This window comes from Lampetra planeri, chromosome 16 (assembly GCF_965212315.1).
Source record: "Lampetra planeri chromosome 16, kcLamPlan1.2.h2, whole genome shotgun sequence".
Classification (NCBI taxonomy): Eukaryota; Metazoa; Chordata; class Hyperoartia; order Petromyzontiformes; family Petromyzontidae; genus Lampetra; species Lampetra planeri.
Genome location: NC_136122.1, coordinates 13,314,852 through 13,454,304, shown reverse-complemented (window position 1 = coordinate 13,454,304; position 139,453 = coordinate 13,314,852). Strand labels below are relative to the sequence as shown.

General features: G+C 53.5%; 2 protein-coding genes across 11 annotated transcripts; one reads left to right on the top strand and one right to left on the bottom strand.

The window, feature by feature from the left end:
• Window positions 1-15,293: 15,293 nt before the first annotated feature.
• LOC144723086 (uncharacterized) lies at window positions 15,294-61,427 on the bottom strand. Of its 2 annotated transcripts, none has more exons than XM_078601672.1 (23): window positions 61,166-61,427; window positions 57,933-57,997; window positions 47,692-47,948; window positions 41,779-41,865; window positions 40,363-40,476; window positions 38,515-38,607; window positions 38,144-38,261; window positions 37,446-37,498; window positions 34,771-36,258; window positions 32,839-32,936; window positions 30,443-30,503; window positions 29,561-29,813; window positions 27,379-27,553; window positions 26,740-26,868; window positions 25,886-26,036; window positions 25,533-25,644; window positions 25,287-25,375; window positions 25,008-25,127; window positions 23,915-24,040; window positions 23,206-23,394; window positions 21,982-22,179; window positions 20,868-20,936; window positions 15,294-18,194 (listed from the first exon to the last, which is right to left on the bottom strand). In XM_078601672.1, exons 2-23 carry the CDS (start codon window positions 57,994-57,996, stop codon window positions 18,174-18,176), a joined length of 4,065 nt encoding a protein of 1,354 aa, XP_078457798.1. In that variant the 5' UTR covers window position 57,997; window positions 61,166-61,427; the 3' UTR covers window positions 15,294-18,173. The 2 variants fall into 2 exon arrangements, with proteins under 2 accessions (XP_078457798.1, XP_078457799.1); XM_078601673.1 differs by having other exon boundaries at window positions 20,868-20,932.
• A 6,502-nt stretch (window positions 61,428-67,929) lies between these two features.
• Window positions 67,930-135,358, top strand: LOC144723085 (liprin-beta-1-like). Of its 9 annotated transcripts, XM_078601667.1 has the most exons (26): window positions 67,930-68,485; window positions 68,822-68,937; window positions 71,961-72,050; window positions 74,427-74,692; window positions 102,738-102,824; window positions 103,786-103,899; window positions 106,342-106,470; window positions 107,058-107,156; window positions 111,535-111,627; window positions 113,408-113,522; window positions 116,315-116,376; window positions 116,608-116,792; window positions 117,046-117,106; window positions 117,337-117,378; window positions 118,024-118,183; window positions 122,328-122,484; window positions 123,136-123,270; window positions 123,693-123,843; window positions 124,084-124,195; window positions 124,353-124,441; window positions 124,675-124,794; window positions 125,947-126,072; window positions 126,985-127,173; window positions 128,617-128,826; window positions 131,376-131,441; window positions 133,044-135,358. In XM_078601667.1, the coding sequence occupies exons 3-26, from the start codon at window positions 71,987-71,989 to the stop codon at window positions 133,131-133,133; spliced, it is 2,922 nt and encodes a 973-aa protein (XP_078457793.1). In that variant the 5' UTR covers window positions 67,930-68,485; window positions 68,822-68,937; window positions 71,961-71,986; the 3' UTR covers window positions 133,134-135,358. The 9 variants fall into 9 exon arrangements, with proteins under 9 accessions (XP_078457793.1, XP_078457794.1, XP_078457790.1 ...); XM_078601668.1 differs by lacking the exon at window positions 67,930-68,485 and having other exon boundaries at window positions 68,799-68,937; XM_078601663.1 differs by lacking the exons at window positions 67,930-68,485; window positions 68,822-68,937; window positions 71,961-72,050 and having other exon boundaries at window positions 73,590-74,677.
• The last annotated feature ends 4,095 nt before the right edge of the window (window positions 135,359-139,453 follow it).

Here is a 139,453-nt window from a genome sequence, read left to right as displayed (position 1 = left end):
CGTGTGTGTGTGCATGTGTGTGTGTGTCTCTCTCCCTACGTGCATATTCACGTGCACGTGTGTGTCGATCTCATGCATTTTTCGGGATGCTTAATGGGCGGGTCACTATCCATTACTTGTGGTACCCCATGGCATTTACTTTCATTGTATTATTGGACTGCGTGTGCGTGTGTGCGCGCGTATATGTGCATGTGTATCTATGCATCTATGCACGTGTAAGCTCGCGTGTGCGTGTATGTGTGCGTGTTTATCTATTCGTGCGTGTGTGTGATTACGCGTGCGTGTAAATATGCCCCTGCGTATCTGCGTGTGCGCGTGTGTCACTGCATGCGCGTCTGTGTTCGTCCACGTGTGTGTGTGCGTGTGTGCGTGATGGTGCGTGTGGTGGCACTACTCTGCGCTCCTCTGCCACTCGCTGTGCCCCCTCCCCTCGTGGCACAGTGGGCAGGGCGTGCAGCCAGCTTTGAGAGCCAGGGCTCCTGCTCTTCTCCTTAAGCAACAACAACAACACCACCACAACAACAACAACATCAGAACAGCTACACGCATCCGCACGCACACTCACCTTTTACGCACGGACACATCTGGAGCCTCACGTGCGGTGCGCAGGGTGCCACGCGCACGCGTCTGCCAATATGCACACCCGCAAAGACAAATGTCTCCCGTGTAGCCTTCACAGACTATGTTGGGGCAAGTGCTCTTAGCGAGCACCTATGACACGTGCTGGAGGGTGGTGGGTGGTTAGCTCCAGGCCCGACCGTCTTTGTCTCCCTAATGGAGATGTTTACACACAGCACAATGTACTCATTCGAGGCTGAGAGAGGCCAGGGACCGGTTCAGATAACCCTCAACTGGTGTTGGCCGTGAGCCTGGAACCGAACTCGGGTCTCTGGGCTCGCAACGCAGCGCGCTAACCGCTACACTACCACTAGCCACACACCGCTAGCTACACACCGCTAGACACACACCGCCCAGACACACACAGCCCAGACACACACCGCCCAGACACACACAGCCCAGACACACACAGCCCAGACACACACAGCCCAGACACACACAGCCCAGACACACACAGCCCAGACACACACCGCCCAGACACACACAGCCCAGACACACACCGCCCAGACACACACTGCCCAGACACACACAGCCCAGACACACACAGCCCAGACACACACAGCACCAGACACACACAGCCCAGACACACACAGCCCAGACACACACCGCCCAGACCCACACAGCCCAGACACACACCGCCCAGACACACACCGCCCAGACACACACCGCCCAGACACACACCGCCCAGACACACACCGCCCAGACACACACCGCCCAGACACACACAGCCCAGACACACACAGCCCAGACACACACAGCCCAGACACACACAGCCCAGACACACACCGCCCAGACACACACCGCCCAGACACACACAGCCCAGACACACACAGCCCAGACACACACCGCCCAGACACACACCGCCCAGACACACACAGCCCAGACACACACAGCCCAGCCACACACAGCCCAGACACACACCGCACAGACACACACCGCCCAGACACACACAGCCCAGACACACACAGCCCAGACACACACAGCCCAGACACACACAGCCCAGACACACACAGCCCAGACACACACCGCCCAGACACACACAGCCCAGATACACACAGCCCAGACACACACAGCCCAGACACACACAGACAAACACGGACGGACATTGAAATCCTGCCAAAAATCCTCTTGCTGGGGAAGGCATTACCACCCGCTTGTCGTCGGGCTCGGGTGTTGATAATCACGGTGTTTAGGATGTCACTTACATACCAGATCAGAGCTCTCGCTCTCGCTCTCTCTCTCTCTGTATATATAATAGATATGTTCCGGGACTAAGTGAGATCTCAATCAAAGCCTTCGATTGACCCCAACTGGGGACACTGACCCCAATCCCATGAGAATGCCCTCCGCCTGTACTCCCTGCCAGCTCTGGCAATTAGCAACGCTCGTGTGCCAGTGGGGAGATGTTCACACGTTTTCAACATCAAAGCCGGCCGTGCACATGCATCACGAAGCCACGCCGAGTAACTCGCGCGAACAGATGACACACGCGTGCACACACGGACCGGCGCGGTGGGAACATACGAACGTAGACATGAACGCGCTCGCAAACACAACAACAGCAACCGCCATTCGCCACTAAGTGGCGGTGACGTCACCACGACGCTTGTGCCAGGCTATGTGCACCTTGATGCCACGTGAAGTGTCGAAAACCCGCTGGCAGGAGGTCACGGGGCAGACCCAGGTGCCATGGGTCGACGGACTGAGATGAGTGGCTGATGCACCACCTGTGCCCCCTACTGTGCCAACTTGCTGTGCTTTAGCCACCCGGCGCTCTGATCGTCGTTGTGAGCGTCGCTCCTCCGCCCTCCGTTGTTGCTGGAGGGCGACTGCCTCCAACTACCCAGTAGCGTCCTTCACGAGCCTCCTCCACTGAGGCCGATCTTGACATCGCTGGTACCAGTCATCGGAAAGTCCACTCAGCTCCACATCCTCTCGTACCACATCACTCCATCTCTTCTCCAGCCCATGCCGCGCCCGTTTAGCCCCCTCGATCCGGCCGAACAAAAGCTGTTTAGGCATGCGGTGACTTGGCATGCGGGCTACATGGCCCAGCCAACGCAGCCTTGCCTGCCGGAGGAGCTCACCGATGGGACATTGTCCAGATCTTTCAAGGATTTGTGAGCTCCTCACACAATCCAGCCTGGTTAAACCCAGGATGGATCGTAGGCAGGCCATGCACACACACACCACACATGAGTGCGCAAACACGAAGATATGCACAGATTGATCTACGCGTACACACACGCGCGAACACAGGAGTTCAGGTGAACACAGACACACGTACATGGGCACGCATGCATGGACACACGCAGTAAAAAACAATCAAGCACTCGAACAAATAGGGGCAATCAGGAACACACATGAACATACAGACATGGTCATGTGTCGATACAGACGATATGCACACATACACGCATACATTAACACGCAAACATTATCCTTAGTACACACACACATATATGCATAGACACACGTGAATACAACCGTGAAGACGCACACTGCAACGCACGTGAACACACATACACACACCCGAATAGATGAACATGCCAGCATGCTGGAACACCACACACGCGCACACAGTTGAAAACACCCCCCCCCCCCAAACACACGTGGACAGGAATATGCACACACGCGTGAATATATGCGCACGTGAACATACACATTAACACACATGCACCCACACGTAGCAAACCCCCTGCTATTTCTTACACATTGTGTAAATTATTAAATTTTCTTGCGGATTTACCCGACCCTTTTTGAAGCCAGTCTTACAACTCTCGACTCGATTTGCCAGCGACGCTTGTACCGTAGCTGTAGCTACCGCGACGATCATCACGAAGACGACGATCACGATGGTGACGATCACGATGACGACGATCACGAAGACGACGATCACGATGACGACGATCACGATGACGACGAACACGATGGTGACGATCACGATGGTGACGATCACGATGACGACGATCACGATGTTGAAGATCACGATGGTGGCGATCACGATGACGACGATGATGACGATCACGATGATGACGATCACGATGACGACGATCACGATGTCGACGATCACGATGTTGAAAATCACGATGTTGAAAATCACGATGTTGAAAATCACGATGTTGAAAATCACGATGTTGAAAATCACGATGTTGAAAATCACGATGTTGAAGATCACGATGACGACGATCACAATGACGAGCTCTTGTTTAATTCGCCCCCTTTGCTTCGTGGGAACTCACCGAGCTGTGTAAATAAGCGCTCCGCCAAAATGTGCCATGCGCGTTAGAACCGACATCGGGTTACAATGCTGTGCCAACGCTGAGCCAAAGCCACGGACTCTATATACCCGTGACGATAGGAATAACTTGCGGGGGGGGGGATGCCACTAGTTAGACAATGCAAAAAACACGCGACAAATCCCAGCCGCCCATCACTTCGAGTACTTGACGACGGCCGCCATTACGAATGGAGGCGGTTGTGTTGGTGTGCGGTTGTGTTGGTGTGCGGTTGTGCGCTCGTGGCCGGAATCACCACGCTCGGGCCCGCCGCCTTTGTCTCCCCCAGGAACGATGTTTACACGGCGCACCCACGCAGTCATTGAAGGGCTGAGTCGACTTAGGGGAGACCCAGGACCGGTTCAGATAATTGCTTACTGATGGCATTTACACACGGATACACATAACCGTCATTCGCCACTAAGTAACGGTGACGTGGCCACCGCGCCTGTGCCAGGCCAGGTGCACTTTGAGGCCGCGTGAAGAGTGGGAGCTTTCTGACAGACCCAGGTGCCATGGGTTGGCTGACTGAGATGAGCGGTAAATGCACCAGCTGTACCCCCTACTGTGCCAACTTCCTCCATTTTATCTACCCGGCGCTCCGCTTGTTGTTGTGAGCGTCGTCCCTCTGTTCTCTGTTGTAGCTGAAGGGCGATTGCCTCCAACTGCCCAGCAGCGTCCTTCACGAGCCTCATCTACAGAGGTCGATCTTGACACCGCTGGTACCAGTCGTAGGCAAGTCGACTCAGCTCCACTTCCTCCAGTACCGCATCACTCCATCTCTTCTCCAAACCATGTCGTGCCCGTTTGTTTAGCCCCCTCTATGCGGCAAAACAAAAGCTGCTTGGGCATGCGGTGGCTGGACATGCGGGCTACATGGCCCAGTCAACGCAGCCTTGCCTGCCGGAGGAGCTCACCGATGGGACTTTGTTTAGATCTTTCAAGGATTTGTGAGCTCCTCACAAAATCCAGCCTGCTGGTTAAACCCAGGATGGATCGTAGGCATGCCAGCCTGAATGTTTATAACCGGCGCAGATGTTCCATCAAAGGGGGTTCACGTTTCACAAGCATGCACACACGCACACACACATGCGCACAGACCCTCATGAAGACGGCAAAGCTATCTTCACGGTATTTCCCTGGGACAGTATGCTGGGGGTGGGGAATTTGTTCGACTTGCCCAGGCTGTCGTTGAAGGCACACACCGCAAACACACACACACACACACGGTATTTTCAGGAGCTCAGCTCCGGGCAGCTCCAAGCTGAAATGAAGTCCCTGGTTGTCCCTCCCACTCTCCCGTGGTGCGCGCGTGATGCAGATGTCGCATCTGTAGGTCACGCCTACAGCTTCTCTCTCCCCAGCTGTTACTGTCAGCTCACACATCCCCTTCGCCCCGCCCTCCACATTGGATGTCAACGACACGAGTGTTATCTTCAACAAATTACCTGCTGCTGCTGCGTTGGCACAAGAACAAACAACGACAAATTCAACACGTTCGTCAATACCGATGTGTGTGGCCTGGAAATGAAAAAAACAAACATACAATAGGCGACGTTTCGGGCAATAAACCTTAATCATAGCATTGACCGTACTCTGGTCAGCGTTGTTTGGTGAAGTGACACCTTGGGGATGTTTGGCCATGACTTCTCACCTATGATCGTGGCGGCTCCTCTGGAGGAGACAGGAGAAGGCAGAGACACGTAAACGCATTCGAGAAGATCACCACGCAAACTCCCTCAAGCCATGACAGACGACGAGGGAGCATGTCTCGCTCGATGTTTCGAGGAACGCTGCTCGGCTGGCTCGGGGTAGCTATTGTCGCCTTAAGGCACTGCCGTTAGAGCTACAAGGTACCAACCAATCTGCAATGATCCTCTACATCATTGCACCGTACGTTGCTGTGATCGTATGAACCGATCAAAGTGCGCAGTGATTCCCGACTCAAGTTACCATCGAGGCCCTGGGTGCTCGTCGTCTTGTTTACAGCCCTGCCGGGCCAGCGGTGGAAATTCCACATTCCCTGCGAGCGGTCTGAGATGGATTTTGGCGTGGCCAAAGTGATCGTCGCAACAGCATCAGATGGAACTCAGCAGTGCGCGTTAAACGTCCATGGACGTTCTTGAGGAGGTAAGGGGGGAGCGGGGGGGCGACCAAATTTAAATATTGCCCCCCACTCCCCTGGGTGCGCCTCTGGTTGTGGTGGTGGTGGTGGTGGTGGCAGCGCATCGCAGCGACGCTAATTGGTATCGTTCCGTGCGTGCAAATGTGACTCTGGGAACATTTATATTCGCGTCTCAGCCTCGCGAGGCCGCACTCACATTTCGGCTGCAGCTGCTGGCTCCGTCTGCTCCTCGCGATGTTCTCCCCCCCCCCTCCAGACCCCCCCACAGCCCCCACCCAACAGCCCCCCACCATCCACAGGTTCAACCCAGTGGGGTAACGTGATTGACATGGACTCTGGTGCAAGGAATTAAATGGGCCCTCCCTCTGGCCAATCGTCAAGCTCACGGTAGAAAACGATGGCGTGAGTGTCTTTAAATCTCACTCCGCCGCCATCCCCGTTCACCCAGTAGCAGCAGCAGCAATGGGTACAGCCGCCACGCTGGGTCCACGTGATCGGCAGGTCGCCTGTGGCGGGAGTAAGGTCTGGCATTTTTCGTTCCCATCATTTTTTCTTTGCACAGAACCAAGGGATGGTCGAGGCATACAATCAACGTACAGATGCAAAGCGCGCGTTTCTTCCCAAGCCGATTCGTTCTCATTGTCGTCGTCCGTACGATGATTGTGGGGACCGTTATTAGGAGTCTAAGAACCACGCTCGAGCCATCCGACAGCCGTCGGGTACGAACGCAGTGCGAGGAAGCGTTCATCCCCGTAGAGATGAAAACAGATGGCGATTAGTCCGCACTTTTCTGTGCCGCCTTCGTCTGGCGAGCCAGGGGGTATGACACCCCCTCGACGCCCCACGGGAAGGGAGTTTCTCAACCATCTGCGGGGTGATCCACCAACCCTGGCTGCTGTCTCCACACACACAGCACTTTATTACAGGCAGACAGAGTGTAATTCGTGATGGACGCGTTGAGTGGTTGTATTATTATTATTGCCAATAACGAAATAAGAGCCACGATATTCATTGTTTGGGGGCGGGGGTGGGATTGTGTATTCGAGTGCTCGGTGTCACTGAGCAGGAAATTACCAAGCCATGAGCTGTGACCGATTGCAACGGGGTGGCAGGGGGGGGGGGGCAGGGGGGGGCAGTTTATCGTGGGGCGCGCCTTGCGATCGGTGCGCCGACTCAGCGCTGTGCAGACGTCCGCAAGACCTTGACAATATTTTAGTTTGATGTGGGGTGGGGGGGGGGTCTGGTTGGCGTGACCAAATGTTTACTTAGATATGCGCTCGCAAACACGTATCCTCGTGTCTTTATACGAAAACAAATGTATACACGATATATATTAGGGAAAAAATATAAGAAACCTACACAAAACCTGTTTACACACACACACGCGTGGGCGTGTGTGACGGACGCGTTGATGTGTCGACTCATCTGGATTTTTCCACGCCCGTTCGTTTGTACATAAATGATTTCGTGTTCACCCTGCTCCCCCACTAAGTTCACAACAATTTTACGTAACAGAAACATATTATATATAAAGTATATATTATAAGATGGAAACGTTGGCCATGAGTTGTGACAGGATGCAGCACATAAGTTTGCCTCCTGCACGTATCCGTCTCTCTACACATCACATCAGCCACACGGCTTCCTCGGAGTGAATTTGCGCAGCAGCAGCGTTGGTGGTGGTGATGATGAAGTAGTCTGGACACGGTTTTTGACGTTCAATGTTTCATCAGCAAGGTCAGGCTTGCTGAACACGATTTCGGGCGAGTTGCCAGATGTTTGCCGGCAAGGGCCCCTCTCTTTGTTCGATATGGGTCCTATATAGTTCAACGCTAAATTATGTTCATTACGGAACACAGTATCGTGATTATCACCATTGTGGAGAAGAAAAGTAGCAAAATGTATTATCAGACGATGTCTCCTTGCCATTGTTCAGTTCGTGTGCCACCACTAACACAAAGGCAAAGACAAAGATCCCCTGAATAGCCTTGAACAGACGTGCGGTGAGAGAGAGAGAGAGTTGTTCGCGAGCACCTGTGAAGGCCGGCACCGCACACGAGGGGGTGGGTGGCCACCTCCACGCCCGGCCGCCTTTGTCTCTCCAGTGGTTATGATAACACATCACACCAGGTCCTCATTTTAGTCGACATAGGGGAGTCCCAGAACCGGTTCAGAAAATCGTCACAAGATGTAGGCCGTGAGCGGGAATCAAAATCGTGTCGCAGCGCTCTAATCACTACACTACAACTCTGATAACATACACTGGAACACACGTGATGTCGTGGTGTATACACATGAATAGTAGAGTTTTCCCTAGAATATTCTAGATTTGTGCGTGCGCGTGTATGAGCATGTGTGCGTCTCTATGAGCCTGCGTGTACATGTGTGTGTGTGTACACATGCGCGCACGCGTGTGTGAGTGTGCACACTGTGTGAGCTTACCTGTACACACGTGTATGTGTGTGAGTGTGCACACTGTGTGAGCTTACCTGTACACACGTGTGTGTGAGTGTGCACACTGTGTGAGCTTACCTGTACACACGTGTGTGTGAGTGTGCACACTGTGTGAGCTTACCTGTACACACGTGTGTGTGAGTGTGCACACTGTGTGAGCTTACCTGTACACACGTGTGTGTGAGTGTGCACACTGTGTGAGCTTACCTGTACACACGTGTGTGTGAGTGTAAATGCTGAGTTGTGCAATGTGAGACAATCTGGCTAATGTTGTACGCCAAGAGGGTTGTGGGGGTGCTTTTTGTAACTCTTGGTGCGGGTGAGGGGGGGCGACTGGGGGTTAGGGGGGGGGGGCGACGAGGGGTGTGGGGGTAATAGCTTGACACGCACACGACGGGATTGATGTGGACACATTGTGTGTGTTTCTCTCCAAATCAAAGTGTCGCAGGACACGTGATTTGTGTTCCTTGCCGTGGGTCAGTGGGGCACTGCTGGACATCGCTGGGACCCCGTCATTGTTCACGGGGTCAAGGGTCGCGGTGGCGCTTGTGGCTTCGCCCGCTTGCCATGCGCACATCGATCCCTCTCCGATGTGCGCGTGTGTGTGTACGCGTGTGTGTGTACGCATGCTTGTTGAACTTCTTTCGCATCGTACATAGCCAACCGTGCTCATCGGAGGTGTGTTAGTTGAACTCGCAGGCTTTCTCTGGGTTGTATCGCAACTGCCGTGTGCTGTGCGTCGCGAGTAGAAGCAAACACACAAAGACAAAGATCCCCCGTGTAGCCTTGACAGACTGGAGGGGCAAGTGCTATTAGCGAGCACCTATGTAGGCCGGTACGGCACACGAGGGGTTGGGTGGCCAGTACCGCGACCGACCGCCTTTGTTTCCCCAGTGGCGATGTTTACACATCGCACCAGGTACTCATTGGAGGCTGAATCGACCTAGGGCAGGCCCAAGACCCGTTCCGATAATCGGCACCGGTGTTGGCCGTGAGCGGGAATCGAACCTGGGTCGTAGCGCAGCGCGATAACCGCTGCACCACCGCTCCCCACACGCACACAACAACAACAACAACGACGCGTGGGAGATAGATCCGTCAAGAAGAGCAGCACGACGTTGTCGTGGGTTTCAGGACACGATGACTCGAACGAGCCGGTCAGGCTGTACCCCCCCCTCCCCCGGGGGCGAGAGGGGGGGGTACAGGGGTTGTCCGCGCGTGAGAAGCGGCGAGGATAGAGAGGCGCCCAGAGATGGGTGCCTGACGCGGCGGTGGGAAGACCGAGAAAGGGCGACAGCGGCTGAGCGAAGCGGTGACACCGGCCGGCTCGAGGGAGGGAGGAGAGAGGGAACCGCGGGGGAATGAATGTCGTGGTCCCGTCGGCGCGAACGAGCCGATGGAAGGTCGACAGCCGACGAAGCCGAATACGGTGGTGGTGATGATGATAATTAATTATGGGAAATAAAGCGCAGAAGAGAGGATATTGCTCGCCGGGCGTGTAAGGTGCAGATGAGTTTTAATTAACTCTCTCTCTCACACATGTGAATTATTAAAAAGCCAAAAAAAAAACCCGGACCACTTTTAATTCGATGTTAGGAGTCAAATGAGCGGATTCCACGGGTAGCCGCGTAGAGCGCGTCTCGGCGTGCCCACCACACCGCAGCGTGCCCACCACACCGCAGCGTGCCCACCACACCGCAGCGTGCCCACCGCACCACGAGTGGGCACGCTGCGTGAGAGGGGCGGGCTACTGTGATGGGCACCGTGTAAGCCGCACTCTCGCTACGCGCGCCGCTTCTTCACTTTCGTGCCGTGGTCAGCTCTCTCGGCAAGGTCGCGGCCGCTTTGACACTTCCTGAGATGTGCGCGCAAGCACGGCCACTCGGCGCCAAGCCGGAGGGGAGGCGAGGGGGAGGGAAAGAGGTCGTCGGTCTTCCGCGTGAGCTCAGCGGCGGCTCGGTTAGCCTGGAGCCACTTGGCGAGCGAGATCCACGGCTTCTCGTGGAAGCGCTCTTTGAGAGCCGTCAAACGCGGGTCGTGCTTAAGACCCCGAGGCCTCCTTCAAATTCCGGGTTTTTAAATATTTTTTTTATATGCCACGCCGAGGCACTTGGCTGAATTTTGTCGCTCAGCGTTCGTGACCCCGCGGTTTGACCTCTTGCGAGCTGCCGAATCTGTGTCGCTCACCACCCCCCACCGCCGCCTCCTCCACCGCGCGCGCCTCGCAGACTTCCACACTCGCTCACCAATTAGAGCGATCGCTTCGATTAGAACGCGTGAAGGTGTTCGAAATCATTTGGTGATGGCGCTGCTGCTGCTGTTAATGCTGCTACTACTTTGGCAGTAGCAGCATTAATACTACAGAACACACTCGACACGGCTTGGTCCTTAAAAGAACAAAAATCACACAAGAGGTGGCATTTTGGGCAATGGGTCCATCTTGTTATATGTGCTCTGAAAAAGGCCCATTGCCCGAAACGTCGTCGCTTGTATATATTCTCTTTTAAGGCTACACTGTGTTTATTGATACAATGTGCGGAGGTCTTTTTTGTTTAGGGGGTGTTAGAGAGCCGCCAGATGTTGTGGCGTTGCGAGCGGAGGCGACCAAATAGAATGTGAAACTACAGGCTGCCCATAGTATACAGGCTGTCTGTGTGTACAGGCTGTCTGTGTGTACAGGCTGTCTGTGTGTACCGGGTGTCCGAAAATTAAAGGACCAAAAAAACGTGTAATAGGTTTATTATTAATCGAGATACTGACATACATTTATTATGAATGCATGTAATAGAGTTATAAGTTGTATTTTTGTTGTATGATATTGATTAGATATTCTCGAATTTGTCATACACTTCTACGTGCCGTCCATCATTCCCTATTGTCAATCTAATTTAGCGTTCAAACACGGAGAATAAAAGTCCCAACACAGCTGTAGGGTTCATAATCAACGTTTTTGGGTGTAGATCGCGTTATTTATAAATGTGTCGTAACCCTCCACCACCCGACACGGCCAATCAGCAAAAAAGTGTCACGTTGACAAAAGACAAATAGTTCACTGCTTTAGCCCACCGGTTAATGATGACGTCACCCTGCTGCTGCTCTATTTAAGACCGGGAGCCAGAGCAGAGCCTCACCATTCTGGCGAATTGCCCGATGATGCTGGATGCAATTACCAGCGAAACGTCGTACTCAAAAATTGTAAATGTTGTGGTTTCACGCTTCAACACACCGGTGGGCTAAAGCAGTGAACTATTTGTCTTATGTCAACGTGACACTTTTTTGCTGATTGGCCGTGTCGGGTGGTGGAGGGTTACGACACATTTATAAATAACGCGATCTAAACCCAAAAACGTTGATTATGAATAATATTGGTCGCGAAAGCCTACGTGTTAAACTGACAGCTGTAGGGATGGATGATGACACAGCAGCAGCAGCAACAATGTGGTGTTTAAGTTCTTCAAGGTCCTTTGGTTTTCTAGTTGTAGACTTTATTTGAAAAAAATCCAGAAATAAAAATGTCATGGTGTCAAGTCGGAGTGAACGGGCGGACTTGTAATATCAGATAATGGGCATTCTCCTGAAACAGAAAGAAAGAACCAATCAATATTCACAACAAAAAGTCTAATACACGTATTCATATCAAATTCATGTCAGTATCTCGAACAACAATGAAACTATTCAACTTTCTTCTTGTTATATTCATTTTAACATGCAGGCTTTCGCGACCAATATAATCCGTAATAGAGGTTTTGAACTCGCAACAAATTGGCCCGTTTTGTTTACGCGACAAACCTTATTAATTGGCTGTGTCGGGTGATGGCGGGGTTTAACGACGCATTCATATTCACGCGACATAACCCAACATTTATTTTCGGACACCCCGTTCGTTCGTTTCGTGCGTGCGAGTGGTGATGGGAACGCGATGGAGGCAGCGTGACCACTGCCACCACCACGTGACGTCTCCTCGTCCGCGATGATTTCGCGGCGGGGAAACGGCAGCGGATCATGGTGCTGCATGACACACACGTGTTGGCATACGATTACTTCTGGTACGTGTTTGTATGTGTGTATATATATAATAGGCATGTAATGATGATTTCTCCGCATGTCAATATACCATCATCTATCCACTACTGGATGAAGGCCCCGAGAGAGAGAGAACAACACAAACGAGACGGCAAAAAAACAGTTAAGAAGATTTAAAAAAAATATAATTTTAGTTTTTAAATCGTGGCCTTGGAATCTTAATGCATTACTGTAACTTCACCTAATCGCTGCGAAGGAAGGACGTCGCTGCATGCCTACTGTGTAATACTCAATTAAATACGACTGTCACCTGCTAGGGTCAGCGGTAACACCACATTGGAACAGAAAATCACAGCATAGGGCAAGCTGGCCTTTGTGAGAGCTGGGTGTGTGTGTGTGCGTGCATATGTAGTAATGTACTGCGTATTGAGAATGCAGGTGTGTGTGTGTGTGCGCCATGAGATCGCGAAGGGAATTGTGTGTGTGTCTGCAGAAAGCGAGGCACTTGCTCGAAAAGTCTGTTAAGGGTATACGGGGGACCTTTGTGTTTATCTGTGCAGAAAGGCACAGAGGCCGTCATAGAAACTTCCCAAGCGGAGAGAGCAGGGCTGGGAGGGTGGAAGGAGATGAAGATGGGGGTGGGGGAGGTGAGAGCCAGAAATGTTAAGCTATTTAAATAGGGCCCCTACATTCACGAAACAACAAAAATCAATCGAAGAATATTCTCTGGAAATATCAATAACTTGGGGGGGGGAGGGAGGTGGGGGGGGTCTCATCAAGGCGGGTGGGGTTGGGGGGGGGGCTGACCACCGCCTCGTCTCCACTGTTGGCTGGACGCTGCATCAGTGGAGCTCGCTTGTAAGCAGGCATCATCATTCCACGGGCGTGTTTCTCACAATTTCTATTGAGGCTGGAGGAGGAATCCGATGAGCTATTGAGCTCTTTTTCCCCCCCACAGATGTCCAGCAGGGGCGGGTCGGCAAGTTACAACAACAAAAACAAGACTCTTAGTGGTTGGAAATTCCACGTTGCTATGACGGGGCTCTCGGTGTTGAGAACGACGGCCCCTGTGACATGTGCACATCTTCTATGTATCGGAGTCCTCGGCTCGCTGGGAAATTGGAGTACGTGAGCAGGTGACTTGCAGTAGTCACAGCCATATCTAGATGGTATACTGAATGTGGTGTGCCGTGTGAAAACATTTTCCGACTCGTCGGAAGGCTGGAGTAGGCGGCAGGTGATCAAAGCAGCCACATCCATAGCGATGTGGTATACTGGATGTGGTGTTCCGCATCCAGTATACCACATCCATAGCGATGTGGTATACTGGATGCGGTGTTCCGGGCGGGAAGACATTTTCCGGGTCGTTGGTAGACTTCAATAGGTGACACGTGACTGGCAGTAGCCATGTGGATATCGAGATGGGGTATACTGGATGTGCTGTGCCGGGTGTGGCTGAAATTAAATCCCCGGTACGATTCTCAAACATTGCTCGGCTCCCTTGTCTTCAATCCCGTCGTGTCACAGGGGGGCTAGGTGGCGTGTATTGTGGGGGGGGGGGGGGGGGGGGGTCGGGGGGCACTGGGGGGGGGGGGGGATGACGGGTATCTTTTTTAGGGGTTGGAACGGTGATCGTGCACATGTCGCGCCTTGTGTAGACAATAAAACAAACCAAGACTGTTCTCGTTTTCTATGTTCAAATAAAAGTGCTGGATGTTTGAAGCCAAGCCTTGCCCTGCTGCTGTTGCCATGATGATGATGACGATCGCCGCTTGTTGCAGAGTGCCTCGGTCCGCCTGCTTCACAGAGAACCTTAAAGAGCCCGTGACGTGAATCGAATAGGAAGAGTGGCAAGCGGGTGGGTGGATGAGTGGGTAAAGAGGTGGGTGCGTGAGTGGGTGAATAGGCGGGTGGGTGGGTGGATGGGTTGGGTGGATGAGTGGTTGGCTAAGTGGGTGGGTCACTGCGTGGGTGAGGGAGTGGATGGGTGGCCAAGTGGGTGTGTAGCCCGGTGAGTGGGTGAATGGGTGGGTGAGTAGATGAGTGGGTGAGTGAGTGAGTGAGCGGCTGGGTGGGTGGTGGGGTGGTTATTACTGCGGGTGAATATTAACCATCAAACACTGCGCGCCGTCTGCGTCATAGGCATAACGGGTCCTTGCCAAATATTACCCACAAATCACTTAATTGGATAAAACAATATTGGTGACATCTCCTCCACGCTGGCAGACTATATACCCCTGTGTGAAACACGGAGCCCTCCTTCGCGGGATAGCCTTGCAGAATACCAAATGTATCTTTGACTTTATGATCATTATTATTGTTGTTGTTGGAGCCCCACGCTTTGTGAGATGCACCTGTCGGCTCGTTGGGCGACCACTGCTCGGAGGTCGTCACTCCTCGTGACCACGTCGGCGACAATGAGCCAGCACCGCTCAGAATCCTGGGTCGCAGTAAGATTCCCACCGCAAGAGCCAGGTTGTATGCACACTATGTATGTTGGACTTCTTTTGCACCGCACGTATTCAACCGTGCTCATCGGAGGTGCTCGAGTGTAGCGAGTCGATCTCAGCCAGGTTCGCCAATGACTCACACAGAGACCCAAAAACGCACAGAGAATCAAAGACTCACACAAAGACCCAATAACCTACATAGATACCCAATGACTCACATAGAGATCCAATGACTCACATAGAGATCCAATGACTCACATAAAGACTCATAGACTCACACAGACCCAAAGACTCACATATACCATACACTCACACAGAGACCCAATGACTCACACAGAGACCATAGACTCACACAGACCGAGTTGTGATTAAACCGGGTTCTCCAGCGCAGTGTCTCAATAGTCTCCGTCTGATAATCTCCCCGTTTAAATGGTGTCACTTAAATCGCCTGTTTCCAGCTCTGATGACTGAAGCGATACGAGTTTGGCTTGCGGCAATTGCTCTATTGCAAGGGGGTATAAACGTCGTGCTCCTAATGTCACTTGACATTATCATCTTCCGCAGGGTGATGCACTGCTTTCTTTAACCCGACCCACCCTGCCTCTACCCACCCCCACTCTGGGTTAATGTCGTTATCTAATTGCAGCGTGAATATCTCGAGAGAGAAAAAAAACCTCACACCGATTAATTATAAGCAGGCCTTGATTATATTTAAATTATAAGCAGGCATTTATTATAATTTAATTATAAGCGGGCCTTGATTCTAATTTCACATTTTATGGGGCGCCCAACTCCCCAGATCATGCCCCCAAGCCCTGCCTGCTGACGAGGAGTGGAGGGGCAGGGAGAGACTTCCTGGAGCTTGGCACCGCACAGCTCCCTCGGTTGAAACCAAGCCCCGGTTATAGCCAACGGAACGAACACAACACGGAATTTGAACGTCATTTCTAACGCGACATTATGATTCGTAACTGATTTGTTTAGTTCGGAGTAAAAATAAACCGAGGGTATTGTGTCGTGCACCCTCTGCCACCCGACGCAGCCGAACAAATGGAGTTGCAACGCGATGAACAAAACGTGAACAATTTATGATGGTGCCGGACAGCGATCCGCGCACATTTAACAACTCGGTACGGACAATAATAATGAACATAATAATAATAATTATTATTATTGTTAAAACCCTCATCAAGGCACTCTGTCGGAATATAAGCGCAAGTCGGATCAGCAGAGCGGGAAGAAGTAAACTTCACGCTCGATGTAGTTTAATGCGAGGTTCGTGTTAACGGCCGCATGGAGCGAGCGAGCGCCGATCATCGAGCCCCCCAATCCCCTCCGGCGCCACGAGCCGCGCTCCCCACGATCCCCGCACGGTGAATTTCCCGCCGCGAGCCCTCCTTGTGCATTAATGAAACACGATGTTCCCTCCGCCGGATAGCGGCGTCGTGAGCGGCGCTAAATATAGTCATGGGCGATGTGTTTTTCGCCCTGCGCCTCCGAGATTGAATTTGCATAACCGCGGTTATTAAGCGCCACGCAGCGCCGTGAGCCCGGCTGGCCGGGTTCAGCGCCTGGTCGCGTGCACGATGCCTCTGGCAGGCTGGCGCAGTCGAGACAGAGGGCCCCGCGTCGCCTTGAACAGACCTTTTGGGGGCAAGCGCTGTTAGCGAGCACCAATCAAGGCCGGCGTGGAACGCGAAGTGGGGTGGGTGGCCAGCACCGCGCACGACTGGCCGTGTTTGTCTCCCCGGTGCTGATGATTACACTCCGCATCAGTGGCCAATGACATAAAATTTGTGATACAAAAATAATCCTCAAGTAAAACGTCGCCTTAGTTCACGATGATGCACGGTGCCAACTAGGAGACAATATCACTTCAGACGTTTCATGCAACTGACCAACGGCTTCGTAGCGCAAGTGCAATAACCAGTGCGCCGCCGCTCCATAAAGACAAAGATTCCCCGTGTAGCCTTAAAAGGCTGTTGGGGCAAGTGCTGTTAGCAAGCACCTACGAAGGCTGGCATAGCACACAGGTGGCCAGCACCACGTCCGGGTGCCTTTGTCTCGTCTACCCAGTGCCGATTCGTATTTCACATCGCACCAGGTACTCATTTCAGGCTGAGTCGATCTAGGGGTGGTCCAGGACCGGTTCAGATAATCGTCAATGGTGCAAGCCGTGAGCGGGAATCGAACTCGGGTCGCCAGATCCGTAGTGCAACGCGCTAACCGCTACACTACCACTTCACCTGGCACACGACACCTCGTCTGTCCCACCCTATAGTCGACTCGGCACAAAATCAAAGGGCGCGCTGACGCAATTAGGAACGACGCTTCTCGCAATCCGTCACCATTCCTGCTATGCCGGCCTAAATAGGCGCTCGCTAACAGCTCTTGACCCAGCAGTGTGTACAGGGTTGGAAGGAGGGTGGGCGAGGGGGTGGAGGGGGGGGCACGTGAGTGTGAGCGGAGATCACATTTGTATGCCACTGCTGTTGCTACGCGCCCATGAATCCATTAATAAAGTGGGGGGCGCCGGATGCTCGTGGGAGGTGCGCGTCTCTTCTCAACCCGGCGCGTGAGCAAGGTTCGTCGCGCCAGCCTGCGCCTCGCCAACGCGCTTAATGTTTCATGGTGTTTAAAAAAAGAAAAACAACCGCGACGTCGATAATATCCGTTCAAAGTTAATCGTACGAGAAGCAAAAAAAATGTGGCGATAATTCTAAGTGGCTCCTACCGGCGAGCCGCGGTTCAGAGGTCGCCGGGGGTCGATACGATCTCCCGGAGCGGCAACTGACCCCGACGGGGACCCGTTCCCTAAATCTCCCGAGCGCGTGCGGTGCAGTAAAGCGTGGGTAACTCTCACCGCTTCCGAGACATCTGGCCACCGCGGAAGAGTAGGCCAAAAATACTTTGTATGTACATACGTATGTTGAAGCCAACCGTGCTAGTCGATGTGGGGGGTTACTCTGCGGAGGTGTCTCAAGCGGGGGCCCGGCCTGCTCCGTTGGACATGACCGCCGTTGGGCGTCGTGCACAGCGGCGAGCGGCGAGCAGGTCATCTTGTTAGCGCACGCGGCACGGTCGGGCGTGACCTCTCGACCCCCGCCGCTCACTGACAGAGTGTGTTGGCTGCGGGAGACGTTGGCGAGCAGCGAACGATCTGTTTGTTCCGGCGGCAGGGGCTCGCAGCGTCTCCCCGCGATCGTGTTCCTCCCAGCGTGAGAATCAGTCTTCGTGCAACAGGCTCTGGGGCCGGGGGAGAGAGAGAGAGCGAGAGAGCGAGGAAGAGAGAGGGAGAGAGGCGGAGGAGGAGAGAGCAGCGCGACGGTTATACGGGGTGAATGCGGTGGGAGCGTTCGTACGCCCGAGAAATTCATTCGCTCTCATCGATTTACGCCGTCAATTGTGCTTTTTGTTGCTGGTCCCTTGGCGTTTTTCGATTGTGTTTTGTGTCTACGCACGGCAACCGTGCTTTAAAACAAAGGAAATGCACATGCATGCACGTACATAATTGAACGCGCGCATATGCTAACACACAGTGACGCGCTCGCATGTTTATATAAACATAACAAAGACAAAGATCCCCCATATAGTCTGCACAGACGGTTAGGGCAAATGCTGTTAGCGAGCACCTTCCAAGGCCGGCACGGCAGGGCACACGAGCAGGTGGGTGGCCAGCACCGCGCCCGGCCGCCTTTGTCTCCCCAATGCTGATGTTCACACACCGCACCAGCTACCCATTTAAGGCTGAGTCGACCTAGACCTCGGCTGAGTCGACCCACGTAAACACAAATACATGGTCACACACGCGCGCCCACACCACATGCACACACGTACGCACGTGCACACACGCAGGCGCACCCACGTACGTACACACGTAAGCACACGCACACACGCACGCACGTGCACACACGCAGCACACACACACACACATGCACGTGCACACACGCAGCACACACACACATGCACGCACACACACTCACACACACGCACGCACACACGCACACGCAAGCACACGCACGCACACACGCACACACATGCACGTGCACACACTCACACACACACACATGCACGTGCACACACACGCACGCACACACACGCATGCACGTGCACACACACACACATGCACACACACACACACGCACGCACACACACACACACGCACGCACACACACACACACACATGCACGTGCACACACACTCACACACACGCACGCACACACACACACACATGCACGTGCACACACACTCACGCACACGCACACACACACATACACACACACACGCTCACACACACACACGCACGCACACACACACTCACACACACGCACGCACACACACACACACACACGCACGTGCACACACACTCATGCACACGCACACGCACACATACACACACACGCTCACACACACACACACGCACGCACACACACACGCACACACACAAGAGAGAGAGAGAGACAAAGGTTAACGGGCGCCTATTAAGGCCAGGCCAGCGCATGATGGGGGGGTGCGATGGTCACCGTTGCCTCCGCTGCGCCGATGGTGTTAACACACCGCACCAGGTACTCATTTGAGGCCGAGTCAACCTAGGGGGAAACGCCACGGCCAGCTTAGATAATCGCCACTGCCGTTGGCCGTGGTCGGGAATCGAACTCGAGTCGCTGTTACCCCCGCACGGCCACGGAGGCAAAGGTCGCCGCCAGCGATGGTCGCTGCAGCGGCACCGACGGAGGCCGCCCCCCGGCGCACGGGGGCGGCCAGCGGCGCGCCCGGCCGCCTTTGTCTCCCCGCTGCTGACGCGCGGCACCAGCGCGGCACCAGCGCGGCACCAGTGCGGCAACAGCGCGGCACGCACGCTCACGCTCCGTCACGGCCACGGGGCGCCAGTCCCGAGCGGCTGATCCCGGTTACTCGTATCGTTCATCATCCTCGCTCGGCACGACATTGCTAAACCCAGAGGTGGGGGGGGGGGGTCGGGGAGAGTGTGGGGGGGGGCTGGTGTAGGAGCCCAAAGGCATGGGGGGGGGGGGGTGGTGGTGGTGGGGGCGAGTTACGACCCTGGCTCAAGGGGCGCGGAGCGACCTCGATCGCGGCGATGTCGACGCTCGATGGCGGAACATTGGCGGGCGGCCTTGGCAGCGGCGAGCGCAATGGGAGCCCGCGGTGTGTGACACGCGCGAGCGACACGCGACACGTGCACGCACGCGCGCGCGCGGTAATAGAGGTGAAAGCAGAATGGCGTAGGAACACTCAAACATTTCTGATGCTCGATGAATACCAATCGCGTTGGCCTAACACCTGTCCCTCCCCTTACACCCCCCCCCCGACTGCACCACAGCGCACCCCCATTCCCGAGCCGCCCTCTGGCTCTGAGCTCGCGGGCGAGCGGAGAAAGACGATAGCCTGGCCCCGTGCGGTGTTGTCCACCCACCCGCCCGCTCGTGCGCCGCGCGCCATGCCGGCTGTCTGTGAAGGCTGCATGGGGAATCTTTGTCTTTGTTTGTGCGAGCATTTGCATATGTGTGCCTAAACACGTGGACGGGCGTGTGTGCATGCATGCACGCGTGTGCGCGCATGTACGTTTTTTTATATGTGTGTCATGCGTGTATATATGTGTGTCATGCATGTATATGTGTGTGTCATGCATGTGTATACGTGTGTCATGCGTGTGTATCTTTGTGTCATGTGTATTTGTGTGTGTCATACATGTGTGTGTGTGTGTGTCATGCATGTATATGTGTGTGTTATGCATGTGTATATGTGTGTCATGCATGTGTATGTGTGTCATGTGTGTATCTATATGTGGCATGTATGTGTATGTGTGTGTCGTGCATGTGTATGTGTGTGTCATGCGTGTGTCATGTGTGTGTCATGCGTGTGTATGTGACCGGGCGAGTCGGTGTGATCGGTGCTCACCGTCGTCAGGTTCTCGATGTCGTGTGAGAACTCCCCCAACTTCCTCACCACCGACTCGGAGCTCCCTGTCTGGTGAGACGGGGCCAAGGCAGGGACGTGGAGACAGGCACGGGAGGGTGGTGGGTGAGGAGTGGGGACGGCGTACAGGGAGGACATCGTGAGATAGAGTGCTGATCGTCGCGTGAACGGCATCACCAAGGAAGTGGTATCATCATTGTTATTGTCATCATCGGCATCGATTAACTGACATCATTGAATGCTTGCCTCCCATCGTGCATCTCTTTCCCCAAGTTATTATAGAAACGTATCAACGCTTAGCCATTAACACTGTCATCGTGCTGTTTGCTGCTGGACCCTTGGTGCTGAGCGATCACGATTTAAACAAACAAAAACAATGAAATTAGTGGCATTGTCATCATCATCATCGTCGTCGTCGTCACCATCATCATCCCATGTGTGGCATCGTTGCACCATTGGCATTGGCCAAAGTATGGCATCATCTCTATTCACATCATCATCATCATCATCGTCACTATTAACTCGTGATGGTGATGTCACGTCGTGACAGCGCCATTGACCTGTGCATGGAATCGTCAACCGACTGGCATCACCGCACACGACTCATCCTTTTGTTTCCCCCGATTTATTTTGGACCATAATTGTGCTATCGGCGTCACGAGGCAAAGAATCCTTTCCCAACGTCCCACGGAAGCGGATATCAAAAACTAATTCTGAATGCCTTCAAGTAACCTCTAGTCTACATAATAGGGGGGAGGGAAGCGCTTTCCCACTCGTGCTGCCACTGGAAGTGATGCTTGTCACATGGCCGTCGAACCAAACCAATGTTTTTGATTCCGCAGTCGTTGATGGACTTTATCCAAATTCCGCGCAGAACGAGTTTTTACACGCAGTTATTTATTTATTGCGTACACGTTGTCGCGACCGGGCTGAGGCTAGCAAACTCGCAATCACCCGCAACTTCGTCAAGTTGCCGATTGAAGCCGCTTGCCCGGACACGAAACGTCGGACATCGTGCCCGACGGCAACGACGCCGAAGACGCGCGTCAGAGCGAGCCGTACGGTGGCGCGACCGCGGCGGCCACGTGGCTCTCACCTCGTCGATGCAGTCCAGCCCATCCTGACTGCGACCCCTGCGGAGGGGTGTCCCCGTGATTCCGTACGGAGGGGACCCAGGGGGAGATCCCTGCGAGGGGCCCCAGCCCAGCTCCATGGGGCACAGGTATTCGGTGAAATCCACCGCCGCCCCCGTCGGCTCCTGCCGCCCTCGGACAAATCCGCGGCGTCGCTGCGCCTGCCGATCAGCACACATCGGCACACCACGCGCGCACGTGGTCACGCGAGCACGTGACCACGAGCAGGCGGAGACGCAGGCTTTGAGTGTTGAGTTTATTTGATTTGTTACGCGGATCACCGTCGCGCTCGGCCTGTCGCCCAGACGTTGAGCACGGGAGATCCGTGGCGCTGCGTGAGCAGAGTGGCAGCAGCAGCAGCAGCAGTATTGGAAGCAGCAACTAAAAGCGAAAACATCGAATAGCGAAGGGAGCGAGTAGAGCGGGGGACGTTAAGGGATATTGCACGGCGACCAAACGAGGTGCCTAACGGTCACAAACGAAACGCAGGTGAATTAATGGTTTTAAAAAACCTGCACGTATAACATGAGAACAAGCGCCAGGAAAAGTCAAGCACAGGTGCAAGTAAGCTCGGTGGGGGGTGGGAGTGAGGGGGGGGAGTGCGCCCGACCCCGTCAGATCTCGGAAGATCTAAGCAGCGATTACAATTGTATTATTCAGTCAGTTTAATTCGGGCAAAACCCCTTGAGATAAAAGCTCTTCTTTCAACAATAATCATAATCCTTCTCATGAAAAGCGCCTTTCATATCAAAATGTCTCAAAGCGCTGGACGTAAAAATAAGAAATAAAAACTCTCCGTAACAGCACAGATGCAATGTTCACTCTCAGCCTGTCCTGGGCAACTTTTGGGTCAAATCAGCTTCATACGAGTAGCGGGTAGAGTGAAGACAAAGGCAGCCAAGAGTACTGCCAGCCACACCATAATAGGCGCTCGCTAACAGCGCCTGCTGCTGCAGTCTACGAGACTGCCAGCCCCACCGCCCCATCGTGGAGGGGCAAGGGGAGGGAAGAGGAAGGGAATGGCCAATGGAGATGAGTGACAAACCCAACATCGGTGACGAATACCTGGACCGGTCCTTAACCGAGTATCTGGTTGATACGGTGAGTCGTAAACATCAGCAACCGGGGGAGACAAAGGCGGACCGGAGCGTGGTACCGGCCACCCCCCTCCCACCCCGCGAGCTCACCTTCACCCTGGCGCTGACGGAGAGAGGAGCCCAGCCGTCGGCGTCTGCGGCTTCCTGCTTGGCCCGCTGCGCCTCGCGGCCCACCAGCAGGCCGAAGCTGGTGCTCAGGTGGCGGCGCAGCAGCGTCTTGCCGGACGGGATGCTCAGCAGGCTCGCCAGCGTCTCCACGCTGAAGCGCGGCTCCAAGATCTGCGGCGGGGGTGGCGGCGGTGGTGGCCGCGAGGGGGGGGGGGGGATGACGGGGCCGGAGAGGTCTCAAGTTGATTTTGTTTCACCAGCTCAGGAGACCAGGGTGAGCGGGTGAGTGACCGGGTGAGCGAGCGGGTGAGTGAATGAGCGGGCGGGTGGGTGAATGGTTTTGTGCGATGGTGGGTGGGGCGAGTGGGTAATTGATTGAGCGACGTGGTGAGTGAGCAAGTGAGTTTCGGGTTCAAGTGTCCGAGTTGATTTTACTTAACTGGATGAGATCTCAAGAGACCAGGATCGAGTCTCATTTGTAACGGTGGCCCGGGGGTCACGCACGACATGTGCGAGCAGGACGCATCTTCGCTCATTCCGCTTAGCGTTCAACATTCGTTTGACGTGCACCATTCACTCTGCTACGGACCCCTGCATCGTTGGATGCCCCCCCCCACCCCCTTTAACAAGTTCACGCGATGGAGTTGCTCCCCTCCCTCCCCCACCTCCTCTCCCCAGTAGCTGTGCTCACCATGAGACCGCCGTGAACGCCGCTCCCACGAAGGTTGGGCGCAAACTCCCCCAGGTCCACGGAGCGGAGCCAGCGCATCACTCGCTCGTTGGGCCACCGGCTCACGTCGCCCGGCTCTCCGGCACCCTGCCCAGGCGGAGACGGCGGCGGACTTAGCGGCGTCGTGCCGCCCACATCAACCACGCGCTCGCCGCGACAGATACGCTACCGGAGCCGTACGGCAACCTCAACGACAACCGCAACAACTTAAGGCAAACGTTAAGGGTGAGGCCAACCACCACGTGATCATCTGGGCCAAAATTTGTGTCGTCAAGACCCTCCACCACCCGACACGGCCAAGCAAGTTGAAATCGTGACACGGTGCTCGAGCGAATCACGTGCCAATTGGGATTGTTTCATGTCGCTCACCCAGCGAGCTGCAGAAGAATCCTCACAGCCACATGTAGCTGCAATCAAATATCTGCAACTGCGCCGAGCATCTTCAGGACAAGATCCAGGAAGTCAGAGACAAATCCACTAAGTCAGAATAGCCGGCATATTTGGCTTCCGCTGTCCTGTCCACCAAACTCCGATCGGCCTTAAGCGGCCTCCTCCTCCTTCATCCCTCCTCCTCGTCAAGGCCCGAGCCTCTCCAACGACGGTCCCAGAATTCGCTTCCCCCCTCCTCCTGTCTGCCAGTGCCGCACGTCGGCAATGCTTCCGTCGCCTCTGTCGGAGTCTCAAGACTCCGCTGTCGCTCTCTCTCTGTCGTCGCTTCTCCCTCTGAAGGTTATTTACAAGTTCAATGCTTGCGCATAAAAAATTTGAAAGCGAACGAGCGAATGGTGTAATATGGCGACCGGGTCACAGGGCAAGTGTCATGCTGTCGTTGTTGTAACTTGCTGACCCGCCACGACTGGACATCCGCAAACAAGAGCTTCACAGCCCATCAGATTCCTCCTCCCGTCTAAATACCGATGCCGATAGACTCTGATTCTGAAGTAGGTGATGGGGGAACGGGCGACCGTGGCAATGAGCGCATGGGGGTCAAAAGCGATGGTTGCCCGGTGGGGGGCGGAGGGTGGGGGGGGGGGCATGCCCCCCTGAGCCTCACCTCCGGGGCGGAGCGGATGAAGCAGTCCGGCTGGAAGTGGTTGAGTCGGAGCACCTGCACCGCACGCTTGATGCTCAGGTGGTGCAGCAGGTTCGTCACCTTGAGCAGCAGCAGGTCCTCCTGGTGGCGCACGGAGACACGCGGCGGTCAACGTGGAGGTGGGGGGGGGGCGGTGTCATGTGGTGGTGTTATATCGTGGGTGATGTATCGTGGTTGTGGTGGTGTCTCGTGCGGGGGTGTATGGTGGTGGTGGTGGTGGGGTAGAGTGTGGTTGCTCACCGTGGTGATGTAGTGCAGCATCCGCCCGTCCACGCGTGCCTCGTGGAACTGCTCCTTGTACTGGGGCAGCCCAACGTCGTCCAGCCAGCCTGGGGCACAGCAGCAGCAGCAGCAGCCGCCACACACGCGGGTGCAGGGGGAGCGGCGGCGCAGCGGTTAGCGTGCTGCACGAGGAACCGGGAGGCTTCGGTTCTACCTCCAGCCACGGCTAACATCGGTGGCACTCGGGTGTGGTGCAGGGCTTACGCGTCACCCAGGTGTGGTGCAGGTCATCGGTCCCCACTGCCTCTCCAGAGCCGAGCGCTTGCAGCGCCAGCGTGAGCTTCTTCCTGTGCAGGGGGTTCTTGAGCCCCAGCTCCTGCAGACGCGCACACACAGTGTGCTGGGCCAAGCGCAGTTTGCGAATGCTGCTACGGCACTACACAAGGGGGTGGTGGTGGTGGTGGTCAGCACCACGTCAGGCCACCCGTCTCCCCATGTCCGATGATTTGACGCTTAACAAATGATGGGTGGTACTTTGACGCCGATCACGATGACGCTGCCGGGTGTGTTTACATGCCATTCACACGCGTGTGCAAGCGCTCGTGCACGCGGCCTACCCGCTCCAGGTCCTCCGTCGTGGCCCGCAGCAGCGTGTCCCCTCGCACCACCCACTGCCGCGCCAGGCCCACGCAGGCGCCCAGGCCCAGCTCGCTGAGCCAGCCGCACACCTGCTCCACCCCCCAGCTGGCGAAGGGGGTCTCCAGCTCCCTGCACGGCGGCACGGCAAGGGAGACGGTGGGCCACGTGGCACCGTTAACGTGGGGACACGTGGTTGAGCTGGCAGGCCCCAGCCCTTCCCACTTTTACATAACCACACCCGCTGCGTAGCTAGCCACGCCCATTGCCTAAGAAGCCCCGCCCCTCTGTCCCAGTAGCTCCGTCCACAACTCGACTAGCCCCCGCCCACTACTACGGTAGCTCCGCCCACTACTAGGGTAGCTCCGCCCACTGCTCAATTAGCCCCGCCCATTGCCCTAATAATCAGCCGAGAGTTGAGGCCACCGGGATATTACGTCGAAAACAAAAGAAAATTCTGATTTTCGCAAAATTTTCTGGTGACTGTCCCCGGCCAAGACAAGGCGTTTGGCACGGGTGGTAGGGCTGTGGAGGGAAGAGGCGCCGGTGGTGATGCACCCCCGTGATCAGGTGGCTTGTTCAATGGATCAGAGACGTGGACGTCGAGAGAGCAGTTGGCCCCGAAATAGTGAAGCACTGGAGGTTGGCTCGTGTCAGTGACAGGGCTGGCACTCGTGCTTGTCTAGCTGGTTAGGGTCAGAGGTGGCATTAGTGGCTGGTTGGCTATCTCGTTCGGGTTTTAGCTGGCAGTCGCGGCTGGTTGGCTGACCTGCTGTAGGCAGGGGTAGGTATTTGACGGTGGCTGGTGAGGGATGAGGGGTGAGTCGCATCTCACCCATGGGAGGCGCGCGGGTCCAGGGCCCAGCTCCACCGGCAGTGAGGGGCCCGGAAGCTCCTGCGCCTGAGTTCGACACCCAGCGTCAGGCCTTCGCCGTTCTGCCCCAGCGACGGAGTCTTCCTCAGCCTGGTGGACGGACATCGGAGGCAGCGTCATCGTGCGTGTCTGCGTCGGCCTTCCTAGGCGCTCGCTTACAGCACCACTTGCCCCACTGCCAATGTGGCATCATACATCATCTCTATATCTTAGATAGCACCCTGGACTGCACAACCAGAGATCGCAGGTTTAATCTCCTGGCGCGGCAGTTTAAACAGTGAAGCAAGTCTCTTAAATCCGCGCGCCTCTGCGTCTGTTCACCCAGCAGTAGAAACGGGGACGCAACAGTTCGCCTACGATCGGAAGGTCGCGAGCGGCGGGGTAAAGCGTGGGCACTTCCGCGTCTTGCAAGACGTCTGGCCGGCGTCGAAGAGTGGGCCAAAACATCCGCCAGAGGAAGGTTCGGGCTTGCCTCGAGTGAAGGCAAGCGCCCGCCAGCGGTGGCGTGAGCACTTTCGGGGGCGGCCCCTTCGCCTTCTGCGATCGCTATTTTAGTGGGGTGCTTGTAAATTAGATCACGCTCGCTGCCGGGGTCCTCACTTGTCGAGGAGCCTCCGGAAGCCGCTGTCCCTCCTCTTCCTCTCCACGGACGGCGACGAAGGCGACGCCTCTGGCACGTCCGTCGATCCAACTCCGCGGAGATGGATCGTGGCGGGAGAAATCCGTTCCAGGAGTTCCTGGGCATCCGAGCTCGGCCCAGGCCCCTCGGCCACTCCTGCAACGGCGACAAGCTGGGCTCAGGGCAGTGGCGCCGGTTCGGGGATTTAAAGATAAAAAAAATAACGATTTTACTCTTTGGCTCTTTCGGTAAAGTCATGTAGAAATAAATTCGAATTTAGTTTAATAACGATTTTGTTAATTTCGGCGTTTTTTTTGTAAAATGTACACGTACAGCCCATTTTTCTCATTCCACTGCTGGTTGAGGGCCTCGCCGCGCCATGCGTTTATTGGGGGTTGTTTGACCATAATACACCATGCTGGTCAGTATGGCTTTGGTGAAGGCGTATAGCATAGAGGAACATGGGAGCTGAGCAGTACCGCAAATGGTAATGCTTGTAAGGCATTGAAAATGTAGGGTCTTTGGCTCAATATGCCAATGCAAGACCCTTCTGATAAATAGTCTTTAGATCCAGGGGAGTTTTCCCAGAGAAATGAATAACGTTATTAACCTGTGCACGAGGACACGTCCATTTCATTGAAGGTCTCTTTCCCCGATGCTCTGATTGTGCGATCGACGCCTCGTCGTGAGACAGAGTGTCCATTCGGATAGCACAGCGGTGCAACCCTCCGTGCTGAAGAACGGTCCACAGAAATTGATCTCATTGAGCTACCTCTGAGAAGCCTTCAATTGACCTCTGGACCACGGAGCTTTGCCACCAGCCCAGCCACTTAGAGCAATATGCGTGGCGTGGCAGGGATTCTGATGCCTTTCATTCTCAGAGCTGCAATTAAACCAAACTCAGCCAGAGTCAAATTTTATTTGAACTTTAACTTCAAATCTAGATTAAATTGACGTGTTTTTTTTGTGTGTGCAGACATTAGCGACTGGAATGAGACCATTGACTCAATACACAGGCCCGTCTATGGGAGTCTATGGGTCTCGATGTTAGTCGTTGGGTCTCTATGTAAGTCATTTGAGAATGCGGTTTAATCGCAGGCGGATTGGAATCCAGGCTCTCAGCAGTGCTAGCACTCTCTGACCTCTGATCCACCAGGTCATCTCATTGGGCAATTTTATTAAATCCTTAAATCTCTACCTCGCTACCCCCTCCGCACCACCTCTATCTCCACCGTACAAATGGGTTCATCACAGCCGATAGGCAGGTCGTGAGTGGTGAGGAAAAACGTGGGAAATTCCCACCTCCATCAAATATGTCTGGCAGAGCGTGGAAGAGTCGACCAAATATCCTCTAGCAGAGGTGTACAGAGCTCCCCACTCTCGGATCCTGGGCTGCATCCTGGGATTAAAGTGGTATTGACCAAACATCCCATCACAGGGCTCTTTTGAAGAAGAGAGTCGTCAGGCTCAGCGAGGCTTTTGCAGGTAAATAAATGACGTTATTAACCTTTACACACACATACAGACACAGTTTCTCCTTCACTTCCACACAAGGATCACACAGAAGAGACAAAGATCTCCCAGACAACCTTTGCCTCCCCGGTGCTGATGTTTACACGCTGCACCAGGTGCCCATTTAAGGCCCCGGACGAGTTTCGAAATCCATCACCGATGCTGGGCAGCGAGCGGCAATCAAACTGGGGTCGTCGGATACGTAGCAAAACCCGCGAACCACACCACTGTCACTCGCCATGAAGACCAACACAGACACGTCTACGCAAAGACAATGATCCCCCATATGCCCTTAACAGACTGTTAGAGCAAGTGCTGTTAGCGAGCACCTATGAAGGCTGGCACGGCACACGAGGCGGTGGATGGCCAGCACCACGCCCGGCCACCTTTGTCTCCCCAGTGGCGATGTTTACACACCGCACCAGGTACTCATTTGAGGCTGAGTTGACCTCGGAGAGGCCCAGGGCCGATTCAAATAATCGTCACCGGTGTTGGCCATGAGCGAGAATCGACCTCGGGTCGTTGGGTTCATAATGCAGCGCGCTAACCACTACACTACCGCTCCCCATGAAGATTAAGGCTTGTGTACGCACACACACGTGTACAGAGACACATGTACGCACACACGTGCACACACACACACGTGCGCACCTGCGTTTGACGCGAGTTCGCTGCCCCTTTGCTTCTGGCTCCTCCTCTTGAACAAGCTCAGCCGTCTGAAGGATGCCTTCCGTCTCAGACTCATCCTGAACTTCCCGTCCTTCGGGCTCGCGGCCGCTTGGTCCGCGCGGGCCTGGGCAGGGCCGCGCTCGTCGCCGTTCCGGGCCGCCGTGTGGCCACGCGGCTCCGCGGTGGACACGGCCCGTGCCGCGTGGCTCGTCCTCGCTCCCCCGTTGTTGTCGACCTGGATGAGATCAACGAAGGCGACGGTGCTTGGGGGGGGGGGGGGGGACCGCGATTTGCTCTCGAGTGTGCAGGCGGTGCAACTGCACAGGCAAGGGGTCAGTCGGCTGTTCCGTTACGTTCTCGTGGGGACTCGCTCGCTTGTCAACTTGATTTTATTTGAACCCCCGGAGCCCCGTCGTGTAAAGTTCCATCTCCAACTTTCTTTACTTTGAATAAGGATCGTTGCCCGAAACGTCAGACGACTATTTTCCCGTAACAGGGCAGTGATGTGAAGATGAGTGCGGTGTCTGCATTTTTTTAAAATCGTCATTAAGTGTGTGTGTGTAATGCACTTTTGAGAAAGCGACTAGTGTTCGATTTCCCGCTCATGGTCGTCAGCACCGGGGAAGATTATCCGAGCAGGTGCTGGGCCTCCCCTAGGTCGATCAACTCAGCCTCAAATGAGCACCTTGTGCGATGCGTACACATCGTCAGCGCGAAGTGCGTGGAGGGGAGTGGAGTGAGGTGAGCTGGCGACCCTCTGCGTTGTCCCGCAGAGGGTCGCCAGCTACTCCCCCCAACCCCCCCCCCTCCTTTCCCGATGTCATGGCCCGTGCCGGTGTCACCTGCCGAGCACTCGGAGGTCACCTGAGCGCTGGCATCGCTGGGGCTCCAGGCGTCTCCATCGTCATCGCTGCTGCTGCTGCATCTGAAATGATGAGCGCGTGCGTTAGTGGGGTACGGGTAAATGTGCAGCCCTGCGGTTTCCTGCTCGCGGATGAGAGTTCGCGAGAGGTCTTCTGCGACGGTATCGTAGGCCTGCTCTTCCACGCTGGCCAAGTCGTCTTGGAGGAAGGGTACCCACACTTTCCCCCACCGCACGCGACCTGCCGATCGAACAACGCGCACCGGTGTAGCGACACACGACGCCCCAGGCGCAACGTACAGGGGTCAGGTTACGGGGAAGAGGTCACGGTAGCTGTTGCCGCTGATGCTGCCACACATCGTCATCACCTCCTTCCGCTAGATCCACTCGTTGTTTTTAAGTAAGACCCACAACCTTCAAGGGCAACTCTCAAACTCGCATCATCATCCCCGCCGCCTGGCTCCAGGCCCTCGCTTCCCCGTGCTCGCCCACCTCTGGGTGCAACTCCGATGCCCATGCCGGTCACCGGCCCTCCTCGTCCTCCACCCTGCTCACCACGTGTCCCTCCCATCACAACCTCGTCCTTCTATCTCAGGGGTCGGCAAACTGCGGCACTTTAGAGACCGCTTCGTGACGTCATCTAGTAAGCACCACCGTCTCGTATTTCCATGCATTTCGGTTATTGAGTTTTTTTTCCTGAATTCGATGAAAATGATTCTCGTTATTTTGGTTTCTGACCCATGTCCTATCCCAACCTCCAAGTCGCTTCCGCTATCCTCATCCACTCTGCCCACGCGTCCCACCCATCACAACCTCCTCATCTTCCTCGTGACAACAATAGCACTGTTGTTCCATGTTCTATTCTCAACCTACAAGTTGCTTGCCCCGTCATCCCACGAATACATGCAGCGTCCTCTGCGCGGCTTGAGCCCTGTTCTCAAAGGCCATTGTCTCCCTCGTGTGTAAACACGTTCGCTGCTAGCTCGTGCAAGAGCCACCTCTTCACACGACACCTGGCAACTCGACTCTTCCATGGTGATTTAAAGCTTTCGTGACTGCAGGGATTCATCTTCTTGGTTCTTTCGGTAAAGTCACGCAGAAGGGAAGCAATAAAATAATAAAATTAAAATATAATAAAATAATTCTCACGACGTTTCGGCCACAACGCAAGCAGCCGTCACCTGAGGACGGCTGCTTGCGTTGTGGCCGAAACTTCGTGAGAATTATTTTATTATGTTTTATTTATTTTATTATTTTATTATTTCCCTTCTACGTGACTTTACCGAAAGAACCAAGAAGATCTTCCATGGTGTTTCGTGCAGTCCATGTCCATCGACAACGAAGCAGTGATGATGACGATGATGCTGGCCGTTATAATCTTGTTAACCTTGTTCAAGATAAGATGGCTTTAAGATTAATGATGAAACGACGTTGATGATGATGAGAGAATTGACAGTGCTGTAATATTGGTTCTGATGAAATTAATGAAGATGATGACAATGATTAACTTGACGGTGGTGATGATGGTGGTGATGATGATGACAATGTTCATTACGACGATGGCCTTGTTCTGAACGAGTGAATAAACATCGTATTCATATGCTAATGGCGTAATAACAAGAGCGACGATGATAATATTCACGATTAAAACCACAACGGCAATCATGTTAAGCAAGGTGACGGACGATGCCCTTGGCGCTGATGTCACGATGCCGATAACAACGACCGTGACGACCTTGGTGATAACAATGACGACGACGACGATGACGATGTGAAGAGAAGAGGAGAGGTAGTCCCTTCAGAGCGCAGTGGCCGTCAGGGCTCGGAGTGTGTGCGAGCAAAGGGGCTTGGTCAATGTGCACATTTTTTCCGCGAGAATCCACGGCGTTATTTCGGGCTCAGCGCTGACATTGACGACTAATTGAATTTCATCTAGGCTCCCTTAGTGGGATGAAATGCAATTTTGATGTTATTAATGGAACTCATATTTATTTATTTCGTTTTATTAGATACACAAAAGATGCACTGCGTGTTTTATGCATTAGGGTGATGTATATTTTTGTATGCGTGTGTGCGTGCGTGCGTTTAGCCATATTTAGTATACAATATTGATATACAAAAGAGAGTCATGATTGTATTTGCATTTTGATGAGTATGTGTATGTGTTTGATATGGGTCTCTATACAATTCTATGGAAGTGTATATGAGTATATGGCTCTGTATTTAATTGTATGGGTCTCTATGTAAGTCTCTGTAAGTGTATATTAGTCTATGGGTCTCTATGCAAGTCTGTGAGTGTCGTGGAGAATGAGATGATCATTATCACGACGACGATGATGATGATGATGATTGCTGTGAGTGAGTCGAGTGGAGGCTGTGACGCGGCGTGCCGAGTCACCCGTGGTGTGCAGCCTCGCCGTCTGGCATCGTTCCCTCCCCAGCAGGGCACGGCGCCACGTGCTGAGGTGGTGGCTCCATCTCCTCCTCAGTCGTTCCCTGTGCACAGTGAGCCCCCACGGTCACTTGTTCCCCTTCACGCACTCTCCTACCTCTTCCCACTCACCTCACTCTACTCCCCTTCACGCACTCCCCTACCTCTCCCCTCTCATCTCAATCCACTCTCCTCCATGCACTCTCCTACCTCTCCCCTCCCATCTCACTCTACTCCACTCCACGCAGACTCCCACCTCTCCCCACTCACCTCGCTCTGCTCCACTCCACGCACTCCCCTACCTCTCCCCTTTAATCTCACTCTGCTCCCTGCCACGCGATCTCCTATCACTTCCTCCCTTGCAAAGACATTGGCACACACACAAAAACAACAACCTCCCGTATAGCGTTAACAAATTATTAGGGCAAGAATTGTTAGCGAGCACCTATGAAGGTCGGCATGGCACGCGAGGGGGTGGGTAGCGATGTTTACACACCGCACCAGGTACTCGTATGAGGCTGAGTCGACCTAGGGGAGGCCCGGGACCGGTTCAAATATTCGCCACTGTTATTGATCACAACAACAACAACCGCCATTCGCCACTACGTGGCAGTGACGTCACCACGACGCTTGTGCCAGGCCATGTGCACCTTGAGGCCACGTGAAGTGTCCAACGCCCGGGAACACATGCACTGGCACTCGCACGCATTCAAGCAAGCCACCTGTCCTGTGACTGGGCTATCGGAGCCTCCGTTGCTACCGTCCCAGGCTCGCGTGAGGCAGCGATCGTGATTCTGTATTTGTCACTTTTAATTTCGACTCATCTGCGAGGAGCGCGCGTGCACCACACGCGTCACTGAAGCCGCCGGGTGGGGGGGAGTTGGAGGTCCTGCCTCCGGCAGTAGATTTACAAAGAGCTGTAAATAATATTTAAATATAAAATTTGTCATAGTCATAAGTACATCTATTTTTGTTATTACAGCCTCCGAGCCAATATTGTGTTAAAAGCACAAACACCGGGAAAAAAATAAAATTTTATTTTAACTAAAATAGTCTCACCTAGTCTCCGATTACCGAAATACATGTTTTTAATTCTTGCTTCCAACTGGCCTTGGAGGGTAGATGGGGTGTGGGGGGGGCGGGGTGGGGGACCAGATGGTGATGGAGAGGGAGGGGGCGAGCCCACTGAAGTTCATGGCTCACGCAGGGTGGCCCACACTGACCTGGCCCCAGGGTGCTGTCCGTGGTGCTATCCCTGGCCTGTTCCTGGACCAGTATCAGGTTAGTCCTGATTGATGACGGAAACGAGGCGTCTTGCACGCACACACAAGCCCTGTGTGTTTGTTTGTTTGGAAGGTGTTCTCCAATCCAAATATATTTTAGCCAAGAGATGGGAAGGTAAAAGTGTCGCCCTGCAATTTCTTGTTCACGTCACTGCTGGCAGAAGGTCTCGTGGGAGCTCTCGCAGGCCTCTCTCGACGGCGTTCAGGCGACTCTTCTACGCTGGCTTAGATGTCTTGGAAGAGTATGTGCGGTTACCCACGCTTTACCCCACCTCAGGTGACCCGCCGATCGACTTCGATGCCGCTATTGTTCCTGTTCAGTGCTGACCCACCACGGATCTCCCTTACAAACTATCTGGGTAACTGGCTACACACGGGCACTTCCCACGTAACAAATAAACATTGAAATTGCGTGTGGATAGGGGCAGAGGGATCGAACAAACCTGCACCACCGGCGCATCGAGATCTGCGGCCGGGAGTTGGAAGCGAACTGCCCACCTCTAGACTGCGTGCCGACCGTGATTCACCACGAGATGGTAACGGCCCCGGTTTGGCCCAAATGGTTTACGCCGTCTTTATCGCAAGCGCGCGGCCAACTCGCCGCGCCGTCACGCACCTCAGCGCCGGTGACCTCCGGGCTCCTCCAGTCCTCTTCACCTCGAGCCAAGGGGACGGACTCCAGCTGCCCGGTGGCCGTGAGCTCTTGGCCCGCATGGGCTTGGCCTGGCGGTTCCGTGGTCGTGTGATCTGCTGCCGGTTGGTTTGCGACCGTCTCGTCTGTCACCGACGGCTCAACTGAAGGGTTTACCGCGCTCGCCTGCTCTTTGCCATGGTTGCCTGCGTTCATCTGCGCTCCGGCCATCTCATGTCCGTTCATCTGCTCTGTGTCAATGTCAGATGCACCTATCTGGTCTGTGGCTACCTGGTCTTTTGCGATCTGGTCTTTGGCTATCTGTACTTTGGCTATATGTATTGTGGCTATATGTTTTGTGGCTATATTTGTTGTGGCTATCTCTGCTTCGGGTATCTGTCCTGTACTGATCTGGTCTGTAGCTATATGTTCTTGAGCTATGTTTTTTGTCATTATATATTCTGTGGCTATATGTGTTGTGGCTATCTCTGCGTCGGGTATGTGTCCTGTAGCTCTCTGATCTGTGGCTATATGTTCTGTGCCTATCTGTTCTTTGGCTATCGGTCCTTTGGCTATCTGTCCTTTGGCTATGTGTTTTGTGGGTATATGTTCTGTGGCCATCTCTACTTTGGGTATCTGTCCTGTAGCTACCTGGTCAGTGGCTATCTGTCCTTTGGCTATCTGTTCCGCGTTCATCTGATCAGTGTCAACGTTGCCTGCGTTTATCTCTGCTCTGCCCGTCTCATCTGTGTTCATCTGTTGCGTGGCTATCTCTGTTGCGTCCATCTGTCCTGTGGCTATCTGTTCCCTAATCATCTGTTCTGCGGCTCTGCGTTCCATATGTCTCCGTTCTGCCCCTGTCTTTTCTGCGTATATCTGCACTGTGGCTCTCTCTTCCCTGTGTATCTGTTCTGCGTTTACGCTCATGTGCGTTAAGTCTATCTGCCCTCCGTGTATCTGTGTTCCGTTCATCTGTGTTCCGTTAATCTGTGTTCCGTTCATCTGTGTCCCGTGTATCTGCCCCCCGCGCATCTGCTCTGCGCACATCTTGTGTACGCTATTCTGCTCTGTGTTCATGCCCATCACGTCTGCGGCTGTCTTATCTCTGCCTGTCTCTTCTGCACCGATCTCTTTTCTGCTCGTGTGTACTTGCTCTGCGCCTACCTGATCGAAAATTATCTCATACGTCCCTTCCGTTGCGATTTTAATCTGCGGTGCACCTATCCGATCTGCATCTGTCTTCTCTCTGCGTGCGTCTGTCTCTCGTCCTCTGCGTATCTCTTCGCTGCCCAGCTGTTCTTCACACACGTGGTTGTGCTCGTGGCTGTGGTTGTGGTTGAGCTGCTGTAATCGCTGCGGTTTGATTTTGCCATACTCCGGCCGGTCCGAGTCCGGGTTTTCCACGACCGTGCACTCGTCCTTCTTGAGTCCGACCGTCTGCACCATCTCCTGCAGCTCGGAGATCTTGCGTTCCTGCCACGAGATCGAGTTACAATGTTGACATTTCCTTGAGCCGGGAGAGAAGCGCAAGAGACCAGCAGGGGTCTCGTTTGCAAGAGTGGCCTGGGGTCACCAAAATGACAAGACCAGTGACGTAAAAAAAGTACAACAAGGAAGCAAAGAGTAAAGTCACGTAGGTAAAAATAAAAATAAAAATTCAAAAAAGTTAAATAAAATAAAAATCACGACGTTTCGGAGGCAACACAAGCTACCGTCTTCAGGTGGAACCGTCACAGCACGCTTGCTGTATCAAGTTCTTGATACAGCAAGCGTGCTGTACTTGATACAGCAAGCGTGCTGTACTTGATACAGAAAGCGTGCTGTGTTGGTTCCACCTCAAAGACGGAAGCTTGTGTTGCCTCCGAAACGTCGTGATTTTTATTTTATTTTTATTTTACTTTTATGAATTTTAATGTTAATTTTTTACTTACATGACTTTACCGAAAAAAACTAATAATATGAATCCTTGCAGTCACGAAAGCTTCAAATCTAGAAGCAAAGAGTAGCCAGGGCAAAAACAATGAAATGGAAATAAAGACAAAAAACAACTGCGTCACGGGAGAAATCTAAACCAGGACACAAACGTAAATCAAGATTAATATTACAACAACAATAATTAACATATTCTTTGGGCCTTTCGGTAAAGTCACGTAGATAGGTTCAAAGAAAATCACAAAAAACATCGACGTTTCGATCGCAACACAAGTAGTCGTCATCAGGAAAAGGGGGGTTAGCCTCTAAAGGCAAACTGTTTATAAAGGTTTGGAGATGGGCGTAGCCCAAGAGTCATCAGCATGGGCAGCTAATGTTCATGTGGGTGATGGTACTCGTAGAGGTCAACGGTGACAGACGCGTGTTGCTCTCTTGCACGAGTGGGTTTTTTCCCCAGGTGCTCTGATTGTTTCGCACACGTAAACACTCAAGAATTGGCCGATAAAATCTTCATATCTACAGGACCGCAGAGCCAGGGGGGAAGTTTGCGCTGGCTCACTGCCTGCCTGGCTGTGATTCCTTCTCGCGCCTCTTGAGCGTCTCTCTCTCTCTCTTCGGCAGCGAGCGAAAATACTGCATAGCGGCGGCGCAGGGTTAAACGTTGACATTATTATCAAAGCGTTGTGCAGGATTTTGTTTTTGCTGCGCACGAAAAAAAAGCTCCCAACCTGTTTCTCATTCGCTTCCAAAAGCGAGGCCACCAGCACTTTCATCTGCTTATCTGTTGGGGAAACAACAACAACAACATCAAAACAACATCAAAACAACACTACAATGACAACAACAGGGAGATAAAGTTGGAACGCTATCCTTGCTCGGAGTGTTTGGCGCAACGCCCCAGCTTCGTGGTCATTGCCCATCATGGGACTTGCGGCCTCGACGATTCCTCAATTGTGACCAGTGGTGTGGATGGCATGGGCTCCTGGCACAAACTGAAACTATTGACTCAACTACTACACTTTAGCGAAAGAACCAAAGAGTATGAATTACTGCAGTCACGAAAGCTTCAAATCAAGATTAAACTACTAAACTAAACTATGAGGAAAAACTTAAACGTTGTTTTTATTTTACCAAGTAAGGCCCACTGAGCTATATTGCTCTTTTTTTAGAAGCGAACTGACCACAAATGATAGCTCAACGAATTGGTTTATCATCACCTGGGAATTTATTGCAGCCGAATAAACGTGATGTTTATTCTAAATGTGGAGGGAAAAACTGGATTACCCGGGGGAAAATCCACGCGATCACGTGGAGAGAGACACGCAAATTCCAAATATATAAACATCGTCAGGCTCGAGATCGAACTTACGACCTCCTGTATATCTGACGAGGTAGTTAACATCTCGGCACCCGTGGCGTCCCTTACCTGCCCCACTGGGGTCCCCGTGCTGCCCTCCCTGAGTAGCGCCATTTCTCCTGACGGCACCGAGTTTCTCGCCGTCCTCATGGAGGCTCACTCTCTCCCGCAACTCGGCCAGTTCCGACTACGTGGGGTGTGGGGGGGGGCACAGGCGGTACGCGGATCATCGTCGCTATAATCATCGTTAACATTATTATTATCATCACGATAATTGTGATCATCACCGTCATCATTTTCATCATACTCATCTTGATCATGATCGCCGTCATCGTTATAATCATCGTCATTGTAATCTTGATCATCATCGTGATCATCATCATCGTCGTCGTCATCATCATTGTCATCATTGTCTTCATGCGACTGCCTTCGGGCCTTACCTTGGTCGACTGGAGGAGCGATTCGTACTCGGCCTTGGAGCCCCGCAGCTCCGAGATTCGCATTGAGAGGTCCTCGAGCTGCCGGGAGAAGCCCTGGGGGCGACAGGAGGAGGCAGTGGGGGTCAGGGCACAGTCCACACCCCCCTCGAGTCAAACTCCACGCTCTTCATGACCCAGCGCTTTCCTCCTCGCTATCAGCCTTGGCCCTAACATATTTATATTTTCTGGTGCAAGGTCCTTCCTGGAGTCTGTGACGCTGCGGCCCCGCACCTTAGCGATGAGTTGGCACAACCCAAGCCGCGCGCATTGTTTGTATGTGTGGACGACTACCAGTGTTGTCCTTCCCCCGCACCTCCAATTAACAACGTGCGGTGTGAACGAAGTTCAACGTACATACATTAATGCAGAGGTGTCTAACGCGTGAGCTGGTTCAGTTGCGTGCAGCCGTTGTTGTTGCACCTTAACAACAACGACACGTTTAGGTTGTACAGCATCCAAGGAGTGGAGCGTCGGGGCAGTGGCGCATTGCGTGCGCACGTGGATCGCTCGGCCGCGCGCCGCTGCGCTGAAGCAACGATACATGGGCACGTGTCTGCTCATCAGGCGAGGACTTTATTTTAGATTTAGTATTATACTGGAGGAATCCGATGATCAATGAAGCTCTTTTCACAGATGTCGGCTGGAGGAGGGTGCCCGACGCAACACCTCGTTATTGTACTCACGCGGAGATCTGACCCCCCCCCAAAATAATTGTGAGTCATCGAAGCGTCACGTTTCTGGAGCGAATCCGCTTGCTCTGTATTTGTGTCTGTCTGTGTGTGTCTGTCTGTCTGTGTGAGTGTCTGTGTATGTGTGTCGGTCTGTGTGTGTCTGTCTGTCTGTCTGTCTGTGTGAGTGTCTGTGTATGTGTGTCTGTCTGTGTGTGTCTGTCTGTGTGTGTCTGTGTGTGTGTCTGTGTATAGTGTCTGTCTGTCTGTGTGTGTCTGTGTATGTGTGTCTGTCTGTGTGTCTGTGCGTGTGAGACCAAAGCGCCCGTTCACTTTCCGCATTAGCAGAAGTCACCAATTACCGAGATCCGTGCTCGGCAGGGGCTCGTAGTGTGCAATCGCTGCCGCCGTAATTCGCCCGAAACGTGCGCATGAGATCGTCTGACGGGCTGAACGCGCATTGGCATGATTAGTGGCTCTGCTCGCGAGCAAACTTGGCAGTGCGTTCCCGCGATGAGCGACGACTCCACAAGTCGCGCTTCCGTCTCCGTGGCCAGGCAATCATTGGGGAGACCTCCCGGGCCGCGTCCACGAGATTCGCGATTCGCGACTCCCAACGCCCGGCACGCGTCTTCATTTTTAGCGGAAGAACCAAAACGGGCGTCGTCTCTCGCGAGTGCTTTTCGTCGCGCTGATTTGCCAATTACTCAAATAGCCGAGGCTCACATCTGCGCGATGAGCAATTACTCGGTGGAGCCCTCCGCGCGTAGACGCGGCCGGGCTTGGCCGGAGAAGTTCGACCCGCTCGTTGCAGAGGTTCGCGGGTTGGAGCACCGACTTGGCCGCCCTTGGTTGATGAAAGTCAAAGTTTGAACGTGAAATGTCCTGCTCGAGTGAGGACTCTGGCGATTGGCTCGTCCCCCTGTTGATACAGCCCTGGGCCAGTGGTGGGAATTCCACGTTCCATTGGCGGGGCGAGTCTGTCCGTGTGAACACACCACTGTGGCCCTGCCCGCAATGTGGATGACCCCGGACAGAGGGATCATGTGCTGAGTCAATGTACTCAACAATACATTGTATTGATTATTAATGAGAAGAAGAAGGAGGAGGAGGAGGGGGATGTCGTCATCGTGGTCGTCACCTCGTGCAGCAGAGTCTCAGTGGACGAGAGGCGCTGGCGCTGCTCCACCACGGTGGACTCGAGCTCGTGCAGCTTGTCGTTCTGCACCTCCACTTGCTCGGTGAGCACGCCCACCTGCGCCGAGACAGAGACAAAGATCCCCCGTGTAGCCTACCCACACTTTAGCGGGCAAGTGCAGGTGGCGAGGGCCGATTATAAAAGGCAACAGCGGGGACCATCGTCGATGCTGATGGCTCCTACCCCCACCTCACCGGGTACTCATTTAATGGCCAGGGCTGGTTGGGACGTCATTCGCCTCTGATGTCGTTCGCGTAGCGTATGCATGTTGAACTTCTTTCGCACCGTACGTAGCCAACCGGAGGTGCGGGAGAAGGACAACAAACTTTACACGACAACAAACAGTTCTAAAGTTATTAGTTTTCACTCTAGACTTAAACGTGCTTGGCTCCAGTGACTTGCTAATATCGGAGCGTTACGGTGACCACCGCCGTCTTTGTTCGATGCTTTGCAAAAGCCGCTGCCTCCGCTGCTGCTGCGAGGATCACCACCGGATTTGGCGTGATGGAGGTTCATGATCCAATTCGCCACCGCTCCACCCCCGTGCCGTGACGCGGCGCAGCGGCTACTTGATTTAAAAGCGGCGTCACTCCACGCCTCTTGGATTTAAAACGCAGATGAGAGCCGCTGTGCGTTTCTGTGTGCGCTCGTTAGAGTGGGGAAGAGAGCCACTCATCCTCTTGTGGGGATCGCCACTCAATTTCGATCCCACGTGGTCCTCTCAATCAGCGATCTCGTGGAATCGCTTGAACCCCCCTCCCCCCCCCCTCAATCGCACGTGCCGGGGAAAAAACATCCATCACTCACCATATCCTAGAATCTCACCCAGATCTGAAAACAACGCTGACCGAACACAGTGGAACAACGCGGACATTCCCGATCCTAACATCATCAATCCCCTTTGCCTTTGCCATTCCTTGAGGACGTTGGTGGTGGAACCATCGACCGCATCGGCACATCACGGGAGTGCGATTGTGGCCGTGCGGCAAAAACAAACTGCGGGTCACTGTGGGCGGCCAATGTCGTCCGTGCTCGTCCGGCGGGGGGAGGGGGTCACCACGCGACACCAACTCCCTCCTGGGGCCCTCTCGTGGCCAGCAGACCTCGCCGTTGGCATTTGGCTCGTGAATTATGGACGCCTGAAACGTGAATTCCTCGGTGATTTGCGGCGCGTGTATTGTCGTCGGTACTCAACGTCGCGGCGTACACAGCCACCGTGGCGCCGCTCGGCGTGGAGCAGACCGAGCAAAAGCTAAGGCAGCCCACCCACCCAAGTAGCTCAAGGGGGGTGGGGGGCGGGGCGGAAAAATGAGATCACGGGTGGGAGAAAGGCGGCTGGTCAAATGTTCGAGCCGGCACCTGCAGAGAGAGCGATTCCTGGTCGCTCTCGACGTGAGACAGACGGTCCTCGCGAGCCGGGTACGACCTCACCAGGCAGTTGGCGCCCTGCAGAGAGGCGTGCACCACACAAAGAGACAAAGATCCACCGGATTAGCCTTCAACGGACTGTTGGGGAAAGGGCTGTAAGCGAGCACCTATGTCGGCCGGCATCAGGGTGGACACTCCAGCTCCCAAGGGTGAAGTCGCCACTTTCGCTTCGTGTGGGGAGCGTACCTGTTCGTGTGTGCGCGTGGTCCAGGCTGCGTGGGTGTGTGTGTGTGTTTGTGTGGGTGTGCATGTATTTGTGGGTGTGTGTGTCTTTGTGGGGAGTGGTGGTGGAGAGGTTAGCGCACTACGCTACAAACTCGGCGACCCGAGTTCAATTCCCCCCATTCTGGGCCTCCCCTAGGTCGATTCAGCTTTAAAAATGTGTACCCGGAGCAGTGTGTAAATATCAACATTGGGAAGACAAAGGCGGCCGAGGGTGGTGCCGGCAACCCACCACCTTGGTGCGGACATGCCGCCCTTCATAGGTGCTGCGCGCGAACAGCACTTGCTCCAACTGGCATGTGTGGGCTCGACGGGGGAGCGTTGTGTTGCGTGTGCGTGTGCACACACGGGTCTGATTGTAGTCAGGCGGTAACAATAGAACCCCGTGGTGAATTCTCGCATTCTCACAAAATGAGTGAACAAAATTCTCGCCGTGTTCCGAGCGCCGCCGCCGCCGCCGCCGCAGCAGCCCTCAAGGGATTGTACCCCGTGCTGTCAACATAACTCGAGGGGTAACTTTTGGAACGAATCAAAGCGGATCACCGCAGTGTCTCGTGGCTCTGTTTATGGCTCTCAAACCAGACCCGTGCAGCTCAGATGCAGCCGCTGATACAAACGCATCGCCAGCGCTGAGCAACATCTCACAATAACAATGACTGCTGCTGACGACGTCAACCTGGGACATCGTGCTATCGCCTGTTCGTCGTTGTCAGCTCAGCGGGGCGGTCACCACAGACCTCGGGACCATTTGGACTTTCCTGTTCGAGAAAACGCGAACGAGTTTTTGTTGCCAAATCTACAAGCGCCCCTTTGCATTTCTCCGTGGTCGAAGTGGCGCCGATTGGGGAGCGATCCTTCCCGGTCGTGGTGGTTCCGTGAGTCGCACTCCGCCCGCAAAGACTACTCACTCAAACGTTGGTCCGGTGACAAGTTTTTTGGAGGACTTTTTATTTATGTGTGTTCATGTAGAAAGGTCTGTCGTGGAGGCGACATCTCTTAACTTTCCGAGGGTTCGTCGGCACGGCGTGGTTTTCCACGTTACGTAAAATAAAGACAAATCAAGTTATATAAATGTTCTGCACTCACTGATCTGTCATCCTAAAAAAACTCATTCATTCTCCAGTCTCTTTCAGCGCACAGCTTCCTCCAGACGGCTTTACGCCGAACACTAAATGACATTTAACATTACGATTCATTTCAGGCCCTGCTCTGGTTTAGTTGTGGATACAAATCAATTCTCCAATCCACAACATCACCCCACAGCCTACGCGTGCTGGCGTCACGGCGCTTGTGCAAGCTGCTTATGTAAGATGTGCATCTTTATTTTCGGATGGTGCGATATTCATTATCTGGAAATGTTGTTGGCTTTGAACGCCCGATAAGTATAAAGTGTTTTTTTCTAATTGCCTTTTGTTGACTCGCCACATGAAGAGACATGCCGCAAATCGCTTCTGCCTACACATACACTCAACGCCTTATTCTCCTCTGTGGGCAAGTCACTTAAGCAATTATGCTACTCGTGTACCTGCTGCAGCTGCCACTGTGGTTGACAGCTGTTTGGGTTTGACCCGGGCAGTCCGGTAATTGGCATCTGTGTTGGGATGGCAGGAATTCGATTCGCACCGGGATCTGGTACCGGCATTGCTGTTTGATCTAAGGTTGCGCTAGGGAGGCTCTACAGGAGGAAAGTTGGCAGACCTGCAGGCGAATGAGACAAAAATAACCTTGTAAAAGAATGTTGAGGATATGGCCACACGTTTACAGGCGACGCCACGTGGGGGCTGGAGGAATGCTGCCGAGCGGCATTTGCACCGCTCGCTCTCGCTGCGCGCCGAACTCAGAGACGGCGTCGCGTGTCACCGTCGTGCCGCGTGAGAGACGTGGGGCAATCCTCCACTCGGAGCGCGATCGCACGGAGCGGGGATGGGGGCGAGACCGCGCACGTGGGACCACAGCCTGCGGCCTCCCCTAAGCACGAACTGGGCAACGTCGCGTGGTCTTGTGAGGAAAAAAACAATTCTATGACAGGCAACGTTTCGGACAATGGCCCTTTTATAACAACGTGAAAGGGAGAGGTCACAGTCGCGGTTGTTTTGCGTTCGAGCGTGGAGTCGAGCATGGGGTCGAGCATGGGGTCGAGCGTGCAACGTGAATTGTATCGATACTTTTCGATTTAAAGCTGCTTTCGTGACTGCAGGGATTCATCTTCTTGGTTCTTTCGGTAAAGTCACGTAGAATGGAAATAATAAAATAATAAGTGAGAATTATTTTATTATGTTTATTATTTTATTATTTCCATTCTACGTGACTTTACCGAAAGAACCAAGAAGATGTATCGATACTCTTAGTTTTTTTCGGTAAAGTCACATAGGTAAAAATAAATAATGAAAATAATAAAAACCAATAATAATTGTGATTTGTTATTTTATTTCTATTATTATTTCTATTATATCTGTATTATTTATTATTATTCATTCTTACCTACGTGACTTTACCGAAAAAACCTAAGAGTATGAATCCTTGCAGTCACGAAAGCTTCAAATATAGAATTGTATCGATGCCTTATATGGGCAAGCGCACACCCAGAGTAACATTATTTGGACATGAGACACCTACTTAACGTTGTTATAATTCAGGGGGGGGGGGGGCGAGGAGGAGGGGGGGGGTCTATATTTTCTCGGCAGGGCCCCCAGCAAGGCGGCGCTCTCATCCGGACGCTTCCCGTCAAAGTCCAGGCGGTGATTTCCCCGTTGGTATTTAATCGCTGTGCTGCCTTAGTCACCTTCCCTGTTGCAAAACTACTACTACTAATAATGATGATGATGATTATAAGTATTGTTATGGGAAGCGGTGGCGAGCTGCATTTAGCAGCATCCAGCGCCGTAATTAAAAGCGACTTTTCTCTTATTCCCTTCGACGCCTTTCCTCGCTGCACACGGAGCTGATGAACGACGCTTGCAATTGGGCTGTCAACGACGTCACACTCAACGTTGCGTCACCCTCGCTGACGAACCGGTTTGTGTGTTGCATATACACACATCTGTGTGTATAAAAGTACGTTGCATATTTAACTAATGTCATGTAGGCATGTATAATGTATTTATACACACGCTAGACAACGAACAGCAATGACTCCCCCGCTGTTACAATAACGTTGTAATTAATGGATTTGTAAATGTACTTACAAAAGATAATCCTGCGATATGGGCTGTGGTGTCGAATGGAGAAGATCAATTGAGAGTGGGGAGAGTGAGACGTGGAGAGAGTGAGAGAGATGGGGTGAGTGCGAGAGATGGACAATTTATTTAAAAAATATTACATAGAAAACAGGGGGAACATAGACATAGAGTAGGGAGAGAGGGGGTAGAGAGAGAGGGGGGGGTAGAGAGAGGTGGTAGAGAGAGGGGGGGTAGAGAGAGGGGGTAGAGAGAGAGGGGGGGTAGAGAGAGGGGGTAGAGAGAGAGGGGGGGGTAGAGAGAGGGGGTAGAGAGAGAGGGGGGGTAGAGAGAGGGGGTAGAGAGAGAGAGAGGGAATGGGTAAGTAGGAGGAGAGCAGAGCGTGAAATCGTTCGTGAAATCTTTCGTTCAAAAAGGGGTGGGGGGCATATAAAGCAAAGCATTGAAAAAAAACAATAAAAAACCAAATGATGAACGAAGCAAAGTGCCGACTCCACCGAACATCTTCTTGTTTCCTCTGATCGTAAACAAAAGAGAGTGAGCGAGAGGGATGGAGAGAGGGAGAGGGAGTGTAGAGAGGAAGAATGGGAGAAGTGAAGAGATCGAGACATGGACAGAGGGAGAGGAGGAAGCGACTGGTTTTAGACTCAGGGGGAGAGACGTCAGGTTGTATGCACATTCTAACTTATTTAGCCAACCGTGATAATAGGAGGTCCGGGGGAAAGGAAAAGCAACTCGACTCAATAAGCGGTGAGAAAGAAGTGAGTTAGAACGATCCAGACCGGTCAACATGAGTGAATTGGACCCATTCTCACCGGTTTTGATACTGCCCACGTTTGCGTTGCTCAACCAGGGCGAGAACTCGAGCGAGCCGGAGCATTAGTCTGCCAACGTTGATAATATCTGGCTGTCGCCTGATGAAGCTGGTTGTAATTACTGGCGAAACGTCGTACTCAGTTTGTAAATGTTGTGGCTTGGCTCTCCAACACACATCCGGTGTGCTGTACTAGTGACGAATTGGCACGTTCTGCTTACGTGACAAACCTTACTCGTTGGCTGTGTCGGGTGGTGGCGGGTTTTAACGACACATTTATATATTTACGCGATCTAACCACAAAAAAACCTGCATTATGGATTATATTGGTCGCGAAAGCCTACGTGTTAAACCAACTTTGTTAAGTTTTGATATCCAGTCAGTGTGAGGGGGCATACATGATGTGGTGTGCCGGGGTGGTCGCTGACCCGGGCAGACCCGGCTGAAAATAAAAGTCCTGCAGTCAATCTTGCTTGGCTCCTGTGAATGTCTGTGGTCCGCGTGGTTGGTCGTGTGCTCGTGTAGCAATTAACGCACTGCGCTACGAACACGGCGAACCGAGTTCGATCCCCCCCCCACAGCCAACATCCGCGATGAGCAATGGAATCCGTCCTGGGCATCTCCCTAGATCGACTCGGCATAAAAATGAGTACCTGCTGCGGTGTGCAAACATCAGCATTGGGGCGATGGAGGAAGGTGAGCAGGCGTGGTCCTGACCACAGCACCCACTCGTGTGCCGTGTCAGCCTTCGCTCACAACTCCTGTCCCGACAGTGTGTGGCGACTACATGGGGAACCTTTGCCTTTGTGTGAGCCTGTGGCTCAGCGCAAAGCCACCCCGGTGATATAAGGAGTCGCGTTTGTTCTCTTCGTGTGGCTGAGCTCTAAAGTCTCTTTGAGGCCCTGTGATTCTGACACAATCACACCCTGGATTGCGAGGCGATATGGACACTATATATGAGAGTGTGTGCACGCTCGTGTGTCGGTGTGTGTCTCACCGTCTGCGTGTGTCTGTACGCACAGGGACTGCTCGCGTAGCGGTTAGCGCGCTGCGCTATGAACCCGGCGACCCGGGTTCGATTCCCGCTGACGGCCAACACCAAGTGACGATTATCTGAACCGGTTCTGGGCCTCCCCTAGGTCGACTCAGCCTTCCAAATAAGTACCTGGTACGGTGTGAAAACATCGGCGCAGGTGAAGAGAAAGGCGGTTGGGAATGATGCTGCCAACACAACCTCCTCATGCAGCACCGTACAGATCCTAATAGGTGATCGCTAACAGCACTTGCCCCCACAGTCTCCATGTACATATGTTGCACTTCTTCCGTATCGTACGTAGTCGACCGTGATAATCGAAGGTGCGGGGTTAAGGACAACAAACTACAACACCAAAAGCAGTTTTAAAGAAATGAGTTTTAAATTTGAAAACGAGCGATCTTTGTCTTTGTGTTCCCGTACGTGCGTGTACCCGTGCCGTGTGCACGTGGATGCGTGCCGTGTACCCGCGCCGTGTACCCGTGCCGTGTATCCGCGCCGTGTATCCGCGCCATGTATCCGCGCCGTGTACCCGTGCTGTGTACCCGCGCCATGTATTCGTGCCGTGTACCCGCGCCGTGTACCCGCGCTTGCCGCACCGTGCTCGCGTGCAGCCAGCCGAGCAGCGCCCTCACGGTGCCCGGGGGCAGCTGCCTGCGGAGGCCCTCGCGCTCCTCCTGGCTGCCCAGCCGCTCGAGTCGCTGGCAGAGCTCCTCCGTGAGGTGCACCACCTGCAGCCCGGCCCACGGCGCCACGGCCTGCGACTCGCCGCCGCCGCCGTTCCTGCTCGCCAGCGCCCAGCTGCCGGCGCCGCCGCCCGTGTCCTCCAACTCCTTCTCCGTGTGCTCCGACTGAGCTGTGTGTGAGAGCACGAGGTCATGGCGGGGAGCGGTGGCGCAGTAGTTAGCGCGCCGCGCTAGCAACCCCTGGCGACCCGAATTCGATTCCCGCTCGCGGCCTCAAACTGGGACCTGTTGCGGTGTGGGATCTCGCGGTCATCACACGCGCGCGCACGCAGTCACAGTGGTGAGTTTCCGCCACGGCTGAACCCCCAAAAATTGGCATATGTCCCTCCGGATTGCGCCACATCTTCCAGCCTAATATCCGACGTTTCGCTCCACGAAGCTTCTTCGGTTTCTGCCTCTCAGTCGTCAGGCTTGGTCGCCGTGAATGTCCCCTGCGAGGGCCGGTGGCCTGTCCCGAATCCAAGCACCGCGCGATTGTCTCTAATTCAAATTCGCCCTCCGCCTCACCGCCTGTTCCTCTTTGTCCCTCGGTGCAATTTCCAGCGTGCACCTCTTCCCGTGCCTTCTTTGCGCATCGTTCATCCGTGAACGATTGTCTTCACGTTCCGCGTCAGTGTTGGGTTGTCTCTGAAAATAGGTAACCCTTGCACGTTTAAAGTTGTACATCTAACTGTTGTTCAGCTGGGTCAGAACTCAGGTGGGGGGGGGGGGGCGAGGGTTCGCCTGGGGTCTCATTTGCCAGGGTGAGCTGGGTCACCGGCATTTTGCTTTTCGTTGTCAAGTACATTTCAATTTAAAAAGCACCTCGCCCTTCTTCACGATACACGAACTATCCACGTGGTGTGTGAGTAAGGGCCATCACACGAAACGTCGCCTATTAAATGCATTATCGTTTCAGGGCCACGGCGCTATTGACGAATGTAATAATAATTTGCATTGCTAATTTGGCTCATATCATCCGTACATCGCAATGCGCCGCTGTGTATGGAAAGCCAGGAAATACACAGAAGCTGCAGGGTACACGACCAGAACTAGCCGGGGAGTAGAGGCCGCGTGAACGAGGCGAGTGTCGAGTTTCTCGTGTTAGGAGAAGGCCGGCGTTCTCTCTGAGAGCAGTGGTTCACGTCCCGTGTCCGCGAGGCCGTGGGGAGTCGTCCGTGGATCTGATGCCAGGACGATTTTTGGCACGCAACACCAGACGGTGTGTTTTTGTTTGACCGCACGGTTCTCCACGTTGAGGGGTGAACAGTGGCCCGCGAGGCCAGAACGGCTGGGAATCCCTGCCCTAGAAGTGGCCTCTCTCGATCTCCCCTCGAGAGCGGAGGTCCCTTCACCGCCAAGCAGCAGCGCGAGCACTTGCAGGGGCTGCACCTTCACCGCTACGGACACCCGCGACGTAGGACAATATCTACCGGCACCTTAAGCCTCCCATGTGTCACGCAGGCACACACCAACACCAAGAACACACAATCTGTTCTTTGCAGCCAAAAATATATCTAAATCCCAGCGCACAGGCGTGTCCGTGCGTGCGTGTAATGACACTGCGGAGTGGATGCGGGAGCGCAGCGGCGAATCCGCGCTGCGCTAGGAACCCGGCCACCCGAGTTCGATTCTCGCTCACGGCCACCAACACAAGTGACGATCATCTGAACCGGTGTTGGGCCTATCCTAGATCGACTTAGCCTCAAATGAGTACCTGGTCCGGTTTGTAAACGTCGCCACTTGTTGAAACAAAGGTGATCTAAAAAATCTAAAGTCTTTTTTGTTTCCCCAGTTAAGGCCCACTGAGCTATGTCGCTCTTTTTCAGAAACGACCTGACCACAAATGATACCTCAACGAAGTGGCTTATCGTGTGGAAATCTACACAAGCCAACTATCGGACGTGGTGCTGGCCACCCACCCCCCTTCTATGCCGTGCCGGCCTTCATAGGTGCTACTCGCCAGCAGCACTTGGCCCATCAGTCTGTCACGGCTGTACTGCAGTGGGGGGGGGGGGGGTGTCGTCTTTGTCTAACGACTGCCAGTTCGCACGGGCGCGAGGGCCATTGTTTGTCCGTGAAACCACGACGGATGGACGAGCCGGTTCAGTTCCCCTCCAGCTGACACGCAGAGGGAGATAGAGAGAGATGGGGGAGTGGAGTGGAGCGGCGGCTCCACGTTCGCGCAGACGCGATCCGCGGCCAAGCGAGATAATTCCCTGCAGCAACTCTCGCCCAGTGGCACGGTGGGTTTGTTGTTGTTGCTGTTGTCTCGCTGCTGGGTTCCTCCTCCCGCCTGTCCCCTTCACCAAGGGTGGCGGTGCTCTGCCTGCCCCTATTCGAGGGCCCTTGGCAGAAACACAATTTTAGCTCCAATTGAAAGGGAGGGGTGTGTGGGGGTGGGGGTGGGGGGCGGCTGAGTGGGGGGTGGTGTGGGTTTTTCACTTCATGAAAAGAAAGCGAGCGAGATGACTCGAGAAGGTATGTCGACGAGAGGGACACGGTGTCAGGTTCCGAACGCTCCTCTTGGCGTGCCACATCCGTCTCGCTTGATATGTGTCCTAAATCTACTCATCACATGACAGGAATATCGGGTGCGACGACTTCGGGTTAGTATTATTATGGATAGGCGGTACCGCGTATTCTAGTGGTAGTGCCTTACGCCGATAATCCCTACTCATAGCCAGCCTCGTAGCAGCGTTTCTAGAGATATCGAGCGATTAATGAAGCCCTGGATCGAGATGCGGTAGTGAGATGAGAAAGATGCCGACAAAATAGTGTCATCGTGTGGGATGAGAGATAAGAGATTGATGCATTGGCCTGGTCATATTCTTGGTTTTTTCGGTAAGTGACTTTACCGACACAAGCAAGAATATGAATCCCTGCAGTCACGAAAGCTTTAAATCGAAATTTAATGGCCTGGTTATGTTTTAGTATCTCGTTGTGTTGAGCAGGATTTAAATTGCAGTCTGTGTTTAGGGGTAGCCCTATTGTTGCCATGAAGCCAGCACCCCCCCCCCCCCCCCGAGCTATTTGGTGCCACGAAGTTTTTTGCTTGCCCATCCCTCGCGTTGCCACTGGGTGGCATTTCTGAGACGTGAGCTGCGGGATTAATCTTCATCAAGAACATCATCATCCTTGATCTATCAATCACCGCTTGCAGGTGTAGTAGCACCTTTACAAAGGGGTGGTGGCTGACCGTGCCGTGTATCACCTGGATTTTAAGACGCTGTGGAAAGTAAGAGGCATCCAGAAACGTGTGCCCGGCATCGACAAAGTTGCGTGAATCTGGTTTCATGCACGCCGATTGGATGACACGCAAATGTTGTTTGCTTATTAATCGTGTTAATAATTGACTTCACACCGACGCTATGATTATTCTGTGTTGTGTATCGTATAATGTTACGTCTAACTAGGACCCGTATCTAACAGAAAGAGCGAGTCATTGTTTCTAAACATCTGGCAGTTCACCAGAATTGGTTCAAGCGAGCGTGACTCTGAGTTCTGCTTCGTCTGCAATTCATGCTAATTACATTATTCACTCCCAGAAGGCCATGCGACTGATGGGATGTGTAAAAACATAAACAGCAAAATCTGCACGGACAGATATTGGAATTAAGATCAATCGTCTGCGTGTCTAATATGCTGCCCGTATTCTCCACAACGACACTCCTAATTACTTGGGTGATATTGGATTATACCACGCGCCCCCGATCTTTGCTTTAAAATACAGGGAGAAAAAGAGTGTGTGAGAATGTGATATCGATATGACGCTCTGCCTCTTCACACCTGGGCAGCCGTGTGTGTATGCCAGTCATCTCAGTCAATCCATGGCACCTGCTGGGTCTGGTTCCGTGACCTCCTCGACTCTTCACGCGGCCTCAGTGCACCCAGCCTGGCACAAGCTCTATGGTGAATTCACCCTCCACTTAATGGGGGAACGGCGGTTGTTGTTGTGCGTACATGTGTGGTTAGTGGTGGCGCATTGGTTAGCACACCAATCCATGAACTCGGCCAACCTTGTGTTTGATTCCTGATCATGGGGAACGTCAGTGGGAAGTTTTGTCGAAACCTATTCTGGGCCTCCCCTAGGTCAGCTGGGTGTGGCGCTGGCTACACCGCCTTGGATCGCGACGTGCCTGGCTTCACAGGTGCTACTCGCTAACAGCACTTGCCCCAACAGTCTGTTAAGGCTATACCGGGGTACCTTTGTCTTTATCTTTATATGTGTCAACTTGTGAAAGTGTCCTATTATGAGATTAGGGGCGTTGTGTTTGCAGAGTGGGGGGAGATGTGTCGCAGTGGTGAACATCCTCCACGATCAACCCGGCCACCTGAGTTCAATTCCCGGCCACGGCAGACATCAGTCTGGAGCTCCCTTGCCCGAACAGCAGCCCGTGATGTCGGCTCCCTGCTCCACATACATCCTTGCAGGTTCACGCTCCTCCTCCTCCTCTGCTCGTGACTGACAGCATAGGCACTGCACAAACCCGATTTGCATATTGTAGTCCCGCAGTTGTCACGCCACCGTTCCCCACAGACGGTGTGTACACTGGCATCACTTACCCTGCCACGTCATCTGTAATAACAGGGGGACTTAGGGGATATTTATCTCTTCGCGACCATGTGTGGGAATGCGTGTGTACGCATTGGCTGGTTAGAAACATTCAGGCCTGGCCTGCCTACGATCTATCCTGGGCTTAACCAGACTGGATTGTGTGAGGGCCTCAGATCTTTGAAAGATCTGGACACAGTCCCATCGGTAAGCTCCTCTGGCAAGCGAGGCTGCGTCGATTTGGTCATGTAGCCCGCATGCCCAGCCATTGCATGCCCAGCCATCGCATGCCCAAGGAGATTATGTTTGGCCGGATGAAGAGTGCTTAAGGGGCGCGGCACGGGCTAGAGAAGAGATCGGCACACTTGGTACGGAAGGATGCGGAACTGATTAGACGTTCAGATGACTGGCACCAGCTGTTTCAAGATCGGCCTCTGTGGAGGAGGTTCGTGAAGGACGTTACTGGGGAGTTTGAGGCAGTCGTCCCCCAGTAACAACGGAGGGCAGAAGATCGACGCTAACAACAACGAGTAGAGCGCCGTGCGGATACAACGCGTAAAGTTGGCACAGTGGAGAGCTCAGTTGGTGAATCTGCCATTCATCTCAGTCAGTCAACCCATGGCACATAGGTCTGTTCCGTGACCTCCTGCTAGTGGGCCTTCGACACTTCGCGTGGCCTCAAAGTGCTCCTAGCCTGGCACAAGCGCCGTGGTGACGTCACGGCAACTTAGTGGTGAATGGCGAGTGTTGTGTGTGTGTGTGTCCCTCGAGTGGCACTTATCTGCAGTGAGTGACCATGTGGGCGAGTGACCGTGAGAGTGAGTGACGGCATTCGCGAGTCGTGTAACGAGTGTCACTTGATGGGCAGTGTGTGCACACTTATCTGCTGTGTGTGTGTGTGCGCGTGCGTGCGCGTGTGTAATGAGTGTGTAATGCTTCTGGCTTAACCCGTCTATCGAGACAGCTGCGCTGGCCTCCGCCCAGATCCCCGTGCCTGCACTTGTCCCTGCACATCACAGCGCGCCCCGTTGCACAATCGCTCATTGTAGGCTGTACGCAACAATACTAATAATAATAATTTCCGCGTTTATTTTCAGCATTTTATAAAAAAAAATGTTGAACCAACATTTTCTTTCCTGTTCCTTCAGACGGCGATGACTCGCTTTTCCAGTCGTATGAAAATGTGATCGTGATTTTGTGTTGCTGCCGCTGCTGGACTTGCTGATGGGTCGAGTAAGATGTGGATATGCGTCATTGGACCGTGGGCTTGGATTGTGTAAGTGGCGTGCGTTTAAGAGGACTACCGGTCGGTCTTGTTCCGCCTTCACAGGGCGCGATCAGAACGAGAGCCAAGTGGCTTCTGCCAAAACTATGATTATAGTTTTTTGCATTGTCTTTTCTTTTTACCTCGGCTTATTCCGAGAGTATTATCGGCGTCTTGTCATTTGTGCGACTCACAGCCTCCTCCCCCTCCCTCCTCCTCCTTCCTATGTTTGTTTTACCAGGTAAGGCCCGAGCTGCGTAGCTCTTTATTCAGAAGCGACCTGGCTATTACAAATGATAACTCAACGAAGTGGCTTATCATCATGTGGTAATGTATAGCAGCCAATTGATATAAACGCATGTTTCTAAATGTGGAGGGAAAAGCCAGAAAAATCCACGCGACCACGGGGAGAAAGACACGCAAACTCCAAATATACAGCAGCAGGCGTCAGGGTCGAGATGGAACCCACGGCCTCCTATAAACCAGGCGAGGTAGTTAACATCTCGCCACGGCACCAAGAACCGAGACCATGGCCATTGCCCGGCCTCGTATCATCCCACTGCTACTGCACATTCGCAGCAGCAGTTGCAGTGCTCAAGCTGCATACACTTTTAAGAGACACTTTAAGGCCCCACCCAGCTCTTTCCTAAAGGCCCCTCCCTCTTTCTCAGAGGCCCCTCCTCTTTATTAAAGACCCCCTCTTTCTTAAATGCCCCAGCTCTTTCTCAGAGGCTCCCAACTCTTTCTTAAAGGCGCCACCTGTTTTGTTTTGTCGCCTGGCTTGTGAGTCGCCACAGGAGTCACGGTCCCTGACATCCGTGAAATATTGTGCGTGCTGCGAATTGCATTTTAATCATTACGATTATTCTTGTTCAGATACAAAGTGTCCCCGTGTATACATAAGGGCCGAGAAAAGGGAGGATGACCGAGATGATTGCGGTGCTTCTGGGCAGCTGAACTCGACGATGAGAGCGCCGTGCCAATGCGTCCTTGAGAAATGAAACAAGTTCTAGATGTGCGCGTGCCACCTGCTGTGCCGTATGGATTGGAAGTGCGACCACGGGTGAAAGGGAGCGAAGAAAGTAAACGAGCTTAGACACGCGCAGAAGGCCACGAAGAGTTGCAAGCCTTTGGATTCGACAGAGAGACGGGACCGGGGGAACGCACGTGTGAAAGATCGAACGAACGCGCTCAGAGACGGCGCGTTGACTCTTCCAGAAAGTACGCGGGCCTGACCGGGACACGGTGGCTGATGGTGACGATGTTGATGATAATCACAACAGCGTGGTGGGTGAGTGTAGTCCTGGTGCTGCATCGACCTGGCACCAGTCAGTGAAGGTTGTCGCCTCCGAAGGGCTCTGATGACATGGAACGTTGGGCCTAAGTTGGAAGGCATTGATCCGACGTCTGTCCAACGTTGGCCCAATGTCGGTTGACGTTGACCCAACGTCGGTCCAACGCTGGGCCAACGTGGCATGTTTAATGGGTAGCGCGCTCAATCAAAACACATTACTAATGGGGCAATCGGGACTCTGTGAGCATCACATCCGTCCTCGTTCACTGGGCCCGTGAGCTGGCCTCGATGCTCAAATCCCGGCTGCTCGCTAATTGCGCCCCGCAATGACAGCGAGCGCACGGTCGCGCGCTATCGTTGCTGAGCGTTAATTACACGGGCGCGTGCGTGCGCGTGTGCGCGCGTGCACACGCGTGAATGTGCAGGACAGTGGTGCAGTGGCTAGCGCGCTGCGCTACGAACCAGGCGACCCGTGTCCGATTCCTGCCGCACGGCCACCAACGCGAGTGAAAATTATCTGAACAGGTGATGGGTCTCGTGTAGGTCGACTCAGCCTTAACTGCGTAACTGGTGCAGCGTGTTAACATCAGCACTGCCTGGACAAAGAGGGACGGATGTTGTGGTGTAGGCCACACCCCCCGCCCTCTCCCCTATGTGCCGTTCTGCCCTTTAAAGTCGCTCGCTAACAGCACTTGCCTCGACAGCCTGTTGAAGGCTAGACGGGGGATCTTTGTCCGTGTCGTCTTGTGTAGCCGTGTACAGCGCGGGCATCATTACGACCCCGCACTCAATGCTCGCTGCGCAGCCGCTCGCTAATCAGAGCCACATTTACGGGACGAGGTTGTTTAGTAATATTTATATATTTATTTGCGTCTCTCTTTTTTTTCTCTTCTCCGGGTAAAATTCGCACACTACGCCCAAGCGTGAGGCGCACGGGCAGACACGGCCTCGGAGAGGCGGAGAGGCAGGGTGGGAAGGGAGCTATCGAGGACGCCGTCGCAGCAATTAAATCTAAGCAAAGCCACAGTGGCCATTCGCAGCAGCACCTCCTCCTCCTCCCAGGGTAATTCCATCGCTAGACAAACGGCGAGCCCGGTGATGCACCCTGGGCTGAAATGTCATTCTCCTCGGCGGAATGCGCACTAATGGGCTTAACTGCGGCGACCGCGGGGGGGGGGGGCACTTCCAATGCCTGAACCCCCCGGCACTCACTTCTTCTTCTGCTTTCGTATGCAATTGTGAAAAGCAACAGTTTTTATTTTTTCTTAATGATCGTCCCCCCCCACCTCATGTCCTCAACGCCTCGTCTCTGGTAGTGCGCTCCGACCGCGCGTCGCTGGCCCTCGCGTCCGCGTCTCGCTGCCTCTAACGCCGCCTCGTTAGCGCTAACGAGGCGTCGCCACGTGCTCGCCAGGCACGGCCTGTGCTGTCCGTGGCCGTTGAGGAATGCATTTCATCCTTTGTTCTTTATTCGTGTGGGTCTCGTTGCTGTTGCTGCTGCTGCTGCTGTTTTTGTCGAAACGTATATGCGCAAATCGGACGCGTCGACATCAAGGCAAATTTTCGATTTAAAGCTTTCGTGACTGCAGAGATTCATCTTCTTGGTTCTTTCGGTAAAGTCACGTAGAAGGGAAATAATAAAATAATAAAAATAAAACATAATAAAATAATTATTTTATTATAATAAAAATAAAACCTAATAAAATAATTATTTTATTATGTTTTATTTTTATTATTTTATTATTTCCCTTCTACGTGACTTTACCGAAAGAACAAAGAAGATGAAGGCTAATTGTCACCGAAGAGCGAGACGTTGGTAGATGTCCAGTTGCTGTGTTCCGAGTGACGGCGGCACGCGGTGATTCGCGGCTCTCGGCGCCTCTGCGCTCCCCGTCTTCGCCCACTGAGTTTGTGCTGCTCACAGCAGCATTGGTGCATCGGTGCTCAGCCCCTGTTTGCGGCCCTGCAGAGTGTGTGGTGACACATCCGCATTCATATGACGGGGGGGGAGTATATCCGTAAAAACAACCGCGGTTGACTTCCCCACACAGTGGTGCCTATTTTATCGACCCCAAAGGGATGATGATGATGGGCTGAGTCAACCCTCCCTCACCAGGATTTGAACTCTCGTCTTTCCGACTGCGAGCCATTTTATCGACCCCAAAGGGGATGATGATGATGGGCTGAGTCAACCCTCTCTCACCAGGATGTGAACTCTCGTCTTTCCGACTGCGAGCCGCTCGCTCTGTCGCTGAGCCAGCTGGTGGGTTGAGGATGCTACTGGTCAAACGAGGAGTCATCGATTTTAACCGAAGCAACGTTGCACGGACGTGTTTGTGGGTAGCTTTTTTGTTCTTTCCGATGAGAAATGGAGAGGGGCAGGAGAAAATAGATCAGAGAGGGAAGGGCGTTGGACAGAGCGGAAACAATGCACAAAGAACCGCGGTTCAATGCTGAAAGTCATTCACAAATTTGGTAGCGTTTGAAAACGGTGAGTTTATGAATGGAGGGAGGATAAATCAGACAGAATCACCAATGGATGGATGGATTCGTGATTCGATGGCTTGATGGCGGGATGAGGTTAGCGGGTAAATGAATGAGGGAAGGGGAGGGATGAGACATGGATTGGTGAATGATGGATTGGGTGGAGTAATGCATGGATATATGGAGTATAATTCATGGATAGCTAGAAAAATGTATGGACGGATGTATTTATGGATGGATTTAAGGATATGGATAGATTGATATATATTGAGAAATATATGGACTGATGAATAAACACGTAGATTTATGAACTAATGGATTTATGAATTAATAGATGTATTTATGAATGGCTGAATTGAAGAAGAATGGATAGATATAAGCTAGAATGGATGGATATGAGGAATGGTTTGATGACTAGATTAAACGATAGATGGCTTTCTGGAGGGATGAGTGGATTATTAAAGTCACAAATGTATGATTCAATGATTGCGTGAACGTGTGGCGCTGCCCACGAGTACCTGCTATGATTCCATCCACCTGCTGGATCGCAGCCGCCAGCATCCGGCTCGCATCCGACTCCATCCTGTGGGAAACGAGAGCCGTGCCACGGCGCCGTGCGCGAATTACAGTGACTCAATAATTGTCATAATTAATCACCAATATGCTTATTTATCCAGGAGAGCAACACTGAGTCATAGTATCCATGTCCAGACGGCTCCTGCTGCTGCTGCTACATTGGGTGTTACTTTTAAAATGCCTTCAGCCAATTAATTTTGAGTTGCGTTTATTATCATTGCGGAGTAAACCGGAGCGCCCGGATAAAACCTACGCCTTGCGCGAGGGGACAACACTCTATCCCCGTACAGACGGAACAGCTGGTGATTAGTCCCCACTGCGCTGCAGCGCATTGTCCTGGTGAGCCAGGGTTACGTTCTCTCTCGACGCCCACGGGAAGGAAGGGAGTTCCCCAATAATCCGTGTGCGGTGATCCACCAACCCCGCGCTGTTGCCTCTACAGCGAGGGGTGAGTGGCAGCCACGTGCGGCATAGCTACCACCACCACGGCGCGGCTTCTAGATTTGAAGCTTTCGTGACTGCAAGGAATCATATTCTTAGGTTTTTTCGGTAAAGTTACGTAGGTAAAACATCAAAATTAATGAAAATAAAATAAAATAAAAACAAAAATCACGACGTTTCGGAGGCAACACAAGATGACGGAGACTTGTGTTGCCTCCGAAACGTCGTGATTTTTGTTTTTATTTTATTTTATTTTCATTAATTTTGATGTTTTACCTACGTAACTTTACCGAAAAAACCTAAGAACACGGCGCGGCTGTTGTCGCGATTATTAATATCGTTGTCATTTTACATTTGTTTCTTGTCCTGTTTGTTTTTTTGTGGGGTGGGGTGGGGTGGTGGGAGTTTGTCGGCTCGTTTGTTTATGCTTCTTCTCAGTGGGGGGTCGTGAGTGGGTTTGTGAACAGACAAATCGCTGAATAATTGAGAGAAAATTAGCGATGGGGGGCCCCGCGTGGCGCCGCAGGACGCCATTGGCGGAGTTTGGTGGTCGCCCGCGTGGGCTCCTCTCGCGTCCAGGGCTGTTGGCGAGCACCTATTAAGTAAGGCCAGAGCCGCACCCGAACGCCTTTGTCTCCCCGGTGATGATGTCTACGCACCAGGTGCTGCACTCGTGTCAGGATGAATCGCCTTCGAGGGAAGCCCAAAATAAGTTCAAGGATCGTTTTGGAAATGTCTTGTGCATGATGTCTAGTGAACTAATCACACTGTCGCTGCTGACTCGCCCCCGTTTGGGCCTCATCAGCAGATCCAGGCCTTAGCCGAGGGTGGAGGCTACGCTGCGCGTGGTAGCCTGTGACCCAGCACTTTGGACGCAGCAGTCAGGGTTGGTGGCTCACATACAGATGGGCTGTGAAACTCTCTTCGCGGGGAAATCGAAGAGCTGCCATGCACTGGCTCGCTAGGTACAAAAAAAGCGGTACGGAAATTGTGGACTAATGTCCATCTGTACCATCTGTATGGGATAGAGCGCTGCCCCTCGCACAAGTGGCTACTTCCCGATGCCTACCACATGTATACACACGTATTAGATTGCCGATAACAAATTTATATATATATAGTAATGCAGAGCTTAGTCAATTGTCGGTCGTGCTGGCTCATCACCGCCTGGGTGCCGCTGCCTTCCAGCTTTGTCTGTGGCTCCTCGGCGATTGTGAGACGCAAAATAAAATAACCATTAAACAAATTACTTTGGGTTATCAGATATTATTTCCAAATTATTCTCAACAGTGGTGCCCTGATAGACTAAAGTTCAGCAGAGGAAATGAGTGGCCTCCTTCATACGATGAGCACGGTTGGCTACGTACGGTACGAAAGAAGACCAACGTCCATACATAGCACCCATTTCTACAGAGGGCCCTTGCCTATACACATGTGGTAGTTCACCAGCTCTGGTACAAGGAAGACTCACTTTGCTGATGATACACTGAATGTTGAAACCAGTCCTTGCCTATCAACACGTGGTAGTTCACCAGCATTGATGGATATGGCGAGACAAATGTGGTCCTGAAGGTCGCAGTCAGTCTCGTGTGCGCACGTCTTTCTTTTTGTTCCACACGCGCACGGAGAGAGAGAGAGAGCTCGTCTTCACGTCACGGCAAAAGCCAAGGCAATGACTGTTATATAATTATCAGGCCGCTCTGGAGGAGATAAACTTTGTAAAGGGAACACACGGGACGCGAGAGAGAGAGCAGGGAGAGAGTTTGAATTAAGGGATTTATAGCCAAGAAAATTAAGCGTCTTGTAATTACCAGCGCGATAATCATCCGAGCGCTTTCTTCACGGAACGCATTGAGACGCGAACACGAGCCAGGCTCTAAGACTACACGCGCGTGCTGCTGCAGCAGCAGCATCAGAGACGGAGACAGCGCCCATCAAGTCTCTTAGACTGTTGGGTCCAGACACGGGCTGTTACTTAGCGAGCGATATATTCACGCCGCGAGTACTGCGGCACGGAGAGGGGTGACGTGGTCACCGGCATCCTCACTCGGTCGTCCTTGTCTCCCCCAGTGTTGATGCTTACAACCACACCAGATACTGAACTGATTTGAGGCTGAGTCGATCTAGAGGAGTCGAAGTGAGGGAGGGGGGGTTGGAAGGGTAGGGGCGGCGGCGGGGGGGGTGAAGGGGAGGGGGCGGGAGACGGAGGCGCCAAGACCGGTTGAGATGTCACTCGCCACTGATGTTGGCCGTGAGCGCAAATCGAACTCGGACCGCCCGATTCATAGAACAGCGCGCTGACCACTTCGCTCCACACTCAGCTTACGCACAGCACGTACACAGCAGACACAGCGTACACGCACAGCACAGACATAGCCAAAAGACAAAAGTCCCCCGTATAGCCTGAACAGACCTTTGGCGAAAGTGCTGCTAGCGAGCACCTATGAAGGACAGAACGGCGAACGACGGTGTGGGTGGCCAGCACCGCGCCCGGCCGCCTTCGTCTCCTTCATGGCGATGTTTACACACCGCACCGGGTACTCATTTGAGTCGACTTGCTCAGACATACAATAGACACACACACAAACACACAGACAGACACACACACAGACACACACACAGACACACACACAGACACACACACAGACACACACACAGACACACACACAGAGACGCGTGCAGAGGCACGACACCTTATAATAAAATGCGTGAATTTACAGAAAGGCTGGCTTACTCTGGTCGGAGCGGCGGCGCGGTGGTTAGCGCACTGCGCCTCTTTAAATCTGGCGACCCGAGTTGGATGTCCGCCCACGAACGACGTTGTCTCCTACTGTAAACGACTCGTTTGACAGGTAAACGAGTCACGGCAGAGTTTGCTGAACCGCCCACGATACTAATCCAGGTGAGGCTTACCTGCCCTCATTTCCATACAGCGCCAAAGTCGCCACCCATAATAGCAGTGACACAATCGCACCTGATGTGTGAGCCCGTCCCTTTCTCGCTCCTTCTCTAAAATCCCTCTTGTCTCTCCCCCTCCACCCAAAATATCACCCCCACGCCCCCTCCCCCGACCCGCCCCACCTCTAAGCAGCATGGAAGAGGAGGCCAAATAACCCTCTAGAGCTCCCTCGAGTGGAAGTTGTTTTTTTCCGGTAGCAGCGGAGCGAACTTGCGATTGCAGCGCTGCGCCTTTAGCTTCGCAAATCTGCGTCGCGATCGCACGTGCGGTTGTTTTAATTGAGCGCTGAGACCGGGTCTCAAACTCAATTTAGCCCGGAGCTAAGGCTCGCCTACTGTACCACGAGCTTTCACATTCAGCCTCACAGTGACCTCGTGTGGAAAATTCATCCGCTGCTGGATGAGGGCATTTCCTCCCCACACCGCGTGTGCCACGATGGGGTTCTTTGACCCCACGTCACCACTCGTGCCAGTGCAGGTTGGTGAAGTGGCGATGAAGGTGGTGGTGGTGGGGTGGTCAAGGCCGGTTCTGACATCACAAGCACTGCTGTTGGCGGCCGTGTTCAGGAATTCAACTCACACGGACAGGGTCTCATAGCCGCACTGGGCTGCTATAACAGGGTGCCGGCAACGAAAATAAACAGAAGAGAAGATTTATTGTTTGAATTCGGCACAAAAAAACCCCTCCTCATTTCAATAGCCGCAATGCAGTCAATGTGCGGTGAATACGAGACCGGCGGTGGTGCTTAAGAAAGAACGTCACGAAGCAGCCGTCCTTCAAGAGCCACCGCACGCGGCTACGGAGCCGCAGGTTGCCGGAGCCCTTGGGCTATAAACACTGGCTGGAGGCGGTGTGAAATGTTGATTAAAATTCTGCGTTTTCCAATGCATGCCTCCCAAAAAACATCAGTATAAAACATATACACATTCCGTGAAAGTAGTCTTGCGCGTATGCATTCGGGTGAATGCGGTTGAATGATCTGCAGAGCGGGTTACGGCTGTGTGCTCCCAGAGTGGTTGACGAATATTGAGGAACGCGTGGCCTCGCGTTGCGATCTGCGCTCGTGGTGCACCACGTGGGGTGGCTGCCCGCGTGATGCGGGCGACGTTGGTTCATTCATCCCGATGCGTCTCCTTCATCAGAAGCACAATCGCAACGGCATCTATTTAATCACACGGGAGGAATCCGGTGAGCTGTTAAGCTCTTTTTCACACGTGTCCAGTCGGATTTCGGGTCAGAATGTTACAACAACAAACAACAACTAACAATCACACAAACACGATATGAGGGCAAAGCATAGGACAGGTAAACACATCACTTAGAATATTTACGAAGTAAACTCATATTTTTTTCTTTTTAATCTTACCAGGTAAAACCCACTGAACTCTTAACTTATTTTTCAGAAGCTACAAATGATAGCTCAACAAAGCGGTTTATCACGTGGACACTTATGGCAGCAGAATTATCTAAATAATCTAAATGTGTGTTTCTAAATGTGGGCGGGGGGGGACCGGAGCACCCGGAAGGAAAAAAAACATCCACGCGATTACGGGAGGGAGACACGCAAACTCCAAATATACATGCATCATGGTCGGGATCGAACCCTCGACCTCCTGCCTACCAGGCGAGGAAGACATGTCTTCCTAAGTTAACAACAAAATACGTAGCATTTAATATTGTTTTTATTTACACATCCCAGCAGTCCCACGACCTTCTGGGAGCGTATAATTTCAGCCGCATTGATTCAAAAGCAAACAAAACTCTGGTTTTGTCATTCAGTGTCTCATCAGCAGAGCCAGGCCTCTGTGCATCATCATCGCTGGCGGATTGCCAGGAGTTGATTCAACGCTCTCTCTCGCGGCAGTGGAAGCGATGAACACGATTCTTTAAAACACCCCCACCCCTTCCCACCCCTTCCCACCCGTCTCTGTTCACCCAGCGGTAGAAGGGGTAACACCACATTCTTGGTTCTTTCGGTAAAGTCACAAAGATAAAAAATAAAAATTAAATAAACAGATTAAAATACAATTGAAAATTTTAATTATAAATTCAAAATAAGAAAAGCAAAAAACAAATGAGTCTACGATCGGCTGGTCGCGTGTGGTGGGGTAAAGTGTGGGTATACTGATACGTCTTTCCAACACGTGGAATATTAGAAGGCTAGGCCAAACTCCCTCCAGTGTATGAAACCATCACGTCAGGGGAGCATTCTGTGGGTTTCGAGGGGCCCTCTAAAGCTCTCCCCGCGAAGCCCTCTCGTCATTGAGCATTCAGCTCCTGATCCGTCCGCTGACCTACAAGGCGCTCATTGGGTGCGCTCCGCAATATCTACAGGAGCTGATCCGTGTTCACTCTCTAACGAGGTCCCTGAGACCTTCAGATCTCCTGCTTCTAAGCACGCCGAGGTCAAGGCTCATTTTCTGGGGCTGTTGCCAATGCAGCGCCTAAAGCTCTGGATATATATTTTAAGTCCTGTCTTGAACACTCACCTTCTTAAAGTGGCCTCAACCTCCCCGAGCTCTGGCAGTGGACCCTGCAGGCTCTGCGCATTCCCTGCTTGACACGCACGGCGGTGGCGTGCTGCAATCTACGGATGAAATGCGACACTTTATACAAATGTAAAGTGGCGCATTACCCCAAGCCTCCGTCGCCACGTCTTACCATCCCGCTATATAATAATTCTAATAACAATTATTATAATATATATTGGTTATATTAATTGTAATATTTAATTATTACTGATAATGACTATAATAATCCACCCAGCGCCTGCACTCCTTGATGAGTGACGTCAGGCCATCATCCCTCCCTCTCCATAATCAAGGGGGATTTTTTTGGGGAGGTTAGATCGCGTAAATATAAATATTTTGTCGTTAAACCCGCCACCACCCGACACAGCCAATTTGCAAGGTTTGTCACGTAAACAAAAACGTGCCAATTCGTTACTAGTTCAGCACACCGGTTGTGTGTTGGAGAGTAAACCCACAACATCTACAAGTCGACCGCGACGCAGGGCTGCGCGTTGTTAAACCATCCCTCCTGGTGTGCTGCGCCAGCCCAGGTTTCATTCAAAGACGTAAGCCGATACACATCCGGGAGCAGGAGCGATCCTGTCACTGCCAGTTAATTTCAAAATATTCAATCGGGTTGTTTGTTTCCATCTGCGCAGAGGGTCCGATGGGGGGTGTGTGTGCGCGCGCGTGCGGGTGTGTGTGCGCGCGTGAGGGTGTGTGTGTGTGTGTGAGGGTGTGTGTGTGTGTGTGCGTGTGTCGTTGCTAACCCGCGGGTTCGCGTATGAGTGATCGTCTTCTCTCCAGACACACGTCGAGAGAAGTTCTCTTCAAATCTAGAGCAGGAATCGCCGCCACATGTTGGCTCAGAGGTGAAGGCGCAGCCCTGCAATTGCTCGCTCGCGCACACCGCTGGTGGAACGGCCTCGAGGAGAGAGCTCCCTCTAACGTAGAGGACGCGATGGGTTAATCCACTCGAAGGGTAAATTGTGGCTCCTCTTCCACGCTTCGCAGACGTCTTTTCTTTAGAACTGCTCTTTGAAATTCCGTTTGTTTCGTTCCCCATACACCACGGTTGGCTACGTACGGTGCGAAATAAGTTGAACATGCATGCATAGGAAGAAGTTGGAGTAGACTGTCGAGAGAGGCGGGGGCGATATTTAAGAGATGTGCTCAGAGTTTCAGCTGCAACGCGGTGAGATTGAACCGACGACCTCTGCTCAGCGTGCTGAGCGTTAAACCGCGAAAGCATCAATGCATCGCCACGCGTGTGATGCACAGGGCATCGCCATTCTCCAGTTACCCAATCGTCATCATCGGCAGCCACGTTCTGTCCGCTGCTGGATGGAAGACTCACGACGCCATCCCACACATTTCACTTGACCGCGTGAACTGATCCCATTGCTTCAGCGCGCGTACACACAAACAAACACACGTACACAGGAACGTATCTCCAGTGTAGCCTGCACAGGCTGTTAGGTCAAGTGCTGTTCGCACACTCACATATATACACGCACATTCACATATATTCACACTGCCATATACATTAACTAAGTGGCTCTTGTGTCAGGCTAGGTGCAGTTTGAGACCACGTGAAATGTATATACACAAAGGCAAAGATCCCCCGTATAGTATTAACACACTGTTGGGGAAAGTGCGGATAGTGAGCACCTATGAAGGCGGGAACGGCACACGAGGGGGTGGGTGGCCAGCACCACGCCCGACCGCCTTTGTCTCCCTAGTGGCAATGTTTACACACCGCACCAGGTGCTCATTTGAGGCTGAGTCGACTTAGGGGAGGCCCGGGACCGGTTCAGATAATCGTCACTGGTGTTGACCGTGAGCGGAAATCGAACCCGTGTCGCCTGGTTCATAGCGCAGCGCGCTAACCGCTACACTACCGCTCCCCACATTACCACTATACACACACAAACACACATACATGTAGATGGACATGCGCTATGGCCATGTTGTTCACCTGGCCTGTCACAACCACGTGGTTCAACCTGAGAAAGCCCAACCACGTGGTTCCGCTGCAGAAGATTCGTTGGACCAGAACTAAGAGCGCGTGGAGTTGATTTTCTCGCAAGACGCGAGGTGGCAGTGGTGCAGCACGGGAAACCCAAAAATCGCTTTCATTCAAAAGTAACAAAAACAAGTTGGTTATACCGCGTTGGCATATGGTGCATACAAACACAAACAACGACAACAACAAACTCAACACACTCTTCAATGCCAACTGCTCTAATATATATCAGCCGACGTTTCGGGCAATGCACCTTCTTTATTCACAATTTACTCCTTTGCCCGAACATGTGCTGTTTTCCAACTGCACGTGCAAGCCCATTTACTCTTCATAACGAGGTGAACGATGCCATAGCAGACATGTTAAAGTTGTGGAGCTGGTGTTGTCGAGTCGACGCAGAGATGATGATGATTGAGTACAATGCGAACAGGGGGGGTGGGTGGGGAGGAATTTCTCCAGGCGCGACTTCAGCCTGATTGTAATCGAGTTTAGCAGTGGGGAGTTCGTGCCCGGTGGTGATTGCTATCCCAGTGGGCGTGCTCTTCCAATGCGAGAAGAGGAGTGGGAGCAGTGGAAGTCGTATTAGCGTTGGTGTGTGCGTGCATTTCCAATTGAAGCCAGGCAGGAAATATGCAATATTGCACCCCCTATTTAATGAAGGCCACTCCCAGATCTGTATCCGATGGCTAAACATCGAGGCAAGGTTCGGTCAAGAGGGAGCCCAGCAGAGCAAAAGAACCCAGGGGCACGCTGACGTGAGAAGCCAATTTGCTGGTGTAAGAACTCCTGCTCCACAAAGTACTATGTTAAGACGATGCAATGGGCAAACATTTATTTTGTAGGGGGCAGCACGGCGCATATCTTCGACCCGTGAAGGGGCTCTGTTAATTACAAAAAAAACACTGGTCAACACACTTTTTCTGGCGTAAGGTATTCCAACGGTTTTAAGATAATTTTGGGGTACTGATTCCAAATCTGGCATCAGTTTTTGTCTATCACATCAGGTTTTTGAGATGTCAAATTGCATTTTCAATAAACACTGCAGAAGAAAAATATTAGATAAATGTGGATATCTACATAAAATGATATTATAAACAAACTATCCTAAAAATATAGCACCATATTTTAACACTAAAGCAGTCACTGAATCGCAACAACTTGCAATCATAAGTGACACAGTTAATTTCAGGTAAAATCTATGAAAATGGGGTATGCCGATATCATAAAATGAGATCTGATAGAGCAAACCTGAGATCAGATTTGAAATCAGCACCCTGAAATTATTCTAAAACAGCTGCAAAAGTCCAGGCCAGAAAAAAATGTAGTTTTTTGTTGACCAGTGTAATCGTAAGTTGTGTGAGAACACCTGAGGCATGAATAGTTTAAAGAGGGTAACAGGTGGCGATTTGAATGGTGACTGACTGACTGCGTGTGAGGGTAATCGTGAAGGGAATGTTTAGTCGTTGTCGGGGGAATGAACACCGCACGGCCTTCTGGGACCAGGGGCGAGCGACACTGGACGTCCACCAGACCGAGGTGTGTGCGACCATTGGAGATTCAAGATCCGGGTGGACACGAGGCCCAGGCGCGAGCAATGGAAGGTGGCGCGGGGCGATCGAGCGGCATCCGCCTCCCGTGACGGCTCGAGGAGACGTTGGCCTGAGAAGTGGGGACCTCTCTGTCTGTCACGTGCCACCGGGAGACGAGTGGACGCGGGCCTGAGGCCAGGGGAGACGAGTTGGACACTCTCTGGAGGGGAGGCAAGCAAGAGCTCACCCGAGGGTTTGTGCCTGCTGATGTGGATTTGCAACGCGGGGCAGTTACGCGTTAGACACGTGCATTGACCAGAGTGGTGAAGTATGGTCAAAGGCATGGGGGGGGGGGAGGTCCTCGTCCGGCAGTGGCGACTACGGGCTGAGCCCCGTGCGTGTTCACAGAGGGCAGTGTTGAGAGGCAGATGTGGAGGTGTCGCGCAATGCGTCGTTAGCAATCGTGATTGTGTCAACTCGTAACGCGCCAGCACTGCCGCCGCACGCCATCCGCATCTCGCCGTCGTCGAGAGTACGACTTGGGGAGGCGCCACGAGGAGGAGCCACGGACTAGCGAGAAGGGCAGCAGCCGCGTAGTAAACGCCAACGCCCACAACAATTGCCCAAGCTCCGCGGTCCCCTATTCAGGCGTTTTTGGCCAATTTAGCGAGTTGTTAGCGTGGACAAAAAAAACGACACTCGGATAATTCACTCGTGAGAAGGGGAGCAACGCTCTATCCCATACAGATGGAGCAGGTGGAGTCCACATGTTTTTGATATCTGGCCTTCTGGCGAGCCAGCGTACGGCTCCTCCCGAATAGATGTCCACGGGAAGGGAGTTTGACCTCCTGCGCGTGGTGACCCACCAACCCTCGCTGCTGCCTCCACAGTTCCGGGTTCGAGGCAGCCGCGCGCAGTGTAGCTACCACCTCGCCCGGCCAATCACACGCGGCCGCCTGACTTTGAACCCAGGCTCTCGGCGGTTGCCGGAATCAACGCCGTGACCCCCTTGACCCTTTCCTCCACCACGGTAGGTCCGTTCTTTCCAATACATATTTTTGTATTTGTTTTACCAAATGCGTAACTCGGCATACAGCCATACACACACCCTCACCCTCCACGTGCAGCCCTCTTGCCCCACAAACCCATTCCGCTAACTGCGATGAATTAAAACGAAACTAAATGAGGTTAATGAAGTGTGCGAAACTAAAATAGCTGCCGCGGTGTTTTGGACATCCCAGGCTGAGAGGGCAAGAGAGAGAGAGGGCGACGGCGGGCGGTGCCGTCCCGAGGGGGTGAAGGGGCAGTCCGCGGTGTAAAGTCCAGCGGCGTGGTAGCGTCTCTCTCTCTCTCCACGCTGTCACAGACGCAGACACGCGCGCATTGCTATGCAAGGCCGACCACCCGTCCGCCAGGGATCGTGAAGACACGGGAGACCCCGCCGGAGGCCGTCGTCGTGTGAGAGTGACACTCGTCCGAGAGGTGAGACCACGGAAGGTCTGACCGGTCATCGGCGAATGAACTTGAAAACGCAGCCGAGAGGTTGCAGCTTGCCGTGTGTGGGCTGTAAGTTTGTGTGTGTGTGTGTGTTGGGCTGTGACAGTTCAGGAGAGCGGTGACGCAGCGGTTAGCGCTACGAATGCGTCGACCCGAGTTCGATTCCCGCTCACGGCCAACATCAGGTGACGACTATCCGAACCGATCCTGGGCCTCCCCTAGGTCGACTCTGCTACGAATGAGTAACCTGGTGTGCTGTGTAAGCCTCTGAAAGGCGGCCGGGTGTGGTGCTGGTCACCCACCCCCTCGTGTGCCGTTCCGGCCTTCAAAGGTGCTCGCTTTCCAGCGCTTGCCCCAACAGTCTGTCGAAGCTTATACGGGGGATCTTTGTCTTTGTGACGGTTCACTCCCCTTGCAACTGACCCTACACTCTACCCACAGAATGGAGGAATTCTTATGATTTAGGGTCACGGTTTTATGGGGTTTTTCCGTCTCGTTTTGACGGCCTCGTTTGTCCCCTTGCTGGTTGTTTTGGCACCAAGTTCGTGGATCGCCTTAACCAAAGACATCGTCCAAGCACTCACAAATCGTCAAATGTAGGACTGAAATAAATTATGTTCAGATGAATGAAGTTTGCTACGATTGTTTGTTTTTCCCCACCCTCAGGCCTCGTGGTATGAATTGCATTCTCCAACTTTTAACTTATCTTTCTGGCCTCTGTGCTATAAAACAGGATTATTGCCTGAAAAGTCGCATGTTAATTGACGAATGTGTCGAGAGTTGGTTTCTGTATTGATATGCGAGTACCACCGTTGTCCCGGTATCTATGAATTTATTTCGGACCGTACGTAGCCATCCGTGCTTATCGGAGGTGCGGGAGAAGGACCACAAACGAATCAAAGCCGTTGTAAAGAAATGAATGGCAAGGGATGATTAGTGGTATCAATGATGGTCATTATGGTTATAATTTGCTTCATTGGCCTGAAATGTAACCATCAGCAAAATGATGTGCGTGAAAATGAATTCAACGCACGAAACAAATCTGAAAATAACAATTGATTCTTGGCAACCAATCAGTCGCGATAATCTATTCCGGTCGACGTTTGCGTGGCCGCGTAGATTGAGGTTCTTGATCGTGGCTGCTGCTGTGGTCCAGGGGCGGTGAGGAGCCCCGGTTATAAGAACGCGTCTCAGAGGATGTTCACCGCCGCGGAGATGGAGCCACGAGATCAAGCGGTGGCCTAAGGGGAGGAGGGGGACCTTCATCCAGCAGTGGAGAGCTGACGGTGACCCGTTGGTACCGCGTCTAGCGACTGTATCGGCACATTGCTGAAAATGCAGAGGAAAGCCAGGAGCAGTAGACCCCGGCATATCTCTGAACTAATATTAGCACAGCGCACTTTGCTCTTGCCAAGTTGTAACAGTGAGTAGGGCGTCAATAATAATAATAGTTGTAGTCACTTTTACAGCCCTCCTTTGTTAATCCGCTCCTGGACGAAGGCATCTGCGCGTCGTGATCGGTCGTGGTGGTTGTTTGACCATACTTCACCACGCTGGTCAGTGCGGTTTGGTGAAGCGTATAGGGCGAGGTAGGACCGAGTCAAGATATTACTCGCCGCTGATGTCAGCCGTGGCCGGATATCCTGGGGTTCATGGCACCGCTCGCTAACCACTGCGCCACCACCCTGTGACGACGATTGCCACCCGCCCCGGTTTGACCCGGGCAAAAATGTTTGGTAATTATTATTGGCATCCTGTGTTCGAGTGGCTAGGAATTAATTTGTGCCGAGATCAGATGTCGGATATTGTGTTGCGTTTAAAATATATTCGCTAAGTGACCAGGTGTGTCCTCTCCCGTTCGACCTGTGATGGACAAGGGTGTCTAGAAACCCGAGTTACACCCCCCCCCCCCCCATCGCATAGCTTGCCATCTATAGTTCGCGTGCGTTTTATTGCGTGTTTTGTGTGTTATTTCCATGGCAGGCGTGGGGAAGCACTCTACTGGGTTTGTGTAACGCAGTCACGCGGCGAGATTCACATCCGAGTTACTGTGCGGTTAATGATGCAGAGGGCAGGGCGCGCTCGCTAGGGTCGTGCCTCCGTGGGTCCGCGTTTATGAGACCACAAACCCCCCCCCCCCCCCCGATTCTTCAGTCTCAGGTGACGATAATAATACTACAGAACGACGACGACGATTGTGCGATGAGTAAGTCGCCCGATCTGTCACTGACATCGCAGTGACCGTGACTCCGAGGTGGCACTTTGGATGCCAGGAGAGCGATGTGGTAGGGGAGGGGCCTTGGAGAGGCGGCGGCGTTCAGGAAGATGCGCGGGGGGTGGCGGGGGTGGTGGCTTTAGAGTGTCGTCTCTTTTAAAAGTCGGTGTCGATTGAACTCTGATGCTCGTGTACAGCAGCAGTAAGATGACGATGGCCGTGTTCTGGACGGCAGCGGGAGTCATCTATGGAGACATTTTAAGTGGAGATCGTTGTGGCTTCATCAGATTCGTACACACACACACCGATACACAATCACAAACCTACACACACAGATCCATAATCACAAACATACATACACACACATACAACAATCCCCTTGTGAAGCAGAATCGGGGCTGGAGGAGCAAGTGCTGTTAGCGAGCTCCTATGAAGGCCGGCACAGCACGCGAGGGGGGTGAGGCAGGCCAGCACCACGTGGCCCCGCAGTGGCGATGTTTTTACATCGCACCAGGTGCCCGTGTGGGCCGAGTGAACCTCGCAGAGCCGCAAGTCCGGCTCTAATAATCGATGCATGGAGCTATCGCGAGATCCCGTGCTCTGCGGAGATGGGGCGAAGCAACCGTCTCGCGCGCAGGCGCTACAGGGGCTGGGTTGCGTCGCGGGACGGCGCAAGGTATCTATCGACCGCGCGCTCGGTGAGTTTCTTCAACCAGCAGTGGATCAAACATGTCCGTCGACGATGCCGTGTCGCAAGCGTCGCGAGCCGGGGCGCTGCGTGTGTTCGCTGCAGGTGGCTGGGCCACGGCGGGTGAAGTGATGGATGGAGGGGTCACCCTCCGACGCGCCGCGGCTCTGGAACAGATGGACGGCATCGTAGCAGGTGCCGCCGCCGCCGCCACCACCACACCCTTTGTGGCGGGGGGTAGGGGAAAGGAGGGGTCCCGGGGCAGGGGTCCCGTGTGATCCAAGACGTTCGCAGTACCAGCGTCGCCGTCCACGCCACTCGTGGTGACATTTTTGCGGTTGAGTTTTTTGTTTTCGTGCGCGCGCGCGCAGAGATTCGCCCGTTGACGCGTGGCCATGCGGGTGCCCGCTATTGGTAGATCCAATTGTTACGTGAATTAGAAGCTCGCGAAACGTCGGACATCGTGGGGTGGGGCGGGTGGGGGGGCAAAAGCACGACCGCGAGAACCGACGGAGCAGCGGTAGAGAGAAACCAAATCGATGCACGGATAATGATAATAGGACTTGCTGTGCATCATCTGTAAGGGACTAGCGGATATTAGGGGAATGGACGAAAACACTTTTGAGTTGTCATACGCACAGACGTGTAGCAGCTCGGCTTCACGTTCCCCGTTCAAATCTGAGTCAAGGATTGACTCAGGCCATCATCCATCCAGGGTCGCTAAAATAAAAAAAACACTTATTGGGAAAATCAACAGTGGCTGTCCTTTCAATGGACTTGCCGCTGTCACAAGAAAGTTGAATTTCCAACACGGGGCTCTACGGCTACTCTTCGACGCTGGGCCAGACGTCTTGGAGGAGGTCTGAGTAACCCACACTTGACCCCACCACACATCGATCTGCCGACCTACTCCTAGAACTGCGGTGCGTTCGTTTATCCTTCCTGGGTGGCCCGGTGAGGTGGGGGGTTTGTTTATAAATGCCGCGCCGGGAGTTGGAATCGAACCGTCGTCCTCTGGGTTGCATGCCAGCGTGCCGACCATCAGAGCACCGCGTTCCCGACTGTTAATTGTCATCGGCGACGCGAGTAATGCGCGTGCCGTCTCCTGTAAACTTGCCCATGGAGGCGTTGGGGGCAGTTTGTAAGCGGGCTTCACGCGCCATCGCTGTCACGTGTGGGAAAGAAACCCCCGGTTCAACACTCGCCCGGGGAAACGATCTAACGCAGTGGCTGCGTGTCAGAGGCGGTTCGTCGGGAGCAGGTGGAGAGTGGTGGGGGCAACGCGTGGCTTGCTCACACCTCTCCCGAAACGTCTGTCCCACGTGGAGGAGTCGACCAGATACCCTCTAGGGCAGTGGTTCATCACCTTGACTGCAGCCTTGCACCCCTTTGGTTCTCAATCGTAAAAAAAAGTGTAGAATGCTAATAACTAGATAGGGGTTGATGAAACAAAGTAAGTTGTTACTTACGTGCCCGTAAATTAATTTTTTGTTTCGATGAATTACCCTCAAGTCAAATCTGGCCATGTCTCGCACCCCCAGAAAGGGCATCTCGCTCCCCAGGTGAAGAGGAATAAGAAAACCGCTGTTCTAGAAGGAGCTCATTGGAACAGTGGCGTGAGCGAGCAATTGCAAGGCTGCGCCTTTACCCCCTTCAGCTTCATCTACAACTCTGACACTGATCGAGGTGGGGTGGGTGGGGAGTTGTGAACGTCCCAGCGACAGACAGCGCAGCAGTGGCTCGGCTCCTCGACCGCGCGAGGACGCGGCACGGCCGCCACTCGCGGTTCGCTTCACGGAACCGCGGCGCTGTCGGAGAGCCACGCAGGGGCCGCTGCCACTGGGGGCGCCCTTCCAAATGCGTTGGAATGCGATGCGAGAGGCTTCGAAGCGCCGATCGCATCTCGCGCTCTTTCCGAGTCGCGATCGGTGTCAAAGAGAACGTCTCTAGTAATCAGACGTCATTATCATCATCATTATTATTTTATATATATAGCATGATTAATTACAAAGTGTTCTTCCTTAACGAGCTGTAGATAACGTTCTTCTGATAAAGCTGTCGGATTAAAATAAGAGCACGGGAGAAATTGGTCAGCGGAGTGTGTACATGCGAATCTATTAAATACAACCGCATTGAATCCATTGAAGATGTTTAGTTCTGAGATAGATTGGAATGGACAGCGGGAACGACGTGGCTAGCACGGCGAGAGGTCTCCTGCACGGCAGCGCTCGTCACCTCTCTGCCCTCGTGTGTGTGTGTTGCCCGTTCGTCTCGTCTACGCGGCGTTCTTTTGGTCTGGACTCGCTTCCTTACTGAAATATTATCTCAAAGAATCCCCTTCGTTCGCTGAGCCTCCAACTTCCTTGAACGGTAGGTGCGTTTCAGATGAGAAATTACGGTTGATGGCGCAGACGATTACGATGATGATAATGACGACGATGGTGATGACGACGTTGAAGATAACGAAGATGATGATGACGGTGATGATGGTAATAATGACGACGACGAGTACGTTCCTCCAATCCGCCGGATCACTGTCGAGTCCCCCCCACTCTTCCCGGCTGTCGCCAGACAACAAAGAGGAGGAGTTGGAGGACACGGGCGGCGGCGCCTGCAGCTGGGCGCTGGCGAGCAGGAACGGCGGCGGCGGCGGCGAGTCGCAGGCCGTGGCGCCGTGGGCCGGGCTGCAGGTGGTGCACCTCACGGAGGAGCTCTGCCAGCGACTCGAGCGGCTGGGCAGCCAGGAGGAGCGCGAGGGCCTCCGCAGGCAGCTGCCCCCGGGCACCGTGAGGGCGCTGCTCGGCTGGCTGCACGCGAGCACGGTGCGGCAAGCGCGGGTACACGGCACGGATACATGGCGCGGGTACACGGCACGGATACATGGCGCGGGTACACAGCACGGGTACACGGCACGGGTACACGTGCACACGGCACGGGTACACGGCACGGTTACACGGCACGGGTACACATGCACACGGCACGGGTACACGCACGTGCAGTTACACGCACACATTGGTACCCGCACGGGTACAAAGACAAAGATCCCCCGTACAATCGTAAACAGACTGTTGGGGCAAGTGTTGTTAGCGAGAAACCCCGGGTACAGACACATGGGCACGTGCACATACGTACTGGCACACACTGCTCAAAGTGGCATACAGTGTATGGGACATGCACGGCTACATGCCGACGCATTGGTAAGCGCACGGACAGATGCTTGGCTACACCACATTGGCGCAGCCCTGGGCGCAAGCACGGGTACACATGCACATGGGTATACATAGTGGGTACGCATGGACACCAGCGTTGGTGCACATGTATGTTGGCGCGCGCGTGCCCGTGTGCACGTGCGCGCGCGTGTGCGCGTGCGGCGGGCCCGTCGCGGGGATCGAGTAACGGCCGCGTCGCCGCTCTGCCAAACAAAACACAACAACGGCAACATCGCGTACACACACACACACGCGCCATCAGATGTAGCATCTGCAGCTAATAAGGGTCCGATTACCGACGCAATTGCGTTAGATCTCGCTCGGCCCGCTCGGCACAGAAACATGACCCCCGCGTCTCCGTTATTAGCGGCACCAGCGACCTCCTCCTCCTGCTTCGCTCTACCGCCGCGCAGCGATTGGCTGGGAATTTGAGGGTCTCGGAGGGAAAAAAAGGTCACGCAAAGCTTGTGGGGGTCCCTGATTGCTCGCATGCGTGGTTAGAATTAAACATTTTAACATTTGAATTCATTTTCAACGTGGATTTACCCCTGCGCGCGTCTCCTCGTTCACTCTACTCCCCTCCACTCACTCTCCTACCTCTCCCATCTCATCTCACTCGACTCCCCTCCACGCACTCTCCTACCTCTCCCCTCTCATCTCACTCAACTCCCCTCCACGCACTCTCCTACCTCTCCCCTCTCATCTCACTCCACTCCCCTCCACGCACTCTCCTACCTCTCATCTCACTCCACTCCCCTCCACACAGTCTCCTACCTCTCCCCTCTCATCTCACTCTACTCCCCTCCACGCACTCTCCTACCTCTCCCCTCTCATCTCACTCGACTCCCCTCCACGCACTCTCCTACCTCTCCCCTCTCATCTCACTCCACTCTCCTCCACGCACTCTCCCACCTCTCCCCTCTCATCTCACCCCACTCCACTCCACGCACTCTCCTGCCTCTCCCCTCTCATCTCACTCCACTCCCCTCCACACACTCTCCTACCTCTCCCCTCTCATCTCACTCTACTCCCCTCCACGCACTCTCCTACTTCTCCCCTCTCATCTCACTCGACTCTCCTCCACGCACTCTCCTACCTCTACCCTCTCATCTCACCCCACTCCACTCCACGCACTCTCCTGCCTCTCCTCTCTCATCTCACTCCACTCCCCTCCACGCACTCTCCTACCTCTCCCCTCTCATCTCACTCCACTCCCCTCCACGCACTCTCCTACCTCTCCCCTCTCATCTCACTCGACTCCCCTCCACGCACTCTCCTACCTCTCCCATCTCATCTCACTCTACTCCCCTCCACGCACTCTCCTACCTCTCCCCTCTCATCTCACTCTACTCCCCTCCACACACTCTCCTACCTCTCCCATCTCATCTCACTCCACTCCCCTCCACGTTCTCTCCTACCTCTCCCATCTCATCTCACTCTACTCCCCTCCACGCACTCTCCTACCTCTCCCCTCTCATCTCACTCTACTCCCCTCCACACACTCTCCTACCTCTCCCCTCTCATCTCACTCAACTCCCCTCCACGTTCTCTCCTACCTCTCCCATCTCATCTCACTCTACTCCCCTCCACGCACTCTCCTACCTCTCCCATCTCATCTCACTCTACTCCCCTCCACGCACTCTCCTGCCTCCCCCCTCTCATCTCACTCTACTCCCCTCCACACACTCTCCTGCCTCTCCCCACTCATCTCACTCCACTTCCCTCCACGCACTCTCCTACCTCTCCCCTCTCATCTCACTCGACTCCCCTCCACGCACTCTCTTACCTCACTCGACTCCCCTCCACGCACTCTCCTACCTCTCCCCACTCATCTCACTCCACTCCCATCCACGCACTCTCCTACCTCTCTCCTCTCATTTTGCTCGACTCTCCCAAGGCTTTTTCTCGAAGCCCCCAGTCAACATTCACCAGCGCACGTGGACACACGCGCATTGGCACACGTAGACACACACACACGTGCAATGCGCGGAGATTTGTGAGGAGCGGTTGTGTAAAGATTAGCGCACTGCGCTACAAACCAGGCGACCAGAGTTCGATTTTCCCTCAAGACCAACACCGGTGACAATTATCTAAACCGGTCCTGGACATCTCCTAGGTCGACTCAGCCTTAAATGAGTACCTGATGTGGTGTGTAAACATCGCCACTAGGGAGACACAGGCGGTCGGGCGTGGTGTTGGCCACCCACCCCCTCGTGTGCCGTGCCGGTCTTCATAGCTGGTCGCTGACAGCACTTGCCCCAACAGTCTGTTAAGGCTACACAGGGTAATCTTTGTTTTGCTTTGTCTTTGGGGGAGATGTCGAATTTTATGTTTTGCGTCAGCCCGCTCCGAGCGAGCAGCGAAGTCCGTGTCATGGTTTGTTCCGCCCGCTTTGCGATTGGGGAACGGGGCGGTCGGTTTGGGGAGCGGTCGGTTTGGGGGGCGGTCGGTTTGGGAGGCGATCGCGTTGAGCGCGTGGCGCGAGTGAGGGAAATCCCGGAGGGGGGGGGTTCCATGGCGGAGATGACCACGAGTCTGACATGGAACCCCACAGTGGTCACCGCGACAGAGTTGGTGCCTCGCGTTTTCGTCGGGAAACCCCAGTGTGGATCTCTCTCGCGCACGCACGCGCGCCACGAGGCTATTTAAAGAATAACTTTGAATCAACGGAGCGAAACTAAAGAGGGCCCTAGGGGTTGGTAAATGAGGGGGGGTGGTGGTGATTTCCCCCCCCCCGCCCCTTTTTGCTCTGCAAGGCAATTTTAGTTTTTCTCTGCTGGGTATTTTTAATTGGCTGGACCTTGAGAGAGAGAGAGACTACTCCCTGGGAAGAAGAGCATCGCTGCGCTGCGCTCAGACGAAAGAAGGTCTCTTTTATCGCTCTTTATCTCTCTTCTCCAAAACCACATGCGTGCCGTGACATCACTCTGTTTAAAACAACACCGTGCAAGTGGTCGCTTAACTCGGGGGGTTTAAGCGTTAAGCCGACGCACAGCTGAGATGCTGGGTTTGAATTTGGGTGTCAGCTGAGTTTATGGTATAAGCCCTTCCACCGATGATTCACACAGAGACGCAATAGGCCCACAAAGAAACGCATTGACTCGCGTAGATACCCATTCACTCACACCGAGACCCATAGACTTAGACAAAGTTGTGATTTTTCAACCCATTTCTCAGGTAGTAGCGAGTCCATGGTCTCTGCCCGATCAACAATGAATGACACGGCCATGAATTCACATAGATACACATCATCACATAGATACACATCATCACATAGATACACATATACTCACAGGGAGACGTGTAGACTCACACGGACTTAGTTGACGGGAGTTTCACAAATCCACATCATTGGCTGGGTTGGAGAACGGGCAATAGTTATGTCATGAATGTATGTAGACCTTCTTTCGCACCGTACATATTCAACCATGTTAATCGCAGGAAGATTGTGACCTCGACGCCCACGGGTGGCAGCGAGGGAGGTTCACCACCGTCTGGGTCCCGCCTCCAGTCGTGCTCGGCTACAGGGACGTTTGTTCCGGCTGCTCTGCCTCGCATTGCCATGGCTACAGTGCTCTTCATTGCCACGGCTACAGTGCTCTTCATTGCCATGGCTACAGTGCTCTTCATTGCCATGGCTACAGTGCTCTTCATTGCCATGGCTACAGTGCTCTTCATTGCCATGGGTACAGTGCTCTTCATTGCCACGGCTGCAGTGCTCTTCATTGCCACGGCTGCAGTGCTCTTCATTGCCACGGCTGCAGCGCTCTTCATTGCAATGCCCCCAGGGGCTACTGGCGGCCCCCGGGGGCCTTTAGTGCGGCCCCTGACGTGCCTCCCCCCCCCCCGACAATACACAACAAGTGAAAACACCCCAATCTTCATCATCATCGTGCTGCTGTCAAACCCCCAAATGGCTTCAAATGTGTGGCGGCCCTCACACTGACGATGACTCTTAGCGGCGATAGTGCTCCCCCCTCTCCCCTCTGAAAGTGGGCGAACAACGCGGGGCTGAGGGCTCCAGGGCGCGCTGGGTGCCGCCACACGAGTTGATGATTTTGGGTCGCCCCCCCCCCTCCACCACTGCCATTTGACTGTCGTCCGATTCTAACTGGAGACAGTCCGGCGTGCGTCTGGGCGGAGTGGACCTAGGGGGTGGTGATGATTCTGTGCATTGATTGTTGTTGTTGTATGTTGTCAATTAGTTTACATCTCCGGGGTTTGGTCTCTTCTGGAATAGGTGGCACACCCGACTCCTCCAACTACCATGGGGGGAGGGGTGGCGGTGGCGGCAGCTGGAATCGATTTGGACGCGTGTCTGGGTGGCGGTGAAGGGTGGGTGGGTGTGAGTGAGTAAGGTGAGGGGTGGGTGGCGGTGAAGGGTGGGTGGGTGTGAGTGTGTGAGGGGTGGGTGGGTGGGTGTGAGTGAGGTGAGGGGTGGATGTGAGTGAGGGGTGGGTGTGAGTGTGTGAGTGAGCGGTGAGTGTGAGTGTGTGGGTGAGTGAGTGGTGGGTGTGTGTGAGTGTGAATGAGTGGGTGAGTGGGTGAGTGAGTGAATGAGGGGTGAGTGTGAGTGAGTGAGTGGTGGGTGGGTGTGAGTGAGTGGTGGGTGGGTGTGAGTGAGTGGTGGGTGTGAGTGAGTGTGTGAGTGAGTGTGTAAGTGAGGGGTGGGTGTGTGTGAGTGAGTGAGGGGTGGGTGTGAGTGTGTGAGTGAGGGGTGGGTGGGTGTAAGTGAGGTTAGCACTGGGACAGCTCCACTCTGATTTGTGGAGTGCCCACGCGTGCGAGTTTCTCTCTCTTTCTCTCAATGCCCCCATTGTTCTAGAACCGTATGCGTGCAGTCTGTGCCAATGCGTCTGTTACTCAATAGCTACTATTAACTTCCCATTCACATAAAGTGCAAATTACAATTATATTACATTGGTATGGATATTAAACCGTGGGTTCAGGATTCCAGCCCTGGATCTGGGTGTCTCTCTCTCAGTGAGTTCATAATGGCCGTGTTAGAGACACTGATGCCCTGGGTTCCAGTGGTAGTGCCTTACGCCGGAAATCCCTATACTTCAAGCAAGCCTAGCGGCGTTTTCGTAAAATATGGAGTGATGATAGAGACCTTGTCTCACAGGCGTCTGTCAATCCACTGCTGGATGAGGGCCTCCTCACGCGGCTGTACGGGCCGTGAGCGTTCTTTGACCATACTTCACCACACTGGTCAGCGTGGGTTGGTGAAAGCAAGTGAGTATAGAAGTACAGTACAACTGTGGATGCTGCTGCACTGGTCCGCTCACTAAGGACAGTGGGAAGCATTCATAAACAAAGTTATTAACTCTTAAAAGTGAATATTTAAACACTGGCTTTGCTTAGATAAGGCCACGTCAAAGACAATGTGTTACGTTGTAAATGACTGCAATGTTTTTATTTCACCAATAGCATTGCAGTGTGTGTGTGTGCGCATGTCTGTGCGAGTGCGTGACGTCACTGGAGGGCATGCGGGCATTCCTGGCCAGGCATGCAAAGTGAAGCCGAACGTGTTTGTCTGTGTGGGGAGCGGTGGCGCAGTGGTTAGCGCGCTGCGCTTCGAACCCGGCGCTCCGAATTCGAGTCCCGCTCACCGTCCAATCCTACATGTGTGTAATACAGCAACACGTGTGTGTATGTGTTTAATATACCAACACACCAGTAACGATTATCTGAACCTGTCCTGTGCCTTCCCTGGGTCGAACCAGAATGAAACAAGTAGCCCGTGCGGTGTGGAAACGTCGCCACCAGAGAGACAAAGGCGGCCACACACTACCCTCCGTGTGCCGTGCCGGCCTTGATAGGTTCCCGCTAACAGCACTTGCCCCAGCATTCTGTTAACGCTATACGGGGGGTCTGTCTTTGTATATGTGTGCGTGTCGTGCAGTTTGTACACGTGTTAGTGTGTGTGTCGTATATTGCCCTGGTTAATAGGCCGCGGCTTTGGGTTATTCTTCATGCTTTCGGGGTCTGTGACCCTCTGCTCACGATCATTAAGGACCGTCCATGATGGTTGGCAGGCCCCGGTAAATCTGCGTGTCCGACCTCATTTCCGTTCACCTCGGGGTGCCACGTGGATCTCCTCCGACCCCCACGTCATTTAGCATCCTTCCCAGTGGAGGTCCTTCCGCCAGCAGTGGCGTGAGAACGCAATTGCAGGGCTGTGCCTTTATCTTCTACTGAGCCCTTATTCAGATCACATTTAAATCGCAAATGCAAGCAAAGGTGTAACGCATGAAAGCCACTTTGCATAGTTTTGCATAGTGCAGCGATCAGAGTGAGGCTTTATTTTCCGACGAGCCAAACTGCCGCAAGGCACTAACCGGCGCGGAGGGGGTGGCGTGAGGTTCTGATGGATTCCCTGCGAAAGCCGCGCGTCGCTACCGGGAACCGGCGGATGGAGCCAAGAGCGACGCGTTGGGAAGCCTCCCGCGCATCAAAAAGTCCCCAAGGTTCGCTCCCAGCTCTGGGTGGTGATGGTGGTCGTGGCGCTGTCTCTTAAACTTGGCCAAAGTTTTTGTTCCGGAGTCAAGCACTGACGGAAGTCACCGAGGGGAAGCGAGTGGGGGGCAGAATCCCTCCCCCCCCCCACCACTTCCCTTATTAACCTCTTGTGTTTATTAGGCTCTCATTTCGCGTTGATTGTTATTGGTGCATCGCTGAGCGGTGGTGGCCACGCTGCACGTGGCTGGATGTCATCAAACACTGGAGGCAGCGGCGAGGGTTTGTGGATCGCGCACAGATGTTGTGGGAGTCGAGGAGGAGGGGCCTTACCCCTGACTTTGACAGCAGAAGGCGGTAGAGCAAGGGGACTAATCGCCATCTGTTTCCATCTGTACGGGGATAGAGCGTTGCCCCCTCGCGCAAGGCGTGGGGTTTCTGCTCCGGTGTCCTCCCCCCGTGAACAATATTAATAATAAACACACCCCGAAATTCATTGGCTGAGTGTCATCTCGCAAATAAAATGCCAAAGTAGCAGCACCCGCCTGAGGATGAGTCCGATGACTGAATGTGCCTCTCCTGGAAAGGGCGCCACGGTGGCGAGGAGATGTCAACTCCCTCGCTTGCTATGCAGGTGGCCCTGGGTTCGATCCCGACGCCGACTGTGTATTTGGAGTGTGCATGTCTCTCTCCCCGTGGATTTTTCTTCCGGCTCCTCCGGTTTTCCTCTCCCATATTTAGAATAACATCACGAGTTTAGAATATTTGGCTGCGATACATACGATAAGCCACTTCGTTGAGCTACATCGCTCGGTGGGATTTACCTGGTACAATAAAAAATGTTTATATAGTTTAGTCAGACAGATAAATAAGTCAATTATAATCATCCGCAACTTAGTTTTTTGTGAATCCCCTTCAGCTGCTTGGGGCCCTGCGTGATGCTCATTGCCCAAGCGCCCGCCGCTGGCAGCGTGGGGGCTTAGATGTGGGTGAGACTGTAGGGGGGGGGGGGGGGTTGGACGTGGGCTGAGAGTAGGGGGGGGGACACGTGGGTGAGAGTGGGGGGGGGGGCACGTGGGTTAAACTGCGGGGGGGGGGCGGACGTGGGCTCTTGCCGGCTCAACCAGTCGTGCCAGTCGCAGCACAGCGCCCGGCCGCGATAAGAAACCGAGAGAAATGCAAACAGGAAACGCACGGCGCAGTTTTGTCCGACGCGTATTTTGGAGCGTTTAAAATACTCGCAGCGACAGTCGGTCGGCATCGTCCTCCGCGGCGCTCGCGACGACATTTGCTCAAACGCAGCCCCGACGCGGTGTTCGACGCGGACGAAGGGTGCCGTCCGCTCTTGGTGAGAGCTCGCAGTCGTCCAAGTCGCTGTTGGAACGCGCGCTGGGGGTGGAGATCGTCACCCTGTTGGCTATCATCGTGCGCGCGCGCGAGTGTTTGTTTGGAGCGGTAGTGTCGCAGCGGTGAGCGCTACGCTGCGCTACGAACTTGGCCACCCGAGTTCGATTTGCGTTCACGGCCAACATCAGCGACGATTATCTGAGCCGGTCCTGGGCCTCCCCTAGGTGGACTCGGTCGTAAATGAGTACCTGGTGCGGTGCATTAAAAAAGCATCGCCACTAGGGAGACAAAGACGGCCGGGCGTGGTGCTGGCCACCAACCCCCTCGTGTGCCGTTCCGGCTTTCATAGGTGCTCGCTAACAGCACTTGCCCCCCGCAGCTTGTTAAGGCTATACGGGGGATCTTTGCTTGTTTATCTAAGGAAGGAAGCAGTTGGCGAATGTGCGACAGCGAGAGATGTGCGTCTCTAATCGGTGTCGCCTTTCGTGTGGCGTGGGGGTTGATGCCCGATGTTTGTAAGCCGGTGTGGGGTTGGGGGGGGTTGGTGGGTGAGCTCAAGGATGGAGCCGTCGTGAGATATCTGGAATTCTACCGGCGAATCTTTCGAACGAGCAGTGGTGTCCCTCTGAGATGTATACAGTGCTATGACTCGCAGATCGATTCATAGATTTACACCGAGACCCATAGACTCACGTAGAGACTTGGATAGAGACCCATAGACTCGCGTAGAGACACATAGACTTGCATATAAACCTATACACTCACGTAGATATCCACATGCTTAACATCGAGAACCATAGCTCTACATAGAGACTTACAAAGCAATCCACCGTCTTATAGTGATCCACACACTTGCATAGAGAGCCATCGACTTATAAACATATAGACCCAGACAGCGACCCAAAGGCTTCAACAGACACTTCCTCTCTTTCGTGCTGCGGGGAAGTTTGCTCGGCGGCGTTTCTATGCCCACGTGGTTTGTTGTGAGTGGACCAGGCGACAGCTGCCACCGATCTTGATTGCGGTTAATACAGCACAGCAGCAGCAGGACGTATTAATCAGGGCGGCCCGCTGGGTTCGAACCGCTGAACCTCTGCAACAACGAGCGGCGAACGCAGCTGGGCTCCCGCTGGGCTCCATCTCCATTGCCGGCAATGGGTGGCGGCGACTCCGCAAGGCGCTGCGTGTGTCGAGTCCTTGTTGGTGCAGATATGACAACTGACGCGGGGGGTTGGGCGAGGCGATAGGAAATCATAGGGAGGGGGGGGTGTGGAGGGGATAGCGGTGTAAACATTGTTCGCAGGTGTTCGCTAAACAGCACTTGCCCCAAAATCCTGGTGAAGGCTACACGAGGAGGGGGGGATCTTTGTAACAATGTCATCTCCTTGGGATTTAATCGATTGATTTGTTTTATGTTGGGAGTGGGTCACAATTTCATTCAAGAATCGACTTTAGTTTGTGCACATACAGTGGCATCTCGCGGCTGAAGTGGGCCCCTGTCGAAGCCATTCGCTACTGCTGGTAGTCGTGGGGCGTGGTCGTGTCGCGGTTAGCGCGCTGCGCTACGATCCCGTCGACCCGAGTTCGACTCCCGCTCACGGTCAACGCCAGTAAGGATTATCTGGATTGGACATGGACCTCCCTTAGGCCGACTCAGCCTCAGACGAGTTGCTGGTGCGCTGTGTAAACATCGCTACCGGGGAGACAAAGGCGACCGAGCGTGGTGCTGGCCACCCACCCCCTCGTGTGCCGTGCCGGCCTTCATATAGGTGCTCGCTAACAGCACTTGCCCCAACAGTCGGTTAAGGCCACACGGGTGACCTTTGTCTTTGTAGTGGTACGTGGTGCCCCTTAATATAAAAGCTTCACCGAGTCATCTGGGTTTCGTTAAGCCTCACCGACGGTGGAATTGGTGCCCCGATAAATCGCGACGGGGGGGGCGGTGAAGTGGAGGGGCTGGGAGCTCGGGGTGGGCGGGCTGGGGCCGACGGGGTGGGGGGGGGGCTCCTACATCGTTCCCCTCCGGCGGCGCTAATTCAACCAACCGGGTTCGGTTACAGACGCCGGCGTTTTTCTGTGAATGCAGCAGCAGCAGCAGCAGCTGCTGAGTCCCCCGTGCGCCAGTCTCGTCACCAGGGGCGGTGGTGGACGAAGCGGCGATGCTGCCGTTGTCGCTGCCGTTGTCGCTGCCGGCTCCGTGGAGCTGAGTCGAGCGGGCGGGCGGGTGAGTGCGCGCTGTGTCCACTCTGGAGCTCGCTGACCCTGCCGCTGCTGCTGCTGCTGCTGGTGCTGCTGGTGACCTCGGCTGCGTATTCGAGGAGTTGCCCCGACCGGCCAGGCGGTCTCAGCGGTAGAGCCTCTAGGACGACACGGAGTTCAATCTCTGGTGGGGGCGGTTGACTCAGCCCATCATCATCATCATCCCTTTGGGGAGGGGAGGGGGGCTTTAGCTCTTTGTGGGGGGGTCAACAGTGGCTACCCCCATGGATAGACGAGCTCCTGTCAGAGTAATGTGGAGATTTCCATCACTGAGCCTTGAGACGGGTGCTCATTTCAGCAGGACATATCTCCGACTTGCCATGAAATTGAACATTGCAGTCTTTGCAGCTTTTTAAAAGGAGGACTTCACGTGTCTCCAGTTACTTTTAAAACATCGATTGTGTGTCAAGCAATACTGGAATGATCCTCAAGCCCTTTTGGGCTGACTTCCTATGTGCATTACCAAGGTGATGTGTGTTTTTTACATTCGCTCGTGCAGAGCAGACGACTACTTCCCACACAATCTGATGATTATTTTTACTTAGTTACGGGTGGAAGAGCTGGGGTGGAGAATGATATGCCGTCGCGATGCATTTTAGAATTATAATTTTACTTTCACTGAACTAGTTTATCTACTAGTAAATACTTTTAGATTATTTAAAGGGTTGACTTGGTACTCTATCTACTATTCTCTAACTACAGTATTCATTCTTGATTTGAAGCTTTCGCGACTGCAGGAATCCATACTCTTTGGTTCTTTTGGTAAAGTCACGAAGGTAGAAAAATAAATGATAGATCACGACGTTTCGATCGCCACACAAGCAACCTTTTCTAATAAATATTTTCCACTCTCTCTCTATATCCACGTGCTACGAGGAAGGTCCACTGCCCGAAACGTCGCCTGTGATATATTTTAGTTTTCCTCTTACGGCCGCACACACGCGGTGTCATAAGGACTCAAGTGTTGAGTTATCTGTCTTGCTGATGCGCTTGTGCACCGCTGCCAACGCAACGTCGCTGTTTAATTTACAACAAAAACCCCAAACGGTATGCTCTCAGTGAGCTCCCTTCACACACACACACAGCGAGCTCATTCATTCCCAATCCACTGCTGGATGAAGGCCTCACCATGCCGTATCGGGCGATGGCCCCTTCATCGTAACACACCAACAGCACTCGTGTGTTCAAGGCTGTGCCATTGACGCGTGCGTGGTTGTTGAGTTTGTTTTTGTCGACCGTGCAGCGGGGCATCATCGCCAAGTCATCTGCTCCAAGGGATGTAACTTTGACGGCCTTGTGTTGTTTTCATTTAAACCTCACGTCGAGTGTGGAACAGGTGACGTCGTCACCACCACCACCATCACCACTGTGGTGCCCGCGATCCGCTCCGACGGCAAACGCGTGTCCACGCTGCCCATCGGCTCTCGCCCTCTCCTCCCGCGCGTCGCAAACATTCGGATAAAATCATCGGGGGGGGGGGGGGCTGGTAAAGCTTCGCTAATCAAATTGCACTGTAACCCCCCCCCCCACATACCCATTTACAAATGTGTCCCTCCCCTCCCACCCACTCCTCTCCCCTCCCCCAGCACATCGTAGAGGCTGCTCTGGCACGTGTAACATCAACACGCGCACAACATTGTGACGGCGCAACAACACATTAGATATATATATTTATATACCAAATATATATACACACAGCAGCAGGAACTCCCAGAGTCAGCATTTGCTTGGTACGTGAAGTGGGTGCATTCACTGCCGCTACGCGTACCCGCCAACCTGGGTTCGATTCCGGGCCACGGCTAACTTAAGTGGCGAATATCGGAGCAGATATTGCGGCCTCCCCCTAGGTAGACTCAGCCTTAACCGCGAGTACCTGGTGCGGTGTGTTAACAGCGCATGGGGGTGCTGATCGCCCAGCTGTTCGTGTGCACTTGCCTCTACAGTCCGTGGAGGCTACACAGGGGATCTTTGTGTCATGTGCACGCCCACACGCTAACTCGCTGTGCGCTAACTCGCTGTGCGCTAAGTCGCGTCGCGCTAACCCGCTGTGTCACCGCTCACCACAGCAACAGCTTCAACCACCGCCAGCCACACCACAAACTGTCACGGGCGCTGTCGGATTGCGTGACATAAATCAGACGTGGAATGCGATGCTCGCGCTGGCCGGGGGATACCCCCCGCCCCTCGATTGTTCGGTACGAATGACTCTGGATGGTTAGTGGGGGGCAAGGGGGGGGGGCAGGGCTGATAGCGGTGCTGCTGCTCAGCACTTGGCGGTGAGCGAGTGCGTCGCTTCGCCAATTCGAAAGAAGTCTTGGACAGACGCGGGGTGACAACTGAACCTGATGGCGGGACCCCGGGGTCCCATAAGCCCCCGGCTCTCGCATCAACTACGTTCGGACGTCATTTTATGTCTGTTGAGGGCGAACGACACGGCAATCTATTCCTCTCGACGAGCTCTACACGATGCGCTAATTAAAGTTTCAGAGTTTAGTTTATTCTGCGAATTATGTTGCCGTGTCGTCCAAACGCAGCGAGGACGACACGGCAACAGAATGATTCGCGCCAGGTGGGTCGCGGCATTTATGTGCGCGGTGGGACGGAGTCTCCAGAAATAAATAAATAAATAAATATCGCTTCTATGATTTAGATTTTTATTTTTTACTTCCGTTTATTCCGGACCCCGGAGTCCCGCCACAAGGTTCAAATCATTCTTTAAACGTCACCTTCTCTCCGAGTTTATCTCGGAAATTTGACGTCATTCACAAGCGCGCACGCGTGCGTGTGGTGTAGGGAGCGGTGGCGCGGTGGTTAGCGCGTTGCGCTGCAAAACCTGCGAGCCGAGTTCGATTCTCGCTCACGACCACTAATAATAGTGGCGACTATTTGAACCGGTCCCGGGCCCTCCCACAGGGCGACTCTGCTTCAAATGAGCACCTGGCGCGGTGTGTAAACATCGGCACCTGGGGAGACAAATGCGGCCTGGCATGGTACTACAGCCACGACGCCACCCCCCTCGTGTTGTGTTGAGGTGGCCTTCATAGTCGCTCGTTAACCGCCCTTGCCCCAACAGCCGGGTTTTCCCCTCCACATTTAGAACCGTGCCACTTCGTCGATCTATCATTTGATAGCCAGGTCGCTTCTGAAAAAAAAGCTCTCCAGCTCGGTGGGCCTTACCTGGTAAAGTAAAATAAGCTAAATTTCGATTTAGAGCTTTCGTGACTGCAGGGATTCGTATTCTTGGTTCTTTCGGTAAAGACACGTATAAGGGAAAACAATACAATAATAAAAATAAAGCAATAAAATTCTCACGACGTTTCGATTGCAACACAAGCAATCATCATCGGGTGTGATAATCACGGCAAGAAAATTTGACAAAAGTGGTTTTCACACCTGATGATGATTGCTTGTGTTGCAATCGAATCGTCGTGATAATTAATTTTTTTATTACAATTTTTATTATTTTATTATTTCCCTTCTACGGGACTTGACCGAAAGAACCAAGAATATAAAATAAGCTAGTTCAGTGTGGTGTAGGGAGCAGTGGCGCAGCGGTTAGCACACTCCGCTGTGAACCTGGCAACCTGGGGACGATTGCAAAGCATCATCACAGTAGCACTGGAAGGATGGCGCAAGTACAAAAGTGTGTTATTGTATTTGTATTGTCATCGCATCGTCATTGTACTGCCGTTGTATTGTTAGTAATGGTCATGCGGACTCACGCTCTGGTCTCCTTTTGATGCCCCGTGACCCGCATCTGCTCGATTCTCCCCGCTTCCCGTAAGCGTTGAGTCATTCGAGTTGGAGTTTGCGGTGCGTGGCGAGCCCTTGTTTCTTCTCCCCCTGCCCACTTTTGTCTCTCCTCCCCATCGCACATTCCCCGCGCTGCCCGCCCCCCCCCCACGCCCAGAGGATATCATCCTCATTCCTCACGCTCATCATCCGCTCGGGTTTGAATACAATCAGGACCGCTCCGCAGAAGTTCAGGGAATCATCGTCGTTATGTTCGCCATCATCGTAATCATCATCGTAACCCCCCACATGCCACCTCCCCCTCCCTCCCCCCCCCAAAAAAATCTCTCCCTTGCGGGGTCGAGTCGAGAAATCAACGTCACGTAAATCGCAACGCACGATACCAGTAGCGTCCGTCACCGAGACGCAATTTCGTATTGGGAAAAAAAACTGTGACTCAAAAAAAATACACGGACACGTTTACATTGGAAGAAGCCGCGTTGTTAACGGTTGTGAGACTCTCTTCGTGTGCGCTTCCACGTGTTCCAGCTGTGGCCCCTCGCACGCGCGTGGGGTTTTCTCCGTCGGTGGTTTCCCTCCCGAACTGAGTGGAGTTTCAGGGGCCAAAGGTCGTGGACAATTTACTTCGCCGCGCCGGTTCTGGGCTTCCTTCCCATCGTTTCGCCTGCGGGGGGAGATTCTTTTTTTATCCCCCGCGCCGCTGATTCCACGCAAACCGGCGACGATTGACGTGGCTTGGAGAGTCTGGAGAGTGGCCCATTTAACGGGACAAATTCTGACTCGGACGCATTTCGAGTTATGTCGAATGCACTTCCCCCTCCGTCTCCTCCCCGCCTTAATTCCCGATGGGCCCCCCCCCCGCCCCTCCCTTCCACCCCCGGCGCGTGCGTCGCACAAAACGGGCCCGCGGATTCCTCGTCTCGGTCTCGTTCCCATTCTGTGGCTCCTACATCTTGAGCCGTTTGCCCTGGGCACACACGCACACACAGAGACACAAAGATCTCCAGTATAGCCATTGACATGCTTTTGGGGCAAGTGATGTTAGCGAGTAGTAAGCACCTAATACAAGCCGGCACGGCACACGAGGGGGTGGGTGTCCTGCACCACGCCCGGCCGCCTTTGTCTCCCCAGTAGCGATGTTTACACTCGGCACCAGGTACTCATTTGAGGCTGAGTCGACCACACACGCACACACGCACATGTGCCAGACGCGTGTGCGGAGAGCTCTGGGCGCTGTCGGCAGCGGTGACTTCCCCGGGGCTCCCACGCTCAGAGCGGGCGAGCCACGGGGTCACTCATTCCCAGGCGTGCGTCGTTGTCCGTGTCGTGTAAACACCACCGAGTGTGTGTGTGTGTTTTATCTCCCTCCCTCTCTGCCCGTGTGTGTGTGCCCGCGTGTGCGTGGGGAGCGGTAGGGTAGCGGTTAGCGCTACGCAGCGCTTCGAACCCGGCCACCCGAGTTCGATTCTCGCTCACGGGCAACACCAGTGACGATTATCTGAACCGCTCCTGGGTCTCCCCTAGATCGACTCAGCACCAAATGAGTACCTGGTGCGCTGTGTAAACATCGCCACTGGGGAGACAAAGGCGGCCGGGCGTGGTGTTGGCCATCCACCCCCTCGTGTGCCGTGCAGGCCTTCATAGGTGCTCGCTAACAGCACTTGCCTCAACAGTCTGTTTAAAGGCTGTACGGGGAATCTTTGTCTTTGTGTGCGACTGTTTAATTTGGACAGGGAGAGAAAGGGGTCAGGACGTGTCGGGGGGCAAGGGGCAGGAAATAGACGAGAGTGTGGAGGGGGGGGCGCTGGGGGAGTGTTTGTTCATGTGCGCCTCTGTTAGCGTGGTGGTGGCGGCGGTGGTGCGGGAGTGGTGGCGGTGGGGTTGGGCTGGGGGCCGAGGTTGTGTTGTGGTGCGGAGCTCCTCGCCGTGCGGGTGACGTTGCCCTGGGGGGTGAGAGAGGCATTTTGCGTCGGCGCGTTCGTCTGTTCGTGTGTGTGTGCGTGTGTGTGCGCGCGCGTGTGTGTTCGTGCACGTGTGTGTGCGTGTGTGCGCGCGCGCGTGTGTGTGTAGTTGAGAAAAGTCATCCGCCCTCCGCTGTGACGTCTCCATAATTGGTTTCAGCAGCCGAGGGGGAGTCCGGGGCGGTCCGGAGCGGGGAGCCGCTGCTGCTGCTGCTGCCGCTGCCGCTTCGCTCTTTGGCCGTGACGCTGGCGCGGTTCTCGCCCCACTTCGCGCGCGCCCTTCTCCTTGACTCGACTTTCGACAACTCGGCCGCCGTCGTCGTTACTTCACGTTGGGGTTTTTTCCCGCTGCCCCCGCACTGCCCCCTGTCCTGCCCTCCCTTCCCTGCCCTACCGCAAGCCTCGCGGTGGAGTCGTTCTGCCCTCGCGTGCTTTGCCTCCTGAAGTTTCTCGCTGGCTTGCTGCTGCTGCCTCTCCTGCATCGCCAAGCGAGGCCCACGTGGATGTGAGCATGGACTTGTCCTAGCGGGATGGATTTGGAGAATGAGCTGTGCACACGCTTGCCTTGGCTCCACAAGAGGGTAAGCGGTTTTTTTTTTCCTTTTTATTCTCTCTTCAATTTGAATCTTTCTCTTGACTACAACCTTTTTTAAAAAAAGTATTTTTTGTCTTTTTTAAAGTGAAAAGAACGTTCCAAGCCATTCACCGCTCCTCCGTTGCCGAGCAATTGGACGACCTGCCATTCACGCACGGAGTCCGCGCGCGTGTACAGTGCCCGCATTGTGTCGTTCTTATTCCGAGCAGGGCCCTTTGATCTCCCTCCGTCTATGGGACTTGCAACTTCCCGTGTTGTTTTGACTGTGGAGGTCACTCGCACACACGGTCGCACACACTCGCACGCGCACGCCCAGAGTTTGGTGGAGCATGTCCTTTGAATATTAATTGTGTGACGTAACATGCACACACTTTATATGAGAATCTGTATTCATACTGCAGGAATCCGATGAGCAATGAAGCTCTTTTTCACAAATGTCCAGTAGGGGCGGTTAGAACAATGCAACAACAAACAATACTTAACACGTCAGGAGTGCAAAGTACAGGAAAGTAAACAAAACAACACTTAAAAAATAAATCTACAAATAATACGAAACAATGTTTTTGTTATCTTGCCAGCTAAAGCCCACTGAACTATTAGCGTATTTTTGGCCATCGGTCCAGGCTGCAAAGCAGTCCTTAAAAAAGAAAATCTGAAACAAAAGTTTGAAAACTATAAACATGTATTCCAATTCTTAGGTTTTTTCGGTAAAGTCACGTAGGTAAAAATAATAAATTAATAAAAGTAAAATAAAAATCACGACGTTTCGGAGGCAACACAAGCTTCCGTCTTCAGGTGGAACTTGCAACTTTCCGTGGGCCAAGTACGGCACACTTTTTAAAAAGTGTGCCGTACTTGGCCCTTCCCCTCTTCAACCATTATATATACGGAGTGGTAGCTCTTGTAATCTCTCATTTACGTGATACAGCTGTCGTGGCTGTGACTTTACCGAAAAAACCTAACAATATGAATCCTTGCAGTCACGAAAGCTTCAAATCTAGAATGTATTCCAATTGTGTCATCGCCAATCAAGTCGTGCGGCGAAATAATCCATTCGGAAATCTCACAGAGCGCAGTGAACAGAGGATGACCCCCCCGCCCCCCGTGCCTTAGAGGGGGCAGCCGTTTCAGAGATGCCCACACGGGACGGTTGTCTGTGGAGTGCTGCACGTGACCAGTAGGGGGTGCACTCACCCCCACGCTCTGTTGTGAGTTCGTCGCATGGCCGTCAAACTGATGGGGTTTTTTTATTCTCAGAGCTAGAAGTTCGCTAATTAATTGCAGAAATGAATCAATGTAATGGATCGTTGTTGTTTTTTTGTGAAGTCACTGGTGACGAAGCTGAGACCACTAACCACTACATTTATGGTCTAAGCTTAATCTGTCTCTGAGAACCTGGATTAATCACGGGTTACTCCAACTCGGATTCAACCTCGGGCTCCGAGCAATTGCTGGCTCACTATTCCGATCTCTCAGCCACGCACTCGCCTCCATTCGACTTTTTAAAGCCATTCACTTGGACCAACCCACGTTTCAGAATCGGAATATTTGTTTATCCCGAAGGAATCCGATGAGTTATAAAGCACGTTTGCACAGATGTCCAGTAGAGTCGGGTAAGAACGTTACAGCAACGAATAATACAAAAACACGATAATTTATTAAAATAAAACCCATTGCCCGGCCCGGTCAGGGTGAGCTGTTCACAGATGACAAATCCTGGTTAGGGTGAGGGGTTGACTCAGCCCACCATGTCACTGCGCGTGAAACGATGAGTACCACTCTGTGGGGAAGGCGACAGTGGTTGTCCCATCATAGGTAGGTGGAATTCCCACCACTGACTTAAGGCTCAAAACAGTATATGAGCACCACTGCAGTGCTCAAATAAAGAAATCACTTTGACTTTTAACTTTTCCAGTGCTGGATGAGACCGATGCTCAGAACCGCCGCCGAATGTCCTTCAATCAGTGAATAAATCCATCGCGCCGTCCTTAGGTGAAAAGTTCACAGCCATGTATTCAAATCTTTCCCAGACCGTTCTCCTGGGGCCTTCTCGTCCATGTGGAGACCATTCCATTAGCTGGATTCTCTCACTAAATCTCTCTGTTTAGAGCTCTCCGGACGTGTTTACGGCTCGTGACGCGTGTCGTCGTTCGGCGCGTTGTCCGACGTTTCGCTCCCTGTGCCGGGAGCTTTTTCGCTTCCCTGTGCTATGCAAGACAACCGCTAATACCCGTGCGGTAGCACCTCTGTCTTTGTCTCCCCAGCTTTGCTCTTCGTCCGTTAAGCTCCACCGTAAGACGCTCTCTCCACACACCTCTGATCAACCTGAACGCGAGGGATCTTCTTCTTCCTCTCGGTGTTGTTCCGTGAAGTCGCGAATAGCCCAACGTCGACTCATAACACACGCCCAATAGACAGGGTGCTTCAACAAAAATGTTTTTAACACTTCTGAGAATTTGCAACAATACCACGAGAAATGTGCCATCTGGGCACTGGAGACTACCTGGAGAAGATTCCAGGCATGCGTTGACAATGATGGCGAGCAAGCGGAGGCTCTTTGACTTTTTGAAGCTATTAACATGCATTTGTTTTCATACTACAGTATAGTATCTATTCTTTTTCCATTAAAAACGATAGTCCCATGTAAGTGTTAACATTTTTTTGAAGCAACCTGTATATACCTGATTATATATATACACCCGAACTCGTGAAATCTCAGAAGCCGAGTAGGCGCAGCGCCTGGTTAGTAGTTGGGTGGGTGACGATCACCAGAGCCTTGCCGCCAGGTGTTGCAGGTGTGGCCCTGGAAGGTGACGGCGATGTTGAGGGTCACCATCGAAGTCCCCCGAGATCCTTGGATTGCCGTCTTCTGAGGACGCGGAGGTCAAGGCCCTGTTCCTGGGCTGACGGGGCTGTTAGCAGTGCAGCTCCCAAGGTTTGGAACGACGCTTTGCCTTTGCTGATATGACGATCAGAGTCTTTACAGCTATTTGAGTCTGTCTGGAAAACTCGCCTCTTTAAAGGTGGCCTTTAACACCCTCTAGTCCTGGCCGTGTACCCTATAGGTTGTCTATTTCCTGCTTTCCATACACGGTGGCGCATTGCAATTTACGCATTAAATTCGTCACTTTACAAATGTAAATGTATTATTATTAATACCTGCCATGAGGGTTTTCTTGGTCGTAACTGGTCCAGTCTAGGAGCACTCAACCTCTCCGAATCTTGCTCCGAGTAACTGGTTACCCATCTGTGTGAAGTTTGAGCATTAACCCTCGTACCCATCGCACGACGAGTGACTCGTCCCGCGCATCGCCCAATCTCGTCAGATCTGGGAAGCTTCGGCGGTTTTGAGCCTGGCAAGCAGTGCGTGAATGGTCGACTACTTGGGAGCATCGGGTGTTATAGGCTTCGGGCTTTTCAAGGTGGTCTGGAGATGACGGTACAGCAATGGATTATTGAATCGACCTGTACGAAGATGTTATTGTTACCGCCTCGTATGCAATGGGTTTTCGCCAGGTACTCTGCTCTCCTGCCGACATGAGGCCAGACACTCATTCATACGGAATCGGTCAAACATCGTAATCCCGCGCCCTGTTGTAAAATACCATTTAAACTAAGCGAAGCTTTTGCTGAGCAAATAATATATTACATCATGATAATATATTACATCCGCCAAGAACTCGCAACCGGTCTTTGCCATTCGGGGAAACCTGTTCCACTTATCTTGATTTGGCTGACGTTCAGAAATCTTACGAACGCCAAATGTCTCGGCTTCCGAGTTTCTTTGCGAAATTCACGGGGGAGGGATGGAGGAGCCCTTCCTGGCTTGCCATGGCACCCCGCTCTCATCCCGCCGTCTCTGGGACACCTTCTGCCGCCAATTTTTTTTATATAGGGGGCCACGTTCCTTGGGGATCGCATGCTTGCGGCCTGACATCACGGGGGCCTCCACAGTTTTAGCACAAGTCTCTTTCCGCTTGTTCCTGGCACAAAGCTGCCTCCCATCCCCCATGTCCCATGTCCCCCCCACCCTACAAAAAAGTGCGGATGGACAGACGAACGAACGAGTTAGCGAGCAGGGCAAGAGAGAAAGACACACACAAGGGGAGGAGAGAGAAAAAAAGAGAGACCCTTGCAGTTGCCACGTGTGAACCGACGCTCCCAAACACGCGTACACTCACGCGTGCCCGCTCACGCTCACGCGCGCGTGCACGTGCGCACGCGCTCACGCGCTCGCACGTGCGCGTGAGCGCGTGAGCGTGCGAGCGCGTGCATGCTCACACACGCAGGCACGCGGCTCTGGGGCATCTCTTCAACAATCCCTGCTGCGAGCGATCCCAAACTCTCGACACCACCCCCCCACCACCACCACCCACCCCCAAACTCTCCGGCACACTCCCATAGTTGGATCGGCAGACCCGTCTCTCTCTCTCTCTCCCCCACCCGTGCACGCTCCCTCACTCTCTCTGTCGCACACTCGCTTCCCCCACAAATCCCTGCTACCCCCCCCCCTCTCTTCAGCTGTGATTCCCTCTCACAGTCTCCGCACTTCTCCCCGCGGACCCCACTGTTCCACCACCACGACCACGCGCCGAGTTTAAATTTAACAGCCCCTGCGGGGTTGACCGTGAGCCACAACAACAACCACCGCCCCCACCCACCCCCCTCGCCCCCCCCCCCGACTCCACCTCTCTCCCCCCCGTCTCTCTCTCTCTGTTCCAGTGAAAATGTAAATAATAAACTCGGCACGGCATCTCGCAAGGCCGAGCTGTGGCCTTCACGGGTGAAGTACAGTCAAGAACGTACTTGGGGTTTGTTTCGGGGGTTTTTTAAACAAAGAGAATAAGAAAAACTGAAATGAGCCCAATGCATTTCCGCCCGATGTTTTTTTTTAGCCAACTAAAATAAAATAATTCACCGAAGTCTCCGTCACATCACGAACGGAGCGGCCCAAATCGCTGAGCCGCAATGCGTTTCGGGCCACGTTGCCAAGATGCGAATCTGGCTCTTAATGTCACACTTTGTTACACACAAACTCCTCTTCTGGAAGGGATTTATTTTCCACTGGATTCTTTTAAAATAAATAAATAAACTAATTCACAGCGTTGCATGGGACACGGGCGTGGGACATCGGCTGGCCGGACCCTGGCGCTGTTCCAGGGCGAGGGGGCCACTTCACTGGCCTCGTCGTTCGTAAATTTATCGCTCGTTCACGACAATCGACGTTCTGTGACCTCCCCCCCCACCCCACCCCACTCGGCGTGGGTGGTGGGACACAATCACGCACAACACGTCCACTGTGGCGACGCGGGCTCGCGATGCGGAGTCTCCGCTGTTGAGCAGAACGGACACGGAGTGGGCTGCCAACTTCCTGTGTTTCCGAAAGCGTTTGGTGCAGCAGTGGTCCTCGCTGCCATGCCCGCGGGGGGGGGGGGGCGCTGGTAACCCCTGGTGGACTTTAGTGCGGCCCCTAAAGTGCGGCCCCCCGACAATACACACAGAGTAACAACACCCCATCATCAACATCGTGCTGCTGTCAACCCCCAATGGTGTCGACTGTGTGGCGGCCCTCGCACTGACGATGTCTTATCGGCGAAAGTGCCCGTGCCCCTCTGAGTATTAGTGAAGTTCGCTGGGCTGGTGGCAAGGGCCGACCCCCCCCCCCCCTGCGCAGAGTGCGGGGGAAGGAGCTGCTGCTGCTGCTGGTGGTGGTGGCTGTGGGCACGTGGAAATACGACCGACTTTTGTTTTTCGGATTTAGACGTTGGCACGAATCTGACTCTCGAGTGAGTGAACACCCCCGGCCGGCACAGCAGCGGGCACCTGCAGGTGGTGGTGCAACGTGCCCGGCCACCTCTGGCCGGACGACCCGTGCCGTGCCCAGGGGGTCTGTCCAGTCACCTCCTGGCGGCGGCGAACCTTCGCTCGCGCTTCTCGTGACGGCCTCGCCGTGCACACACGCGGCACGTTGGTGGCGTCACTGCCACTTAGTGGCGCTGTTGTTATTATGATTAACTACCTCGCGTGGTATGCAGGTAGTCGTGGGTTCCATCCCGACCCTGACGCCTGCTGCTGTATATTTGGAGTTTGCGTGTCTCTCTCTCTCTCCCCCCGTGGTCGCGTTCATTTTTCTCCGGGTCTACTGGTTTCTTACTTCACATTTAAGGTATTTGACTGCAATAAATGTCCATATGATAAGCCACTTCGTTGAACTCTCATTTGTGATAGAAAGGTCGCTTCTGAAAAAGAGCCACGTAGCTCAGTGGGCTCAGTGGGCTCAGTGGGCCTTCCGTGGTAAAATAAAAAATAGTTGAAGTCGTATTTTTTAATCACTCCACTTGTTCACGCAGGAAAAGCCTCATATATTTGTTTTTGCAGTAGGGTCCCTGCCAAGTTTCGCAGGAGATGTTTGTTGTTGCTGTGTGCGATACAAATTGCAATCATTTTCAGGTGAAGTCCAGTATTGGAATGGACGTCTTTTGGCCAATACCATTGTTTGTGTCTATCTGTGTATGTGTGTCTTTGTGTCTGTGCGTGTGTCTGTGTGGGGAGCGGTCCTGGGCCTCCCCTAGGTCGACTCAGCCTCACATGACTGCCTGGTGTGATGTGTAAACATCGCCACTGGGGAGACAAAGGCGACCGGGCGTGGTGTTGGCCACCCACCCCCTCGTGTGCCTTGACTGCCTTCATAGGTGCTCGCTAACAGCACTTGCCCCACCAGTCTGTTGAGGCTATACAAGGGATTTTTGTTTTTTATTTGTGTATGTGTGTGTTTTTTTTTAGCTATGGGAGGTCCCGTAGGAAACCCACACAGAACAGATTGGAGAACATACAAAACTCCAGACAGAAAGACGCCCGAGTCGGGGATTGAACCCAGGCACTTGCTGGCTGTGAGGCACGACTGTTACCACTGCACCAACCCATGCCGTCATGTGGTTATATATATTTCATTATAATAACAACAATGATAACGGCCTTTATTGAAGCTTTCCAACTGAGGTTGAAGGTACGAATGCGTTCGCGCTGCCAGCAGTAACGAGTGCGCGTGAGAACTCTCACGTAGACAAGTCGATCCAATGTGAATGAATCCTTACAATGACGTCGTGTTGCTGCTCTTAGCGACTTTCCCGGACCTGATGGTATTGGTTGTGGAGGAATGGGGGTTGGGAGGGGATTGCACACTAATGTTAACTACCTCGCCTGGTATACAGGAGGTCGTGGGTTCGATCCCGACCCAGACTCCTGTCCAATATTTTGAGTTTGTGTGTCTCTCTCCCCGTGGTCGCGTAGGTTTTTCTCAGGGTCCTCTTGGTTTTTCTCTCCAAGTTTGGAGACACGCGTTTAGAGTATTTGGCTGCTATACATTTCCACGTGATAAGCAACTTCGTTTAGCTATCATTTGTTTGCCATACCGCTTCTGAAAGCGAGCTACATAGCTCAGTGGACCTTTTTATGGTAAAAAAAATGAGTTTACGTTACATCAACATTTAAGATTTTGACCAGGTGGTGCATCAGTCATCTGAGTCAGTCAATCCATGACACCTGCTGGGTCTGTCCCGTGACCTCCTGCCAAGCGAGCATTCGACACTTCACGTCGCCTCAAAGTGCACCTAGCCTGGCACAAGCGCCGTGGTGACGCCACCGTCGCTTAATGGCGAACGACGGCTGTTGTGACTCAATGATTCAGTGGATTGTTGTTGTTGTGACTCAAGTGAGTCATGAGCGAGTTTTCGCAGGAGGGAGGCGATGGTTGTGCTTTGTGTATTCCAATTGAGTTATTTTCTCAAATTATCGTTGAAAGTGTCCTGTAATCTGCACTAGAGTTGGTTTCTGAGCTGAGCTGAGTCTGTGTGGCCCAGGTGATGTCTCTATCTCGCCCCCACTTTGCCATTGTTATGCAGTCTCAAATAAAAGCTGTTAATGAAACGCGATAACTTCCTTTTTGTTGAGTCAGCGCCGGAAAAAGGCTGACTCCTCGCCACGAGGAGCCACGACCCTTTCTCAATAAATGAACCCCCCAACAGAATCCCACGTGTGGTGTGTGTGGTGCGCGTTAATCTGTGTGTGTGTTAGCCGGGCTGCTGAAATGTAGCAAGTTGGCACAGCAGGGGACACAGGTGGTGCATCTGTCAGTCGTCTCAGTCAGTCAATACATGGCACCTGGGTCTGTCCCGTGACCTCTTGTCAGCGAGCCTTCGACACTTCACGTGGCCTCGGGAGTGCACCTAGCCTGGCAAAAGCGCCGTTGTAACGTCACTTGCCACTTAGTCGTGAATGGCGGGTGTTGTGTTAATCTGAATGGTTAGTGAACTGCGCTACGGACCTGCAACCTGAGTTCCGTTCCGGGCCACGGCTAGCATCAGTGACGAGGAGTCTAATCTACACTGGTCTTGGGGGGCGGGGGAGGGGGCACTGCCATTGGGTGACCAAGGTTTACATGAGGGCAGTGTGTGTACTGGGGAGACAAAGGTGGCCGGGGATGGTACTGGCCACACACTCCACCCTCGTGCTCGCTAACGGCTCTTTGTCCAACTGCCTCTGTAGGCTACACGGGGCGGAAGGGGATCTTTGTCTTTGTTAATATGAATGTGGACAAGTGGGGGTACTGAATAATGAACCCCAGGCCGCCTCCCCGAACACGTGCTTACATTCCCTCGTTCGGCTGCCGCTCCGTCGCCAGTCTCGACCCCCGGCGCCTCCATCATCCCTCAAGCCCAGAGCCCACTCACTTTCACTTAACATTCCATAGGATGTCTCTAGCCTGCATATGTTTAAAAGGACAACGGATGATAATAAGAACAATGATGATACTGTGATTGTAAGAAAGGCAACGCCGCAGTTGCACGGCAGAGACGGCTCGTCTCAGTGGGGGTCGGTGGCTGCTCCCGTCCAACGGAACGCTCCTCCTGCTCGCTCGCCCCCCGATTCCTCCCGCCTCCCCCCCCCCACCTCTTAGTGCTGATGACGATGATGACGATGTTGGTGCTGTAGCGACGAGGGTAGAAATGTCGATCCCCAGCGACTCTGGCCCCGCGATGGGCTTGTGGTGGCGCCAGTGAACCCCCCCCCCCGTTCCCCCAACCTCCCCCCACCCCCTTAACCGAGTGGGGGTCTCGCCCACGTGCGTGTGGCTGCAGGAGGGGAGTGCTGACGGGTGAAGGCGCAGCCCTGAAATTTGCTCTCTCGAGGAAGGGGGGCGCCCCCCTCGCGGGGCTTTGTTCTTGAACCCACCCACGCTGTCCAGTTCGTCTTGGGAGAAGAGGTCGGGGGATGGGGGGGGGAGGGGGAGTACCAACACTTTACCCCACTAGACACGTCCTGCCGGTCGACGCTAACTGTGGGGTGCCCGTTCCTACTGCTGCTGCGTGGACAGAGGCGGTGGGGGGCTGGCGGTGGGGCCTGGCGGTGGGGGGCTGGCGGTGGGGGGCTGGCGGTGGGGGGCTGGCGTTGCGGGGCTGGTGGTGGGGGGCTGGCGGTGGGGGGCTGGCCGCGGGGGGAGGGGGGGTCACTCGTCCATTTGTATCAACTGCCTCACCAGGAGATGGAATCGTTGCGATTTCGGTGTGGATTACAACGCCGTTGTTACTGGCCGTGACGCCGGGGCGGCCCTCCATGGCTTGAAGAGTTGCAACTTATAAATAAGGCTGCGATCTTGAAATGGCTCGGGTTGTTGTGCGGCGGATGGCGTTTGTATGGTGCTGGGTAATAGTGGCTTGGGCCCATGCTGTGGGGCGCCACGGTGGTGAGATGTTAACTACCTTGCCTGGTATGCAGGAGGTCGTGGGATCAATCCCGACCCTGACACCTGCTGCTGTATATTTGGAGGTTGCGTGTTCTCCACGTGGTCACGTGGATTATCCTCCGGGTCCTCCGTTTTTTTCTCCTCGAAATTTCGAGTCAACGTCACCCATTTGAGAATATTTGGCTGCTATACATTTCCACATGATACGCCACTTCGTTGAGCTATCATTTGCGGCCAGGTAGATTTTGAAAAAGAGCTACGTAGCCCAGTGGGGCCTTACCTGGTAAAATAAAAAAAAGTAGTTTATAGTTGTATAGGATCGTGCACGTTCATGCTGATGGGTGTCTTGAGTCCTTGATGCCTCTACTCCCAGATCTGTTGGGTCCCAGGCCTCTTTATTCCGAAGTCCCTTAGCAGCTAGTCTCTTGCGTCTGAAGCGTCAAGCGTCTTGAGCCCCAGTTGCCTTCAGTCCCGTGTCCCTCGACACCCGGGTATCTCGAGTCCCAAGTGTATTGCGTCACAGATATATCTTAACTCCCCGGCCCATTGAGCGCTGCATCTTCTCGTCGTTCCCGAGCCACTTCACATCGGTTCACGCCGAGTCCCAGGGGCCGGGACCTCCTCGTCTCCAGGAGTCACTCAGCCGGCGGCACGAGGCTTCACGAAATCCGCGGCGTCACCGCTCTCGGGCGGCGTGCGCGGCGCGTTCCCGCGGCTTCGCAAGTTTTGGCAGCCGGGGCGTCTCTCCTGGGAAACGCGCCGTGGCGAGCAGCTCCTGAGCGAGTGTGCGTGCGCACGCGTGCGCCTGCGGGGGCGGAGGGGGGCCCGGGGGGAGATTGCGGTGCCTGCGTTCTTCTCGTCGCCCGGGCTGGGTGGCGGAGACATTCCTGCAGCGCATGCCGCCCCGGCGGCTCGCCACGCCAGCTGTTGCGTTGGAGAGACACGTGATATCCCGTGCGGCTGTAAAAACGGGGAAATATTCCCGTGCGCTCGCGGCTCCTGCCGAAGGGAAGAATGTAACGGAACTCGCACAGCCCCTGGTGGTATTCACGTGGCGAGTACCCGGTGTGGTGTGTAGTAAACATCGGCACTCACGAGACAAAGGCGGCCAAGCGGGGTGCTGGCAATCCACCCTCTTGTGCCATTCCGTCCTTCACAGGTGCTTACTAACAGCACTTGCTCCCACAGTCTGTTAAGCCTATATGGGGGAATCTTCGTCTTTGTACTGTATATGGGGATCGGTAGTGCAGTGGTTAACACGCTGCGCTACGAACCCGGCGACCCGAGTTCGATTCCCGCTCACGACCAACACCAGTGAGGATTATCTGAAATTGGTCCTGGGCCTCCTCAAGGTCAACTCAGCCTTAAATGAATAACCTGGTGCGATGCGTAAACCTCGCCACTGGGGAGACAAAGGCAACCCGAACTGGTGCTGGCCACCCACTCCCTCGTGTGCCGTGCCGGCCTTCGTAGGTGCTACTCGTGAAACAGCATGGGCCCCCCACAGTCTGAGGCTATAGGGGTGACTTTTGTCTTTGTGCGTGTTTGTGTTTGCAGAAGAACGGGCAGCCTGGGTCCGAGGGGGAGGACTACCAGGAGCGGCTGTCCCGTCTGGAGGAGGACCGGGAGTCACTCGTGCTGCAGGTGAGAAGCAGCAGCAGCAGCAACAGCAGCAGCAGCAGCAATAGTAGCAGCAGCAATAGCAGCAGCAGCAATAGCAGCAGCAGCAATAGCAGCAGCAGCAATAGCAGCAGCAGCAATAGCAGCAGCAGCAGCAATAGCAGCAGCAGCAATAGTAGCTGTGTGTGTGTGTGTGCTGCTTATCCACACCACCTCTTGTCAATGGACATTAACCTTCACCACGTGAACTGCGGTCATCCTCCCAGCAGCGGCTTTTGGCCGGCCTTCAATCAAAGATGGGGACCACATCGCGCTTTCAGATGCGCTTCTGCGGCCGTCTGGAAATCTCTTCCTGCCGATATTTGGAAGTGGCTGGAGCGGCTACCCACTTTTCGATCTCATTTCTTTAGAGCAGTTTTTTGTGCTTAGTTTGTCGTCCTTCCACCCCCCCCCCCGCACCTCCAATCAGCACGGTTGGCTACGTACGGTGCAAAAAAAGTTCAACATCAAATACGCGAATCAACCACCCTTGCAAATGAGACTCGTCCAGATGTCTTCTTGAGCCCTCACCTAGTTAGACTCTGAGCGCTCGTTAGTAGCGCTCGCCCCACACCCTACGGAGAGGCCACGTGGGTGACAGCCGTCGTGTGTGTGTGCGTATGGCTGTCCGTGCGTGTGTGCGTGTGCGGTAGAGGAATGTTGAGCGTGCCGCTCTCAGAAACCGACGACCCAAGTTCTATTTCCGCCAACACCAGTGGCAATTATTTGACCCGGTTCTCGGCCTGCCCTAGGTAGACTCAGCCTCAATTGAGTACCCAGTGCGGTGTGTAAACATCACCACGAGGGAGACAAAGACGGCCGGGCGTGGGTTCTGGCCACCCTCCCCCTCGTATGCCGTTCCAGCCTTCATAGGTGATCACTAACAGCACTTGCCTCAACAGTCTGCTGAGGCTATAAGGGGGGGTCTTTGTCTTTGTGCGTGTAGGTGAGCGTGCTCACCGACCAGGTAGAGGCGCAGGGGGACAAGATCCGAGAGCTCGAGTTCTGTCTGGATGAGCACCGCGAGAAGCTCACCGGCACCGAGGAGATGCTGCAGCAGGTGAGGGCACGTGGTGGGGGTACTCACTCACCCACCCACACACCCACCCACCCACACACTCACTCACCCACACACCCACTCACCCACACACCCACTCACCCACCCACACACCCACTCACCCACCCACACACTCACCCACCCACACACCCACCCACCCACACACCCACTCACCCACCCACACACTCACCCACCCACACACTCACTCACCCACACACCCACTCACCCACTCACCCACTCACCCACTCACCCACCCACACACCCACTCACCCACCCACACACTCACCCACCCACACACCCACCCACCCACACACCCACTCACCCACCCACACACTCACTCACCCACCCACTCACCCATCCACACACCCACTCACCCACACACCCACTCACCCACCCACTCACCCATCCACACACCCACTCACCCACCTACCCACACACTCACCCACGCACTCACCCACTCATTCACCCACCTACTCACCAACCCACGCACTCACTCATTCCCACACTTTCACACCGACCCACCTACCCACTCACCCACCAACTCACCCACTCACTCACCCAATGACGCATTCCCACACTCACACACCCACCGACACAAAAAACCCATGTACGAAAATGAATTGGCCGAACATCCCGGTGTTATTATTATTATCAAGATTTCTACCCTCGTTACTACTGGAGACATCAACGCCCTCATCGCCCTCATCGCGATGGCTTCCATGCGGCCGTGCCGCGTGTTCGTTGCCCATTGTCGAGCGCCGTGCGTGGTTACATCTCAGGCTCGCGTACGGCCATTGAGGACGTCATCGGTGCAGGGGCCGATTCCCCCGGGGTTTAACTCGGTATCTTCGCTGGCATGCGTTGTTTACGGAGGAGGGATGATGAGGGGGGTGAGGGGGAATCCGGCAGCCCTACGGGGCCCTGGGCGCTCGGACAGCCGCTGACTTTCTCTGAAGATGTTGGAGAAGTAACTCGGCCTCTTCGCCGCCTTCCTGCTGGAGAGTTCCCCCACTCGTGTGGGCTGCTGCCCCTCTCTCTCCCCTCACTCCAGTCCTTTAATAAATAATAATAATAATAATTGTTATAATCACGATAAAATCATGAAACAATTTGTATCGCACGCTCATCGCTTGTCTGCTCGCGAGCCCGGAGGCGCGTGGCGATGTGCCCCCAAGGCCAGCCGCGACGAGCGCACGGCGGCCTCCAGCAGCTTTGGTTGGAACCATCTCCTCCAAGTTTACCCCCAGAGCCCTTCTCACCCTGGTCACACCGCTTGGAGTCCCCCCCCCCCCCCCCTCTGTCTCTCTCGGCGCTGCCTTGGTCTCCTGCCTCGGTCTCCTGCCCCGGTCATTCCAAGGTCTCTCCTTTCTTCTTCCCGACTGGTTGCCCTCCCTTCTCGAGACGTCTCCCTCCCCCCCCCCCCCCCCCTCGAGCCATCCGAGTCGACAGTCCACCAGCAGGGTCTCTAACGCAGCTTCTCGAACCCCGATACTTGCCGTGCCTCAATTTGCGCAAATCGTTTGACAATTTCCCCAAATCGCAATAAGTTTCTCCCACGCAGCCCACCCATGTGTATTCGCTGCTTGGCTGCGAGCGATCCGGGCGGATGCCGTTCGACGATTGTAACAAATCATCTCAACGCGGGTGAGTCGGCCAAGATGGCCTCTATGAGGAGGGGCTCTCTGGCAGAGGCCTCTTCCGCCAGCGGTGGTGCAAGAAGAGCACTTGCAGGGGCTGCACCTTTATTTTAAAGCAACATTTTTTTTTATATTTTATTGTTGAGCGAGATGGGGTTAGTGGTCACGTCTCGGAGTGGCCCCGTCCGTCGCACGGTCCACGGAATGGCGAGCGTGTGCTGGGCGAGGATTTAAAATAACTACAAATCTGGTAAATCCGTTCACGGTCTCTCGTTTGGTTTAAATAGCGGTTGCGTTTCGGCTGCACAATGCCTCTTCCTCCACCCCCACGCCTCCTCCTCCTGCGCCGCCGTTACAGAGAAGAAAAACCGAGAGAAAAGTGGCCCCTAATCACAGCCGTGTCATTCGCTTCAAAGGCAAAGTCATATTTTAAGCAAAGAGGAAAAATAAATATTAAATCAAGATTTTTCCAGCACCTACCCCGTGGTTTTTGCCAGGCTAATGTGGGCATCGCGTCCCGCGCCACCGCGAGACCTGACGGGGCTGGCACCCCCCCCCCCCCCCTTCAGCGTGGCGCAGCCGCCCATTACGCGCAGCGTGCGAGCGCGCCGGCCCTACGCGGTGCCGCCACGTGGGACTTCCGGTGCAGCGGGGCTGTCTCCAACCCTACGGCACCACCACCACCACCAACCATGCGTCTTTGGGGGTGGCGGCGGTGGTGGCGGCGGCGTGGCGGTTTTTGCGAGCCTAGCCGTCGCGGCTTGTTGACGTTTCATCCATCGCGGACGTTTCGTCTGTCGCTCCGCAGGAGCTGCTTGCTCGGAACAACCTGGAGACGCAGAAGGTGGACCTGGTGACGGAAGTGTCCTCCCTCAAGCTGAAGATCACCGCCATGGAGGTGGAGGATGCTGGAGAGGCGCGCCCGGCTGACAGAGAGGTACGGGAGGACGTCTCGCTCACGCTCGTCTGTTACGTTATCGCCACTGGCCGTTTGTTTGTTTTACTATTTACGAGTCACCGTTAGACCGCGGACCACCTTGCTCGGAAGTAGTTCTGTGATATCCGCTTTTGTGGGCCCGTTTGGCAGGACATCCCAATAGATCTGTCGCCGCCTCGCGACTCGGCACCAGTTGTGCCGATTCGCGTAGAATTGGCGCGAAAGGGATAACAATTATTTACGTGTTCGTATATATATAACAAGAAGTAAATACAAAGACAGACTCACGCGTGACAAACCACGTTTCACCGAGCTGACCGGGACGCGGAGGTGGCGGCGCGCGGCACGGAGCCGGCGCGACGGAGACGGTGACTGAGACGGAGACTGAGACGGAGACTGAGACTGAGATGGCTGGCAAGCGTGGAGAGGCGGAACGCTTCGGGGCCTTCTCCACGACCCGCGTTCCACACCCCCCTGTGATGATGGAGCATGTGTCCCCCCCCCCCACTCCTCACCTTCCCGGCGCCCCCCCCAACAACTCTCACCTCCTGACCCCCGTGCCGCCGTCCCGGCCGCCCCCCCGGCAGTGGGTGGAGGGCCTGGTGGGCGCCTTGCAGCTCCAGATGAGCCGCCTGGAGGAGGAGGTGGTGTCCGTGCAGCGCGACGCGGGCGCAGCTCCTGCCCAGGTCGCCCGTTTGCCAAGTGCCGCTCCCCTCGCCGACCCGGCATGAGTTTGGCCCCCTCCTGGTGTGCAGAAATGGTCTTCGGGTCAATGCCCCGAAAATTGCTTGTCAGTACCACCCTGGGTGGCAAATGCTACCAGTGATTTTCCTGAACGGTTTTATCTCCAGATCACAAATCTGTGTGACAGCAAGGGACTCGTGGTAGCTTGAAATAAAAAATATTGCTACCACAGTGTGTTTGATATGGAGAATTGTCATTTTAGAAATGAACAAATAATTAAATGTGATGTGAACCTTCTACATAAGATCAAAATAAATAGATGTGTTTATAAAACATACATTAATACATAGGCGGAGATTTAGCCCATTGTGGACACAGCCCATGGTGCATACTGGAAGCATTTGCCCCCCCCCCCAGGTGGTACCGACCAACCCAATTGGCTCGTGGGTGTAAATGGGCGCGATGCGGTGCGGTGCATGGCTAATTAAGCAGCGCATGGTGTGTAATGACTCGCCAAGACCCACCCACCGAGTCAGTCATCCACCAACCCACCCACCAACCCACTCAGCCAGCCTGTCAGCCACCCAGCCACCCAGCCAGCAAGTTCATAAAGGTCACGTTTGTTTATTATTTAATATGTTATTCTAGTTTGAAATTTGCCGATAAAACTACACGGACAAACAAAGCCACGTGGCCGTGTGTATATCTGCCGACTCGTAATGTAACGAGTGTTGATCTGGCTCAGAACTCTTTATCAAAGCCCCTCCTTGGCCTGACAGCCAATACATCGAATCGGTGGTTAGCGCGCCGGTTACCGCTGATTGGTCTCACTCGCCGGCGGAATGACTCTCACGGCGAAATAGAGCGTTCTAGACGCGCGGCGGTTCGCTTGAGACTGCATCAAGCATGCGTCAGGCATCTCCATGCAACCAGGATGGCAGAGTAACCGTGTCACATGGTCCGGATCCTGCAATCGGGTGCCCTCCCTTCTCGTCCCACCTTATCTTTCTCTTCCCTCCTCTCTCTCATCATCATCATCACCCTCTCATCATCAACACCCTCTTATCGTCATCATCATCATCACCACCCTCTCGTCACCTTTCCGCTCGGCTCCCCATATTTCGTCCGTCCATGAGTTTTAATGTTCATTGGAACCGCTCATGAGTATGCCAGTCTGTAGATTTGCATCGTATGAGTCTCATCCCTCTGAGCCTCCGCGTGTCTGCCATGGCGTTTTCAGCGACAGTAGAAAGAGCAGTAGCAACAACAGCGAATTCTGGAATATCGCCTTAAATATCCATATCTCTCGCGACGTGACCATCTTGGTCTCTCTCTCTCTCTCACGACCCGGCCGGGCGCTCTCCCTCCCCCGTGGCTACCCTCCACCCGTCTCCCACGGCCGTGGAAGTGTGCGGAGTAACTCCACCTGTGTGCTGGCAGCGTGCGGTTCGTTATTTTTTGCAGACGATGACAGCTGCGATGGGGTCGAAGGTCAGGGTCGCGGCGAGGGCTGTTAAGCTTTCGGCCCACCCCCTCTTACCAACACTCCTTGCCCCATCCCAGCTGTTGAAATGAGCAGCTGCTATTAGCCTCAAATTGAGTTCATAACAAGCGTTAATTGATAATTGAATTGTAGCGCCGTACCTGTTGGTGGCAGCAATAGGGGGGGGGTGCGGAGAGCGGCGTGGGAGCAGCCGGTCTGCTATTAAATCCGCCTTTAAAATCCCTGCGGTGGTTTAAGATGTTGGGGGGGGGGGGGTGGAGGAGTTGGGGAGGGGGGCAGCGGTGCTGCGGTTAACGCTCCGCCCTACGAACCCAACCCAGAGACCTGAGTTCGATTCCCAGCTCCCGTTGTGGAGCGAGCGTGCAACTGATTGTGCGTGAATGTGTAAATGCGATTGCGCCGTAGTTTGGTTCGTGTGTGAGATGCCGCCGCGTCGCAGGATGCTAATTCAGCGGCACGGCTGTCACTCCGGCGTCTTGGGTATCCGTGTATGTGTTGCGTGTCGATCTTCATTCGCGACGCACGTAGCCAGCCACGCTTATCGGAGGTGTGGCAGCTGCCCGAGATGCCGCTTCGTCGTGTGCCACTGCGCCTGCGTGCTGCTGCCGGTACCAATTGAGGCCGCTCCCGCCCCCTGACCCCCAGGGCTCGTGATGTAACGGCTTGCTTGTGCGGTGGCTGGGTTCGTATTTTTGGAGTTGGCCCAACATCCCGCTACGGGACCGCAGAGCTTGGACAATTTGTTGGCACCGCCGGGTCTGGCTGCCTCCCCGGGCGCTCGCCTGCTTCCGATGTCCCCCCCGATCACCGCGTGGCGCTAGGAGCCCGACGGGGGAGTGACGTGCAGTTTGCGGGAATGACGCTCGAAAACAGTGGAATTATTATTATGAGTATCGTTATTGCTATTAGTCGGTGGCGGCTGATTGGGGTGGGTGGGTGGAAGAGGAGTTGGGGCTGGGGGGGGGAGATGAGGAGGCGCTCACCGACGCTCGCTCACCGCTTAATGAAGCACTTCTTCAAAACGAGAAAATAATCATTCATCATCGCCGGCTGCGTGACCCCCACGCCAACGCACGGTCCCCCGGGCCACTTGAGTCGTCGCGTTTGCTGGCGGAACGCCAACGGAGCCAAGCCACCCCAATCGTGGAACGACCACCCCCATCACCCCCAGCCCCCCAGCCCCCCATCTCCAGTTTCCATCCCTGACCACCCCCCCCCCCCCCCAACATCTTTACCGCCTCTTCTCCGCATCACACCTCTCCTTCTCCCCAGCCTCCTATTTGTGAAAATAGGAAGCAGATTCAGCTGATTAGCTGTTAAACTGAAACGCGGAAAAAAAAATAACATTTTACGTGACAGTTCCCAGAGATAATGTAATTTTCGCGAGTTTCAAGCGATTAAGACGCGCGTGCGATGTTCATGATTTTGCATCTCATCTCGTGGCTGTCCGCTCGTTCCCAACGCTTAGCGTCATCATTATTGCGGGAAATTAAGCACGGATGAAGATTCTATTTTAAGTGTCGCGGAGATGGAATCTGAGCGCCGCCACCCCCCACTGCTCCCCCCGCCCCCCGTCTCCCAACCGTATCCGTGATGAAGCCTCGGTAATTAGTTACACTCTTGACGCAAAGGTGTTAATTGTTTTGTGTTTGGGATTTCTCCGTAAGTTCGTTGGTGTGCGGTGTGCCGCGTGCGATGCCGATGGCTGTGCAGTGCCACACCGTTGGCTCCGTCCAACAGAATCCCTGCTCATGCATCAACCATCACCACGCGAACTTCGCGTGTCCTCGTAGCAGCAGCAGCGGCGGCCATCGAACAAAGACGATGCTGGTGGTCACCGCATCGTGCTTCTGCGGCCGTCTGGAACGCTCCTCCTTCCGATATCAGGAAGCCAGTGGGAGCGATGCACTTTTAAATCTCGATTGAAAACTCATTTCTTTCGAACTGATTATTGTGGTTAGGTTGTTGTTCTTCCCCCGCACTTCAAATTAGCACGGTTGACTGCGTACGATGTGAAATAAGTTCAACATACATGCATACAGTGTGTGTTTTTGTTTCAAGTTGAAGTGACTAACAAATGCACTACTGGACACGTGTGTGACATCCCCCGTGTGTGACAACCTCTGTGTGACAACCCCACGTGTTTTTGAGCTTCTCCGATTGCCGAGCGTGGCATCTGTAGTTCTAATGACAACGCCTCTCTTCTCCGCTCCCCATTCATGCCCTTTTTTTCCTTATTCCCAAATCAGTTAACAATACAAATATATATGTATATCTGTGAAATATGCATGCCGACATACACGCAGACAATTAATGAGATTATTCATTTGTTGGTCGTGGTGGAGAAATAGTTTTTATTATTACCTGTAATCCTGGCAGCCTGTAGATGGGGTTGGTGGATCATTCAGAGATGGAGACATCTGCCTCTATGATAACGTGTGTGTGTGTGTGTACGCCGAGCTTATGTCTGCCAGTTAATGCTGGTGAGAGTCTGCACTTAGCTGTTAACATTTGATAGGCAAACAGATTCAGCCAAATGGTACCTGTGAAGACGTGCGAGTGAGTGAGTGAGAGAGTCAGTGGGTGGGTGGGATTGGAGTGAGTGGTTGAGCGAGTGAGTGAGTGAGTGGTGCAATGAGTGATTGAGTGAGTAGGTGAGCGACTGAGTTCGAGCGAGCAAACGTGTGCGAGTGAATCGGTGAGCGAGTGAATCGGTGAGCGAGCGTGTCAGTGAACGAGCAGTGCCTGCGTGAGCGCGTGGCACGATGAGCGAGGTGAGTGAATGCGAACGGTCGAGGTGAGCGCTCGCTCGCTCGAGCGAGTGAGCGAGCTGTGAGCTGTGAGCGTGCGAGTTGACGGGTGACTCTGTGGCCCAGGTGTTGCTGGGTGAGCTGGGCTCTCTGCGGAGCCGCGTGGCAGAGCTGGAGGAGGAGAAGACGAAGTGTGAAACGAAACTCAGCAGCACCGCAGTGAGAGTCCTAACCCCCCCCCTCCCACAGCGCGACCCCACACGACCCACCCACCCATCCACCCCGCCCCCCCCGGCACTCCTCAATACGCTCCACTCACCCACTCGCCTTACTCGCACTCGCTCCATCCTCACTCACACAACCAATTGCCTCACTTGCTCCACTCTCACCTGTTCAACTCACTCACCCCGACATCGCCCACGCAACCACTCGCCACGTTTATCAATAATCGAGGTGGCACGGCGTGGCACAAGATGGCTCGTAATGGTCACGTTCGATCTCTGAGCCAGCCACCACCAAGAGCCTGGATTGGAATCTGTGATTAAACCGAATTCACAAGTGTTGATGATCTTAGCCCATTCACCAGTGACTTGCACAAAGACCCATCGATATCAGAATAGAGATCCAAAGACTTGCGTAGATACCCATAGACTCAGGTAGTGACCCCATAGACTCGTGCAAAAACCCACAGACTCGCACAGACTGAGCTGTGATTTAACCGGTGTATCTAGTGCAGTGAGATGATCTCAGCCCGGTCACGAATGACGCGCACACCGAAAAAAATATATATAATCATCGTGTTAAATTTGTCCCACGACTTAATTTTGGCAAAATGTTTCAATGGTTGAAATATGACGAACACTTCTTTTTTTATGACGGCATAAATAATGTGTGCCCCTAACCGCTAATGCAAGGTGACAGAAAGATGCCTGAGAAGGGGTTCTGTGTGATGTCCCATTCCACAGACCGTCTCGAGACTTCCTCATAGAAACGTCTTCATCTCGCCAGCAACACGTCGCCAATAACAGCATCAATGGATCTTCTTGGTTCTTTCGGTGAAGTCACGTAGAAGGGAAGTAATAAAATAATAAAAATAAAACATAATAAAATATTATATTATTTTATTTTATTATATTATTATTTTATTTTATTATGTTTTATTATTATTATTTTATTACTTCCCTTCTACGTGACTTTACCGAAAGAACCAAGAAGATGAATCCCTGCAGTCACGAAAGCTTTAAATCGAAGCATCAATGGATTTTAATTGGGAGCCAAAAGAGAGGAACGTGCTGCACTTCAACATTTTTAATTAGCAACGAAAAAAATAACTGCAGCGCACAAAATCACTTTGGTCTTTGTCTCGGCGCTTTACGCTCTCCTCATCCCGGCTCGTTAGGGCTGCCAGCGCGCTGCCATCATTGGCAGCGCTATTTCCGAACGGCGCGATGTTCGTGCCCCCCCCCATCTTCCCGCCCCCCCGCTACCGACTCATCGCCGCCGCGACGACGACGTGTCCGCGTTTCACCCCAGTCAAGGTTCATTCCTGGCAACGCTCATCGCTAGACGCCGTGTATTTTTCCTCCGATTATAAAAAGAAAAAACCTGGTCCTTGTCATCGCCATTGTCACATCAGCTGTGTTGTTGCCGCTGTCGGTCGGGTCATAGCGATGCATAGAGACCCATAGAGATACATAGAGACTCATAGGGATACATGGAGACTCATAGAGATACATAGAGATACATAGAGACTCATAAAGATACATAGAGACTCGTAGAGATACATAGAAACTCATAGAGATACATAGAGACTCGTAGAGATACATAGAGACTCGTAGAGATACATAGAGACTCATAGAGATACATAGAGACTCATAGAGATACATAGAGACTCAAAGAGATACATAGAGACTCAAAGTTTTGGCCAATCCTGGCCAGCTGGCTCAACAACTGAACAAACACGGCACCGACGACGACGACGTTGCCTCCCTCCCCACAGGCGGAGCTGGCGGAGCTGCGAGAGCGCGTGGCCACGAAGGAGCGGGAGATCGAGACGCTGCGGCTGGAGCTCGCGTCGAGGCCGCCCGACGCCGTCGTTGCCGCCGCGTGCAAGGGTACGAACGCGCGAGGAACACCGCTCGATCAGTCGCTCAGTCGCTCGCTCGCTCAGTCGCTCGCTCGCTCGCTCAGTCGCTCGCTCGCTCCGTCGCTCGCTCCGTCGTTCCTTTGTTACGTGGAAAGTCCGGTTGTGTAGCCAGTTACCCAGCTAGCTTTGCAAAGGGTAGAGATCCGTGGTGTGCTTTGGCGGCACAGAAATGACACCATCATCATCATCAGGTCACCGCGCATGCGCAGACCGCCGATGGTGCGTATCGTGCACATTTCAGCCACCCAACGCGGCCGAATAAACAAAGTCGCCGATTGACCGAACTCCGCGAACATGTTCCTCAGCCTTGGCCTTTACACAGGTCGTACCAAATGTGTTACATTCTGGAAAACAACAAGAACAATAATAATATTTAATCTTTTGTAAAAACAAAAAAGTGCTGCTTGGGCACGTGTTATTTAGTAATTAAATCACGACTTAAATCAACAGCAACAAAATTGGCCATGGTATTTTGAAATGTTTGGCAATTTATGAAGAGACGATCTGCGCTAATGAGCGTCTGAACGAGCGAGTGGGACGATAACGCGACGGGTAGAATCGAAGGCACGAAGTGTCTCGTGCCCAAAATATAAGATGCAGGCTGTGGAGACATTATATTACATTATCTCGGTTAAATCAGCACCTTAGCATAAAGCACATGGTACCGCTGTGTGCTCTATGAATGCAAAATCGTGGGGTGCTTTTATTTAGTTATTTAATAATCTGCAACAGTTGAGTTCCTCGCCCGCTCGCTAGGGAGGCAACAACCAGACGCAACAACCACACGCAACAACCAGACGCAACAACCAGACGCAACAACCAGACGCAACAACCACACGCAACAACCACACGCAACAACCACACTCAACAACCAGACGCAACAACCACACGCAACAACCACACGCAACAACCAGACGCAACAACCACACGCAACAACCAGACGCAACAACCAGACGCAACAACCACACGCAACAACCACACGCAACAACCACACGCAACAACCAGACGCAACAATCAGATGCAACAACCACACGCAACAACCACACGCAACAACCACACGCAACAACCACACTCAACAACCACACGCAACAACCAGACGCCTCACCATGCAACCGTCTCGTGACCCTTCCGCTGACGAGGAGGTCAATAGGTCATCGAGACCAATGCCACCGCACCCGTCACCTAACGCGAGCCTTGCCCTGGAGCGAGTGCTGCTAACAAGCGCCTATGAAGGCCGCCAAGACACACGAAGGGGTGGGTGACCAGCACCACGCCCGGTCGCCTTTGTATCCCGAGTGGCGATGTTTACACACCGCACCAGGTGCTCATTTGACGTAGGGGAAGCCCAGGACTGGTTTCAGATAATTTTTGCCGGTGTTGACCAGTGAGCGGGAACCGAACTCGGCTCGCCGGCGCCGTAGCACGGTGCGCTCAAGTTAAGACCAGGAACCGCCTACAGGTTGCACCGGTTCATTTGTGCGGTGAATCCGAGGGAATTACTTGCCAACGCCGCTCATTTCCAGTGCTTCATGAAGGTTTATCTTTAGTTATATCGCGTAGATATAAATGTGTCTTTAAAGGCTTTTTTTCACGTAAGCAAAAGGTGCCAATTAGTTGCTGCTTCAGCACAGGCCGTGTGTGTGTTGGAGAGTAAACCCACAACATTTACCATCCATTTCCAGCGCATACCGCACCACTCACCAGCATTGGCCACACACGGGGGATACATTGTAAGGATACATTTTTTAGTTTTGCCACCTGAGGTGGGTAGTGACGAGTTAAACACATGGCCTGGGCTCCTGGCCCCACCTCCGCATTCAACAAAACTTGCACCGAGGTCACGCGTGAAAGCGTTGTACTGTACTTCAAAGTCGCGCGTCCCAGGTAAGCAGGTGTTTGGCCTCCAAGATGTCAAACGCCCGCGAGCTAATTAAAGAGTGGACAAAGAGTCACAGGAAGCGCTAAGCAAGGTCCTTGTGATTTATAACAGAAAATAACAACCGTGTGTGTCGTTGTGGAGAATATAAATAACAACACAGAATAAGCAGACGATGTCTCCATGTACATAGATATCTGTCCCTTCACGGAAAAATAAAAAGTATCCTTTACAGTTTACACAACTCATCGCCTCACGGCCTTCTGGGACCAAATCAACACTTCTGTCATGACTTCACTGCCAGAAGGCCGTGGTGCAGATGGGTTGTGTAAAGTGTAAAGGATACTTTTTAACTTTTATGTGGACAGACAGATAAATATATATATACACAGTGTACGAAGGAGTCATCGTCTGCTTATGAGCATACAAAGTCCCATCGTCACCATCGTCATCATCGTCATCATCGTCGTGAGTACATTTGGTTTCAGTGCCATTCTCATAGCGCAAGGCTATCTATGTATGTATGTTGAAATTCTTTCGCATTGTACGTAGCCCACCGTGCTAATCTGAGGTGCTATCACGACGGAACGCAAGGCGGGCAAAGTCTGCGGCCATTTCACAGTCAGACGGGTGGGGGGAGGGGAATGTTGCAAAGTGGTTTCATCCGATTCGGTGAGTTTGGCAATTCATGATCAAACTTCGCTTACGTTTTACGCCATGGTGACGACCCTTAAATGACCCTAGTGTCCAGCCTCAACTCCCTAAATCTCCCTGGAGCCGCCAGGGTCCTAGCTGAGAAACCTGCTGACGTAGTACATCCCGTCGGCAGGGAGCGTGACACGAGGTGGTGGTTGTGGTGGTGCCTTCCTCGTGTCTCTCGACAGACGAGGAAATTCAGAAGATGAAGAGCGCTGTTGAGTCACTGCTGCAGTCCATCCAGGAGAAGGTGAATCGCGAGGCCTCGCTGGGCGGCGACGCGACTGTCATGCTTAACCGGCTTCCGCGCTCGACGATTAGAGGATTTTTCAAACCGATAATATGCCACGGTCGCTGGCGGTCATTTTACGATGAGAATGACATCCTTTACATTTTATTTTTATCGGCAAGTGAATAGTTACCCTTGTAGCAGCTGTCGGGTTTACGGTGCAGTCGGTGAGGCATACGCTTCCCTCCCTAGGACCGCAAGATCTCAGAGCTGCACGAGGCTTTGGAGGCCTATAGAGAGGCGCAGGAATTGGGGGGTCGCCTTGCCCCCCGCGACCGAGGCAGGCCCTTCCCCCCGGCGCCGGAGGCGGCCGAGGGGTCAGGGCCTTCCCATCCGACCTCCCGGGCCACACGTGACCCCTCGCCCTACGACAACAGGTACCCAACGGCGGCTTGACGTGCTCTCGCTCCAATGCGCTTTGCCGTCGTACCCACCGCATCTCCTTGGACACGATGTCCGACGGTTCGCGCCACGTGCTGGGAGCTTGTTCGGGAATTCAGGAGAATGAAGGAGCTGAATTTCCTGGAGGAGCTTCCAACAGGTGGAGTGAAACATCGGACATCATGACGATGCAACTGAGGTTACCGATGTGGCCCCACCGACGCGCAGTCTACCGTCTCCCTCCCGCAGGTCTCCCTGCCGGCACAGGTCCAACAGCCTGGAGGATCTGCGGACCGAGTCCGGCGATAAGGTGGGGCACTCTTTGTCACCATCGCAACACGCCCCATTCCGCACGCTTTTATTTTTCTCCATTGATTTTTTTTTGGTTTGGTTTGTTTTAAGTTAATGGATGCTCGTGCTAACGGTTGTGTGTTCATTTGTGATTTGATTTGCTTAACGCTTTGGGTGCGATCGCCGCGCTGCGTCCGTGCCGCGCGCCTGCTTTGTGTTAACGCTCAGCCGTGTGTGCCACGCGTGCAGTGTGTTGTTTGGGAGCCAATGGTGCCGCATCCTGCCGACAAGGTACCACGTCTCGCACCCCCAGTAGACGTGGCAACGTCGGGCTGACGTCACGACGTCTGTGGTTGGAACCGTTGGCCCAACGTTCCCCCAACGTTGGCCCAACGTTCCACGTTTACTGGTGCCCATGCGAATGGGGTCGCCCCGCCCATTGGCAGATAAGACGCGGTTCTGCGCTACGCTGAGTCTCAAGTTCAAGTTTCAAGTTGAATTTGTTCGACCAGGCCACAACCGAAGATTCAATGATGATGGCGGTGATTTACGTCAAGCCTCCATTGATTGAGATCAGAATGAGGATATGTATTGACATTGGAGGAATCCAATGAGCTGTAAAGCTCTTTTTCACAGATGTCCGGTAGGGGCAGGAATGGTTCCCCATTCGCAGGAATGCGAGATTGGCTTCACATGGGAGGAAACCAAGGGCAAAACACTCAAATCCCCGCACAGATGGATTGGAAAAATAAATTTGCTATACTGCCATCTTCGGACCTCCTCGCATACCAAGCCTACAACACTTGGTATTCCCAGGGAGTTGCCCATCCGAGCACGATCCGGGCTCAAATCCCTGCTCGGCTTCCGTCGTCACTGGCCCCCAATTAACGATGACTCCGTTGTTGTCTCGCCATCGTTTCGGTCCCCTGGGGGCAGGCGAAGGCCGGCGCCAACGGCTCCAAGTACCAGACGCTGCCGGCGCAGCGAGTCAGCGGGAACCCCTCAGGGGGCCCGCTGGGCCAGTCGCCACGGACACTCCGCACCACCGCTCAGCACGACGGGGCCTACTCCTACCACGGGTCCGACAGCAGCCTCGGTGCGTGCGTGTGTGTGCGCGTGTGTGTGTGTGCGTGTGTGTGTGTGTGCGTGCGTGTGTGTGCGCGTGCGTGTGTGCGTGCGTGTGTGTGTGCGTGTGTGTGTATGCGTGTGTGTGTGTGTGTGGAGAGCGATAGGATAGCGGTTAGTGCGCTGCGCTATGAACCCGGCAAGCTGAGTTTGATTCCCGTCCACGGTCAACACCAGCAACGATTATCTGAACCAGTCCTGGGCCTCCCCTAGGTCGACTCAGCCTCAATTGAGTACTTAGTGCGATATGTAAAAACATTGCCACTAGGTCGTGGTGGTGGCCACCCACTCCCTCGTGTGCTGTTCCAGCCCTCACAGGTGCTCGCTAACAGTCTGTTAAGGCTACACTGGGGGATCTTCTGTGCATGCGTGTGTGTGCGCATGCTTGTAGCGTAGTGGTTCTGCGCACTGCGATACAAAACCCATGAGACGAGTTTGATTCCTGCTCACGACCAGGAACAGTGGCAAACATCTGAACCGGTTTTGGGCCTCCTCTAATTTGAGTAAATGGTGTAGTTGTCACTGGAGAGACAAAGGCGGTCGGGCGTGGTGTTGGCCACGCACACCCCTCGTGTGCCGTGCAGGCGTTCGCTACACCGTCTGTTAGAGGCCATACGGGGGGCATCTGCGACACCGCGCGATTAAACCTATGGGAGCGACGTCGCCGTGGCCACAACGACGCTCGTGGTCGTATCTTTGAAGTCTTTTTTTCCCGGGAACTAAAAGATTGAAGCCGACGCGAGACCCGTAACCCCAGGCGCGGTCAGCGTCTCCGCGATGCCGATGGCGTCTCGCCGTAAGTTTCCCGTTGTACCTCTTCGGCTCGGCGCTCTCTCGCGCGACGCGAAGCCCCCAGGGAGAGCTTCCACGAGTTTCCCGCTCCGCCCCCATCGTGTCGAGGCCAGCACGTAGTAACGCCCCCCCCTCCCCTCCCCCCCGCGCTATGAACCCCAGCTACACGGGCTTGTTGGATTCCCGGCCATGGCGAACGTCGGTGGTGAGCAGGCCGCCCAGAGCGGGGAGGCAAAAGAGGCAACTTGAGATGAGAGGGCCTCAGGATGGGGGATTAGGTGGCCAATGAATGAGGGGGGCCGCCAGGCGGCGTTCTGCCCTGAGCCTCCGTGAGCCTCGGAACTTTTGCAACCCACACTGACCAGGGTGGTGAAGTATGGGAGAGAAAAAAAAATCCATGAGCAAACATGGCATGGGGTGGCCTTCAACTATCGGTGGAGTGATAATGATCCTACATTTGTGAAGTATATATATAGCGATATTAAGAGGTAATATTTTCTCGTCCTACGGGAATGGTACATTTTTTGCCTCAAGTTTGCCTCTTAAAATCGTTCCTCCTTGCCAGAGGCTCGCAATGCGTCCATGACTTCTGCTGTTTGTGACCTTTGCCGTCCGTGACCTTTGCCGTCCGTGACCTCTGCCGTCCGTGACCTCTGCCGCTTTATTCGCGCGTTACCTCTTAATTGGTTGTGAACCGACTTGCCGCACGGCTATTCACACCCGTTTTCTACCCTCCTCTTGCTCTGCCCCTGGTGATCCCACCTCTCCTGAACCCCACTCCCCAACCCCACTCCCCAACCCCACTCCCCAACCACACTCCCCAACCCCACTCTTCAAATCCACTCCTAAACCTTATTCCTGGTAACTACTCCTAAATCCCACTCCTCAACCCCACCCCTAAACCCTACTCCTGATCCCGACTCCTGATCCCGACTCCTGAAATCCTCAATTCTAAACCCTACTCCTCAACTCTTGACCCCGACCCCTTATTCCTGCACTGCCTCTGGACCCCCCCGGATGCTCCGTGTGGTCAAAGATCGTCACCGGAGTGCGAGCGCGCCCGCCCTAGGTAACGATCGCCTGCCTAACAAGCTCCCCCCTCTCCTCGGTGGCGTCGCTAACGAGTGTGCAGGCGGTGCAACCGCACGGAGGCTCACGAGCCTGAGGGATGGGGGCTGGTAGAATTTATGTGCTGAGGCAATTTTTACTCGTACACTTTATTTATTTTGCCGTGGCTTGCTGACCTTTTCTCTTTTTTTGCACGCCTGTTGTGTTTTTGTATCATTTTGTTGCTGTAACTTTGCTGACCCACCCCTACTGGACATCTGTGAAAAAGAGCTTCACGGCTCATCGGGTTCCTCTATGCAGTCTAAAGAAAGATTCTGACTCCGTTGGCAACCCACGCTACGCCACTTCCTCTACCCGATGTGATGCACCCGTCTCCCTCTCATTAACCCCCAGCGCTTTACAAGCCAGAGTCGGTGTGCGTGGCTCTGTGTGGCTTTGTGTGCTTCTGTGTGCCTGGATCTGTGTGGCTCTGTGTGCATCTGTGTGCGTGGCTCTGTGTGATGTCTCGTGCGACGTTCCATTGCTAAAAACATAGAGCAGGAGTGGGAATCATTGCACTTAACCGAGAACTTTGCTATAGATTATATAATACTATGTAACACTATGACTCTCTATGCAACTCTATGAATCTCAATGCAACTGCGATGTCCTGTGGCTGCCGCCACTGCCGACGGCGTTGGCCTGTGGCCGTCCTTGCAACAGAGCCGCTTGGCTCGGTGGAGCCTCCGCAGCAGCTGGAACAATCAAAGTCTGAGTCCGACCCTGGACTTCTACCGCCACTTAGTGCCCAGACCTGGTCCATAGAGCCGTGCTCAGGCACAGTCGGCAGTGACGTCCGAAAGTATCGCTCGCTCGCCCAGACGAACCGTCAGCCTGCCTGCGCCCGCGGTCGATTTTGAGTGTTTTTTTTATTATTTCCAACCGATGTTTCAGTTTTTGTTCTGACGACAGTTTGCTTCATTACTGTGTTCTGTTTATATTCTTGGTTCTTTCGGTAAAGTCACGTAGAAGGGAAATAATAAAATAATATAAATAATATACATATATTATTTTATTATTTCCCTTCTACGTGACTTTACCGAAAGAACCGATAATATGAATCTCTGCAGTCACAAAAGCTTTAAATCAAAATTTGTGTTCTGTTTGTTTTGCTTTTTGTAATTCTCGGTGACCAGCCAGGCCAACGAAACAAATGAGACTCTATCCTGGTCTCTTGAATCATTACCTGGTTCAACAACATCAACTTGAAAAAATGAGGGTTGAAATTCTTTACGGGATAGCTCTGTCCGTCTGTCCATTTGTAATGGGGGTGGGGGGCGATAACTCCTGTAAAGATGATCTAATTTGAGCAAAACTTTAGTAAATAAGTTGGGTTGCTATTGGCGACTCAGCTGATGGAAACACGGCCACATTGATCAAACTTGTATTGCCACAGCTCGAACACACACACACACGAACCAGAGGAAACAATGAGTCACGTACATCAGCACTCCTCACTAAAACTATAACCTCGCCACTCTAGAACACGTGAACGCAAGAAACATTCGCACACACGAGCAGATTCTAGATCCGACTCTCCGAGGAGCAAAATAGCCCAACTCCTGACTGTGCCCACCTGCTCCCCTTGACAACATTCGCCATTGCCGCAGGATGGTGGGTCGGCGCCTGGTACAGGATATGTGCAGATGTCGAAGACTAACACGTGTTTGTAAAGCCTTGCGTAATCCACGCGTGCGTGGATCTTGGGTAGACAGCAGGGTGGTGGTGGTGGTGGCAGGGTGGTGGTGGCAGGGTGATGGTGGTGGTGGTGGTGGTGGCAGTGCGGTGGTAACCACTCCTGCCTCACAACAAGAAGGTGGCCTGAGTTCAATTCCCGACTGGGGCTCCTTTCTGTGTGGAGTTTGTATATTCTCTCACTCTTCCTGTTCTGCATCGGTTTCCTCTGGGTTCTCCAGTTTCATCCCATAGCTAAATAAAAACCGTACAGTTCAGGGAGTATTGGCCAGGAAACATCCCAAAACTGAAATATCACCTTCAAATCACTCAATTGGGATTCCACAGAGCAGCGGCTCCCTGCTGCGAAAATGTGGCAGGACCCTCCTGAGAATAAAGCCTTGAGACTCGGTGAGTCTCACCTGGCTAAGCGACGGTAATATTAATGATAGTTAATAATGGTTAACAATGAACGCGCGGGGATTGAACTTTTTATTTTTCCCTCCACGCGTGGAACCCTGACCTTGGGCCGGGTGCTGCAGGCGAGCCCAACGGCTACTCCCCGGGGTCACGCAGCGGCTCCGAGCGGGGCCAGGGGTCGCCACCCTCCGCGGGGGTCGGGGTGGCGCCCGCGTCGCCACCGCCCTCCACCCGTGACGCTCGCAAGAAGGGCAAGGGCATCCGCCGCCTCTTTGGGAGGTGAGCAGCAGTGGCGGCGGCGGCGGCGTCGGTGCCAGCACCTTCATTACCGTCATCATCGTCGTCATTGTTATTACAGCCATCATCATCGTCGTTCATATTCTTGGTTCTTTCAGTAAAGTCATGTAGATCGAAACGTCGTGGTTTTTTGCTTTTTTATTTTAATTATTTTTTTCATTTTATTTTATTTTTATTTTATATCTACGTGACTTTACCGAAAGAACCAGGAATACGACTTCCTGCAGTCACGAAAGTTTTAAGTCAAAATTCATCGTAGTTGTTGTCATCAGCATTCCCGTCGTTATCGCCATTACAATTATCATCATCATTGTCGTTATCATCGTCATTGTTATCACTATGACAACCATCATCATCATTGTCATCAACATCGCTGTTGCGTTCGTCACGTGGCGGACAGCGCGTGGCGCTGCGCCCGACGTGCCAAGCCCACCGTGCGGTGGAGGACGCGGCCCAGCGAGGTGCCGTCAGCTCCGCGGGCTCATTGCCAATCGTGGCTCAGGACGGGCTCGTTTACCTGCTTGGCTTGCCTCGCTCACGATCGCTCTCCTTGACTCTCCCCGACTTCTCCCTTTGCCTCTCTCTCCACCTGTCTCCGCCTCTCCCTACCACCACCCCCTCCGCCGCCCCCAGGCTACGACGCACGCAGTCCGCGGGCCTCGCGGGGGAAGTGGGGGGCCCAGAGAAGGAGTTCCTGCGGGGGGGTCTGCGCGCCACCGTAGGCCCCTCGCTCGGCTGGCCCCGGAACCTGCGCAGGGCGGGCAGCAGGTGACGCCTGCCGCCAGCAGCGGCGCTCAGAATCCGAATCAGATTTATTCATAGCGGAAAATTCCGATGAGCGAGAAGAGCTCTTTTTCACAGATGTCCGGCCACGGGGGCGCGACTGGCGGCATGTAGCGAAGCGACGGATTCGTCGACTGGAGCTGATTTACGCCGATCATTTCTTAAACGCTTCCCAACTAAGCTTGGGGGTGGGGGGCCCTCATTGTTTGAGGGGGCCCCCCTTTTTATACGGTTCCTTTACTGCTTCACCACCACCAATTGCCATGAGCCAAACGCTGCCTCTGCCATTCCCCAAGACGGCCATTTCCGTTTGGAAATGGACGTGCTGTAGAGAGGCCCGTACCTTCGTCCGCAAAGCATCTCCTACCACGTACCCCGCCCCTCCCTGCCTGCTCCCCGACCTCCAGGGAGCTGGAGACCCCCTTCGCCAGCTGGGGGGTGGAGCAGGTGTGCGGCTGGCTCAGCGAGCTGGGCCTGGGCGCCTGCGTGGGCCTGGCGCGGCAGTGGGTGGTGCGAGGGGACACGCTGCTGCGGGCCACGACGGAGGACCTGGAGCGGGTAGGCCGCGTGCACGAGCGCAAGCACGCGTGTGAATGGCATGTAAACACACCCGGCAGCGTCATCGTGATCGGCGTCAAAGTACCACCCATCATTTGTTAAGCGTCAAATCATCGGACATGGAGGACGGGTGGCCTGACGTGGTGCTGACCACCACCACCACCACCCCCTTGTGTAGTGCCGTAGCAGCATTCGCAAACTGCGCTTGGCCCAGCACACTGTGTGTGTGTGTGTCTGCAGGAGCTGGGGCTCAAGAACCCCCTGCACAGGAAGAAGCTCACGCTGGCGCTGCAAGCGCTCGGCTCCGGAGAGGCAGTGGGGACCGATGACCTGCACCACACCTGGGTGACGCGTAAGCCCTGCACCACACCCGAGTGCCACCGATGTTAGCCGTGGCTGGAGGTAGAACCGAAGCCTCCCGGTTCCTCGTGCAGCGCGCTAACCGCTGCGCCGCCGCTCCCCCTGCACCCGCGTGTGTGGCGGCTGCTGCTGCTGCTGCTGTGCCCCAGGCTGGCTGGACGACGTTGGGCTGCCCCAGTACAAGGAGCAGTTCCACGAGGCACGCATGGACGGGCGGATGCTGCACTACATCACCACGGTGAGCAACCACACTCTACCCCACCACCAACACCACCACCATACACCCCCGCACGAGACACCACCACAACCACGATACACCACCCACGATATAACACCACCATGATACAACACCGCCAACACTACGATACACTACCACCACGATACACCACCACCACCACATGACACCACCACCACATGACACCGCCCCCCCCACCTCCACGTTGACCGCCGCGTGTCTCCGTGCGCCACCAGGAGGACCTGCTGCTGCTCAAGGTAACGAACCTGCTGCACCACCTGAGCATCAAGCGTGCGGTGCAGGTGCTCCGACTCAACCACTTCCAGCCGGACTGCCTCATCCGCTCCGCCCCGGAGGTGAGGCTCAAGGGGGCCGCAGTGGTTAGCGGTCGTGGGAAGAGGTGGTGTGGCGGTGAGCATGCTGTGTTACGAACCCGGCGACCCGAGTTCGATTCCCACTCTTACGGCCACCAACACCTGTAGGGATTATCTTAACCGGTCCAGGGCCTCCCCTAGGTCGACTTAGCCTCAAATGAGTATCTGGTGCGTGTAAGCATCATCACTCGGGAGACAAAGGCAGCTGGGTCCGGTGCTGGCCATCCACCACCTTGTGTGCCGTGCCGGCCTTCATTAGGTGCTCGCTAGCAGGACTCGTCCCAACAGTCTGTTACAGGCTATATGGGGGATCTTTGTCGTTATATTTTCCAGTGGTCACCACACTGCCATATGAACCCGGCGACCCGAGTTCAATTCCCGGCCATGGCAAACACCAGCGAGAGAATACCTGAACCAGTCCTGGCCCCCTGCTCCCACCCCCAGGTCGACTCAGCCTAAAATGAGTACCTGGTGTGCTATGTAAAACATCCCGCACTTTGGGCTGTGGTTGTTCTGGTGTCGGGCAACAGTCCGTCCGTTCAACAACTCCGTTCAGAACAACAACACAGAACAACAACACAACAACACAACAACACAACAACACAAACTCAGCGGGAAAACAAGCTAATGTCGTGCGTGGGTTTCCTCCCACAATTATGATGTCATCGCTCCGTCAATTTAATGATAACACACCTTAGTACAGCGTTCTTCACTAATTTTCAGAGGGGTGGGGGGGGGCACTAGTGCCGATGAGACATCGTCAGTTTGAGGGCCGCCACAGATTTGAAACCATTTGCGGATCTGACAGCAGCAGGATGATGATGGGGGTATTCTCACTTGTTCTGCATTGTCGGGGGCCGCACGCAGGGGCCGCACTAATAAAGGCCAGCAGGGGCCGCCAGTGGCCCGCGTGCCTTGCAATGAAGAAAAATGTCTCAATATACAGGGGACCGCAGAGCTTGGGCAATTGTTGGTAACGCCAGCTCGTCACCGCGTCGCTGCCCTTCCCGCTCGTCTGCGGTTCCCCGTCACGCCTCTCTCTAGGAGAGCGACGAGTGGACACTTTGCGGCGGTGCGGTGTTACGAGTTTACGTCCTTGGTATTGTCATTATTCTGATTATTAATCTCACCCAGGGGAAGTCGTCCACAACGGGAGTCTACCGCTGGTCCAACCAGCGGCTCATGGAGTGGATGAAGCAGATCGACCTCGCCGAGTACGCGACCAACCTGCGTGGCAGCGGCGTTCACGGTGGACTCCTGGTAAGTCGCGCCATCGCCAAGAGGATTATTATAAGTGTATTTATTTTTGACCATCGCATGTCCAGGAAAGTCTCGCCGAGTCTCCAGAGTTTTCCTGCAGGAGGGTCGTGCCGAGTTATTCGCAGTAGTGAGCGATGTTGTTGCTGCTGCTGCTGCTGCATGTGATCCCAATTGAGTGGATTTGCAGGTGATTATTCAGCAGTGAGATGTTTTGGTGACATTGCATCTGGGTTTTTTTTTTGTTTAAGCTATGGGAGAAGGAAACCGGAGAAACCGGAGGAAACCCATGCTGAACAGGGGGAGAGAGGGAACGTACAAACTCCACTCACTCGCAATTTCTCAATCTCACTAACACACCGACTCAGCCCCTGCAGAGCAGGAGGAGAGAGATAATTATACAAACTCTACACAGAGAGGACCCCCATTCGGGAATCGAACCCAGGCCACCTTCTTGCTGTGAGGCACGAGCGTTTACCACTGCACTGACACCACCACCTTACCGCCTACCCATAATCTACTCGAGTGGATGATACAACGCTTCGCGACACGCGTTAGTGTTCAACATCTGCACATATCCTGTACCAGGCCCGGAGCCGCCATCCTGTAGGAACGGCGAATGTTGCTACGATGAACTGGTGAGCTCTGTCGAGTTGGGCTCTTTGCTCCTCGGAGAGTCGGATTTAGGATCTGCTCGTGTGTGCGAATGTTTCTTGAGTTCAAGTGTTTCTAGTGACAGTGAGCACTGAGTGTAAGTGAGTTATTAGCACCTTGCCGCCCCAATGATGTCACGCGATACAATGTAGATTTTCACGATTACGATTATGGCGATGTCGGTCAACTCTCGATAACCCCGGGGTGGTGTCGTGACCGCTGCCACCACCACCACGGCCACCCCCGCCACCCCCGCCGCAGATCTTCGAGCCGCGCTTCAGCGTTGAGACGCTGGCGAGCCTGCTGAGCATCCCGCCCAGCAAGACGCTGCTGCGCCGCCACCTGAGCACCAGCTTCAGCCTGCTGGTGGGCCGCGAGGCGCAGAGGGCCAAGCGCGAAGTCATGGACACGGCCCACTACTCCCCGCTCTCAACCACCGCCAAGGTCAAGGTGAGGGCGGCTGCTCGATCGGCCGTTACGTTGTTTGTTTGATCGGCCGTCCGTTCGTTCCATCGTTCATTTGTTCATTCCATCGTTCCTCTGATCGTTGGATCGGTTGTTCATTCGTTCGATTGTTCATTTTCTCATTTGTTCATACCATTGTTCATCCAATTGTGAGATCGTTTGTTCCGATGTTCATTCGTTCGATTGTTTGGTTCGCTCGTGGTCCGTGGACCCCAGGTTGGGATCCACAGGAGCTCTAGAGGGGCTCTCTGGAGCTCCTTCTAGCAGGTGCTTGAGCAGGCAGTTGCAGGGCTGCGCCTTTCCCCCCTAACCCGACCTAACCATAACCCTACCTAAGCCAAACCCTACTTAACCGTACCTGACTCTATCTAACCCACACCCTACCTAAGCCAAACCCTACCTACCCCAAACCCTACCTACCCCAAACCCTACCTAACCATAACTCTACATGACCCTACCTAACCCTAACCCTACCGCCGGCGTTTGCCCATTCGCCGCTCATTGCAGAGGTTCGCGGTTCCAACCCGGCAAACCGCCCTGGTCAATACTGCCGGCACATTAACCGTAAAACACTGTGCGCCGTCCGCTTCGAACACTCTACGGCAAAGATCCCGTGACGTCATTCGGAATTAGGAGGCCATTGCGTGCCGACATTATGGTCCACATTTTTACCACGTTCTAAAAATTACTCGCAACGTACCTCACTGGGATTTACCCATAGCAATCATTGCCCTCTAATGGCAGACTAATGGGCAATCTCAATGCAGGCCTGAGTTGCCTTGTGCCACGCAGGGACAGCTGCCGCTGGGGGCAGAGAAATGGAGACGGTGCTCATCTCCCATTTACGGCCTTGAGTCAGCCGGTGGAAATTCCACGTTCATATGGCGGGAGTGAGAGTATGTCCGTAGCAAAACCACGGTTGACTTCCCCACAAAACTGTAGATAGTTTATGGACCCCGGAGGGATAATGATGGGCCGGCCAGGTCAACCCCCAACCAGGTGAGTCAGTTTAACACGTCGGCTTTCATGACCAATATTATCCAACATTGTTGGAGAGGAAAAAGATTATAAATGTAAATCCACAACATTACAAATGTTGTGGGTTTACTCTCCAACACACCGGCATGTTGAAGCAGTCACTAATTGCCACGTTTTGTTGACGTGACAACCCTTACTAATTGGCTGTGCCGGGTGGTGGTGGGTTTAACGACACATTTTCCCCAAACAGGCATTAAACTCGGAACCTTCCATTTGCGAGCCGCTCGCTCTTACCGCTCAGCCTCCGTGGCTGGTTGTGGCACAAGTCGGGTTAGGACCAGTTTTAAGTGGGGGGGCCTGGAGCCGGGCCCCTCCCCCCTGTTAGAAGAGCGCTATTATTATAATATTCCCAGTGTTATTGAGTGGCCACGCTGTCTGCGCTGCACGCAGCCCAAGCGGCTGGTGTTCGCGGCGCTGGGGGGCGGGCGGCGCCGCAAGGGGGGGTGCTCGGGCGGTGGGGGGGGCTCGACGGGGATCCTGGAAGACCCGGAGGAGCTGCTGTGTCCCCTGGAGCTGGGCCGGGCCGACGGAGACCCGGAGCGGAGCAGCAGCCCGGATCCGGACTCCCGCGACGGCCTCGCCCAGCCCTGCCTGCCCCGGGTAACTAATATAATAAATAAATAGAAACGGGTAAATTAATCGCGAGCACGCACGGGATTATGTGCCGATTCCCCAGCATGCGTTTCTCCTCAGCAATATTTCATTAGATGATAATAATAATAATCATAGCCTTACATACAATCGAGATAACGCGCAAAGCTCCTGCACAGACAGATTCAACAATCCGTTGTGGTGCTGTCATGTCCTCGTTGCCGAGCAACACGAGCCCACAACACCGAGTATTCCCCATGCCGGCTCCCCTTCCGAGTACTAACCAGACCCTGCTTTCGCTTACACGATGGCACGAGGTTGGGTACGTCCAGTGTCATTTGTTTGTTGGATTAGTCGGTGTGTGTGTGTGGCCTTCAAGCAGGGCTGCTGCCCAAACTAAAAAGTGATTTAGGACTAATTGATATTCCCGCCATTGTTATAGTGCAAGGCTGTCACCGCGAAGGCAGGCGCTGCTGTGCTGGCCAGGCGGGTCTCGTCGCTGGTGGTTTCACAGGAGGGAGGGGGCCGACGTTGCTGCTTGGTTTTACCAAATTCGGTATTTTGCGGTGACATTTTTCAAAATTGGCAAATCTGGACCGCGACATGGGCACGCATCCACGGTCCACTCTGCTTCAAACAGCGGTATCCAAGCCCCGGACTGACCACAGGGCAGCAGCAGCCCACGGGGCAAATGGCCGGTGGGCCGGTCCATTCCGAGAGGCGGTGGGCCGGTCTGTGTGGGCAAATGGAAAGTGTGATGAAAGTAAAATTTTAAACATTTATTCAAATATTTTATTAGCTCTAATGTGTACACTTCATTGCTTATTTGTGCCCTCAGTTGGCATTAAGGCCTCATGTATTCGGCAGCCCCAAAGATTCTTCCTCACCGGCCCATTTGTGTGTTTTGGGCCCAGCCCCAAATGGGCCGATGAGATCGCACGGATCACGCGAATGCGTCGTCACATCGCAACATCCATCACCGCTCTATGACATCACCGCTCATGACATCACCGCTCTATGACATCACCGCTCATGACATCACCGCTCTATGACATCACCGCTCATGACATCACCGCTCTATGACATCACCGCTCTATGACATCACCGCTCTATGACATCACCGCTCTATGACATCACCACGCCACGACATCCCCGCCCCACAAACGGCTAAACCCAGCCGAGGGTCGGCAACAGAAATAACAAGTGGAGCCGTTTTCTTCGAATTGAGTGAAAAAAAAACCTCAACAAATGGAGAGCCCCAATGCACGTGAATACGGTACTTAGCGAGTAACGTTAAACCATATTCTTAGGTTTTTTCGGTAAAGTCACGTAGGTAAAACATCAAAATAAATAAAAAATAAAATAAAAAATCACGACGTTTCGGAGGCAACACAAGTCTCCGTCATCAGGTGGGACCGTCACAGCCGGATTAGCTGCATCAAGTGAGGCAATGATTCAAGATGTAATCCCTTATAAGCAAGTTTAGGGGGGAGGAGAGGGGGGGGGGAGCTCATCAGAATGTGGTAGCCAATGAATGGAACGTATCGGGAGGGAGGGGGGCGGGGCTCAAAGACGGCACGGAGTGCTAAGTACAACGCATCGGGAGGGGGAGGGGGGCGGGGCCAAAAGGATGGACGACGGCTTGGACGCGTGTGCAGCAGACTTGTGTTGCCTCCGAAACGTCGTGATTTTTTATTTTATTTTTATTAATTTTGATGTTTTACCTACGTGACTTTACCGAAATAACCTAAGAATATGATTCCTTGCAGTCACGAAAGCTTCAAATCTAACGTTAAACCACTTTTTTTACTACTTTTTTAAAGAAAAGCACACAGCACAATGATTTGTAATGCCGCATTACAAGTCGTCGTTGGGCTTTTGGACGTTCGCCGCTCATCTAAAATAATTGGCAGGGTTTTTTTTGTTATTTTGCAATTGTAGTACCGGGAGCCAAGAAGCATCCCTTTTAAAGAGCCGCACGTGGCGACGGAGCCGCAGGTTGTCGACCCCGTGGGCTACACCCAACCGAGAGGCGTGGAACGAGTGCGGTCCGCGAGCAGTCACTCGCACACCGGTCACACAACAGCTCACCGCGCAGTAAAAACTCCTTAAACTCATAATGTTGTGAAATTAAATGAAGCTGAACACGTTTAATTTAATTTGGTTTCACACGCGAAATCATTAAGCTGATGAATTGTATTTATCACGATGCATGCTCTGAAGTGATGTGATGTGGGGGTGAGTGGTGGGTGGGGCCTAGCTGGGTGAATGACTACAGCCTCAGACCCACATGCTTGTTCTTTACATCTCTCTGTATATGTTCTATTTCTCACATCTACAATCATTGCATATTGCTACTCTCTCTTAAATATCATATTCTTATGCCAAATAAAGCTCCTGTGTGTCACTTTGGAATAGATCTCCGATATCTCTCCTCTTGTGACTCCGTCTCTGCTGAATACATCTCCATCTCTGAGCTGTTCTACCTATTTAGGACGCACCTCCGACCACGTTTCTCACATCTTTGCTGAACACATCTCTGTCCTACCCCCCGATAGGTGAATGTGTCGGAAGGGACTGTCAGGCAGATAGGCGCCTTCTCGCAGGAGCTGATCAACCTCACCGTGAGTGACTGCACGCGTGACCCCCCCTGATGTTTCCGATTGCGAGTCCGACTCTTAGTCATCATCATCACCGTCGAGCATCACCATCAGCCATGAACACCTCCCGCCCAAGCCGTCGCCATCCCTCACACAGTCCCGCCATCCACTGAGCACCCTCACACTGGCCGAGTTTCATCGCTCTATTTCCACAGCGGAGGTCCTCTCGGGCGCATTTCCTCCCTCGGCCGTTCGTCTCGACCACCGGCCGCTGTCCAATCTGACCTTCACGCGTCCGGTCCAAGCCCCTTCACCTGTCTCACCAGTCAATGTGATGTCCAGGCATGGGCTGGCCATAGGGCAGCAGTCCATGGGGCAAATGCCCGGTGGGACGGTCCATTCCGAGAGGCAGTGGGCCAGTCTGTGTGGGGAAATTGAAAATGTGATCATAGTAAAAAAAAAATCTATTTAAATATTGTATTACCTCCAACATGTATGCTTAATTGCTTAATTAATTATTTAGGCTCTCAGTTGGCACGAAGTCCAAAGATTCTTCTTCACCAGCCCATTTGCGTTTTTGGAACCAGCCCCAAATGGGCCAGTGAGATCGCACGGCATTTTGGGCCGCTGTGTCTTTACAAATGCCTGGGCCCATTTTTCGTCCCAGTCCATCACAATGATGTCCTCAACCGGCGTGCGTTGTCTTACTCACACGTGTTGTCTGTCGCTTGATTTAATTTCAAGCAAGTGCCACCTCTTCATGCTTCTCTGCACACTCTGCTCTTTTTATTCAACACTGTAAACGTGTCCGGCCTCCTTTCCTGAACTGACAGCGCGCACTGTGCAAACATGTGGGTGCTACGATCAGCCCTTTAACAATAATTGTATGTGACCCATGTCAGAGCGAGCCGCGTAAACATTGCCAAGGCATTGAGATAATGATCCAGCTAGTCCCGTGCAATACGTTTCCTTCCACGTGTTGCCACCAGATGGCAGATCTTCGAAGCTAAGCAGGGCGGAGCTTGGATAGTGCTTGCATCGGATGACCACCATGCACAGCTGGTTGTTAGAGGCTGCATGGCGTCCTTATAGGCAACAGAGGGCAGAATAGAAAAACATCTGTTGTTGCACTTCCACGTCTATGCTGCTCACCTTCAACTCGCAATAACCAGTGCGGTGAAATATGGTCAAATAACCCCCACGTCTTGGGGAGGCCCTCGTCCAGCATCGGATTGACAGGGTACACACAAGAGAGCCGCCGTCACGGACCTTTTAGAGCAAGTTTTAACATTGACACGACTCAAGTCCCCCATGGAGAAGGCGTGGTCAGTAGTCGGAGATGCCTCTCACCTCGTCATAACCTGTGTGGATGAATGCACGAATGGAAAAGAAAGAAACGTTTCCCCGAGTGTTCCAGATGTGTTCCACCGACTGGTACCTCGGACCATTTCGCAGACTTGTTGTTCACAATGTGTTGCTTTTCTCACATGTATCCCGAGTCTTCTTTACCGAGTCATTCTAACGGTTCCTTGTGATTTCTTCCCATAGGACACTGTAATGATGAGGATGATGATTGTCGCTGTGTAGCAGCTGATGCTCACGTCGTGACCTCACCGCTCCACACAGAGTCTCCTGGCGGAGGACGGGGCCTCCACGAGGCCCGGTCGGGCAAGGCCTGGCAGCGGTCGCTCGAACTGGGACCCCCCTCACAAGTGACGTCCAGGACGGGCTCCCCACCACCAACCTCGCCCGCTCGGCTGCTCGCCCGCTCGCCCGCCCGCCCGATCACCCGCTCGCCCGCTCACCCGCCCGCTCGCTGGGTGAGACAGCTGCTGCTGATCGCTGCTGCGGGCAAAGACTTCTTAAGACGTCAAGATCGACTCAAAGCCTGAGAAGCCCAAATGACAATACCTTGAGAAAGATCGGTCCAAATCCGGGCCGCCAGGTACGCGCGGTTTTAAGGCATCGAGCGTAAAAGATTAGCAGCGGGGAAAAAAAAACAACTTCGCGTGTACGCAACGGTCGATTCGTCGGTCGAAAATCAAAATCAACTCTCGACGTTCGTGCCACACGCTCCGCCGAATCGCTCGTGTTTTATTCTCGGTTGTTCGCAATGTGCTCTCACCTGTTATGCCCCCTCCCCCACACAGCCCCCCAACCAGCCACTGAAGGCTGATGGAGAATTAAACGGCGAACCTCAAGCAATGACAATTCATGGAATCACAAAGTTATGGGTGGGAGGGGGGTACGAATCGTGAACCTGCCGCTCTGTGCCGGCAGTCTTGTCCGGGACACGCGCGGTGAGAGGTAAATTATTGCGAGAACGCTGTAACACCTATTTATGTTGTGTGGACGTCCGTTGTGTCTGTGTTTGTCATTTCATAAATCACTGTCCACCAGCCAGCCACGCGACTCGGCGTTAGGGGTTGCGAGATCCAATCCTGGCTGCGGGGTTGACTCATCCCACATCATCATCCCTCCGCGGTCGGTAAAATGAGCACCACTCTGTGGGGAAGATCAACGGTGGTTTGCCTGACGGTCAAGACTCACCCCCGCCACAGGCGTGTGGACTTTCCACCGCTGGCTCAGGACCTGTAAAGCAGGGGATGGGCACCAACGCCGCGGTGCTCACACGAGCAGGAAATCGCTTGGAGCTTTATTTATTTTCTTGCGAGAGATTACTTCAGGTGACTTGCACGTGGACTTTCAGGGTAAACGGCCGTCGTGTAGGCCGCTCGACTTACAAAGAATTCGGCGCAAAAGTGACCCCGGTGGGTTTAACGGATTCCCAGCGCACCTTGGGGGGGGGGGCTTATCGCGTGAAGCCTACAAGATGAAAGTGGATTACCTTGAGCTACCAACGATCACAAGCACGATGACAACGATATCATGGCATGTTAAACAAAAAAACTAAAATCCCCCGTGTAGCCTTAACAGACTGTTGGGGCAAGTGCTGTTAGCGAGCACCTAATTAATGCCGGCACGGCACACGAGGGGGTGGGGGGTGGCCAGCACCATGCCTGGCCGCCTTTGTCTTCCCAGTGGGGATGTTTACACACCACACCAGGTACTCATTTGAGGCCGAGTCGACTTCGGGGATGCCCAGGACCGGTTCAGATACTCGTCACCGATGTTGGCCGTTAGTGGGAATCGAACTCGGGTGCCGGCTTCGTAGTGCAGTGCGCTAACCACTACACTACCGCACCGCGCATGTTAAACACACGCACACGCGCAGACACACACGCGCACACGCACGCACAAAGATAAAGATCCCCCGTATAGCCTTAACAGACTGTAGGGGCAAGTGCTGTTAGCGAGCACCTATAAAGGCCGGCACGGCACACGAGGGGGTGGGTGGCCAGCACCACGCCCGGCTGCCTTTGTCTCCCGAGCGGCGATGTTTACACATCGCACCAGGTACTCATTTGAGGCTGAGTCGACCTACACACACACGCACACGTAACGTGACACGCATTGCGCCATCGGACTCGCATCGCGCGTGCCATTGCGATTTTTTTTTTATTTCACGCGAAACCAAAGAAGTTCTCGTCAACGATCGCTTGCTTTGGAAAGTTGGCGATTGTTGGAAATGTCTGCCCGAAGTTGAAGCTGTCGAAAAGCAAAACAATGTCCGTCTTTGTGCGGAGCCTCAGGCGCTCACCGCTCTGTTGCCCCACGCATTGCTGCGCACTCAACTTTAACACAAAATATATGCTCGTGATAATTATAATATATGTACTTAAAATTATATATTCACTTGTTGTGTGTGTCCCCCCCCGCCCCAGACAACCGTTCAGTATTATTTTCCGAGGCGCTTTAAATTCAGTGTGTTGTCCGTACGAAGTAATTGTCGCATTTTTAAGTTAACGCCGGTAACTGCATTTTAATGAACCAAAGTGTTTCCTCAAGCAAATTTTTAAATAAATTTGTAAAGAAACGTTCAGAGGGCTTTGAGGATGCTGTTTTTGTTTTGGGTCGCACCACACGCATCGGCTATGTGGCTATGTCCGTGACGGCAGAGGAGGTGGTCACGCCATCGTAACAATAATAATAATGTCAACTTTGGAGAGTTGCATTTTTGTTTCTTCTCAGTTTTGTTTAACAACAGCATAGAGACTCAAAGTGAGTCAAAGTAAGAGTGCCTCTTTTGTGTCCGTCAGTGTGTGGGCGACACAGCCGCATGCCTTAACCAAACAACGACCCATTGATTGGCGAAGGGGCATTGACTGCAGCGATGAACGCCGACGACGACGCCGCGTCCGCACCCTTTGGCAGGAGCTGCGGACAAGAGCCGCAGCATTCAGACGGCCTAGGGGGGGGGGGCCTGGGCTGCGCGGGCTGAAGAAGAGGAAGCGGGCAGATGCCGTGCAGTGCACGCACACAAGAAGCTCGCGGCTGGCGTGCAGTGCGCTTGGAATGACTCGACGTCGAGAGGCGTAAGAAGGGGAACGCGTGGGCTGTGCCGCCTGTACGTGCGTGGAACTCATCTCGCACCGTGCGTAGCCAAACCGTGCTGAGCGGAGGTGCGGGAGGGAAGGGCGGCAGAGGACAACAAACTGAACACGAACAAGCAGTCGTACGGAGATGAGTTGTGGAGAACGTCGTGCACTTCGGAGATGTCTAGTTGAGAAAAGTGCGCGGGGCTTGGGGGTAGGGCGGGGTGAGACTAAAGACGGAGTAGCAGCCAAATGATGGACGCGCCCGAGTAGGAGGACGACCGCTGTGGAAAGGAAATAAAGAAGCAGGGCTAACACCTTCCCATATCTGTCTCTCCACATAGCTCTATGAACTCAATTTAGTTTTTTCGGTAAAGTCACGTGGGTATGAATGTCTCTAAATTTGAGTTCATGGGAAGGTGTTAGCCCTGCTACTTTTCTACCCACGTGACTTTACCGAAAGAACCAAAAAGTGGATTCCTGCAGTCACGAAAGCTTCAAATCAAGATTTTAGAGACGTTGTTTTGTGACACATCCCATCGGGAACACGGACTTCTTGGGAGTGATTTTGTCGTCGTTACACAAGCAAACTCTGGACCTGTTTCTGCATGCAGTGTCTCATCAGACTTTGATTAAACAAATACTGTAGAGCCGCCAGATGTTCTCGACAAGGACCCCCCCCCCCCCCAGGTTCGATATGGGCGCTAGTTCGATGCGAAGCTGTATGACACGGAGCAATAATTACATCTCATGTTCCGGTTGCGAGCGTGAGTTATACATCATCGGACCATGAGAGAAACAGCTTTGGGGAGGCTCTCATCCAGCAGTGGATTGACCATGGCTGATACTAATTAATATATTATTGGTGGTGCCGGTGCAACTTTCACTGTTTAGATTCTTCCCTGGCCACTCCGTTTAATTCGCTCGTCACCACATTAGGGTCGTTAGCGATAACCCGCGAAACCGGTAACCACTTTCATAATCGATTACCGGGGGATGGGATACCGAAAGTCAATCGGAGCCAGTGGGGGGGAAGGGGTGGCACGTGCCCCCCCAATGATCCAATAGAAATTAGGGATTTAGATCGGATGATTGGGATGTATTAGTAATAAATCGGCATTTTGCGACCCCCACTGCCACTGCGTAGCATTTTATTATTATGTGCCAGGGACTCTATGAGATGATAGGACCATAGTCTGAGTCCATAATTGGCAATAAGTAACGGCAAAGCAGTTATAAGTGACTCGCAGAATTATGCGCATTTGCGTATACAGGACACGACTTCCCTGAAGGCATCAACAGCTTCAGCGAGCGCGAGGCCGATCACACCACGCGGTTCGAATTCGACCCTCGATCGATGGCTGCGCCATCGCCGCACACGCGTCGAATAAAAAGCAAGGGATAAGTCCTTACTTACTAACAACTATCATTTCTCATCGCTGGAGGGGTTGCCCCCCTGACCTGAAAATCCTGGCTCCGCCATTGATCCCATTGGAATGCGAGTGACGGATGCAACCCCCGAGGTGGTGTCAACGTTTCTCGACGTCCGCTGAGCCACGTGACCGGTTTTTGTTGTTGTCCTTCTATGCGGTTCGCGGTTACGACTTGAACTATTTCTGGCTCCCCAATTGCTACCCTTGCAACCTCGCTCTCACACGCGAGGTGTTCCATGGACACGCGGGGTAAAATCAAATTAAATTTGCTCCGAGTCACGGCGGAGGAGCATGCTTCTCGAGTGAGTCTCACGCGAGATATTTGTTGTTGAGCTCTTCGGAGAAAAAAATAACTCCGCGCAGCAAAGACACATTTCGGTTTAATCACGCGAAATACAATGTGTGCGGCTCTGAAATAGCGTGCGATGCGGTGAGTCACCAATTAGCAATCGCCCAATCATCTATCCACTGCTGAATAAAGCCCCCCCCCCTCCAGCCCCACCCTTCTAGCCCCTCCCCACACCGCCCTACGCCGTCGGAATCCCTCCACATGGCTGCTGCTGCTGCCAACATTCCATCGTTGCAGCGCTCCGTCTCCGCGGTGAACGTGCCTCCCGGCGCGTGTTTCCACCACTTTGGCTACCATTCCGTCACCAGCCTCGTCCATCGGACATCCATCCCCGAAGCCGGCGATGTTGTGTATCCCGCCCGCGCCGAATTGATTTTTTCTTCTTCTCTGAACTGTCGATATGTCGGTTAATAAACTTACCATTAAATATGTATTATTCACCCACTCGCACTGACCAGCGTGGTGAAGTATGGCCAAACAGCTCCCATAACCGAACGACGTCACGGGATCTTTAACGTCCGCCGTGAGTGAAGCGGACGGCACGTGGTAATATTTGTTTTAGGGCGAGGCACGCCCGCAATAATAACCAGGGCGGCCGCTCGGTTCGAAACAATGAACACAGAAAATTTTTAACGACGTGGTCACGTGACTGGCCCTTCCCAAGAATGTGATGTTTATCGCATGACATGTCCTCTCCGTGCGGCAAATATGGTAACCGGTTTAATTTCATACGGTTACCGGTAAAACAGTAATGCGCAACCCGGCTATTTTAAACCTTGTCAATATTGTTGTAAGGGGCCGTCCATAAATGACGTCACGCACCAAGAGGGGGGGGGGGGAGTCAGACATTTGTGACGATGTGTGACGAGGGGGGGGGGGTGTTTGAGAAATGTGACGTCACATCAAAAATGCGCAACTTTAAATAAATATAGACAAAACGTTCTCCTTAATAGACGTTTTAATAAATGTTTTCTCCTACAACATCAGAGTGCAGCGCCACAATATATACGCACTACAATGACAATAGTTTAAAGCGATTTGAAGCATGTTTTTTTTTTTGGGGGGGGGGGGGGCAGAGCTTTGTGACGTCATATTTCAGGGGGGGGTCTGACTGTGAAGCTATGTGATGAGGGGGGGTCAAAAATCGTCCAATATCGCATGACGTCATTAATCTCCATGGCGAGCTGGCGTGGTGTTACGGACTGCGCCCTCTGGTGGCTAACACGGGAATTCTAAATCAGCATTGGCCATCGATTAAACAAAACCGGACTGCCGAGGACACCTGGCACGTCGATATCGATCCAGGGTGTTGCTCGTCTTCAATCAATTCTGCTGAAATTATAGGCACAGAAGGGCGCGCGTGCATGCAGATGGGTTTGTGTGAGAAATTATTGTTTATGTTGATGCGGAGAGACGTTGATGTGAAGGAGACGAGTATAAAAGTATGCTTATTTTATTCAAATCAATGTGATGGAAGACGGGTGGGGGGGATGCTGTGTCTGTGAGAACAAGTTTGCCTTGCGTTGCAATCGAAACGTCGTGAGAATGCGATTGTTTATATTTTTTATTATTTTGTTTCCCTTCTGCATGACTTTACCGAAATAACTAAGAATATGAATCCCTGCAGTCACGAAAGCTTTAAATAAAAATGTAAGTTTGCCGAGCTTTGTCCGCCAATAATAAACCCCGACATATCAATAACCCATGACGCTTTGGGTCCAAATATCGGTGAAAATGTGTCCTCTCCATTTGATAGTTGAAAACTGATGTTATGCAATGTGTTCATGTTAAATATGCGATATATTAAATAAAAAAACA

Bases quoted from the DNA above. Each gene is read 5' to 3' on its own strand.
- LOC144723086 (XM_078601672.1), bottom strand. From the start codon at position 57,996: ATGGAGTCGGATGCGAGCCGGATGCTGGCGGCTGCGATCCAGCAGGTG. The intron at 25,645-25,885 runs GTAGGCCGCGTG...GCGCGTCTGCAG, and splicing joins CGACGGAGGACCTGGAGCGG to GAGCTGGGGCTCAAGAACCC. The intron at 20,937-21,981 runs GTGAGAGCCACG...CCGTCTCACCAG, and splicing joins GGCTGGACTGCATCGACGAG to ACAGGGAGCTCCGAGTCGGT.
- LOC144723085 (XM_078601662.1), top strand. From the start codon at position 74,258: ATGGCGCAGACGATTACGATGATGATAATGACGACGATGGTGATGACG. The intron at 117,107-117,336 runs GTGGGGCACTCT...CCACGCGTGCAG, and splicing joins GGACCGAGTCCGGCGATAAG to TGTGTTGTTTGGGAGCCAAT. The intron at 127,174-128,616 runs GTGAGGGCGGCT...CGCTGCACGCAG, and splicing joins CAACCACCGCCAAGGTCAAG to CCCAAGCGGCTGGTGTTCGC.